This window comes from Uloborus diversus, chromosome 10 (genome assembly GCF_026930045.1).
Source record: "Uloborus diversus isolate 005 chromosome 10, Udiv.v.3.1, whole genome shotgun sequence".
Lineage (NCBI taxonomy): Eukaryota > Metazoa > Arthropoda > Arachnida > Araneae > Uloboridae > Uloborus > Uloborus diversus.
Window position 1 is genome coordinate 21,255,132 of NC_072740.1, and position 121,896 is coordinate 21,377,027.

Genomic DNA, 121,896 nt, shown 5'->3' on the forward strand with positions numbered 1-121,896 from the left:
TTCAAGAAAGTGGAAGTCGCACCGAATCCGTTACAATACTTTAGAAAATAAATAATAATAACTTAATTTTAATCCATAATTTTCATCCATCCAAAGCCAAAAAAAACTTCTGCTCAGCACTTTCTGTTGAAACATATCCAAAACCGTCCCAAACATATCCGTATCCAAAAATAGAATAAATAAATTAAAATTTTGGAATGAAAATAAAATCAAATCATATCAGCAATCATTATTTCATACATAGTTAAAAACAGGACTGTGAGTATGGAGTTGGTCATTTTCCCTCAAAGTCCGCAACTCTACCAGTGCTTATGGAATCACAGTCAGAGATCATAAAATTCCTAGAGTCGGAGTCAGGGCAGGGCACCCCAGCAAATTTATAACATTAACCACATATTTTTTAAATGAATTTTTTTATTCTTGAGAGTAAAATATTAGCGTTCTTTCTTTTTCATAGAGAATTTTTTCTTGTAATTTAATGATTACTTTCACACATCTTATGAAAATCAAATGTTTTTTCAATCATGGTAACTGATTAGCGCAAAATAGTGAGTGAAGACGAAAATCGGGTGTCGATTTCAGAAAGTGTCATTGCGTTTATCCAGAAGTCGCAACAAGATTGGAGTTTGACTGAAGATTTTTAGTGCCATACTAAAGTTTATTCAATACTGGTTTCTTGAGTAATTGACGTTTATTTTCTTTTTTACATTATTGATATTTAAACATTGTTTTCTGTTAATATTAAGTCTCGGAGGTAAATGAAAATGAGTGACAAGAGAAAGAGGCTGAATGATTTTAAATAAAGTAAACATGCTAAATCAAAAACCGAAGAACGAAAACAAGTCTTTTCAAAAAATTTTTAAACGTGATTTTTTTTTCAACTGGGCAGTTTTTATATGCGTACATAAATAATAGTCATCGAGTAACTCGCTTCTATTCCAAATTTTTATGTTTTCCAGATATTAGCAGTTTTTGTTTGAAAATAAACATATCGTTACTATTCCAAAGAAGAAGAGAAAGTTGCCTTCACTTCCTGTGCCAAACATTCAAAGGCTTAATTAAGGACAATTTTCATGTGAATTGTCATTGTTTACCTCAACATTTAGTTAAGTTGTTGCTGTTGCTACCCCTCATTTGTAAGCAAAGCTAAACCAAAGTTCCAGTGACCCTGAGCATATCGAGAACATACGGTGGATCCACATGTAGACCCTCTTAAGATAATCAGTCGAGGACATGGTTCGGTGTAGCCTGGTACACAGGACACATGTTGGACACGTAGTATAAATTTTAACTTCGTCTTTGCATGTCATAGTTTTCAGATGACCACCGCAAAAATGAGATATGACAGTCTGCTCCTGTCTGCTTCAGCAGGGAGACAGAGAAGGATGTCTTCCCTGGTACCAGGAGTGTGCAGGTAGAGATAGGACTGTAGGACCACGAAGATTAATATGAAGCAGGAATACAATTCTGAAGGAGTCAAAGTGAGAAAAGCCAGGTAAAGCGCGGGCAGATCTGCGCCACTTTTAGCAAGTCTGTCAACAATCTCGTTGCCAGTTATGTCGACATAGTTCGGGATCCATTGCAAGTGAATTTCATGAGAGATGGAAAGGCGTTTCAATTTGTTCAAAATAGCCACTCCAGTACTGTCACTTACCCCATGCATATTTGAAAGATGTATGGATGGCACTTCGGTTATGGTTCAGGTTTCGGTAAGTAATTTAAACAACTTGCGAGCTGTTACCTAACAACGAATAAGAAATTGTATGAATTATGTTGTGTTTACATAAAATATAAGAACCTTTTTTTTTTTGCGTTTGTGTGTGTGTGGGGGGGGGGGGGCAGGGGGATCAACAACACAAATTACCACTCCGGGTGTTACCCGTCCTAGGTACGCCACTGAACAGAACCACAGTAGAACATCTTAAAACATGACTATATCTATTGAATATAAGAAAATCAAAACTTAATTTCTCAGCTCTGACATTACTTTCAACATTTATTTAAATCTTTCAGTATTTTTTAATGGAATTACTGCGTTAAAAACGAAAAAAAAATTTCCCCATGTCTTTTATAATTGTCATGAACAAAACAAAATTAAATTTAACTTTAAAGATTTTTAAGTTCAAGGTAAGTTCAACATACTTAACTCTGATTTTTAAATCAGAAAGGAGTTATAAATTGAGTTTGTGGGTGAATGAAACATATATATTTACTGCATAATTAAAATTCTAAAACATTTAATTTAAAACTTAGATGACAAAATGGAAAACTTAGGCATTTTTTTTTAGTTAAATACCCATCAATAAAACTTAAATTTTCTTTTGATGCCAAAAAGGTTCAACTTTTTTTTTTCGTTCTTTCCCTTTCTTGTAACTTCCTTCTTGTAACACCTTCTACCATACCTTTTGAAACTCTAATTTTGGACAGATCAATTTTCTCGATAGATGATTTTAATAATTGGAATTGATAATTTTAGATCAAGAAAGTTTAGATCATGAGTCAGACGCCCAATGAGCTGTAAACTAGCTGTGGTTGTTGCAAACATTTTCAAAACTTTAAAATGCTAGAGCTTCTGAATTTTAGAGAGAGAGATAATTATGTGATAACGTGAAGTCTTTGAATGTTGCACTACACATCAAGCAGCACCACTGCTTGTAACACAGAAAATCCTACTGAAGTATTTTAGTAGGTGTTTAAGATCATGACCTATATAAATTCAACTGCACTGTTAAAACTGCAGGTTGCATTTGGCACCTTTCAGGGGTGAAACGCTTGTTCACCAGCAGCACCCGATACAGAGCCGAAATTGCAGAATTAGCAAGGGTGAAAAACTGGCTCCCTTCACCCAACGTGCACCGGAGGTGAAAGATGGTACCCTAGGTGAGAAAAATGGCCCCTTTATTGCTTCCCCTATAGCGAATCCTCCCCCCCCCCCCGGGTTGTGTGCGTTTTTGAATACAATTGTGTTTTATTTATTTTGATTTATAAATATGAAGGCATTTGATCACATTTCAACGTTGAAACATAGTTTAGAAGTGTTCATGACTTTAATTTGTCTGATCGTGCACTAACTTTCTTATATCTACACTTGAATTACTCAGTAATTCATATGTTGTTGACATCTGCTACAGCATGAACCGAACCGAAAATGAACAGGGAAGGTATTTATCAATCATTTGCCGGAACAACCAGAAATATTAAGTAACATTATATAAGAATCATGGGAAAATAAAAGCGTTTCATAAACGCTTAAAATTTTAATCGAGCGTAACATATCAATACTTATTATAAGATTCGACATTTGAGTATCCTGATGTGTGCAAGATAAATAATCTAAAAGCCCTTCTTTTCAACGTCAAGTTTTTCGTCAGATTAAAAATAAAAACGAGTAGATAACTACATTCGCTTCATGCAATAACGCCAAAGAAAGATACCTTAACCAAAACACGATGTGAAAGTCATGAGTCAAACACTGAGAGAGATTTCTTTTCACGCGGTTTTTTTTTTTTTTTTTTCGCTTTTGCTTCTCTATTCGTTTCCTCTACGTAGTTACTTCATTGAGAAGAAATAGACATTTGGTATATCTGCTCACGTCGATGCGTTTTTAGTCCGGAATTAGCTATTCAATTATCAGCTGATTTAAACGCTTTTATTTTTAATGTTGTTGTTGTTCAAGATAGTACTGATAGATAGTTTTAGGGGTAACAGTTTTGCAGGATATAAATAGCAAGACATTTAATGTTTAATAAGGTAAACGGAACAATAAGCAGTTGTCAACATATTTTAAACATGTTCGAAAGCTCTAAGAGCTACAATATGATTAAATGCCTTTACTTATGCGAGATTTCGAAGATTAATCCACGAAAATTTCAGTTTTCTATTTCATTCAATGTGAAAGTATATTTCGTTGCAACTTCCAACGTCCGCCATTGAAATTGAAGTTGTCGTTGGAGTTGTTGTCAGGGCGCATGCGCAGCGCAACGAGTCGCCTTCCTATTGAATGGTCTTCTAGCACTTGAGTTAACGTCGTTCACCCGCTGAGGAACCAAAAGCACCTTAACGACACTTCCTAGCCTCCGTTGCACCCTGAGGCACCGTTTCTTCACCCTAGGGTGAAATTCTTTACCCTTAAGGCACTTCTGGTTTTAACAGTGTGAAAAAACCGCATTTTAAATACAAATATAAAATTAAAATATTAAATATTCTCCAAAAAAATCAGTAGCAGTGGATAATCTAATGATTAAGAATGCAAAAATTAGGTAAGAATATAAATATAAAATAAAAATAACCAATTATTAGTTATTAGAATAGAAGCCAAAATAAGCGTAAAGTGATTTTTAATGCAAATTTAGAAAATGGTGTTCATATTGTTGATTCTGTAAAATCGAACCAATTACCTGTTTGTATTCATGAAAATGAAAATACCTTTTTAGAGTCCAATCATGTAAATATTGAAACCTGGCATAAACGTTTCGGACATATAAGTACTGAAAGTATCCAAAGAACAGGGGGGCAACAAACTGTGAATGGTTTGCCAGAATTTAAAAGTGTTAAAATAAATTGTGACACTTGTAAATTAGGAAAATTCAGAAGAGTGAGTTTTAAACCTATTGGGGATACAAAGTCCAACAGTCCGTTGTGCTTGCTTTTTTGTGACGTTTGGGTGCCTTGCAATGTTGAGGGTAGGAATAGAGAACGTTATTATTTATCTGTTATAGATGATATTTCAAAGAGAAGTTCTCTCTATCCTGTGAAGTATAAAAGTCAGGTACCCGAAATTTTGATAAAACATATCATAAAAGCAGAAAAGTTTATGGGAAAAGATGTCAAGGCAGTAAGGACAGGCAACGTGACTGAGTTCGTAAACCATGAATTGGATGATTTTTTAAGAAGAAAGTTATTCATCAGGAATTAACCAATTTTTATTCTGCGGAACAAAATTGGACAGCAGAAAACTTGAACAGAACAATTGCAGATAATATGCGGGTGATTTTAAAAGAGAGCGGTTTACCTCAGAAATTTTGGCCAGAGGCGATGAAATATTTCACGTACACTTGGAACAGGGTTTGCCATGCCAAACAGACTAAAACCTCATTTGAACTCTATGGGGGGAGAAAATCCTCTATCAGGCATCTCCGCGCTTTTGGAACAATATTGTTTATTGGTGTGCCCAAACAATTAAGAAAGAAATTGGATTTAAAAGCACAAAAGGGTGTTCTAATAGGTTACGCGTTCAATAGAAAAGGTTACAGAATTTATTTGCCAGACAGCAACAAAATAATAGAAGCTATTAATGTTTCGTTCAAAGAAAACTCCTTTTTCCAAAATGATTTTCAAAGTGAATCAAATGAGGGTGAGAAACAAGTTCTTTCATGGCCCATGGCACTTCCGCCTGCGACCTTGAGCGAGAATGAAACGGCGGAAGAATAGCAGACTTCAGATTCGACCGATTCTGAAAGCTCGATTGCTAGCGGGAGTGAAAGGGGGGAAAGTGAAACAAGTTCTCAATCGGAAGACTCAGACAGCGAAAATGGTTTACACCTACGCGATGCAGTTTGGATAAGAAAAGTAGTGAAAAGATCGGATAGCACACGGAATGATGTATATTATTATGAGAAAGGGGAAAAGAAAAGGTTAAGATCTAAACATGACGTTGAAAAGTATTGTAAATTAAAAGATATAAAATATGATCCACATATGTTCAGCTTTAAAGGGAAAGATCTAACAGAGGCACAAGTAAATAATGTGTCTGCATGTTCAAAGAAAAAGCAATAAAAATTTATGACTAGAAAATGAAATCCAAATCCCTAGGACTTACAAACAATCTTTAAAAGTAAAAGAAAGTGCTAAATGACAAGAGGCAATGGAGACTGTGTTAGAAATTATGCACAGTCGAAAAGTTTGGAATTTGGCAAAATTGCCGGAAAATGTTATTCCATTTAGGTCTCGCTGGGTTTATACTTTAAAGAAGGATGAGAAAGGTCTCGTTAAATCTTATAAGGCCAGGTTAGTTGCAAACGGCATGCATCAAATCAAAAACCAGAATTTTAACGAGACATATAGCCCAGTATGTAATTTTTGAATACATTAGATTTTTCTTTTCTCTGTTAACTACTTGTGCGAATTGGTTAAATATACAGTGTGATGTAAAGAGCGCTTACTTATACGCTCCAAATGATGATTTGATCTACATGAGAGAACCTCCCAGTTTTGCAACAAAAGGAAAGGAAGATTATTTTTGTAAGTTGAATAAGGCTATTTACGGGTTACATCAGAGTGGGTCGCTTAGGGTTTTATGAATTAAATCAAGTTTTATCACAAATTGGTTTTAAGAAATTTGAATCATGCAATTGTGTATATTTTAATTCTAATGTTCTATTGCTTGTATATGTTGATGATATTGTGATTTTTGGTAAAAAGGAAAGTCATGTAAAAAGTGCAATAAATTCTTTAAGTAAACATTTTGATTTGAAGGTATTGGGTAGTACAAAGAAATTGTTAGGGGTAGAATTTGAATTAACGGGAAAGGATTTGTATCTACATCAAACTTCCTATATAGAAGAAATGTATGATCGTTTTAAGAAATTCAAATACCCATCTACCTCTCTCCAATTACTAAAGGCATTGTTTACACTAATTTTGACTGTCCTTAGACAGAAAATGAAAAGTTTGAAACGACGAAGTTTTCATATCGAAATTTGTTAGGATGTTTAGCATTTATACCAATAGAAAACGACCAGACATTGCATATACTGTAAATTTTAGTTAATTTCAAAATTACACAGGGAAACGTCATCGGGATGGGCTTTTAAGATTGTTTGATATGTTTATCAAACCCGTAATTTAAGGTTAAAATGCAGTAAAATCCAAATAGCTTTTTCAGATGCGGACTTCGCATCAAATAAAGATGAGCTTCTTTGGGGGGGGGGATCAAATGATAATGTTAGATAGAGCTCCTATCGAATGGAGAACTTAGAACGGAGTCTTAGTTTGTTAACTATGGAATCTGAGTTCATAGCATTGACGGAAGCGGCAAAAGAAAACTTGTGGTTTGACAGAATTTTGGAAGAATGTTTGAAAAATAAACTTTTAAAGTTCATAAAAATAAAAGCAATTATTTATGTAGACAATCAAGCTTCTTTAGATTTTGTAAAATCACCAACAGAAAATCACAGAAGTAAACATATTGATGTAAAACTATTTTTCATTCGTGACTTGATTGCTAAGGATATTTTTACTGTTTCACATGTAGCAAGTAAATCTAACTCGTCGGATATTTTCACGAAGCCACTAACCCATAAAGACTTAAAAAATTGTCAAGAAAATTTTTCAATTCAAGTTTTTAATCTATTGTAGAAAGTGATTGTAATTTTTGATAATCATATTTTCGATGAGCAGCCATTTGTGAAAAACGCATGCAGAAATTCATATTTTAATATTCATATAGATTGTTAAATTAAGGTGAAAATGAGCTTATATACAAATTTGTTTTTGATCAAAAAATGAAAATTGAGCTTATATTCAAATCTGTTTATTCTGAGCAAAATTATTATACAATTGCTTTTAATTGCTGATATTGGAAAAGTTACTTGTGGTTTTATTGTTATTTTCAGATTAAGTCTGATGTCTGTCTATCCACATGAGTTTTTGTTATGTAAACGGATTTTTTTGATAAGTGACTTTTAGTGAAGAAGTGAACTCCAAGTTACGTTACATAGAGTGTGAAAAATTATCGTTAAAGAAAGAAGAAAAGAGACTGAGAATTTTTAGAGTGAACTTTTTGTTGAATTTTTCTCTAGGCCTACTATTGGACTTTAACAATTATTTTGTTTGTGATGTTATTGTTGTTTAGTGTGCAAATGTTGTTTTGCTTAATTCGAGAAGAATATTTAGTGTTGTTTCTAGGAAATGTTTTGAAACTAACAAATTTTTGAGATGTGTTAAAAATTAACTAACGTAAGAATTAGATAGAAAATTTTAAAACCAACTGTTTTGATGAATATTTTTTTAAAGAAATTTTTGAAAGGTGAGAAAGTTTTTTCAGTAATTTGATGAATGTGCAGATCAATGAATTGTTGAGAAGGGAGGGCATTGATAGCCATAAAATGTCAATTCAAGTATTATTCTCACCAATTCATCTTAAAAGCTAAGTGTAAATGTATCAACTAACTTGTTTTTCTTTATTAATGAACGAGCAGTTATTTTTGTCCCATTTACGGACGCCTGTTTCGAATCGCTGATCGGGAAAAATGAAATGTAAACATCGGAATGAAGGATTCGTAGGATGTGACGTCAGGGCATGAGCAGATGTATGACGTAATCTCCCGATGACTCGGAATGAGAGATTGTTCTAGAAGGATCCAGGTGGTTCTTACGTACGCATTTCCGGTGTGACGTTTGGACGCAGATATAAGCAGAAGCGATTGAGAAGGAAATCACTTCTTCTGCTGGCGTTTCTCAACCCCTAGGCTGAGGTAGTTGTTTTTGAGGATCGCCCGCTTTAGAAGCGGCGTCCGCATCTCAACGTAAGAGATGGCAGTAAATCCTTGGTTTCCTCGGAGCGAACACCCCTAGCGTCGGCGTCGCTCCTCGCCGAGGCGAAAACTTGATTCTTCTGCGCATGCGCGCCCGAGCTAAATCGTCGTCGTGAATGACCGCGCCGGAATCCACTCGACTTGGATTTCAGCGTTACGGCGAGGAGCGACGTCGAAGATCGGCGATTCACTTCTAGGAAACCAAGGCTTTAAGCCCTGGTTTCCTAGAAGCAAAGGCGCCAGTCTTCGGCGTCGCTCTCCGCCGAGGAGAAAACTTGATTCTTCTGCGCATGCGCGCCCGAGCTAAATCGACGTGGTGCATCGCCACGTCGGAATCAACTTGACTTTGATTTCAGCGTCAAGCGTGAGATCTACGCCGGTGTAATCCAATCAAAATGTCGCTAGATTTTTTTCTCAGAAGAAACATTTATTGGGATGGTTCAGCTGAATCCTGTGCTATATAACGTATCGAAGAAAGGATACAAGGACCAACTAGCAAAAGAAAATTGATGGAAAGCAATTTCAGAATCGATAAATGTTCCAGGTAATTTTAAAAGTTAATTATTATTAAAAAAATACTGTTTTCATGTCTAAGAAAATGAACTAAATTCATTGTTCTGTAAACGATGCATATAATTTGATTTTCCCTGCCTCTAAATAAGAATATGTGATCAAAAGGTTACTTAAACAATTCACCTTCAACGTACTCTGGAAATACACGAATTAAAGTTCACAATTGTTTGTATTTAATGTTATTAGTTCTTCATTTTCTTCCTCTTCCAGCAGCAATGCTGTAATAAGACGTTTTTTAATTGCAAGATCCATTTATCGTTTTGTCTCTCAATTTGTTTCAGTTTTGCAACGCAACTGCTCTCTCGCGAAAAAAACTCGTTCAGATTTCCCGCGCGCGATTGGGGTTGCCTAGGAATCCACTTTGGCGTAGCTCCTCGCTGCTCTTCAACTCGTCGCACGCTGACGTCGGCGATGGGCGCGGTTAACGCGACCTAGGAAACCAGTGCTTTAGCAGTGGCGGCGCTACGCGTCGGCAATAGCCGACGACCTCGTGCTGATAGGGCATCGCAAAATTCTCTGAAGTTTTAAGATATTTCCATGTTTTTGATTGAAGCTCTTATTAAATACAACAGACGCAAAAGTAATCAAAATAGTACGTGCAGGAGAGACTGCACAAAGATACCCTTAGCAAATCTTTTGCCCAATTCTGTACGACCTGAATTAAAAATATTCAATGGCAACAGCTTATTGAGTAAAAACGACAACAACGTGCATAAAGTACAAATAAAGTAATAAAATAGAGTTAAAAACTCAGCAAACAGCTGTTTCGGGGCTGTCATAAGCAAGCCCCTTCATCAGTGCATAAAAGAAGAACGAAAAGTCAACACAATGTAGACCGAACGAGAAATGAACAAAAAATGGAAGGAAGCAAAGTAAATAGACTTGGAAACCGGAAACACATACGTCACAAAACAGCAACGACACCTATATTGCGGAAAAACGTCACAAACAGAAAAAAGTTTTCAAAGATAAGATTTCCAAACACTGGGGAAAGGGGGAGTACTCGACAAATCATTAACTACCGAAGCAGAATTTTTCCAAACGTAATAGGATTCCCAAAAATCTAAATCATAGATCGATGAACACCCATGAATAACCTTGGCAGAAGAAAAATCGAAAATATGATTGAAAGACCAACAGTGTTGTGCAATTGAGGAACGTTTTAAATCTTGCTTCTTGACATAATTTTCATGTTCCTTAATACGGAATTTAAGAGAACGTCGGGTCTGTCCTATGTATGTCATTTGATATTGACAAGAAATACTATAAATGCCCCATCGGTCAAGTTCCGGAACCGGGTGTTTTAGTTGCGAAAATTTAAGTTTGTTGATAGGGGAAAATGCAACTGAAAAATTAAACTTTTTAAAAATTCTTGCGATTTCAAGACTGATTCTTGGAAAAAAGGGTAAAACAACCAAATTAGAATAATTCATCTTAGACAGTGCTTGATTTTTATTAGTTGAATTGATAAGTTTCCTGTGTATGGTGTCAATGATGTCAATTGTAAACCCCCGATCCAATGCAACACTTTTTAAAGAATTCAATTCTGCAGCGAGTAAATTGGACTTAGAACAAATCGTTAAAGCCCGGAAAACAATCATCACCTGAGAGCATCGCCCGGAGCAACACCCGGAATCATCGTACTTTGCTTCCTTCCATTTTTGTTCTTTTATCGTTCGGTCTACATTGTGTGGACTTTTCGTTCTTCTTTTATGCACTGATGAATGGGCTTGCATATGACAGCCCCGAAACAACTGCTTGCTGAGTTTTTAACTCTATTTTATTACTTTATTTGTACTTTATGCACGCTGTTGTTGTTTTTACTCATTCCATAGTACAAAGTTTTCGATTGCTTTTTTACAACAGCTTATTGATTAGCTAACTCTACCCCCTTCCCCACCACTCCTTTTCTTTTTCTCTTCTTTTCAGTTCTTTTATTTTTTCTGTTGTTTCCTAAGTTCATCTAAAAGTAAGAAAATATTCAAAATGCTGCTCTTCCGAACTCCCCCCCCCCCCCACCTCCACACACCGAAAGCATTATGGATCAACTGAAATTTTGTTTCCAGATCTTAAATTTCGCGATATTTCCAGCTTAAAGCCCTTAAATACTCAACAACATCGAAACTCGCTTAAAATTTCGTTTTTTTTAGCTTGAATTTCAAAAATTACCGAGCCTAATATTACAAAATATGGCCTTACAATCGCATTTTTAAGGCTTGAATTTCAGAAAATATTCGGGCAAGGGTCCCCATACCGCCTTTCTTTTATATCATAAGCACTTAGGCTTTTTAAACTACATTAACGAAAAGTTTAAGTGGAATGGCTCCTAAATATAACATATTGTTAAAGTTTTTAGGACCATAATTTTCAAAAATTTTCGAGGGAAGAGCTCCCTTCCTTCCCGTAAAATCTTCAAAGTTTGTCTAAACTTCCGTTTTTGAATCTTCAATTTCGAGAGTTTGCAGGAGATTGATTTTGACCTATTTTTTTAAACAAAAAAATCGATCTGGGACAATCTCTGACCCTAAAGTCAATAAATATGGCCTATAATCGCGTTTTTAAGGCTTCAATTTCTAGAAATTTCCACCCCCTGTACCTTTTTTCCCTTAACATCAGCAAAGAAAGCCTAAAATGGCGTTTTTAAACTACAAATTTCGAAATCTTTTCGGGGGAGAACACAAGTAATTTTTTCCCTAGTGAATGTGCCGCCTCCTCCCCTTACCACAAAAAAAAAACTTCTTTTTGACTGCATTACTAATCAAGAAATGTTTCTGTCCTAGCAATTAAGTGAATTGGGAACCCTAAGTGCCTATAGTTAGTACAAACATTAATTCCATGAATTCAATTATTTGTCTGAGAATACTTTATGATTAAAAGGGTATCGCAAAACTGCATCGCCGACGTCTACTTTTGCTCTCGCGCCGCCACTGGCTGTTAGTTTTTTTTTTTTTTTAATGAGCGTTAGGGACTTAATTTTTTGAAACATTTTTAGAATCTTAGTGTTAGGGTATTAGATTTTTGGAAACATGTTTTTGAAATGTAAGGATTAATTTGAATGCTGTTGAAATCTTTCATGATTGTTTTTACTATTTACAGAAGTTTTTATTATTTACAGTTGTTGATTGATAATAAAAGGTAGTTAGTTTTGAATTTGAGATCTGATATTTCATTCTCAAGATAGCTACACAGACGTGACATCGAAGGCAGCTGCTAAACCTGAAGAGTTTACCTTCTTTTTAAGGTTACAGGAGTTAGACTCGAATGTTAGGTCAAGTGTTTCATATGGAGTCAAATTGTGCACTTTTCTTGTTGATTGCAATCTGATTATCAAAAAAGTATGTTTATCAGTTGTTTGTGACAAACATCAAGTTTAGGCTAGTTTTCATCTCAAGATATCTCCAAAGCATCTGTAATCCATCTCTAGTAGTCGGTGAATAATTTGTGCCACTTGGTGAGTGTTGTTGACACCCACCTCTAAATACTTTTTCTTACTTTATTTTACGCAGCAGTTTTAGAATAGCAAAATATTTCAATTCTCAGATTTTAATGCAAATTCTTTTTTAACTGTTTAAAAAAAATGCTTAAAAATATACATAAAGCACCTCGAATTAAATGGAACCTTGAACTTTATTTGAGATTTTCGAGACTACTGTATACAGGGTGTTTCTGAACTCTTGGGGGAAAACTTTAAGGGGGGATAGTACACATAGGGAGAAACAGTATAATAGCAAAAATAAGGGTCCCAAACGTCTTCCGAATTAGATAGGTGCCATTAAAGTATAGGGCCCAAATTTTCAAATGATCATAAAAAACGGAAAAATTGGTTGATTCGTTTGCGATTTTCGCTAAAATTATTCTTTATATCAGTATTTTCTTAAAGATAAATTTTGATGATGTAGTTTTAAAAATGTCAATAGAGGGCGCTTTAGACTTTGGAGTAACGAACAACTATTTTTACCGCTATTTTTGAATCTCAAAAAATGTTTTCTAATGCTTGGACTTAAATTTTGAGTTCAAAATCTAAATTGTTGGAAGTGATTAAGTGCGAAAACTGAACTGTCTTCGAGGGAGAATTTGTCTTGGAAATCAGCTTGGATGGTAGTCTTGAATCACAGACATGTTGGACTAGTAGTTTATATCAGTTTCAGCTGTTGATTCAGCTATATCCATAGTAATCAATACTATCCATGGAAATATTTTGATTAGGGAGTTAGGCTTTTCCAGTTTTTATCTTATCAAGTAATAGTTCGTTATGCTGCTGATCCCATCATGGACACTTGTACCAGTATATTGTTGTGCAAGCCATATCTTGTACAGAATCGTGAGATGTTGGGTGAGATTAATGATTTTCTAAGCCCAGTCATTTTTTTTATTTACTGCTTGTTTTTATCTTATGTTTTTAGCCCTAATTAATGGCTTTATTACATTTTTAAAAGGATTTATGTGTATATTTAGAAATTCATATGCATTTGAGTGGCTGACATTTCTGTTTATTTCGTTAAGTATACTAACACCGCCATCTCGCAGTAGTTTAGTGTAGGTAAAAATAAATGAATCACTCCATTGTAGTCAAAGCATTTTAGAAACTGAAATGAGTGCGAAGATCGCACAGCGGCTACTACCGTATCAACAAGGTTGCTAACATTCGTTAAATGCCGTTTAACACCTTCCAAGAAACTGATGGTATCAAGAAAAACAATCCTGAGTAGACTGAAAGATGCTGGTATCTCAAACCAGCATCCATTTCGATAAATTGGATTTTTGCTACATTTGGTTAGTTAGATTGTGACAGACCAGAGGCATGTTATCTTGAACGGTAAATCCCGATTTAATCCCAGTGGTCATAGGTAACCTATTTCACTCCATACCAAGTCGTGTTTTGTCTTGTATAGCTGCTAGAGGAGGCTATACAACTATGGTTTTGTAACCTTTATTGTGCCATAACTTTTAAATAAAACAATATTTTGTTCTGAATTTGTAATAATTTCCTTAGTTTGCATGACTTATTCACGCCCAATGATTTTAAGCTGAAAATTTAAGTTTAAGAGGGCGGTTCAATAAGTACCCGTTTTTGATGACAGTGGGCGTTCCTGAGGGACGTTGGTGTTATCATCTCGTGCTGCCATCTATCAAACAGCGGCAAAACAAATGTCAGACTGCTGGATAGGTTAGTTTGGATTTAGCAACCATTCGAGTAAGACATGAATCGTGATTTTCGCTAAAATGGAAAAAGAGCAGTATCATTTGGTAATTGGCTTTTTGTTTTTGGATGGGAAAAATGCGAAGAGATAAAAGCAAAGTTGGATGCTGTTTATGGAGACAGTTTGCCATCTGTGACCACAGTTAAATATTGGTTCAAGGAGGTTGAGATAAGTTGGAGATGAAAAAATTGTCGGCTCGATGGGTGCCACGATTGCTCACGGTGGACAACAAACGGATCCGGCTGTTAACTTTGAAGCAGTGTTTGGAGCAATTTAAGCAAAATCCGAGGGAGATTTTGCGTCAAGTTGTCACTGTTGATGAAACCTAGATTCATCACTCCAGAAACTAAACAACAATCAAAACAATGGATTCCTCCCGGTGAATCTGCACCAAAGAAGGCCAAGACAGTCTCATCAGCCGGAAAGATCATGGCGACGATCTTTTGGGATGCAAACAGGGTAAGCTTCATGGATTTTTTAAAAAAGGAAGAACAATCACTTGACAAGATTGTAGTGAGTTATTAGACCACTTCGACAACAAATTGAAAGAGACATTGCCGTATTTGGCGAAAAAGAAGATTTTGTTTCATTATGATAATGCACCAGCACATTCATTTGGAGTCGTCACAGCCAAACTGCATGAATTGCATTATGAATTGCTGCGGCACCCCCATATTCACCCGATCTGGCTCCCTGCGACTTTTTCTTGTTCCCAAACATGAAGAAATGGATTGCAGGAAAAAAAAATTAGCTCAAACAAGGAAGTCATCACCGAGACAGAGGCGTATTTTGGAGAGTTTGACAAACCCTATTTTTTGAGGGTTTAAAAAAATAGGAGGAACGTTGGAAGAAGTGCATCTTTCTAAAAGGAAACTATGTTGAAAAATAGATGAAAAAAAAATTTTGATAAAAAGTGTTTTCATTTCTAACACGGGTACTTACTGAACCGCCCTCCATTACAAGTCCAAACATTAGAATAAATCTAATGAGATTCGAAAATATCGGTAAAAAATAGTTGTTTGTTACTTCAAAGTCTAAAGTGCCCTCTATCAGCATTTTTTAAACTACATCTTCAAAATTTATTTTCAAGAAAATATTGATAAAAAATAATTTGGACGAAAACCGCAAACGAATCGACCAATTTTTCCATTTTTTATGATCATTTGAAGTTTTGGACCCTATACTTTAGTGGCACCTATCTCAATCAGAAGACGTTTCGGAGCCTTATTTTTACTATTATATTTTTTGTCCTGTGACCCTTTAAAGTTTTGCCTAAGAGTTCAGAAACACCTTGTATATTTTGCACAAGCAACATAAAAAAAAAAACATTTATAAAACACACTTTTGAGTAAAATTCAACTCATTCGGTCAATGCAGGCTTTACAATAAAGTTCATTTATTCTAAAAATTCATTTTCAAAATGAAAAACCAAAAATAAATAAATAAAATTTATTTCATCTTACAGAAATATATATTTTTTAAATTTCATTTTCCTTGATATAACTAAAATACAGTTACTAATTTATCTTCACCTGATTCAATTCATGACACGATTTCATTTGTATGTGATTAAAAAACAGATCTAATTCAATTCATGACATGGTTTCATTTTAACGTAATTGAAAAAGGGATAGCTTGGATGCCAGCATCTCAAAAAATGTATCTACAGCCTTTCATGGTAAATCATACCCATTACTTTTATTTTCACAAAAGCTCTTTGAAAACCCTTGTGAAAAATTGTACCTGACATAGTTTCAAAGTTTAAAAAAAAAAAAAGAAAAGTAAATATTTTTTTACGACTTCAATGCATATCACAAATAATAGATTTAAGGCAATGAATTAAAAGTGTAGGGCTGCCACTGAGGTCTGCTACTAAAAATAGTAGCTTTAGTAGCCTGAAATATGAAAAATCTCCTCCAAAACAGCTACCAGATGCAGAAAATAGTATCTAAAATAGTCTCCTTTTTTTAGAAGACAGCATTTATATCATATTAATGCGACTATTCTTCAATATGTACATATTTTGGCGGTGTGCAATGTAAGCGGGACCATGCAAAGCAAGGGGCTAGACCTACACACATGCAATTTTCAATAAATAACTCTGGAAAGAAAGAGACTAACAAACCTTTCAGAGGACCACTAAAGAAACAAATACGGACACTTTCTGGTAAATTTTCTCATCGTCTGATTGGAAATTAAAAACAACAGTAAAAGACTTGTTTCATAAAATGAAACGAGGTGTCAAAATTTGCAATATTTCTGATGGCGTTAAAATTAGTTCCAGTTTACAAAGAATGAATGTAATAAGGCTACAAGAAATTAAAAAGCAAAATAATTTTGACATTCATTCAGAATGCAAACAAAAGCTAATAAAAATAGTAGTATCAAAAATTAACTTTCTGCAAAAATCTTGATCACAGAAACATGCCTTTGGAAAAAATTGCAATCGCAAAAACAAAATATTTTGTGCAAAAATTTAAACGTCGGATATTTCTGATAGCGAGTATGTTTCTTATATCTAATTTTCCTACTTTTTAAAATGCTTATACAGTCGACGCTCGATATAACGACCATCTCCGTGCCAGAGCAAAAGGTCTTTATAATGAGTGATCATTATAAGAGATAGAATTTTTTTAAAATATACACATGCATCATGCATGTTCCGTTGTTCCAATACAATTGGCACTTTTTTAAGATTCTAGTAAAATGCCCAAATTATTTTTTATCATGGGAATTTTTTTTTAAAATTATGGGTGTAAAATATTATGACAAAACATTTCTAAGTAGAAAATATAGAAAAATTGTGTTGTTGTACTTACAAATCATTTATTTTCTGAAGATAAAATCAGAAACAGTTGCTTTCCTTTTGAGCACCATGTGATTTTTGCAAAACATAATTTTCCATTTCAGTTTTTTAGTATAACAGTCAAAGTTTAAGACTTCTACCAATTTCGTTTTTTTTTAAAGAAATTTTTTGCAGCATTTCATCTTTGTCGAAATTTTCATCTTGGATTGCCTGACAAATCATTTAAGCATTTTTCCTCTGCTTTTTAAGATCAACATGGTGGAGACAATTCTTGATGGTCTTTTCTGAATTCCATGCTGTTTTAGAAAGATGCAAAGCTGTCAGGATACCCACTTTGTAATCTTCACCTTCTTCCAATCCGTAAACGGTAATAAAGGTCATTTCAAGTTATATATTAGTATCACTGGAAAAAACACCAGGAATAGTGTTAGCTGAATTCGGTCGCTGTATTGGATTAGATGATGCAGAATGGTCGTTATACCGGAAGCAAGTTAACATAGAGTTCATTTTAACAAAATTAGGACTTTTACCACTGGTCGTTATAATGGATCGGTCTTTATAATAAGTGGTCATTATAATGAGCGCCGACTGTACTTAAAAAATAAATACAGCAAAATGTTCCAGTTTTTTCCCTGGGAAAGTAGGAGGTAAAGCAATTTTCAATTTGTAAAAAAATATTTTGTCTTTGGAAAACAATAAAGGAGTTTTTATCTAATTTCGTCGCATTTTCCCAAAAACGGTCGCCGTTTTTTCCAACTGACAGCAAAATAGTAGTTTTTCTCAGAGTTTGATTAAAATAGTCGCCTATACTTCAAAATAGTAGTAATAGTCGCTTTTTTAGTCGCCAGTGGCATCCCTGAAATTGTGGTTTTTATAAACATTGTTACTTAAGAGCTACAAAACTGAGTAGTTGAAATCAAGTTTTAAAGTTGACTGAATTTAAGAACCAAGCTTAAGGCAAATGCAAACACTATAATCACCGGTGACTCAAGCAAAATAAATACACAAAATTACATTTAAAAGAAAATGGAGAATGTCACCTAACACAAAGATATCACTTCCATTTTCATTTGCATATGACAAAAATGCAGCTACTAAAAATTAAAACAGCATATAATAAGATCATTAGTTATTAACTATCACACAAATTTTACATTTCAAACTGGTTTTTGTGCACATTTTTACTTTAAATAAAATGCCTTTTTCAGTAAAAAACAATACTTTTCAGCAAAACACCTCCCCATTCGACTTTAATTGATTCAGTAAATATTTTTAATAAATTTTGATGATATCTTGAATTGTTTCACGGCATATAGGACATTGTTCATTAGATGAAGGCTTCCATAACTTTAGTGCACATTCATAGCACATGCACATATGACCACAGCGATAGATCACACAGTTTACAGATTCTTCGTAACAAATGACACATTCACGATTAGATCTCTTACCTAAAAAGAAATTCACTTCAGTTACATTTGAAACAGAATTAATATAATTAAATAATTGGTTTGCATAACTTAGGCTTCATTAACTGCTGAAACTAAAATTTTTTGTGAATCAACTATATAGCAAGGGTTCTCTGTTCCAGGTACAACTATCATTTTGAAATGTTCTATCACAATACTTTTCAAAGATAATTCTTTGATGGGATTATGCTAAATAAAAAAATTACCTTGAAATATAAAAGCATCAATTCACTTCTGAATCAGAAGTACCATATCACTTGTTAACATCATTGATATTCAGAATTTAAAAGAATGATTTTTTAGGATAATTGGTAAAAAAAGGACTTTTACGATTTTAAAACAAGTCAAAGTATTTTTTTAGGAATGTAAGCAGGTAACTCTATCCACCCCCCCCCCCCCCATGCAATTATACATTCACTTTATTGGTGTGTCTGTCAGTTGTCTCTTCCTGCCACTTGTTTGACTTTTCAGAATTAGTTAATAATGTGAAACCCTTATTTACATTGTCTGTTTCATACATTATCCCGCTCCTGACGTCATTTTCTGCTGGTCCCTGAAAAAGGCTATACTGATAATGTTAAAATATTCTAGATTTCACCCTTCATGACAATTGAGGGCTGGAGCTGGTGACTCTCCTTGAAAATTTTCCAGAAGTTGGTGCTGCATGTATCATTGCATCACATCAAGAATTCTTTCAGTATCAGATTTTCTACCCACTTTCGATGATAATGATGAAGATAAATTAATTCAAGGGTGTCCTCATAGCTGATAAAGTGATTCTAAGCACAAAAACTCAAAAACTACTGGTATTTGTGAATGGCATCTAAAAAGCAAATTAACTAAATAAAATTAGTACAGATTGTGCTTTAAATGAAACTGTATATAAAAACAAAAAACAAGTCAAGATGACACATTTTTTACCTTCTTCATAGGGTAAGAATCAATTTTTCGGAAATTTTTAAAATGAACCTGGATTTACGTTTTCCCCTTGGAATGCTTTTATTACTGTAATGTTAAATCGGGGTTCCACTGTAGTTATTTCAGACAGTGACTGTTCATTTTTCTCCTTTTTCATAGTTTATCTCTAAAATCATGTTTCAATATTTTATTCATCAAAACTTAAGCTTTCATCAATCAAATTCAGTTTCGGGAGGATCAAATTTTAAAAATAACCATCATAGGTAAAAGTATGAGAAAGTTTTTTAAAGAGATAAATTTTGAGAACATTAGGGAAACAAATTATTGCAGGCACATGATGATTAACAACGAAAATATCTTACTTGAAGAGGCAGCAGTTTCATCTGCATTTGAAGATGGTGAGATATTAAGGGCTTCACAGTTCTGACTTAAGTCCTCGACCACATCATTAGCAGAAGTACCTACATAAAACGTCAATTTTTTTTAAAAAACCCTTACATCAAAAGTCTCACAAAAGAAGAAAACATATTTATAGACATTTTCAGTGATTTTAAGCACAGCTATCATCCAAAGATATTCAACTTTGATGTACATGTTTTCACCTCAGATTATTTTCATAATCTTTTATACAAATAAATGCAGTTTTAAAGTTCAAATTTAAAAAATAATGATCATAATTAAATATGAAGCACCTAGAAGCATTTCATTATTCAAAATATTTTTTATCAACTGAATGCATAAATAAACACAAAAATGAACATATAATGAAACAATAAACAAATTAATTATACTCATGTATGGAGGAAAATAAATGAGTGAATGAAACAGTGTGAATGAATAAGAAAATGAATGAATATATAAGTGAATTGATTAATGACTGAACACATAAGTGATTTACTAAATGAATGCATAAATAAACAAAAATGAACTTCACTTTGTTTCACACACGCTTGACAAATTTTATTAAACATTTGAGGCAGTGAGAAGCAAAGTAGGTGAGCGACCCATCTGTCTTGGGGCAAGAGATAGTACTAGTAGTCCTGGTAGGTGCTGCTGTAGAGCATGATTTAGAAAAAAAATCAATGAAAGCCTACCTAGGACGTTATCTTTATACGCGTTTTACTCAAAATTTGAAAATGTCCACTTACATCTCTTTGCTTCTTACTGCCTCATTTAAAAGCAGAACATGACTAATAGTAACTAATAGGGTCTGGTGGGGGAAAGTGGTCATAATTCAAATAAATGGCTATACCTTAATAATAAATGTTCGAATGAATGTGAAAATTTTATTTTAGAGTAGTGCAGTTAGAAACTACATTTTGAATACAAAATTTTACAACTGGCAAAATTTTATGTGGTAAAAAAAAATATTTTGAGTGATTATGAATTTTTTCAAAATATAAACACCTTTTTTAACTTCCTTGGGAAATTTTGTTTGTTAGAATTATGAACAGATTGACTGCACAGGAAGCTTCCTACATGTCTCAAGAACTCATACTCATTAGCAGTTAGCTGAATCTATTTTGAATAATTTTTTAGAACAATTTTAGTAAGATGGGGTAAAGTGGTCATAATATTAGGCTTAACGAATATTGTTCTTTTAAAATCACTTAATCTTTAAGTATAAGGCAGGTATAAATTAAATATTAATTTCACTTAATATGTATTGTTTTTACAGTAAACAAGGTTAAATTTATGAGTATATGCGCATGCATACGCATATACTCGTGTAGGCACGTATAAATACTTATTCACATAAATGCACCAATAAATACGTATTTGGGTATCTCTTAGTATTTTTTATCTATACAGATATACACTCGACTATACACGTATATACCCGCTTATACTCGTACATCTACGAACACTTATATACTCAGGTAGACACGGCGTATTTACACGTACATACTCGAGCTGACACTTACATACTAGCATATGATATACATGCATGCAGGGTGAGTTTAAACTCTTGGGCAAATTTTTAAAAGGTGTTAGAGAGGAGGATAAGAAGGAAGAATCATAAGAAACATATGGCCACAAACTCAACGCTGACGCTACATGCACGCAAAGCCAGAAACTAATGAATGCAAAACAGGTCACAAATTTATTACAAAAAAGACAATTTTACACAACGACTTAAGAAAGTTTTAAAGTCATTGATGAAACTTGCGGCCGGCATCTGTAATACATGCGTCGTAATCACTCTGTTGCAATTACGAGACTCTTGAAAAACTTTCATCAGTCGCTACGCCTTTGTTGCGATGCGTGTATTAGAGCTACTACAGGCCTTACTTTTTAACAATTGTCTAAATATTTCTTAAGAACTGAAGTGTCGGGTAAAATCATCTTTGTGTAACAAATTTGTGACCTGTTTTCATTTCATTGATTTCTGGCTTTGTGTGCATGTAGCGCGTCAACGACCATAAGTTCCTTATGATTCTTTGCTTCTTATCCTCCCCTTTCACACCACTTAGATTTTGCCCAAGATCTTGGATTCACTATGTAAGCATACATGTATATTAGCGGATATACTCGTAGATAAACGCGGATACATGTGCTGGTGTTTACACGTAAATGTACGTATATACGTCTAACAAGTATAGAATCGTGTTTACACGTAAGCATACGTATATACTCTTGCTTCCACATATATATATACGTGAGTAGACACGTACCAAACACGCACTGGATATATCCACGAATTAACTAGTGTATACCCATATATGTATGTAAGTACACTACTGGCCGTTAAAATTGCTACACCAAGAAGGAATAATCTGAATGAAACAAAATTTTGCACACGTGATGGCAACATTGACACAAGAAAACGATTACAAAATGAAAGCAAAATGATCATTTATTACTTTAAAAATCTCACATGAATGGAGGTTTAAGTACCCTGTTGCGCCACCTCTAGTTGGAATTTAGGAACCGATACGGTCGAGCATTGAGGTACAGCAGTTTCGTACGATGTCTTACGTCTTCTCGTACCACAGTTGCTGTAAACGCGCCACTAATTTGATCAAACTTACAGGCTGTTCAATTTACCGTCTCAAGTGATCCCAGATATGCTCAATTTGTGACAAGTCACAAATCGCAGACCAGAGCATCACGCAGACCAGAGAAAGTGATAATGCGGAAGAGGAAATCCCTTTACACCCTTGCTGTGCTTGACCGAGCATTGTCTTGTTAAAAAATGGTTCCTGGGAGCCCCGTCGTGAGTGCTAACACGTATGAGTTTGATCGAATGAGTGGCACTTTTACAGCAACCGTGGTACGAGATGACGCAGGATATCGTAGGAGATTGTTATGTCTCAATGCCCGATTGTTTCGCTTCAAGTACATCGTACATTCGCGCTAGAGGTGGCTTAACAGGGTACTTAAACCTCCATTTATTCGAGATTTTTCCAACCATAAATGATCAATTTGCTTTAATTTTGTAATCACTTTCTAATGTCAATTTTATTATCACGTGTGTAAAATTTAGCTTCATTCTGGCAATTTCTTCTTGGTGTAGCAATTTTAATGGCCAGTAGTGTATCTATGTACACTTATATATGCGTATATACGTCGATTATACACGTATATACTCAGAAACTCAGGTATGCACATATATACTCGAGATACATGTGCAAACACGCAAATGATGTTCGTTTTGAGCGTATATACTCGCATATACACGTGACTCCTATATACTCGTGTAGACACGTACACACTCCTGTAGGCAATCACGTATACATGCTTATACGCTCGTGTATACACGAATATACTTGAGTAGGCACATGCATGCATCTGATGTATACATGTATTTATTCATATATGAACATGTTTACTCTTGTTTACACGACACGTATATACTCGTGCATACCCGCATATACTCGTACATATACTTGTAACTATAAAAATAACCGAAATATACAAATAATAGGGTTATTTGTAACAGTTTCGCAGCAGTTTTTAACTATGACCACTTTACCCCATGCTATGACCACTTTCCCCCACCCCATGGGGTAAAGTGGTCATAAATACAAAGGGAAATGAAAATGTTATAAAACTACTTAAATCAATATTTTTTTTCCTGAAATTCAATGTACGTGTTCTTTAATAATGCAATGTAAAATAATAACAAAAAAAGTTGAAGTATTTAAAGAATTTAGTGTATTTATTATCCACCTAAGTTGAAAACCTACGATTTTATGACCACTTTACCCCACCAGACCCTATGCATTGCACTGAGCATCAGTAAATCTCAATTAATACTTTAAATGTTAATTACAAAAACTTTATCATGTTATAATAACAAATCATTTTTGATTGACTACAAAACATTACAACATGTGCATCAAATTTTGAAAATGACAATATTATTTTCCTTAATTTTTAGAGTTATATATTTTTGACTGGAAACAACTGTATGTTAAAGAAGATAGGTAGCACAGCCAACTTAAAATATTTTATCATATCACTTTGACTTACATTCCTCTACAAATGATAACAAACTCTTTATTTGTTTTGGACAAGAGATGATACTAATTCCCTGGTATGTGTTATTATACAGTCTGATTAAAAACATTTTTCAGAAACAGCTTAAAACTCACTTAACTCACACCCTGAATATGTGCTCTATATTATTGAGGATACAATTTAAATACACATACAAAGGAATGTGTATTAGAGTGAGCCGAAAAAAATAGTAAATCTGCAGAGCACTTAGCCTTAGTGCAGGAAGTTTGACTCCCTGACACTAATTAATGTGCAAAATTTCGTGACTCTGAGTTAATGTCTTCTGCTCTGGCAAGAGACTTGAATTTTTGAAGGTTTTAGAAAAAGATAAAATTAAGAGAAAGTTTACAAAATATTTTAAATTTCGCAAAACTTTAAGCTTTTGTGTGGTAATTTTATAACTTCCTACTACTGCACGAAATTTCAAGCCTGTGAGTTAATTATTTCTGCTCTGGTAAGAGGCCTGAATTTTGCATAAAATTCCATAAATACAAGTTACAAATTACAAAGTAGTTACATACATAATACACAGCAATACTTCGAATTTTTAATCACATCAATGATGTCAGACCACCCCTTGATCCAGGTCCATCATTTAAGGGGTTAGGGGGAGGAGGTAAATGGCTCCCTTACTTTAAAAAAAACCAAAATTTTTACATACAAGTGGTTTTGTGATTTTCCGATAGAAAATCATCGAGTTCATGCCCTCCCCCCCCAGAAAAATACGAAATAAGGGGCCTGTTTTGAACTGAAACAGGCTCTACTTCACTGTTTAAAGAGGAAAAGGATAGGAAAGTTACGTGGTTTAAATATATGTTAGAAATTGTCTATTGCGTCTGATGCATATTTCAAAATGTTTTCTATTCACCGCATTAAAAGCTAGAATCATTCGCCAATTCAGAGTAAAATCTTTGCAAACCCCACCAGTGGGCTATTTGCCCTTTACATTTTAACTAACTCCCACTGTGGCATCTCTTCCAGTTTGCTGATGGTACAACAATCCAACAACCACAGACGAATCTATGTAACTGATCTCGTAAATAGCTCGAAAAGGTACATTTTGCAGTTTTAATAATGCATAGTCACCAAGCTTTATAAGTAATTTTATATGCTTTCTTTAATGATCAGAAATATATCCTAAATGCAGTTCTAATGTTTTACCTATTTCTCTGAGAGCTTTTGTAAAAGTATAAAAACTTTGATTTTTAATCGAACTTGTTCTTACATGCAATTAGATTGTAATTAAAGACCTTGTAAACTTTGAATCTCTACTCACTTCAACAGTCAAACGAAAAAAAAAAAATTTCCATTGAAATTTAAACCTCTTGCCACAGCAGAAGGAATTAACCAAGAGATAGGAAATTTTGCATAATAATTTGTGTTAGGAGTTTACGATATTAAAGACTAGCCCGTTATTTTGAATTTTCCGGGGGAGGGGGGATAAAGTGCATTAAAAAAATTAATTTTATCGGAAAACCACAAAACCACACCCATTTATATGTATAAACTTCAGTTTTTTAAAGTATAGGGAGTCATTGACCCCCTTCTCCCTTAAAAGATGGACCTGGTTCAAGAGGTGGTTCGCGGTCGTTGATGTGATTAAAAATTCGAAGTTTTGCAACATATAACGTTAAGTAGCTACTTTTCAACGTAACACTTGTATTTAAGGAATTTTATAAAAAATTCTCAAAATTCAGGTCTTTTGCCAGAGCAGAAGTAATTAATTCAAAGGCTTCAAATTTTACGCAGAAGTTCGTTTTAGGAAGTTACAAAATTACTGCATTAAAGCTTAAATATTTGCAAAATTCAAAATATTTTGTAATCTCTCTCTTTATTTGATCTCTTTCTAAAACTCTCAAAAATTCAAGTATCTTGCCAGAGCAGAAGGCATTGACTCAGAGTCATGAAATTTTGCATAGTAATTACTGTTAGGTAGTCACAAATTTTCCCTACTAAGGCTAAGTGCTCTACAGAATTTTGATTTTTTTTGGCCCTCCCTAATTTGTATGCCTTTGTATTCTATTTAATAAACCTCAATATTGCATATTTTAACATTTCATAAATTTTTCCAAGCAGTAGGGATATTTTAAGAATTTTCTTATTAAATAACCTTCAACTAATGGAAGGTAGATAATATTGAAAAAAACATTTCACTCCATTGCACATATTTCTTCTCTTTCTATAACTTTTATGATGCTGCATAAACTGAAAAAGGTATTAAACGGGCTTCTCAAAATAAGTACCACTGGAGGCTCTGAAAAGCATCTTTACATCTCACATATCCCTTTTGGACTACCTGCAGTTAGCAGTACTGTATTTTGAAAACAATATTTGGGAAAATATACTTTTTCATAGGGTAGATGTCATGGCTGACAAATCTTAATTAGACTAAAAAAGGTCAGTCTTAGCCAGCTTAATTTTAAAAGCAGATAATTTTAAAAGCAGATTCTTTAAAAAAGAAAGGTGGTTTGAAACAAATATATATTAACTTTGCCTTTTTTTTTACAATAACAAACCTAATACTTCAGAGAATGACATTGCTCTGATTCACCCCCCCCCCCCCTCCAACAACAGCACTGCCGGAGAGTCTTGAAAGCACAAAAGATATTTGGGAATTCGCAGACAGTCCTCTTCATTACAACTTTATTAGCCTTTGAACTCATCAAGTTCATAAAACACATTTCCAAACAAAGGATTGAGACAAAACACTTCTTCAGTAACAATAAAAGGTGTGTGCATAATTATTTCCCCAAAAATTATCTTAAGAATGGTAATATCAAGAAAAATAGCTTTAAGTACACTATATTTCAAATCAGTCATAAATCATTTTTTATTTTTCCAGGGAAGGGTTTAAATTCAATTTTAACAGGAAACAACAAAATCATTCCCACTTATATGCAAAAATTTTTTTTAACTTTTAAAGTCGGAAGGAGAGCATTTTATACCTCCCCCCCCCTGCAGCACATCAAAATGAAGGGCTTGTTTCAAACTGAATATAAAACTTATTTCAAAAAATAATTCATACTTTTTTTTCTCTTTTTGACAGCTGAGCATAATGCATGCAATTAGCAAATGGATGCAATTCATTTAGATTTAAAAAATTAACATAACCAAAAAACTACAAAGTTCAGATCAGTTAAAAATAGGAAAGAACAAAAGAATTTTTCTCTAAGAAAAGAAAAATTTATCAAAAAATAAAAAAAATTTGAAAATTAGCAATCCAGAATATACTTAATTTGTTAAAAGCAGGAAAAACGTTTAAAATACTGCATGAAGAAAGCCAGTTTCGCAAAACCCAGGCGGTAATGAATAAAAATCATCAACATATACAGTAAAATTTTATTGTAGAATATAACTTACCAACGAAAAATACTTCTGATATTTTTCCAACTAAATTAATAAATAACCACAAAGTTTGTGTGGGATCAACATGAAAACTTGTGTGCTTGTTTTCATTGTTTTTTGTAACAGTTATTTCACCTGCAAGAAAAAAAGAATAATGTTGGCAGTTCTTACAATACTGTGAAGTATTTAAATTACCCAGAGCATTTGAAGATAAATCTCAGCAGGCAAAACTCTCTTGCATATGCACATGAAAAGTATTACTTTTAAGTAGAGTGAATTACCAGTAATTAAGCATTTAGAGGCAGTTTCTACAAATTCTATTTAGTTTTAGATATACTATTTAGCAGGGCCGTCCGAAGAGCTGTTGGCAACCAGGGCGAATGCTTCCTAGCACCCCCCCCCCCCATACACACAGAAAAATCAAGTTAGTTAAAATATCGATGCATCATACGTGTGAAGGTGTCATACTTGCATTTTTCAAACATTAATGGACAAAACAATTAGAGAGCTATGGATAATAGAAATTAAAACACAAGCAATGAATCTGCTTCTAATATTGATTATGCATTAATACCCTGAAAACATTTTGAAAATTAGAATAATGTTAAAAGTCCAAATATAATTATTGTAAAATGTTACCCAACAATACTGCAAAATTTTAAGATACATTGTGTTCCTAAATTTCAGCAAAAACCACTAATGAGTGATGGTTATGGGGAAAAAAATTACTTTAAAATTTTAATATTTTATTCTGCACTGAAATTACTTTCAGAATTGTAACAATGTATTTTAGGTTACATAGGTCTGTCTTCTAATGAAAATGAAAATATGAATCCACTTGATGTTGGGTTTGGGAGCATCATGTTCCTAAGTGCCTCTAAGTATTATATTGTAAGACATGTCCAACATTAATAAGGACAACAGTGGTTAAAATCCAAATAGTATAAAGAATGTTTTTCCTTAGATACTAGGGTGGTTTGAAAAAATCAATTTCTTAATTTCAGAATCGCATTACCTCTCAAAAGTTGTAGTTTGATATTCTCAATTGGGGAAAAATAATTAAAAAAATATTAAGTTGACATCTTCAGTTCATCAAGTTGAAAGTTTGAAAAAATATATAAAAAATTAAAATTTTTAAAAAATAATATTTTTTTTCATGATACAACAGCCATAAATTGTCAGTATACAGCGTAGTTTGAACCTAATAAGTATTTTAAAGTTTTTACATAAGATCTTTAGATTGCGCATATGCCTGGGTCATTCCATACAGATTCAACGGATGAGTGCGCTCGACCATTTTTAATTCTTTTGAAACTCATATCCCAAAAAGATGCATATGAATGATGCTTAAAACCACTTTTATTTTGTCTCTAACCTTAACCCTTGATTTTTTGGAGGTCATCAAAAGTGATTTTTGCAGTGAAAAATGAGACTTTTAGACCTTTGCATGTTGGCCAAAATCTATTTGAATTACATTTATGGCAGTTGATTTTACACTTTGATGTTAAATTGCATAAGATGATAGTCTTATATGCTGAGTTACGTGGTTGTAACTTAATAATTAAAATAATGGCAACAGGTTAAAGTTCAAGGTCAAATGTAAAATTTTTACTCATTTCAAAGGGGGATAACTCGCATAGGGGACGGAAACACAAAATGAAATACGGCAAAAAATAATCACTGGAACCATGCTAATAAGAATATGTAACTGTTGCTGTGTTTTTGCTTACCCTTTATTGGTTACAGCCCCTCAAAGATCAGAAAAATGACAAAAAATGACATTTTTAAACCCCTGTAAACCAAAAGGGGATGGAATTAAAAATAAAATTTCTTGGCCAATTGAATATTCCATTCAAGTATTATACATGTTATATATATTGTTTTGTGTATTTGGTTTGTAAAAAAGATACAGGTCTTTGAAATTGAGCAATTTTGCTCATTAATTTACACACTAAAACAGAAATAAAAAGTCTGAAAACTCCATTGCACTTTCTTAAATGGCCTTTATAATGTATTATACTGAAAAAACATATTTTAAGTATAAAAGAAACTATTTTTATTTGATAACTTCGAAATATTTGGACATGAATGAGTAGTTCATACTTGATTGACAGCTTAAGTAGTTAATTTATAGACTATCTACACTCACAAATTTTCAATACACACAAACATATGCTCTGTACATTAACATATCTAAATTGCATTAAACATATGCAAAAACATTATATATACAAAATTTAAATTTTAAAAAGTGCGTTTTTTATTTCTTGATTAATTGTAGTTTTGAAAAAATGAACTCACCTAGTAGTCCTATAGTTGTAATGGTGACTCAAGTGTATGGCGTTTTGGAATGCTTTACCAAGGCACATTCATAATTTGATACTTTGAAAATGTACTAGGAGCAAGACAATGATAAGGGTTCTAAATTTAGTGATCAACACAAGCTGTGTAATAACTTTTTTGACAATAATGGGCATTTTCTTTTGATAGTCTTTTTAGTAAAACACTATTCTTCATACCTATTGCTAGGGGACAATAATTTTACAGTGATAATATTTAAATACGGTGGCACAAAGCAGTGATTAAATGTTGCATTGGGAATTTTATTTGCAGAGTCAAACCTTTCTTGCAGTATTTTTTCAGCTAGTTTAATATACTGAATGACCACAAGGATACATGCAATGTTTAGTAGCAAAAATGCAGAAGGTATACATTTCTGTAGGAATTAATATGTGACTTCTAGTAGTTGTTTGCAAGCTAGTCTCAGTAGTATCAATTCTTTTTACGGTTCTTCTGATTCTGTTACAATGTCCATTACCGTGTGATATTGCATAGAAATGCCATTCAGCTCTCAAGTTGATATCCGTTTCGTGATTACATTAATTAAGAAAGCTCTTTCTATTTTTATTGTGTATTTGAGTGAAGTATTTCAGTATGCCACATGCTGTGTCACCACCAGAACTACTGTCTGAGTTCATTTTCTTAAAACTACACTGAAGCAAGAAATGAAAAACTCACATTTTTTTTCCTTTCAACTATGTAGATAATGCTTTTGCACGTGTTTAGGCAAGTTACATAAGTTAATGTACAGAGCGTATGTTTGTATGCATTAAAAATTTGTGTGTGTAGATAGTCTATAAACTAACTACTTAAGTTGTCAATCAGGTATGAACTACTCATTTATGTCCAAATATTTCTAAATTATCAAATTAAAAGTTTTTTTTTATACTTAAAATATGTTTTTTCAGTATAATATATTATATAGGCCATTTAAGAAAGTGCAATGAAGTTTTCACTTTTTATTTCTGTTTTAGTGTGTAAATTAACTAGCAAAATTGCTCAATTTCAAAGACCTGTATCTTTTTTGCAAACCAAATACACAAAACAATATATATAAAATGTATAGTACTTGAATGGAATATTCAATTGGCCAAGAAATTTCATTTTTAATTCCATCCCCTTTTGGTTTACAGGGGTCTAAAAATGTCATTTTTCTCAATTTTCTGATCTTTGAGGGGCTGTAATTTGTAAAGGGTAAACAAACACGCAATTACAGCTATATTTTCTCATTAGTGTGACTCCAGTGATTAGTTTTTTCCATATTTCATTTTGCGTTTCCGTCCCCTAAGCGAGTTATGACCCTTTGAAATGAGCAAAAATTTTACATTTGACCTTGAACTTTAACCTGTTGCCATTATTTTAATTATTAAGTTACACCCACGTAACTCAGCATGTGAGACTATCATCTTATGCACTTTAACATCAAAGCGTAAAATTAACTGCCATAAATGTAATTCAAATAGATTTTGGCCAAAATGCAAAAGTCTAAAAGTCCCATTTTTGACTGTGAAAATCACTTTTGATGACCTCTATAAAAATAAAGGGTTAAGGTTAGAGAAAAAATAAAAGTGTTTTTTTTCCTTTCAACTATGTAGATAATAAAGTAAGACAAACAACGTTAGAAAAAGCACAAATTTGCCAATTACAGCAGGCACGTGTTTCGGCGTTACAGGGAACGCCTTTTTCAATGCAAAAAATAATGAGCTTATGGATGAAAAGACATCCGACAAAAACCAAGAGCAGACAAGCATGCAGCTTAAAAGATAAAAACAGCGGATTAGCCAAATACCAATGACAAAGATATAAACCAATCAGGAACCAATAGGAATGCAAGCAAAGGCCAAGAGCTTTCTCTTAGGTACGAAATCCAGAAAGAAAAAGTTCAATTCGACAAGGATTAAGCCGAAGCTTAAACAAAAATAAAAGAAAAGGTCAGTAACCGTGAACCGCAAGAAAGGAAAAGATGAATGGAAAACCATGAAATAAAATAAACAAAAACAAAAAATATTCAAAAGGGGAAAAAAAAAGATAAATAGAAGAAAATTGGGGGGGGGGGGAGGGGATGTGATTAAGACAAAAAGGTAAAAATAAACAAAGGAAGATAGATAAAAATGAATGGGAAAAAAAGGGGGAAATGGGGAAAGGACAATATTAAAGATATGGGAGCCAAATGTTGGAAAAATATGGAACTGCACTAAGATTGTTAACTAAGTTAGAACTGTTCCTCAAAATATGAAAGGATTCCCAAAAGTCAAGATCTGATGAATTGGGGCATTTTTGGATAATCTGATAAGAGTTAAAATCAAACGAGTGATTCGATTCCCAACGATGTTGAGCAATACTAGACTTATTTAATTGTTGTTTTTTCACATAATTTTGATGCTCTTTCAAGCGAATTTTTAAAGCACGCCGAGTCTGTCCAATATAGGCAAGTTTACAACTACAATTAATTCTATAAATTCCACAACAATTAAGAGGGTGAATAGGATCTTTAAGAGGAGAGAATGAAAGTTTATTAATAGGAGAGAACACCACCTGGAATTGGAAACGTTTTAGAATCTTAGCAACCTGATAGCTTACAGATGGAAAGAATGGCAAAACAACCAAATTCTTTCTGATGTAGGTTCGGTTAAGAACATTAGTTTGGGATTTATTTGAAAGTTTTTTATAAATGGAATCAATCAAAGTTGGCAGATAGTCTCTATCAATTGCCACAGCTTTAAGATAATTAAGTTCCACTTTAAGAAGTTCCGACGAAGAACAAATATTAATTGCGCGACAAACAAAAGAATTGAAAGCAGAATATTTTTGATTTGGATCGTCTCATCCTCAAGGCATGACATCACTTGTGGATGACTCTTTTTACAATGTCAAAACTGCAATTTACTAACAATTGCCTTTTTTACAAAATCACTTAATATAGTACATCTACTAATTTATTTTTCAATATTTAAATACTGAACAAGCTGACTTTTGCTACTGAGAGTGTGGTGGAGTTAAAAGCAATAATCATAATACATGACAAAACAGCCAAGCACCATTTAAGCATGATTTAATTCACTAATGAAATGTCTTATTCATGTAATAATATTTTCACATTCAACTTTTATTGCTTCTATAACCAATTTATAAATCACATCATTTATAAATCACTTTATGAAAAAAAAATATCAAATTACATTAAAATCGCTTTTATACCTTTGCCCCTGTGACAAAGTTGTTGATCAAAGTATTTGAAATTACTGTCATAGAGGACGATTATGCAGTCTTGATCTAAAAAAGAAGGAGTTTTGAAGGAGTTAAAACCAGAAGGAAAGAGTTTGAAGGGCCCCTCAGAAAAATTTTCTAAATGAAGGAGTATTGGAGGAGTTTTGAAAGAGCGTACGAACCTTGAACAGCAATGAGACCATGGTACAACAGTCCAGAATCTTACAACATTATTGACACTGGCCATGAAAGCCTTCATTCTTATGCTATTCATTAGTTTCCCCTTCACTCGCCAAAAATTGCAGATTCCAAAAAAAGTCTTTCTGCTTCAGACAATATGGGTTAAGCCATTTGGAAAACAATCCAACATTTCCTAACTCAAATTAATAAAAATTTGTTTTTTTTTTGGATGTTAAAATAATTTGTTAGTTCGGGGTTTAATATTCGGTAAACAAGGGTTTTTGCCTTCATTTTAGCTGGGGAAAAACAAAAATCCACTAAATTGTGAAATTCATTAAATAGCGGTTCATTAAATCAGTGTCCAACTGTATTAGAATAAAAAATTGAAATGTAATGAAAATATTTCCCTCAACAATTTTTTAATTACACAAACAAGTAAGTGTTATTAAAAACATATTTGATTGATGAAAACTAAAAAATATGTAACTCACATATAATTACAGATATTTTGAAGACATACAGACTTTAAAAGGCGTATTGTTTATAGGGACTAAAGGTTGACTTTGCATTACGCTGCAAATGAGTAAGCGCAGCAAGCTCTTTGTTTGCCCTCTATCTCAAAAATGGTTAACAGTAAAAAAAACTTCTTAGTACAAAAATTGTAGGGAATTTTATTAACACAAGCCTGTCCAAATCAAGAACAAATCGCTGAAGATGATCTTAATATTGGAAAAGAATTCTCTCTCAAGGGGAAATTATAAACAGTTTAAAGAAAAAAAAATGCTACAAACAAAACACACAAGAAACACATAAAATGCATCTAAAACTGCTAAGGAAGAGACTGAATTATTTGAAGATAAAGATTTCAAGACCGTTAGAGCATGTGTATTGCGCATTTTTAACAGTATTAAGTCCAGCATGAATTCAGAGTATTCTTAACTGCAGGATATTTGTGCACTAAAATGAGTTTTAGGCTTAGTTATAATTCAACAAATATAATACTATTCTTAAAATCAGCACCATAGCACAAATAGCACTTCTTATAAAGTGACCTTGATGACAATTACTCTACATTTTATTTTACATGCTGAAAATTTACCTTTAGAATTGAATCTAAAAACAATAACATCATTCACTTCATAAGAATCATGGTCTTCTTTCACAACCCAATATTCCGGGCGATCCAGAAGATCATCGGGAATTTCGGGAAGCTCGCTAGGATCAATAGAAGATGGATTGCAAGAGGTTATACCATAGATGAATGATCCATCATGAAAGTGATCTGTCTGCATTACTTTTAATACTACATTTTGATTTATGCTGAAGGGTTGAGACGTAAATGCATATGCAAAGTTGTGGCATCCTGTTTTCCTTGTAACAGTAGTTCTAAAACAAAAAGTTTTTTTTTTAATTACAAAATCAGTTTACTAAAAACCATGAAAATTAGAAACTAATAGAACATTTGGCTGCACTAAATGAAATATCTGAAAGTTACCCATTTCGCTTCAAAGAAACATTTTTGCCAAGGAGTTGATGAAATGACACATTAAAATTTAAGTTGGAAATGTCAAGATCAGAGATACGATTTCCACTCTCAATACATCTTGAAAGAGCAGCTAAATCAAATGTTTCACTGGAAGCATCTTGATCCAATGATGCACCATCTAATGAAAAAGCAAATAAATGTACCAAAAACAATATTGTTTTCAAAGATTTTTTTTTAAATGTATAATAATGATTAGTTTAAACAAAACCATTTTTTCATAAAGTTACATTTCATTAGGCATCGCCATAAAAATAAGTTTTCTAGAAAAATAAGAATGTTAATTTAAATCATTTTAGTAATGCAATTTGTTCAATAATTTCGCCTTGATGACAAGATCTTACATTTTTATATCCATATACACTGCAACAAATTTCATGCAATACCTACTTTAGAACCTGCTGTACACCTCTCTTAAGTCTCCTGACAGCAGGCTCAAACATATTCAAATTCAGTAAATTACCGCCCAATAGCCAGGGCTAAAGCAGAAATACATGAAATACACCGCCAGCTCAGTCATTTCCAGCCGAGGACTGCAGTTTCGTGCTTATTAGCACTCATCAGCCCGGCATAGGAAAGTGACTGAGCTGGAGATGGAAAACCTCTTAAAGAAGCCAAGAGTGCCAAACAAACTGGTAGCTAATAAACCACGCCTTGCCTTCATTATTCGAGTTGAACTGAACCATTGTTTCGGTCACTCGTCTGGTCTGCGCTAATTCTTTATTAGCTACCAGTTTGTTTGGCACTCTTGGCTTCCTTAAGAGGTTTTCCATCTCCAGCTCAGTCACTTTCCGATGCCGGGCTGATGAGTGCTAATAAGCACGAAACTGCAGTCCTTGGCTGGAAATGACTGAGCTGGCGGTGTATTTCATGTATATTCAAATTACTTCATAGAATTTGAATATTGAATGGGCGTGGACCAGTAGGCAAGTGAGATAATTGAGCTATTCAGCTCATAACTAAATATCTCCTTTCAAATCGGCCAGTCATGTAATAAATTGAAGTAGAAGATATTTCCCCTTAAAATCTGAAACTGAAAACATTTCCGGTAAAATAAAAAAAAAATTAAAATACGGAATGGTTACAAAAGGCATTGAATTTAAAACCCAAAATAAATATCCAGTTCTTTCTAGTTTTTTTTTAAATTTAATGCACAAATAGTTAAAAAGATAAAAGGGGGGGGGAGAATCAAGTAATTATGGTCAACACTTTTCGGAACTAAAAAATTAATCTAAATTATTGTCCTACAATGCATAAATATTACACACATCTAAGTAACACGCAAATGTGCTTACCTTTTTTTTTAACGTATCATAACATGAAGCAGTGGAATTACAACGAATTAAAAATCACAAAAAGACTATGTTTGCACAAATTATAATACAAGATATTCACCTCAAGAACCAAAATGGGGATAAGCAAATTTCTTGCTCCTTGTATGAAAACCTTGTATGAAAACCTAAAGACATACCGAAATAGCATTCATGGCTCTATATTAAGAAGGAAAATGCTAATGTATGCATTAATTAAAGTCACTTGTTTTTAGTGTAAAAGATAGTGCTTTTGAATAGCATGTTTAGACACAACAAGTCAATAATTTTTCTTTTAGATTCTCAGCAAGACGGAATTATTGTTTCAATCAGCAGGATAATGTCACTGCCTTCATTAGATATGAAGAATTCCATTTTACTTTTTGGGGGGGGGGGTTAGAGTTTATTTTCCCTTCATTTGAAGCATTTTTTAACGGTAGAGCTCGGCGCCCTTTGAGCTCTGGTGCCGTCTAAGAGTCAACAGTTCTAATACCACTATATTAAGGCCACTTTCAAAGGGATCTAGGTATGCCATAAAGCTAGATCATCACAACAGGGGTGGCCCGTCACTATGGGCTGGGTGGGCCAAGCCCACCCAGAAAAATTGTACACAATTAAATAAATCATTTAAAAATAAAGTTTTGTATTTCAGCTAAAAAGTTTTTAAAAAAAACAACGAATGGGGGACATGAAACACATTTTAAATCTCTAGCACTCAGCATATTGCTTTTAAACTATGAGAAGTTTTCCATCTGTTAGCGTTTGTGCTTGCAAGCTCTCAGAATGAATCTTTGAGCATTTCCCGATTGTGCCCCTGCCACACCTCCGCTCCTAACCAATCATGGTGATTCAACCAGACACCAAAACGGCGCGTCCGTATCATTCTGATTTCTGCTCTGCTCCAGCCCCTTAGTCCTCAGTAAAATAGCCTTACCCAATAGCAGTAGAAGGGCAATAGAGGGTGGGGAAGGATTTTACGCATGTCACTTGTACGAAACAGCAGCTCTCCAAAGGGCAAAAACGGCTGGCCCACTGAATGAAAGAAAGTGCTCTTTTCGTTTTCCTCCATCCCTCTTTTGTCTCTAATCTTAAATGGCTGTTAATATATGGAACTGGCATTTATCACTTTACGGGTTCCCCCGATTGCATCGCATGCATATTTTTATTTAGTTATTTTTCTGTTTGGAACTAATATGAGCAGAATTATCAGAATCTCTGAATGGAGAGTTTGTTTTCGAATAGCACACAGCACAGATTAGTTGGTTTTGAGTGTGGTCCAAATTAAAGTTCTGAATTGGTCTGAAACTTTTACAAAAACTTCAATTGGGCGAGATGTATTCAATTTTCTTTCTCATTCTGATATTTGGCCACAATTAATAGGTATTAAAGGTATAATAGGTCTTATTGTTATGTGTTTTCTGTTCTGTAGTATTTTAAGGCGGAACAAACATAAATTATTTCAATTTGATCCAGTACATTGCTTCAAGTCTCTTAAAGGTGTAGTACCACATTACCTCAAAAATGACCAAACTATCGATTTTTTATTGCTTATTTTAAAAATTCAGATTGTTCCAAACTTTATGAAGAGAGTTTCAACGCTCTAGTTTAATTATTTAAAAAGTTATTCGATTTAGGTCACTCACACTAGGTGCGCATTTTCTCGATTTCAAACTATTTTTGAGCAATCAGAAATTGCTTATAGTTTTCACTTGACCATTGAATGACGTCTGCCTTTGATTTAATTTTTCTATATTTATAATGCAGGAATCCATGTGCCTCGGAATCAATTTATTACCAACCTTCACAACTTTACACAATCCTTTTTATGCGATAATAGTATCCAGCATCCAGCCCCTGACATTCATTTGAATTTTGCTGTCATGAATTTAAACTATTGTTGCGATAAAAGTCATTAGTAGAAAAAAGAAACTCCTCCTATCGCAATCCGCGATAGTGAAAACCATAATTTGAACTCAAGATTTAAACTTTTAAAAAATTGAAATATTCTTCAGTGTTTTGATTTTTGTTTAAAGGGCATGAAAATTAATTATTAGTTAATAAGTAAGTGCATACAAAGATTCCAAAGAATTACATACAGTTAGCTCTCTGTTTAACGATGCTCTATATAATGACTTTCTCTATTTAAAGACTGCTTTTCATGACCCCAGATGGTCCACTTAAGTTTTAAAAGCATTCTATTTAAGGATGCTTTCTACTTAAGGACAATTTTTTGTGGTTCCTTGAAAGTCGAATACAGAGCCAACAGTATTTTATTTAAATTTTTTTAAAAATGCTATGAATGTGATGCGACCTCTATGTATTTGTGATGTAGTTTCACACAATAAAAATTGAAGGTAATTCTGATTTTGATATATGAAGAATATACAGGCGATTGAGGAAGCTGTTTGTGTTTCTAGAAAAAAATAGTTACCAATTTCGTAATTTGATATTAGGAAGCATGCTAAAACGAAAGAATGCTGCTGCGTAATCATGTGGGCATCCAAAGTGTAATGTAGTAGTTTGATTAATGCTGTGTGTTGTTTTTTACTAATTGCATGAGGTGGGTGTCTTTAAATTTTGGTTGTTTACCTTGAAATTATAAAAAAAAATGCTCAAGTGGATATTTTTCTGAAGAATTTCTACTTTGACACTAGAAGAGAAGTTTGAAATAAAGAAACTGCAAGTTCAGCATTACCAACTACAGTTCTCTCCATTTTATCTGTATAAATATTATTGTGGAAAATTTTATACAGTGAGCCCACCCGCTAAATTAAAGCAGGTGCCGCCACTGCATCCCAATTCAATAAAAGAATAGCAAATAATTTTTATTAAGTAAAGCAGACTACCAGGTTGGCGAAGCTGGTTTGCTATATTGGCAATTCATTGCTCTTTTGGCTTTTTTTTTTTTTGAAGTTAAGACCATTTGACTGAATTTATTCTTAAAACTAATTATTTGGTAAATTCGCAGAAAAAAAAAAAAAAGAAACTGAATTCGCAAAAAAAAAAAAAAAAAGAAACTGATTTTACTGACTAAATTCTGATTAATATTTAACATTTACTGAATTTTACTGACCAGTTTAATGCCCTGTAATTTTACAAGAAACTATTTCAAACTTAAACTAATGCACTATAATAATTTAGACTAGAAAAACCAAACAGGAAACATATCATGAATGTTTCACTCATATTGTAGTATTTGATAGCAAATTGGTTCAGGATAGTAGTGCGCAAAACAATTTTTTCAGATGTGTCAATATTGTTGCTAGTGAGCAATATTAACACATGTCAAAATTATTAGTTCCACTTCAGAAGCACTACTTGATTTAAAAAAAGAAAACAAAACTATAAGCAAGTTATTTTTAAGACTATACAAAAGCAATCATGTATACAGCAAAATGTATTACCAATAAATTCAATACCAAGTGTGTTTCCATAGATATCCAAAACAGCCCATAATTTGCCAGAAGTGTTAACACCTCCAAAAAACACACCATACTCTTCAGAATCTATGCCATAATGAACATCTCCATTGAGATCAACATAATAATACAGAATTGAATCTTTTTTTGCGAGGCGCTCAGCAATTGCTTTGGCCCAATTTCCATGAATAGAAGTTAAATCTGGACAAGCATATTTAGGAAGCTTTGATTTCATGGACATAGGGTCATTCATAGTAAATCCAATTCTAAGAGCACCACTCCAATTAGATGAAATGTCAAGAAATTTTATATAAACACGTTCATGAATCATAACAGGACGATCACTGAATACAAGTCCTTTGCAAAAACCTTCAGAGCGCCAAGCAGCTGTTCCGTTTTTGGATAGTTTGACATAGTCTCCGTGAACTTGATGAAAACGAAGAGCATGATAATTATTCCTAGATCTATGATCCATACCTTCATCACATGAAGTACCTACAAAACAAGAAATAACTGCATATCATGTATATTTAAATGTCTTCATGTTTTTCTTGCTTTACAGGAAAATAAAACAAGAAAAATATGAAGGCATTAAAAAAAAATAGAAGAAAAACAGTAACCCTTTGTTATATCGGGTTTTTCGGGGGACAAAGGAAAAGAGCGATATATTCGAAAGCGCAATATAACGGAGATCATTAAAAATAGTCAGAAGTCCAATACACAAGTAAATTAGCATCCGTTCTTTTTGAAATGATTTTCTAATGGTTTCGATGTAGTTCACGAATATACTACATATCACACCTATTGATATTTAAACATCATTGATATTAAAGTAAATTTTCACCGTCAGAAAGTTAAAAACATCAAATGGCGAATGAAGACAATCTTTCTGAGCGACCATGAGATTAAGAGTGAGCATTGCAACACCCTCTTATTCCCAATAGACTTTTTAATCCATTTGACTTGCTGTCACATTGTTTACAGAAAACTATTTTGCCTGTCCAGATCATTCTTCCTTACTTTCATGCAAATCCTGGTTTGTGCAACCAAGCACAAATCTTTTCTGTACTAAAAGAAGGGCGTATGTTACCTTCTACATGGGCTAGTATGACACCTGCTTGATGTTTCTCACCCATTGTAAAGGCATTGTATCAATACAAAAGATGTCAAGTAGTTTACAAACTTGAAACCAAAATATACTGCGCTGGTACGTACATTCGGATGACAGGAATTACTGCTGCTTTTCCAGCGAAATCAGAAGAATGCTTCCTTTTGTTCATTGACAAAATAAAGAAAGATACCCTCTCTGAGAAATACCATATATTTTCAGAAATGGTTTCAAACTTAAAGCAAAGTTTTTATTTCTTATTTTAAGCTTAAATATTTCGGGAGACAGAAGAAAAGAGCGATGTATCCGAATGAGCGATACAGGGTTGTAGTTTTGACCAGACAAAACTGATTTTATCTAGGCCCACTGGCTAAAACTGGATTTAACCACCATAGAACTGGTCAAAACTAAATTACGTGAAAATACACTTCTAATTTGTATGTATGAGAGAGATGTGTGTTTTGCAACTAAAAAATCTGTTAGCTGGAAGTTGTTTAATTAAGCATAGCAATTTTAGTTAATTAAATATAATGTTAGTGAAGTAATTTACATTATTATAACAATAGTAGTGAACAAATTTTAACTTTCTTCAAAATTAATAACTGAAATTGCTCACAACTAAAACAAAAGATACAAGGATTACAAAATAGCCTGTAATATAAATATAGTAACTTTTCAGTAATGTAGCCTTTTAATTTTCAAAAGTGTTTTTCCCCGCTACCTTTAGTTTTTTTTTTTTTTTTAAATGCCTATATGTTTATAAAAGAAGTTCTTTTTTTTCTCCCATTTATTCTTCAAAATTACTTGAAATGCTTTCAAATACTATGTCCATTGGTGTGTGAGAATTAAAATCTATCTATTCAGCTTACAATGTTTCACTCTATTAATTTTTAAATGTTACTGCATATTTTTCATGTAAACCTTATCTTCTAAACATGCTGTAATTTCTACAAACTGTAAAACATACTAGTTAGATAAATAATGAAAGATGATTGGTTATGGTTTGTTTTGCATTTCTTTTAAATAATTTATTATTTGGTTTTCATTTAAAATTTGATAATTATCTAAGTGGCCAAAACTGGATAAAACTAATTTTATCCTGGCCGGTTTTAACCATGGTTAAAACCACCACTGGCCAAAACTCTTACAACCCTAACGAGGCACGATATAACGAGAGGCTACTGTACTGGTAAGATGAAATAAAAATGAAAAAATCTTGAAGTATTAATTCTTCAGACATTGGCATATATTTTACATCTAGAGAACGTCCCTGTTTTTCAGCGTTGTAGTTTTGGCCGGGACAAAACCTATTTTGGCTATGCCACTAGCAAAAACCGGTTAAAACTGGCCAAAACTGGGTTAAACCACTATACCAGCTGGCCAAAACTATGTTGTATAAAAGCACATACACTAGTTTATATGCATAAAGTTGCACATTTTAATGCATAATAAAAATAAAAATAGGATGTCTGTTTATCATAATTGAAATAATTTTTAAAACTGATTCATTGATTTAAATGGAATTTTTCTTATATTAACATTTGAAATTGTTCACATCAAACACAAAAGACACTTGTTTATTAGGAATATGAAACAGCCTGCAATATAAACTAATAGCTATTCTTCACAAAACTTGTAACGTATATTCAACGAATTAGATATACTCTGATTTAATTTGAAATTCATTTTCTGCACATAAAACTATAAAAACAACAACTATATATTGTGCTATTTCCACTGTTCGAAATTTATTTTTGAGAAATTATGACATATTTCTCCTATAATGTGACTAGCCTCCTTAAACATGACACCATTTATTACTTGCCTAGGGTGTAATATTAACTGCTAACTTAAATAATGAATAGTGACTGATTATGGGATTGATGTTTCATATGTCTTTTAATTATGTACTCATTTATTTTTATTAAAAATTTTATTATTTCTTATATCAACATCTAATGGCTAAAACTGATTTTATCCAACTGGCTTTATCTATGGTTAAAACCACCACAGGCCGAAACTCTTACAACCCTGCTGTTTTGTATATACAGCATAGGTCCCCATTGAAATGAAAGAAACAGTGGCTCAACCGAATCAAGCACTGTGACTAGGGAAAGACCTGGAAAAGAGCCAATAAAAACTGGATTTTAATGAGAAAAACCACAAAGGGGGTTGCCCCTATAGCGAGACCTGAAAACTACCCTATGTGAGTTCCTGAGCATCAAAGAACCTCTGCACCAAATTTGGAAAAGATCGAACAAAAACTTTATTTTTATAAGAAGAATCCCCATGTGGGGGTTGTCCCCCCCCCCCCCCCCATAGAGATGAAAACTACCCTGTGTGAGTTCCCGAGCATCAAAGGACCTCTGTGTGAAATTTGGAAAAGTACCGATAAAAACTGGTTTTTTTTTATGGAAACCTCCTTTATGGGGCCAGACTACCATGAGGTTTCCTTTTTTTTTGCTTAAAAAATAAACGGAAAGAAACGGGCATCCAAGCTTAAATAGGGAAAAAAAGCTTGGATATAAGCAAACACGTTGAGCACACAACTAAAGTCAAAGAATCACTTATTACTAGGGGGCTATCGCCCCCTGCTCGCTATCGCTCGCCAACCCCCGGAACTGCTTACGCAGTTCCCTGTGGATCGCTTCGCGATCCATGCTCGCTTCGCTCGCTCGCTGTATGCCAATACATTAGCCTAGCTAAAATTTTCCGTAAAAATTAAAGTTGGTAATTGCATTTAGGTCACCATCCATTTAACCAATATGAAAATTACGTTCATAATGTTAATTTGTCTGCTTTAGCCATATTTTCGACAGTTTAACTTTGCTGTATGTAAGATGACTGCCTTGGCAATGTGCACAACTTTACCATTATAGATACAAAAGTGTCTGTCATTGCTTTGGAGAGATTGCACTTCTACCTGTTGGTCCGCGGAAGGTATTTTATTTCCCTTCTACCACCCATTGGAAAACCAATGAAGGCATTCCCCTATCCGCCACCTGGGGACGCGCCCTCTAGGGGTTACAGGCTCCCCCGAGGGATGTATTTACATTATTTACTTTCTTATATATTTACATATTTACACTCTTATATATTCTAATCTGAGAAAACTTCCTCATATACACAATTAAAAATGTCCCGTTTGGGAGCCACAACTGACACTGCTTCAAAAGATCTTGTTCTTGATAATGCCACATAGAGCTGGCCATGACTAAAAACAGGCTCAGAGAGCACCAAACATATTTTCTCAAACGTTTGTCCTTCTTGTTGTTATTCTGAATCCTTGCCACGTCACGAACAAAAAATGGTTTAACTAAAAACGCGAAAACTCGCCAAGGCTACTTTGCTTGCACAATACTAAAACTACTATAACCCTAAACAAATTTGGCGAAACCTTTCAGCTGAGAATAAAAGGAATAAAGTAAATTCTTTCTCGGTTATTCATTTTGAACTGAACTGTCGTACTGAAGCAGAGAATAGACGACGCTCAAAGCGCCTACGCGTTCAAAACAACATTGCCGATGAACATGATTGTGGAGCAATGTGTGAAGAATGCGAATTTTGTGGTGCTCTTTATTGGCAGAAAGAGCGTAATACTGCAAATAAATATACTAAATGTTGCCATGACGGAAAGGTGCGGTTACCGGCATTGTGTGACGCACCTGATCTGTTGAAGGAACTGCTGACTGAAAATTCCCCAGCCGCTAAAAATTATCGGCAGCGAATCAGAGAATACAACTCTGGAAATGGCTCGTCTTAAATTGGATTCAAGAACGGTTTCCTGCCTTCTTTGAGCTTTTCTTTGCTGATTAAGGTTGAAATGGGCCACAGCCCGACTCAAACTCATCTCAAAAAAAAAAAAAGTTCGTTGAGTATTCTGTGATTCAAGATTTCAAAACAACGTAGAAGTTTGTTTACATGATTTATCGGCGAAGTGTTGCCAACAGAGGTTTAGAAATTCACCCCTTCATTTGCCGGCACGTAAGAGAATTATATATATAGATGAGAACCATCGCCTATCTTCAGCAAAAGTCAACTTCATTTAAAAAACTCTCCTAAAATTGAACCTTCACATGCTCAAGGTGATTTTAGAGCACACCCACTCTTTCAGCAGATCAAAACGAACTTTTTCACATAATTTAAAAAACTAAACCCGTCCTTATAGTGGAAGCATTAAATCGTAGCCATCCAATATGCCTAGCAGGTGCAATCTCAGCACCAAAACAACCAGCCAACTGCTGTCAAGGTCCCGGAAAGAGCTAAGAGGAGATAAGATAAGGGTTCATACTATTCAGACAGAAAAAAATTCAAGCACTTTTCACGAAAAACATTATTTTTCAACGTAATACCATAAATTTGTATAGTAAATATCATACACAGATTTCATTTAATGCAAATACACAAATAAAAGTCAATAATTTAAAAAGTACAAAACTGCATTTTCTACAAGAGACTTCGATAAAAGATCTACTGTATCTATTTCTAAAAATGTCTGAAAAGCTCCCTCATAAAGAGAAGTAGAATAGATAAGGCTTATAATTCTGCAATCTTCACATTCTACATATTTTAACAAATCAGTCAGCTTCGGTTAAAAAAAACAAAAAAAACACGATTGCAGGAAACTTTGAACAGGAGTAATTTGAACTTTTACGAGAAGAATCCAAAATAATAAAACAAAAATGAAAAGTAGAAAAGCAGCAACCAAATACTTTAATCAAGTGTAATAATTATAATATTGCATTTAACAGGTCTAAAACGATGAATAATAATAATAAATACAAACATAATTCCTGTAAATTAGGTACAGGAAAAAAAATGAAGGTAGGGAGGTAAAAGCATAACTACCAAGACTAATTTTCCAATGAATAACCAGAACAAAATCACCTCTGTTATATAGGGGGAGGTGGGGTAATTGGACCATGAGGCACATTGGACCGGTCTCAATTATTTTAATACTATTTATATTTTTTATTTTATTTTATGACTAACAAATTGCACCTATGATCCTACAAATACAGTTGTATAGAACAAATTTTATTCTAGAAAGTGTTATTTCAGTAGCTCTGAGTAATTTTCAGAAAACTATTTTTCTTTTAATGGTTTTCATCAAGATTGCAGGAGAAAAAAAGCACTCCATTCTTAAAGTTTCTTCAGTTCGTAATAATTGGCAATGTTTTCATTCTTTGTCAAAAAGAAAAAAATTATGACAGCACTTTTTCAGACCAAGAAGGTGGGGGAGTAGGTTGGTCCACTCTTTGTGGGGCACGTTGGACCGGACCAACCTGCCCCACATAATTTTAAAACTTTTTTTTCCTCTTAAATCTCAATAACTATAACAATATTCTCACTGTTTGTATATTATACATTCATTTCATATTATACATGTTTCAAAATAATAATAAAAACTTAGGGCAAAAAAAGAAAAGATATATTTTATAATTATTTAACAAAAATTATACTAAATTAATTTTACCAAAAGATTTACTTCATATCTGCACTTTTTTACTATTTATATTTTTGAATGTACTGTTAAATTTTTGTAGACAATTGTTTTCTAAGAGTAAAATATGCAATACATGCTAGAATAAAGTTCTTGTGTTAAACATTTTTTTTTTCTTGCTAAACAAGCATTCTACATAGAAACAAAATAAATCAAATAATTGATTAAAGGAATACAAAAATATACTTTTACTTATGATTATCTAATTTAAATTTTAGAACATAAAGATATGCTAACTAAAAGCTGTTAATTTTATTCTACTTTTTCTTTGAAATACATGGAATGAGTATAAGAGGATTATTTTCTTTTTGGAATTGTTTCATGTAATGCAATGAAGAAAAAAAAGAGCTCCCCTCTCCCCCAGCAAATATAGATGTAACTTTGCATAAATATAACATATGACTTATCCTTCCAAAACCCAGTCCAATAAAAGTGCTACTTCCAAAGCTCAAGAAATAGCACTTTTACATTCCCAGATATCATTTTTAGTTTAACTTTAACCTGCATTAATTGTCTTATGAATATTCAATAATTGATTTTTCTTTTGAATTTAAAAAAATAATTGTGCACTAATGGTGAATCAATTAAAATAAATTTAATATGGTATATTGATCTTTAAACGCCATATTTTTCACTCCACACAGAAAAGAGAATAAAGTAGTTACAAAGTTTGATAGTATTTATCACTAAAATCATAACAAATGTTGTTTCACTTATGCGGTTCAAAGTGCCCCACCAGGCGGACTAACGAATCCCACCCGTGGGGCAGGTTGGTCCACTTTACGAGGTTCCATTAAAAAATTAATATAAAAGTTTACTAATTCAATACTTCCAAAAAAAAAATCTGTGTTGTTGGGAAGCGTTTAGTGAAACTTATTGTAGAAAATCGAACTGTTCATTAAATTTTTTCATAAAATAAAAAATGATACGTAAAAAAGCGGACCAACATGCCCAACCTCCCCTTACCTTAATCATTTAGCAGACATCAAGACAATGATGCACATAAATTCAACTTAATAAAATTATATAATTCAACTTTTTATTTCAAAAACAAATGTTAAATTAAAATATTATGCACTCAATTGTTTAAATTTAATATTTTTCCAAAAATCAGTATACTTAATGACTGAAATTAAGCAAATAAGAATTAAAATCAAGTTTTCAAAAATAAATTATTGTACAGTCGCAGACTAAGTTGTGGAAACCTTTTGAAAAAAGTTCATTTTTGTGGTTTGATGTTTAATAATACCATTTTTTTTTTTTTTTTGCACCAATACTATAAAACTATCTAGCATTGGAAAGGTAATTTAATCAAGGTTGTAAAGCAATAATATTTAACAGGGATGAGAGTGGTCAGAGAGCAAAAAGGAGGAAATCCAAAAAAATTTGGTAAAAGGGATGATATCCAAAAAAAAATTTCGTGAAAGGGAATATATCCAAAACCGCATCAAAATAGAACCTGAAAGCCATGATATTCAGAAAATCAACAAAAAATGGCTAATTTACCAGTTTCAAAGGTAATACGTATTTAGTTAAGTATAAGTGATAATTTTGTACAATTTGCTGCATTGTACCATTTCTTTGCAAGAGTGTTTATTCCTAAATAAATCTAAATTTTGAAAAAGAGGCAACAATTTCTAACCCCTGAGTCCTTGAACAAAGGGTTGGGGGAGCCAGAGGTCAATCTTGGCTGCATCACACAATAGTGTCAACTTTTCATATTTTTTAGAGAAAAATACATTTTTTTCATTTAAAACATTTGAGTTTATAGTGTTAAACGAGTGAGAACATAAATTTTAAAATTAGATCTGTTTGTAAAGTAAAAATTTACAACAGAGAGAAAAATCTAAAATTTCTTTATGTGGTAGAACACTTTTCATAGTAAGAATTGAAAATAAATAAATATATATGCGTATAAACGATTGGTTATCTTTTTTCTTGCATTGGAACCCAAAATTTGTTTTTGAAAACTTCCTAATACAATTTTGGAATAAAAAGAACAACTTGCAGCTGCCTCATTTAATCACGAAATTTCAAAACTTTTAACAGGTTGTAAAGCCTAAACCATTTGAGATTCACCATAAATATTTTTTTACCCTTTCTTAAATACACAAAAAATGTAACCATGCCAAGTTACAAAAAAATTCGAGGCTGTGGGTGCTAAGCCACATTTTTGATTGAGTTTTGCATTTTTTTCTAAAATAAATTAAAGAAATGAAAATATTATTGAAATGACGATTAAAATAAGCAGATATAAGGTAGTACATAGTAAAAAACCACCCAATATTAAAAAAAAAATTGAAATACTTTCAGGATGCAAAAAGATTGAGATCTCAAACGAGGCATGCATCTTTCGGTGCAGCACGTGTTTGACGTCGTTGGCATGATTCCAAAACGTACGTTTTTGGCAGATATCGAGGAGGATGAAGATTCAAAGGGAAAAAATAGAACAAATAAGAAATCAAAGACCGAAAATTTCAAAAAATCGTATTTTTTTTTCCGATTTTTGAGAAAAATAAGGCCTGAAAGAGGCAAAACAAAGGAGGAAAGGTTTTAAAAACCAACAGGAAAAGCCGGAATTCCGGCAAAAGCCGGAAAAATCTCATCCCTGATTTAAGAATAATTTTTCAACAGAACCACATTTCTTAAAAAAAACATGTTATGCAGAAATCAAATAATCAGTCACTATTCATTAAACAGTTAATTTTACTCTATGCAAGTAATTAATTACTGCATGCTCCAAAAGGTTGATCAAATCACTGAAGAAATATGTGATTTTTTTTTTTTTTTTTTAATGTGTCAAACAGGATAAAGAACATAATATATACTTGTTTCATAGTTTTGTGCACACAAAATAAATTTCAAATTTGTTTAAAATACATTACTTAGTTGTTAAGAAATTGAACACATGAAACAAGTTTAATGAAAAACACGTATTAGTTATTTATATTGAGGGCTGTTCAGTGTTCATAATAAACTATTATGCTTTGTCTTAGTTCTGAACAATTTTTAATGTTAATATAAAAAATGTTTAAAATTTAAATCACTAAACCAGTTTCAAAATTACTTCAATTATGACGTACATAATCATCCTATTTCCACTATTTAGGCTTTAAAAGGTACAACATCATGTATATAAATGATAATGTAAGTGTGTTTTGCAGAAAGTTACATCCCTAAGCCAGGGCCTAAGGCATAAATACATAAAATACACTGCCAACTCAGTCATTCCTGCTTCCAGCTCAGTTTCTTATTCTGGGCTGATGAGTGCTAAAAAGCACGAAACTGAAGTCCTTGGATGAATGACTGGGCTGGCTGTGCATTTTATGTATTCTATGTAAGTGCTTTTATAAAATACAGTTTCAACCAGCTTTTTAGTGATAAAATCCAGTTTGTGCCGGTTTTAATAAGTGGCATGGATGGCCAAAATCAGTTTTGTCCAGCCAAAACTACAACCCTGACATTGGTAGAACCATATGACTTATAGAGCTGCAATTTGGCATAGCTTATGTAAGTCTTATATGTATATAAAATAAAAATTTCATAAAAAATGGAGAGGGTCGAGTGTTGACCCCTCAGACACCTGACATGGAATGACCTTTCCGTATTTTTATTTAAAGTATAACTTTGATTTAACGATACCCGATTTAACTATTTCCTCAATTTAATGATACATTACACTGGTCCGGATTTGTCTGCATTGAATTTCTATCCTCCTGGATTTAACGGTATCTTTGATTTAACAAATTTTAGTCCCATGACAATCCTTAAATCAAGGTTATACTGTATTTACAAGTGTAAACAAGACAGGCTCAGACCAATGACACAAAGTATTTTAATTGAAAGTACTCTTGAAACAGAATTAGACTGCAACAGAAGTAACTTCAAATTAAAAATCTGAATACTTTTCAGGAGTGGAGTGTCTACACATTAAGTTCAAATTTACTAAATAACATAAGACAAGGCTCCCATGTAAACAACACTAAAAATATAATTTTACAACAACATTAGTACACTGCAATGTTTAAAAAAGACGGACACTTTCACAAAGATACACATACAACATTAATAACAGAGCTTTGAAAAATAACTAATAAGAGAACAACTGACTTTCTTACACTGATATAAATCATTCAGAACAACTGAAATTCAAAATATTACTTGAAATTACCTATTCGACTTTTGTGGTGGGCACTTACGTCAGAACCCATACTTTATCTGAAAATCCCAATTGAAAGAACTTACTTTTTAAAAGCGTCCTAACACTAACAAACACAATTTTAATCAAATAATAGTTTAATTGGTGTCATTAGCCTTAGCAAATATTGCCCATACCTACATTTTTTTAAATTAAAGTAAATGAAACAACATGAAACGTACAGTAAACAAAAAAAAATAAATCTAAAAACTACGCGCTGTAATATTTTTCCGCGTTAACCTCATGAATGGAAGATGGAAGAAACCACGTTCGGTTAGAGACCGAAAGATTCTGAGAGCGTCAGGGAGTGTGAAATAGTGCAACATCTTCGCTTTTTCTGTATGATTTTCTTATCGTTTATGCTGCCATCTAGTGGATAGTACGAGTATCGATAAAAAATTATTAGACAAATAAGGTTGCAAAGCCCTATTAATGGAGGTTCTCCTTCTTTCTTTTTTTTAGTACTCATTTGTTCTTTATAATTAGCAAAAGTATAAATCTATCTATTACATATAATAAAATAAGATGTTTGTTGTGTGTGTGTGTGTTTGTGGCGCGCATCCCAGGAAAACGGTAAGGCCTAGAAAGATGAAATTTGGTATACTGGTGCAGTTTTTGCTGAAAAAGTGCACCTCGGTGCTTCGATTTTTGATATTTTTATTAGAAAAAAAGTTATTTAATGTTTTTATGCGTTTTTTTGCACTTTTCAGTACTTTTTACCTCACAGACCCCGAACCAATCGCACCACACCTAATATTTTTTGTACTATAATGTAGGAAATTTTAGTTTTAAATATGATGATTGAAAAAATTTTGAAGATATTGCAATTTTTGTATTTTTTATAAAAAATTTTTAAAAACCTTTATTTTGCATTTTTTTCTGGGTTTAGTTTTTTTCGAAACCCATCCTGCAAAAAGTATTGAGCTCTCGATTCCAAAATTTTAGTTGGTAATAGTAAAAACATTCCGCCCCCTTCAGAAGAAAAAAGTTTTTAAAAATACGCAAAAGTTTTTTTTTTTACAATTTTTTAAATGCAGAACGCGACGCGACCTGTAAGCATTGCCGGTTGAGTTCCGCAACTTCCTCATCACGTGACCTAACTGAAATCGTTTGCTTTCTTCTTCACTTTTTTTTTTCCTTTAACTTTCAGAGATTTCATACCTTTATTTTTCCAACTTTTTTTTCTGGACGTTTTGCTATATTTATTTTTGGTCAAATATTTGTGCGCATTTTAATTCAATAAAAGCGGCGTTTTTTTTTTTGTTTTGTTTTTTTTTAATCTTTTGCAAGCGCTGCTTTTTGCACACTACGCCTTTTTTTTTTTGGCCTTTTTTTTTGCACATGGTCTTTTTTTTGCGTGCAGTTTTTAAGTAAATAATTAAAGCCCGCGGTTTTTTGCATGATTTTTGTAGGGATTGGTGGTAAGGTTTGGTAGATAGAGAGATGATATTAAGTGGGCAAAAAAATGTTTTTTTTTACAAAGAAAAGGATTGTTAATTACTATCAGAGATAGATAAGCATGGATCGTATAGATAGATAGATAGAGAGAAAGAAGGGTGGACAAATATACAAATATAGAGGCACATATCATGACTTTGAAAAAACAATGCTTTCACATAAAAGTTGAAGTGCTTTTTGTTATTTTCCCGGCAAAATTTGCATGAAGAGTATGCCCTTTGTGCCTCCCCCCCCCCCCCCTTTAAAAATATTCCAAAGAACATATAACTGGAGATAGATCTAGAAAATACTTTATTCAACACAAAATTTATTTAAGCAGCCGTCGATGGTGACAAACCTTGGCGTAAAAAGGCGAATGATAATATTGATGTATAAAGAAAAAGATTGATTAATACCATCGACAAAATTTTTTAAGCAGCCGCCGAAGAAGCCAACACTGGCGTAAAAAGGCGAATGATAATATTGATATATAAAGAAAAACATTGATTAATACCGTCGCTAAATTGTCTAAGCAGCCGCCGAAGGCGGCAACCCTGGCGCAAAAAGGGCGAATTGCGTAAAAAGGCGGACCAGCTGGTCGCCGCAGGCGGCTAGTATTCGAATAATTAAAATGGCTAATAATTTTGTTTACGATGGGAAAAAAAAATGGAAAAATTACTTTTTCATTTACGTGCATGATTATTTAAATTAGATAGTGCAATCTTATAAAGGAAAGAAAAGTAAGTATGCATTATTTTTGGTTACTCTTGGTATAAATGGGTGAATAAATAAATTTTCAAATTCAGTAATATTTTAACATGATAAAATTCAAATTGCCTGCAATTGTTAGTAATAGTGAAAATATTCAAATAGACAAGAATAAGGTAGCATTATTAAAGGTTTTTTTCATTTGTGTTATTCTGAATAAGTACATTGCGCATTCACATGAAATAGACTTAATATATTTAACAGCTACGATTCATGAAAAAAGTAATTTAAAGTTGGACGCAAAAATTACAAACATTGAACGTTCTTGGGAATTATGGTAACTTGTTACATTTGGAGGATGTTAAATTAATCCTCTGAACAAAAAAGTTCATGTAACCTCAACTGATGAAAGTATTCAGTCAACTTCGCAAAAAAAGAATTTTAGAAATGGAAAAAAAAAGCATTAAAATAGAATTATTTTCTTTCTATTCATTTACTTTTTACAATTAGCATTCATATGAATTAATGCCAGGTGGAAAATAACTATTTACAATAGAATAAAAGTTATTAAACTAGTTTTGTTGATAATCATATTTTTAAAAAATGAAAATGGTGCTGAAAAATGTCTGTTAATTAAAAGTGAACAACGAAAATTTTTGAATGAAAAAAAAAATAAATAAAAATAAAATTAATTTGAATTTTGACCTCTGAATTCAAATTATGTTTTTCGCAAACACGAGTGTGTGTGTATGTAGGTGCGTGTGTTTATGTGTATTTGGGGGGGGGGGGTTGTGTATGTGTGTGTAAGCATGTATGTATGTGTAGGTATCTGTAATGTATGTGTACGTGTCTGTATATATGCGTGCGTGTAGGTGTATGTTTGTGTGTGTGTACGTGCGTGTATGCATGCGTGTAAGTGTAGGATATTGACGCAACCTGGAGACGGTTTTCGCTAGAGGAGCAGCATCGTGAGGCGGCCGGTCGACGGTAGTGCTGCAGAGGGTGCTGGTGGGAAAATTAAATCATAGGAACGCCAAAAAACAGTCAAATGAAAGCAATAAGGCAATCGTGATTGCTCGAAAAAAAAAAAAAAATTCAAATTCGTTTACAACAAATTTAATGATGATCATATCAGTTAAAAATATGAGTTTTAGTTTTACATCAAACTACAGACAAAAGGCCCTCAAATATTTTACTCTACAAGACTCTCATATGTTAAACACATTTCCTATGTTAAGTTTCTATATGAAAATAGTTTTATTGTAATAATGATAAAGGTTAGAAATGACTACTTAACATCAGGAAATGTGATTTTTTAATTTTTTTAGTCAAAAAATTCGAATTTTTTTTTTTTTTTTTAGTCTTGAAACATTTGTAGATATCAATTATCATATTACTGATCTTTCAGTGCAAGTTCAGAGGCATAGTTCGTAGCAAAATTTTGTCATAAAATGTTTGTACATTTGTGCATAGCAATCTAGAATTTTTCCCCCAGTCCCTTCTCTCCCCTTTTTCACGCAGTTTTCAAACAGAGTTTTTTCTTTTTATAAAAAGAAAAGTGTCACACATGATGATAGAAGTTTTACAATGACAATTAGAAATCCTTGCGTACAAATTTCGTCACCACTAGGTTTCAACTCTAGCTGTTCCCCCCCCCCCTCCCCTTTCCCCAGCTACTACCACCAATCATTCAACTATACTGCTAGGAAACATTCATACTACTATATTTCCTAGAATTATAACTTTTATACTTTTTTCAAGATAAATTCTTAAAATTTGACAATTTTCTATGTTTATCAGCTCAGAGTCGACTGAAGTTCTGAAATAAAATCAATTGGGGCTGAATAAGGCAATTGTTAATTAATTAATTAATTAATACTTAAAATGATTGAAAAAGTAAGCGAATTGAACTATGTCACTTTGCCCAGCATTCACTTGACTAATTTAAGAAAAACGTTTAAAAAAAAATGTTCTTGACTGACAACAAAATATTAAAATATGAGCAACATTTTTTTAAATCCTAATTGCTATCATTATTTAATACTCAATGTGTTCATAATTTGGAGCCATACACGCTTTCAATTTTGTTAATACTGATTGTTAACTGCTTGACAATCTTACTTAATGTTAAGCAGTGTTCGTTGATTTAAATCAGCTTGATTTAAGTTATGATTAAAATCATGATTTAAATTAAGTAATTTAGAAAAAAAAAAACCGTTGATTTGAATCAAGAAATTTTTTTAAACAAAATCATTGATTAAAATCAGTTGATTTTATTTTTATTAATTAAATTTTAATTTTTAGAGTGTATTGCTCTCAATGTAACTGCACTGCATTATACAATATTAACTTCAACTTGCTAAACTACATAGATTACTCTTATTGCAATATTGCTTTTATTCCAAAATTACAGTTCGGCAAAAAATATATATATAAAAAATTGCATTTTTTCTTATAACGCCATGACTTTAAGTAAAGTAATTAAGTAAACTTATTAAGTAAAGTAATTGTTTAACACATTATTTTACACTAAAAATGTACAAAATTATGGAAACCTTATCATTTAGTCAGGGTGCCCACCAAGGGAGGGGAAGGGGTCATGCCGCAGACTGATCCATTGAAATGTTTAGGAGGTTGTTTTTAGGAGTATTTTTCTCAATTTTGGGGGAGGTCTTGATCGGGGGGGGGGGGGGCTTCGTGACATTTAGGGGTGTGTGCTCTTTCCCTTTAGGATGAGGGGCACCCCTGATTAAGCAAAGCGTAAAACAAAATCGCATCTTGTCTAAACGTTATAACGTTTTTATGAATCTTCAGAATTTATTGAATATTTAGAGAACTGATGCTAATTTTAAGAGTAAGCTGAAAGGTTCATCAGTTCAGACTGCTTTATAACCAAGTTTTAATTATAGCCTTATTCACCCCAATTAAATCTATTTCAGAACTTTTGTCGACTCTAAGCTGATAACCATAGAAAACTGCCAAATTTTAAGATTTTTTTCTTCTAAAAGGTATGAAACATATAATAATAGGAAATAGTGGTACCACTGTTTCCTAGAAGTATATAGTGGCATTATTGGTGGTAGTAGGGGGGGAAGGAGGGGGGGGGGCAGATCAGCTAGAGTTGAAACCTAGTGGTTGATAATCAAAATTTGTTCCGAAGGATTTCTGATTGTCAAAAAAAGAAAAATAGAGAAAAGAGAAAAATTTTCTTGAAAACTGCTTGAAAAAAGGGGAGAAGAGACTGGGGGAAAAATTGTAGATTACTATATGCACAATGTACATGTACAGACATTTTATGATAAAAATTTATTGTGGACTATGCCTCTGGACTTGCACCAAAAGATCAAAATTAAAATTCTATGAACCTTTTTTTTTAATTTTAAACGCTAAATTTATTTTGAATCATACATTATTTGTGTTAAAACTAGTCTACTTATACATATTATTCAAACATAGCTACTGCCATGAAATGAAAATAGCTAAAAAGTTGCTGTTTCACCTATTGTATGGGAAATATATTATGTTTTTAAATGTATAAAGTATGGTTGGTTGGGGTAAGTGGAATCCCTTTTTGAGAATGGTTCGTTTTTGAAACCTTATGCGTAAAGTTTTGAAGCAAAAAATTTTAAACTTATTGTCTTATTTTATCTTACATATTATTAATAAACAAAAATTCTTCATTATTTTCTAAAATAATGCTTTAAATATTCTTAACGATTATATTTTTAAAAAATCGGATTTGGCTCCCACTTACCCCCATAGTAAGGGCAGGGCCGGCTCTAGTAATTCTGTTGCCCTAGGCGATATTGACTAGTGCCGCACCCCAATCACCCCCATTGAATAATAATAATCATAATATAAAATATAACATATGGGTTTTGCATATCCAAGCTGTGGTACACACTTTAAGTTGTCATTTTCATTAATAAAGTAGTGCATCTTATATCACTGAAACGGATGTTAATATTTTCAAAAGACTTTTAAACCACGCAATTTGCCGCCCCTAAAACTAAATTGAATTTTTCATTATATTCCGAACTATGCTTTGCATGTCCCAAGCACTGATACACACTCTAAATTATTTGTACTTTTAGCCTTAAAGCAATGAATCTTATGGCGCTGAAACAGATTTTCATACTTCGAAATTTGCCGTCCCTAAAATCTGCCACCCTAGGCGGCCGCCTACCCCATGAGCCGGGCGTGAGTAAGGGGTAAGTGGGTCACCCCCTTTAATTTAAATTTAAATAAAAGCATACCTAAAAATGCGGTAATGCGGTCTTACATGATAAAGTATGTACATTTTTAGTGTGAATCTTTTTTTTTTAATGCATCCATTTATATAAGATATTTACTGTCTTTTAAATCTGTATCACGGAAAATTTTAAAACGAAAAACAATGCAATTTCATTTGTGAATTCTATTGAAAGTCTATAGGGACATACATTTTACTTTTACAAATAAAGATGTGTTTATGAACGGAATACAGTTGATTAAGATCAATTTGAGTAAATTTGCCAAAACTATAAGTTTAAAAATAAAATGGAAACACTAAGTGACTGCGTCTTTGTAAAGTTGGGCTAAGAAAAAAAAGAACCATCATCGTTTCATCCTCAGTAATTATCCCAACATCATCTGCACAATGCCAATAAAAAGTGTCACTATTTCTATTCGTTCTTGAAAATTCAACACTTTTTTTTTTAATTTTGTATCATCAACTTCCAACATTAGACCTACTTAAATCGAAGTGATTTTCTGTCATGTCCGTTTCACAAATACATAATCACTAGCTTTAGCAGATTTTAGCTCAACTATCAATTCCTATACTAACTCGTCATAGTTGTCTTGTATTTCGCCAATACAAATACTTAATCAGAGTTGCTCTTTATTTTGAAATCCCCAATATTATAGGGGGGCCCCAATTACCCCATTGTGAGGGGGTAGGTATAATACCCACTTACTTAGTAGATGGGTATAATACCCACTTACCGCGTATAGCAAAAATGTACGGGGTAAGTGGGACCCCTCCTCTTAAACACTTATTAATAATATTTTATTCAAAAATTTTTTGTTGCTGTATGAACTTTAAGTTATACTATAAGTGAAAAATTAATTATCATAAAAAATAATAAAAACTAACCTGAAAACACTTCTTTGAAAAATGTTGCTAGAACTCGCAAAAAAAAAAAAAAAAAAAAAAGAATTTTTTTTTTTTGACTAAGTGCTATGACTTAGAAAAATTTCACGAATCCCAAATATGTGTTAAACCAATTACTGTGATGAAATTTAACATGATCTGTGCAAAAGAGTTGAAAGAGTTGAAGAGAGTTTGAAGAGAGTTGTTTTATCCCTATTTCAGTTTTAGGGGGGTGACCCATTTACCGTAGTGACTCACTACCCCCAACCAACCCTAATATACGAATGTTTCAATGTTTAAAAAAATCTGAATGAAAAAATCTGAGTTTTTTGATTCAAAAAGAAAATTAAAAAATGTTAAATGATGTCACGTAGTCATTTCTAATAACCCCTTTATCATTATTACAATAAAACTATTTCATGTAGAATTTTAAACGTTTAAAATGTGTTTCACATATGAGCGTCTTGCAGACTAAAATATTTGATTGCTTTTTTTTTGTATTTGATGTAAAACTGGAACTCATTTTTTTAACTGATATGTTCATCATATTAAATTTGTTGTAAACGAATTTGATTTTTTTTTCCAATTAAAAATTTTCGTTGTTCACTTTTAGTTAACTGACATTTTTTCAGCACCTTTTTCACTTTTTAAAGATGTGATTATCAACAAACTAGTTTAATAACTTTTATTCTATTGTACATAGTTATTTTTCACCTGGCATTAATTAATAATGAATACTAATTGTAAAAGTAAACGAATAGGAACAAAATAATTCCATCAAAAATTTTTTTTTATTCATTTCTAAAATATTTTTTACCGAAGTTTATTGAGTACTTTCATCAGTTGAGGTTGCATTATTTTTTTGTTCAGAGGATTAATTTTACATCCTCCAAATGCAACAAATGCTAATTCCCAAGAACGTACAATGTTTGTCGTCGTCCAGTTTTAAATTATTCTTTTTATGAATCGTAGCTCTTACATATCCTACGTCTATTTCATGCAAATGCGCAATGTATTTATTCAGAATAACCCAAATGAAAAAACGTTTAATAATGCTACTTTATTCCTGTCTCTTTGAATAATTTTATTATTACTAACAATTATAGGCAATTTGAATTTTATCATGTTTATATATTACTAAATTTGAAAATTTATTTATTCACCCATTTACACCAAGTGTAACCAAAAATAATACATTCTTCTTCTCTTTTCTTTATAAGATTGCACTAAAGTAAATAATTATGTATGTAAATGAAAATGTCTATTTTTTCTTTTTTTTCCACCATAAACGCTAAATGTAACCTTTTTAATTCTTCAAATATTTATATTTCGGCTAATTATAAAGAATAAATGAATACGGGAAAAAAAAGAAGAAGACAACCTTCATTAAGAGGGCTTTGCAACCTTATTTTATAATTAATATTGATTAATAGTCATACATCTGTTCCCTAATATTGATTAATAGTCATACATCTGTTCCCTAGATGGCAGCTATGAACGATAAGAAAATCAAGTAGAGAAGCGAAGATATTGCATTATTTCACCCTGACGCTTTCAGAATCTTTCGGTCCCTAACCGAACGTGAAGAAACCACATGATCTGATTGACGTGATTACGTTCGGATAGATCTGCAACAGCCTACACCTGACGTCACTAGAATGGGTGGAGCTACGTGTGACGTCAGTGGTAGACCCGTTGCAGATTTATCCGAACGTGTTTAATAAGTGCTCCTCCAGATTTATTATAACTCTTTGGTTGAAGTTGAGTAATGCAAATTGAAATCTGGCATCTATAAGCTTTTGTGTATACTTTTGCGGGGTGACCTTTTAATTTTTCCAGGAAGATTTAACTTTCTTTAAACATAGTGATGTATTGTAAATATGCGATTTGCAATTAGAATTGGGTTTTAGCTTCTCCGATCAATTGTTGCTGAAATTACTGATGCAAATGGCCTCATTGCAGAGGTGTATTTTTCTTAGTACTCTGTGCAGACGAATTTTCGTGCCTCGAGCCGGGACATTGATGGCGCCAGGCAATGCTTTTATTCACTACACTCGCAATATTTTGGACAGCTGTAAAATAGAAATCAAAATGCCTTCTTTATCTCCCACTATGACAGAAGGTACAATTGTTAAATGGTTGAAAAAAGAAGGGGATTCAATCTCCCCAGGTGACGTGCTGTGTGAAATTCAAACCGATAAAGCAATAGTTGGCCTGGAAACTGAAGAAGAGGGTGTTTTGATTAAAATCTTAGTTCCTGAAGATACAAAAAATGTTCCACTCGGTGAGTTGATCGCTATTATTGAAGGAGAAGGCAGTGCAGATAATACGGGAGTTTCTGAAGACATTACACATTCGTCACCGCAAGAGATAGCTGTGAAAAAAGAACCAGCTTTGACAAACTCATCTGTGGATTCATCTAAGCTCATCGGACCTTCTGTAAGAAAGCTTCTTCAAGATTATGGTATCAAGTATTCATTGATTACAGGATCTGGCCCACATAACATCCTGTTGAAAGGTGATGTGCTGAATTATATCAAGGATAAAAATATAAAGCAAAAGTCGTTTGAATCTGAATTGCCAAAGACTCCAGATGTGACGTTTATAGAAAAGCAGCAGTATGTTGACATTCCTGTTACCTCAATGAGAAAAACAATTGCGCGACGACTCACTGAGTCGAAGACTAGTATACCACATGCATATGCAAGTGTTGACTGCAAAATTGATAATATATTGAAATTTCGGAAACAGTTGAAAGATGATGGCATTAGTGTATCAATGAATGACTTTGTGATTAAAAGTGCAGCATCAGCATTAAGTCAAATGCCAAGTGTTAATGTAATTAATGTTAATGATACTCCAAAATCTATGCAGTCAGTAGATATTTCAATTGCTGTTGCCACCGAAAGTGGATTGATAACACCTATAGTTAAAGATGCTGATAAATTAAATCTTGAGGCCATCTCGAGTCAAGTAAAATCTTTAGCTGTGAAGGCTAGAGAAGGAAAGTTAAAGCCAGAAGAATTTCAAGGAGGATCCTTCACTATTTCTAATCTTGGAATGTTTGGAATTTCTGAATTCAGTGCTGTTATCAATCCCCCACAAGGGGCAATACTTGCAGTTGGATCCTCAAAAATTGTGTTTGAGGACTTTGAGCCAAGGCAAAAAATTAGAGTAACTCTCTCGTATGATAGCAGAATGATTGATGAAAGCGAAGCTGGAAAATTTCTAAATCGGTTCAGAATTAATATGGAAAATCCAACTAATATTTTATTGTGATCTAGAAACCAATTATATAGATTATAAATAAATATGTGCAATATCATTTTCAATCTGTATTATAAACATGTGTAATTTATTGGGCTAAAATACAATCTTTGCGTAGAGAGTGTGTCCCACATCTAGACTTATGCTTGAAGCATATTATATTATTTGGGAGGGAGAGAGTAATAATACTATTTCTTTATGTTGATTGTTGTGTATGTCGTATGCTGGAATTGGCGTTCTGGCTATGCACCTGAATTCCGGTATTTTTTCTCATGTTAACACCGGAACCATCTCGGAATAAAACTTTTACTGTTTTTAGTTTTATTTAAATTTTTTTGCAATTCTGCCAATCAATAATAGTATTTATCATGCTGGCTAACTGGTTAAAATAAAACTCGAAATTTATTTTTTGCAATTAAAATGTTTTATTTGCCTTTTTTAAAAAAAATTCTGGTGCCTAACTTTATTTTGAAATTTTGCGATCTGTTTTCATTCGTTATTTGTGTGTTACTTTATTTTTATTGAAATCAGAAACTGAAAAGTTTAAAATGAAATTATGTGTTCTTTTAGAGTATCAAATGGCAAAAAGTGGCATTAAATCTACGAGCGGCAACTTTCAACAACCACTTTAAACCTATTTTTTAAAAACTAAAATGTTGTATAGTAAATTTGTGATCTGTTTGGTATCCTTCAGAGTCTTACTTTTTTTCCTAAATGAAATCGCTTTCAAGTGGGCCCATAAAACAGAAGTAGATGGAACAGTAGAGCTTCATTATATTACATGAATTAGTGGACATATTTTGTATCTGCTTTCTGTTATAACCACGTCAAACTAAAAAAATTTTAACAGTGTAACTTAATCCTCACTACTATAATGCAGTACAATGCTTATATGGGGCTGAAATCACATTTAAAAAGAGAAGGGATGCTTCCCACCAAGTTTTATGTATGGATACAAGACATCAGTTTCGTGGAGGGATTTTTTGTATCCCTACATTCCATAACGTTTTGTTCAAATATCTCATTCCCCCCCCCCCCCCCCCACAGAGTTCTTAACAATTGTGCACTTTGATTAATTTTCTATCAGTGAGAACCTCCATCCCAGACTACTTTGACAGTGAGTATCCTGCCATTCCTGTTGTGAATTTTATTGAAATTTAAGTCAGGTCACACGAGGTGCCATGTTAGCCTAGTCCGAAAGTAGGGGCCTGGTTTGAACTCGCTGTAGTATAAGTTTTTTTGAAGTGAGGGGGCGGCAGCCAAGCTGACAAGTAGTATACCTCAAAACTCCAATTCTTAATTGGTAGCTAATGGCTACTAAAATCCCTCAAAATAGTAGTCAAATTTCAAAAAATGGTAGCCAAACTAGAGTTCAATATTGCAAAAACTCTAGCTAAAGTGAGGTGAAAAAATACCTTGGAAATGGTTAACAATACCTCCCCTCCTTTCTCTTACCCCATATTTGCCAATGTTTGAAAATGGTCGTAAGTAAAACTTTTCCGTGCGCACCATTATCTCAGCGTATAAAAACTTGCTCAAATTTAATTAAAAACAGATAGAATTAAGAATGTCAAAATATGAGTGCAAAATGTTAATTAGTTACAGTGGACCACACAACATGGGAGAAATAGTTGAGCATATTTTAAAATTTTGTAAATTTCAGGCCATTAAAAAAACTAAATGTAAGAGCTGTATCTTAAAATAAAAAAAAAAAAAAAAAAGTTGCAAACTTCAAAATTTTCATGAATTAATTCATAAAAATTATAAAACATTCTTTTAGCTGATACTTAAAAACATTTTTTTTTTTATACATGTCATGCACAATATTAGCGTTTTGCTTTAACTCTGCAGCAATCTTTTAGCATCTGCTTTCGTTTTGCGATATTTCTAATTATTTCTTCAATAGTATCCAATATATAGCATATTGAGCAAAAATACAAAGGTATTTTTTAGAATAAATATGTTTTTATGTGATTGCATCGCTCGGCATCCGTACAATGCATAATATTAAGGCAGAATGTATTATCCGCAAATTTTATGTTAAAAAAAATTGTTTAGGCAAATAATCACAATTTGGATTATAGACCAAAAGAAATAAGCATGGAATGTAAAATTTCTTTCTTTATTTGTATCTTAAATTTCTAGGTTTTTACATGAAAAATTATTAAGGAGGATTGTCCCCTCTTCCAAATTATTCGAGGAGTGGTGTTTTGGAAAAATCCAGCACTGTTTGAGAATTGACAATTAGGAAAAACATCCCGAGCAAGTTTAGTAAAAATTTTTGAAGGGCCCCTCCCAAAATGCCCTCTCATAGAAACTCAGTATGGAGATCAGATAGCATACCTTTTCCTGAAACAAAGAGCTTGGAATGCAAAGGTAGAATATTTAGAAACATTTGTATGCACAATGCTATGTAGAACTAGTACTTCTTGAAAGAAAGATAATACGAATTTTAAATGCATTGTTTTGGGAAAACATATGACGTGCTAGCATCAGCATTTTACCTGTGTCAGACACAAGAGGTCATTAGTCACATTTTGTGAACAAAAGTTTTGATTCCACACCTAGATTTCCAACCCTTAGCAATAACTTGACATCTAAAGTTTTGGAGATCACATCAAAGCTCTCCCCCCCCCCCCCCCGACTTATCTTGATTTGATCCTTGATTGACTCGAAGGATAAAAAACTTTTTAAAAGCAATAATTTTTGTCTTAAGGAAATCATTTTCTTTCGTATAATTTATAGATATTTTTAAATATGCTATTGGTTGTACATAGCATTTTTTTAAAAAATATTCCGTGGATTCATTAAAGATTGCACCTAGGTTCTTTAGTTGGATGCCTGGAAACTGATTTAAATTCTTATTTCTAACATTGATTGTGGAATCAATATATTCCCTAGTAAAGAGGTGTGACACAAAGGGATTCTATTGTGTTTGATTCTAGGAATTGAAATTTTTTATCAATTGGGCATTTCAATTATTCCCCCTCCCCTTCTTTTGATTTGTATTGCCAAAATAATATAAGTTGTAATGAATAACATGGCAAAGAGAATGACAACTAAAAAAAAAACAGCATTGGAGAAAATCAAGGTTTTACACAATATTTATTTTAAGCGATTTAGTCTCAAATATTACACCATGTGCTAAAGTACAATGCAATCCTGCTGTTTTTTTTTTTTTTTTTTTTGTCTAAATTATGAAATTTAATGATGTGTCAATACAGATTATATTGTTTATTGGCCACCACACACCAGTTATGCAAGCTAACTTTGTAGGAGTTTAGTGGCAGGAAGAGTATATATATATATATATATATATATATATATATATATATATATATGGATTTTTTAAATCAATTTAGCTAGGACTTTTTCCCGAGAAATTCGAGTTGTGTCACTTTCCTTACCAGGGTGCTATATATTGTATGTGAGTGTTAAAATTACTGTTGTATTTTTTCATTTTTAAGAGAATTACATATTGAAAATTTTGGTTCTCTAATATATGCTTTGTGAAAATATAAAAACAATATATGCTCAACTTTTTCATAGAAAGGAAGCAACATAAATAAAAAAGATAATATCACTTGTACTCTAGTAAAAGTCACAAAGTAACAAATATTTTTTTGGATGGACTACTATAGGCAATAAAATTTTACAATTATTTATTTTATTATGTAAAGAACAATGTAATTTAAAAGATGCAACAGCAAACCTACCATAGGAGTCCATGGTCTCTAAAATGATTTTTATTACTTTTCAAAATGAAGACTTTAAATCAACAATATTTCATAACTAGAGTTTTATGACTTTTGCCCGAACATCAGTGATACGTACTCGATTAATAGAAAAAATGCCTGAAATTGGTGGTGCAAAAGGAAGATGAATTGCAGTGTTGTTATTCCAACTTATCTGCACCAACAAAGATTTGTTAAAATGTATACTTTTGTCATGTGGTTTTCACACAACAAAGTTACCTTGTGGTTTTCAGGCGTTTGATAAGTTGGAATAATGTAGCTCTGTTAAGCATTCAGTTTTAAGATGGCCATTGATCTTCATTGGGAACTAATAAACTCACAAGGACCAGCCTAGCTGGGCCCAGAGCCTGTTGCTGGTCTTTACGTTTTGTATAAGATATCAGTTCTTCCTATTCTCTGTTTTGTCTTGACATTCATTGAGCATCTTCACTTGTAAAACATTAAGTTAATTGTTGTGTCCCTATCTTAACAATAAATGTGTGTTAACTGCTTTGTTTCACTTTCTGTCTGCTGCAAATATAAGCATAGGCAGTTGAAAAATAGTTGAAAAATATTTTTGAAGTAAAAAGTCTTTTTTATTCATTATGCAGTATAATCCTGATTTAAACATTGTCAAGGGATTAGGGAAAAAGTTATAGTTAAATCAAGGATATCATTAAATCGAGGAGCATATACATTCAGTGCAATTAAATCTGGACCAGAGAAATGTATCATCAAATTGAGGGAATCATTAAATCAGGTATCCTTAAATGGAAGTAATACTGCATTTAAAAAACTTTAATGCAAATTCAGTGATGTTGTTCGGGTAAATACCAAATGGATAGGTAAATATTTTTTGGGTATTTACCCTATGCCTCTATAAATATTCAAAAACTGGGTATTTTGGGGGAAAAAGTAAAAGGTGAATAAATGATAAATTTATCTAAATACGTACTAAAATGTACAAAAATGATATATAAGTATGTAGAATTGTTTATACTATTTTTCAATGGGAAATTTGATTAAAATTATTAAAAAACAAGCTAATGTGTGCATCACATGACTTCCTTTTATGATACTGTAATGATAATAGTGCCTTGGACTTGGAGTAAGCAAAGAAACATTTTAAATATTTTCACCACAAATTTGTTGTGAACCGAAGCAAAAAAAAGTTTTATAGATTAATTTTCCCAATGTTGGCAATTTTAATGTGATTCAATGGGACAACCTCTAAATATCGCCAAAGATTTTAAAAAAGAACACAAAATTTGTCACCAAGATGGCAACCAAAAGCTCGGCAATGTGTTGCCAAGTGTTTGCCAAATTATAACACCATTTGAGTTTGCATTGAAATTAACAATCATTCTCCCCCCCCCCCCCAAAAAGGTGTAAAAGACCCCTTTGGAACATCTGAATGCTACCAAAAAGGGAGGTGCACAACTAGACCTCACTAGGAGTCTGTGTACCAAATTTCAACTTTCTAGGACACACCGTTCTTGAGTTATGCCAGATACATAAGCACATACGGACGTCATGAGAAAACTCGTTGTAATTAATTTGGGGATCATCAAAATGGATATTTTGGATGTCTATATGTTCTGAGGCATATATCCACGTGTAGTCGGGTTGAAAATAAACTCGATATTCATTCGGGGGCGAGCAAAATGGATATTAAGGCCGATTTTTGAGAAAAAATTTTTTCGCAAATACAATGCTTTACTATGGAAAAGGAAGTAATAATTTGTGAATCGACTCACTTGCAGTCTAAAAAAATGTTGGTTTCCAGATTTTAATTCCAATAGATGAAAGGAAATAGTCTGAAACAATCCTACCTACTTGATTTTTTACCTTTTGTTATGAGGGACAGAAGCATTTGAATTCAGACAATGTTCAACTGAAGCCATTTTCGGATTGTTCACCATAAGATAGTGGGAAAATTGAAAGATCGTGAGTTTATAGTATGATGGAGATGTTTGTGAGGAACAAGTGTTTAAGTATATAAGAAAATTTTAAATGCATGAGTTACATCTACTGCAGAAAAAAGAACTTGATGCATTTTCAGTTATTCACAATAAAAAAGGTTAAAAAAGGGAATCTGTCAGAGTGGCTAATCTTCAATATCTATCCTATAGCTGGAAGCAGCTACATTACGAAATGGAAGACAAAACATAAGGAATAAAAACTAGAAACGAATGCAAGAGCTATTACACAAAAAATTGAGCAACTATTTATAAGTGAAGAATTTCTTAGCCTAAAAAGTAAAAACAGATAAACTTGGGCAATTCATATGACAATTCAAAATCAAAACTGGACTCTGAAATGCTTGAATGAATCCATAGTTTTCTTAAAATAAGCAAAAAATTGTAATATGTTTTACTTATTACTTTCAAAAAGATACATTTTAAGTTAAGATGCAATCTTTCTTGTCTTTACTTTATCTGCTTTTTGGTTTTTAAATGTTATTTTAAGAACTTTTAAACAGGGTTGTTCCTACAATAGGTTTAAGGACTTTTGAAACAACATCACAAATTCCCATTTAAATCCTGGTATAATTGATTCTGGTTTCCACTGTCAATTTTCTTCCTTCCCTATTTTAAAGCCAAACTCAACATTCTTTCCTTTTGAATCGACCACAGCTGTTCTTATTTTTAAAGTTGGCAGTTCTATTTTTACTACAAAAGGGTAGACATTTAGATCAAGTATTACGTGAAAAATGCATGATGTATAACATTTGTTTCCTGATTTATTAATTTATTTCTATAAAATAAAAATTTGTAAAAAAAGAGTTCAAATGTTTAACTTTTCTTTATTGCAATATTATTGTACACAAGTGTGAGTATTTTGTGTGAATGGAGTTCACTGGAAAATAAATACCCATTTATTTTCCACCCCATTATTTTCCATACCCATTTATTTTGAGGGTATTTACCCTCAAAATTAAATACCCGGGTATTTTATGCCTGTGTAGGTTATTTCCATGCCAAAGCGCACATCATGGTCAAATTAAAGAGAAGCTTTATTTAAAATTTGTCTTCATTTTTGTAATAGTAAGTAGATTCAATTTTATATTATTTAAGCAAAAAATGCTTTTTATCTTTTTATCTGGCAACAAACTAGCATCGAAAAGACACTTGTAAACATGTGTTTCATTCATCATTTTCATAAGGACATTTGAAGGATTTTTTCATCTATATGGTAAGTTGATTTGTCAGTTTAAATGTCAATTATTAATGCTCAGAAAAAGAATTGAGGTAAAACTTCAATTAGTTTGAGATGGATAGAGATTTGTATCTTAAAATTTATAGTGGGAGTCGCATATAAAATTAGCCTGCTGCCTTTCCTGACCTTCAATCACAAAATCCTTTTGATTATGTTCAAATTCCACGTAATTCAATGTCTGCGCTAATATTTCTTAAAAATATTTATTTTCTAAGTTGATACTACTATGTTAAGTCACAATAAACCCTCATCTTTTTTGGCAACACAGCTAAAATATGGCACTAGTGTTTTGGGACTTAAATCTGTCACCAGTCAAGTACAACCCAAATTCAAAATAATAGAATATCAGAACTGTTTGAACAAAACTTGTCCCCGAGTCGGGAAAAATGAACGCATGCAAAATAAAATGAGTAAAACTTGTTATTCATGAATTGGTAAATCAATTTAAACAAATTTTCAGATATTACTTTAACCACTTATGGATCATTAACACATTGGAAAATTAGATAAATTTTTTATATGGGTCAAAAAATTACAATAATCGATTCATTCAATGTAAATTTTAAAAAGTAGCGAAAATATTTGCATGCTTGTTAACAGATAGTTTGTCACACGAATGGAGCTTGGCGCCCGGATAATTTTACGCTCTTTTAAAAGCCTTTTATAACTCAAAATGGGTTGCCAAGGTGATAAATAGGGAAAAATTGAAGTTACATATTGTATCATTTCTTAAAGTTAGAAAAAAAAAACTATCCAACCCAATTCAAATGAACATTTTACAATCTATGGTATGTAAGATTTTAAAGGAATATAGAAGGACTGACCAACTAAAAAGTAACCGAAGTAAACAAGGTAGAAAAATTGTAACACCTGGCAGAGATGAACCCAAATTAAAGTAAATCTTCCAAAATAATCATTGGAAAATGCTTCTTACGTTCATAAGTGCTGGAAAGAATCTATAGTTATCTTGTCCATGCCAACTACACTTGGACGGTTGCATAAACTGCAGTTTCAATTGCGGATCTACAAAGTATGACCAAAGGTAAACATGAAGCAGAAACGGGCACGACTCTCTTGGAGCAAAGAGAAGCGCCGTAAAGGGGCAATAAGGATGGAAAAGTATTACATTCAGTGGTGAATCTTTTTTTGAAATATCTGTGGGAAAAAAAATGTTCGGATTCAACGTGGAAAAAAAAGCGTGTGAGAAATGTTGTGTAAGACGTTCTCTCCGATTTGACGCATCATTTTCAGTTTGTGGGTGCATGAGGGCTGCTGAAATTGGTAAATTAACGATGTCTCAAAATAAAACAATGCACGAAGTCCGCTGTTTATCAATAATATTGCATGATACTTCATCTAAGGCACAGCAGTTACATGTTTAGTGACACAGTTTTTCTTTCAGCAAGATTTTACTCCGTGTCATGTCTCTAAATCAACTAATAGATTTTAAACAGAAAGAGAAATTTCGGTATTAAAGTGATCTAGCAATTTTAACAATCTCAATACGATTAAGAATTTGTGGTACCGTCAAATGTAAAGAGAGCGGTTCAAGACCTGGTGCCTGCCAGCAAAATTGAGCTCGTTGCCGCATTGAAGAATGTATCAAAAGTGTCAGAAACTATTAATGTAAACAGGTGGTAGAATCCATGTGAGAAAAGATTAAAGAATTGCATCCAGCAAAAATTGACTCATTCTAGCATTGATATTGTTTCTTTTGAAAGTGTTTTTTCCCCCTTTAAGTTGAATATTCTAATTTTTTGATGCAATGTAACCCTTCATCACTATACACTTTTGAATTATTCTGTCAAAGATTGTTTTTAATTGAGTATATTTGAAATAAAATGCACACTTTATGGTCCAAGAAAGGTAGCACATTCATTTAAATACATAATTTGCACTTATATTGTGTTAGAATAAATTTTTTTCCAACAAGTGAAAAGTATTCTATTATTTTGAATTTGGGTTGTATGTTACCATGTTACTGGCATTGAGAAGAGATAAAATGAAGGGAGTAAAGACTTTTATTCATGTAGCAAAGACCCCAAGTCACATGATAGATTTTAAAGCATTGGAAGAAATCAGGTTTCTTATGGTAATTTCACGCAAAACTTGTCAACCATTCGTCGTCGTTGAGTCACCTGACTTGAGGACCTGTCACTTTTTGCTAAGCCAATGATTGGACTTGCTCGCTCCATTTACTAATTCCTGCTCTAAGGTTACTGGTAATGAATTTGACTGTTTCCCACATTTCTCAGGGTAAGTTTTTATACGGATTAAAATAAAAGCGAGGTATTAAAAGATTAGGCTTCTAGTTCAGATTGTTTTACTTATTCATGTATCTAAAATCAGTTGAATATGTCTGGTAATGAGCTTGTTAAATTGACCTACAATTTTGAGGAAAACAGTTCACAAAAAATGCAACAGCAAAATTGTTTAATTAATAATATTTTCAGATGCATTTAAAATATTCATAAGCAACTGTTTTTCTTTAATGTGAAATTTTACAGAAAAACTTCTCTTTCCTTAATTGTATGAATGTATTGAAAATGACCTAGTACAATTTTTGAGACAATTAGTCATGAAAATATTGTTTTAATACATTTTAAAGTATTTATCACAATCTATGCTTTCAAAGTGAAAGATTTTTTTAAAAAAGAGAGAAAAATCTGATTGCAATGAATTTAGAAGTAATATATTTATTTACAATAAATAATACACAAATGTATCACAGATAAATACTTTGTCTTCAGACAAATTTTGCAGTTACAGCATTTTCACCTTCTGTAAGTTTCATATACAATTGACCAAAGCTCTTTTAAACACTAGTTAGGTCCTTTTCAACTTGTAAAAAGGAACATCTATTTACAGAAAATATTTTTAGCGTTAATATTAGTTTTCATTTCCAAATTTGTATTTCACATGCTCCAGTTCTTTCTTTCATTTCTTAAGCAAGTAACACATGAAAATATATCATTTCCTTCAACTTGGTTTTCATTGGAAATTGACCATAATTTCTCAGCTGCTTCTTAAGCACTTAGAAGGAATATTTGATTTTTAAATGGAAAATAAGTAAAGCAAATTCTAATTTTAAAAAGAACATTTTGTATAGTTTGTTTTGACTGAATGGCTGATCATTCAAATGGTTGCATGGTTAAATGTTCTTTATAAGTCCCACGGCATTTAACCAACTAAACCCAAAGACAGCACATACACAATTAAAATATGAGTACGTAAGCTAAAATTGTTTGAAAATTAATAGAAGCATTACATTTTTTACTAAAAAGAACTTTAAAACATGGATAATTATTTTTAAAAAAATACTGACCTCTAAAAGTTAAGGTACAACCTGTTATTTTGTGCTTAATTTGAAAAAGAATCAAAGTGGAAACAACAAATTTAAAGGAAATTGTTTCTTATTAAATCAAACATAGAAAATTAAACAACTTTATTACAAACATAATTTCCAAAAGAAAAAAAAAAGAAAAAGGAGAAAAATCTTTTTTTGGGAAAACAGTTATAGAAAACTGCAAAAAAATTTTCCAATAATGATTTGTTCATCACTAACTGGAATTCCTTGATAGCATCAATTTTCCATGCTGCCAATTAAGTCTGACACCGTATTAGAAAGCAAAAATCAAACAGAGTAACACTTGTTTTAGTTAATGTAGTCCTAAAAATATTCAGTTCGGTTCAGGTTCGGAGATACAGCTGAACATTCCATTCCCTCCAAAACTCAAGATAATCTTTAACAAAAACAGCTTAGTTAAGTTTTATGTTATACATTGCAGCGAAAACTTTACCAATAGCAGTGGCATATAGGCAGACATACGGATCCAGCATCTAGTCCAGGTGAGCTCTCACCAAAGTTTCTCCACTGAACACATCTTAGTCATTGTAATAACCAAGAAGTCAGTAACCTGACAAAACCATGATTCCACCACCTTTGCAACTGTCTTTCGACAAAGCAGAATTTGTTATTGGATTCATTGTTCCCTCCAGATCAGCACATCTAATACTAGCATTTTTCAACCTCTTTTGACCTATGGACTGGCAATTTTTAAAAAAATACTTTGTGAGCCAGAGAAGATTTCTCCATTATATTACAATGAGAGATACATTAAGTTGCCAAGCAGCATCAACCAGTGACAACACAATTTTGATTTATCCAACCATCATTTACCTTGATGAATTGAGTAAACAACTTCTCCGAGACATTTTTGGTCTTCTGGATAGTTTCCACAAAGATGCAGTTCAACAATCAGGTACAAAATTTTCAAACATAGTAACGGATTATCCCCCCACTCTAATTTAAACAACACCCATTTCTTTAGACATAGTAGCTTTAATTTTTTAAGTAAGTTGTGTTCAGAAAAAATCCTTTACTATCATTGATATAACCAATGCATAAAAGCATGGTATACCATACATTTTTGGATTCAGTAAATATTGAATCTTTTTTTTTTATTACCAGTTACATTAAAGATATCTCCACCTTCCAAAAAAAATAAATAAATAAACTTTAATTTGACAGTTGCTTCAATTTTTAAATTTATCAATGAGTTCAGCTCTAGTAACTTTGTTACTGGGTTTGAAAGTGTATTACATCTTCTTTGAGAGCTCATTGGAAAGGGAAAGTTATTGGGGTTTAGTTGGGTTAGTGCCACAATCATTTTAGAATCAGATTGCTTCTAAAATTTTAGAGGGAGGGGGGGGGGCAATGGCCTAGCCCCCTATGTGCTCAAATGATGGACCACCAATTAGAGCATCAAACTTAAATTTTTGGGAGGGCATAAACTCAATTTGTTGAATGGAACTCCAAATTTTGTTAAATGATGATAATTTTGGCAAATGGAAATCCAAATTTTGGTGAATAAAACTCTAAATTGTCGCTGAACGATGATAATTTTGCCGAATAGAGTTTCAGCTTTTGCTGAATGATGTAATTTTTGTCAAAATGTCAGACAAAATTCATGGAGCAAGGAAAATTTTGGGAAGTCACAGTGCCCTCCTGTGTCCTCTTCTGGGCCTGCCTGCCCCCCTCCACATTGAGCTGGATATACCCCTAATACTTCAAAGGGTGCCGCAACTTGAAAAAGGTTGGAACTCCTGAGCTAAATTTTTTTAGTGAGTGAGGGGTGGGGGAGGGGGATTTATCTGTTTTTTATGAATTCTTTGTCAATTTTCAGTAATGTAGTTCCATTGTTCTGAATTTTTCAATCTTGTTGCATTCAAGTAAAAGACAGTATTATTTAAATCTGTATTTTACTTAAGTATGCTATTTGCTAACATAATAATAAAACTTTATTTCATGTAACAAATACAAAATCATGAATTTCATGTAATGTTTTCATTTTGCATAATTAAAAATGCTTTTCTTTATTAATAAAAATAAATTTTACTTATTAATTAAATTTCATAGAATTAAATGCAAGTTTATGAGTTTGATATATTTAACATAAAGGTTTTTAACACAACAATTTAAACTGTCGAAAACTATCACATTTCAAAAACCTGCCAACCCTAACCTGTACACTAGTGTTCAGCTTCACTTTACAATTCTCTCAAAATCCCCTATCAGTAAAATGTACTAGTACAAGTTTCTAAATAGAAGCCCTTTTTGCCGCATCAACTGCTCTTCTTCTCAACCTTATTTTAACCGTTAAATTTAAAAGAATGTATTTTACCAAGCATATTTAAAACATAAAAACAAAATTTTTCGAACATTTGGGGAAGTAATAACTTTATTCTTAATTCAGAAAAATACTCATTACCCTGTTGGATTCTTTTGCACTATTACATAAGGTGGTATCACACAGACAGGTGATAAACAACACAATAAATCATTATATAAATTGTTTTAGGGCATAAGAACCATAAGATATAAATAATTATATATATTGACTGTTTTACCCCACTTTCATACAGCATTTCATTTATCGCTTACTTAAAATTTTAAAATAATAAAAGATTACAATAAAATATAGTCATCATCATCATCTTTAGACGAGTCATTGCTATTTTGGGAAAAAATAAATTTGCCTTGGGACTGTAATGAATTTTCTTCTACCTCGCTTCTTTTACCATCTGCCAGAGCAAAAACAGGATAATCCAAATTTCTTTTCATAGGAGCAGTTATCTAAATTATTGTGAAAATTTAATAAATACAAAAACATTTTATGTTTTAACATGAATGAAACATTTTACATTTCATGCACATAAAATTTATAAACAAATTTATTCAACTTAGTTATAATAATTAAAAAATTGAGCACTATTAAAATCAAAGGGTAAAAAGACAGAACTCAGAAAACCATTAAATTTTCTACACAGCAAGGTTATTCATGCAAGTTTGTCTAGGAACAAAAGGAAAAAAAAAGAGGGGGAAAAGCTAATAAATATTTTATTGATGCAAGGGACCTGCTTCAGTGGTTATAAATGTCTATTTACTGTTCCTAAGCAGCCAATAACTTTTTAGCAACTATTTAGGGTGCATCAAAAAACCTTTTTTTGGAAATTCAAAATTTTAAGTAGATAAAAAATTTTTTTACAGATCCTCAAGAACCACACAAAAATTGTATTCAAATCAAGAAAAAACATTCAAGTACACCACACGAGGCCTGAATTTTTGTAATTTTGGTCCAAGGTCAAAAATCCTTACAACTTGGGAGGAGTGGTTGTGAGGATTTTAGGATTTTGCGGATTTCAAGCCATAAAGAAACTAATTTTAACAAGTATCTTAAAATTAAAGAAATAAAAAAACAATAAAAACTTTAAAATATTTATGAATTGCTTCATGGAACAGATAAAAAATGTATAATAACTCATTCTTTCAGCTGTTACTTAAAAAACTTTAAAATCCAAAAGTAATAGTTGCTCTTGGCATAACTACCACCATAAGGGCACTAAACCCAATGAAGGGCACCAGTTTGAAAATACTTGGTTTTTATTTTTAGTAGTTAAGTCATTTGTTTTCACTTGAAATATCCAAAATCATCCACATTTGGCTTTTACATGCAGAAATGTTTGTATCTTTGGCTTATTTCTGTATTTCTTTAGTGCAACGTTTCACGCAAAATATTAGAGCTTTACGGTAACTTTGCAGCAATCTTTAAGTATCTGCTTTAGGTTTACAATATTTCTTATTATTTTTTTCACTAGTACACAGTATAGAGGGTATTGAGCAAAAATACAAACTTTTTTTTTTTTTTTTTGAACAAATATATTAATTGATTACATCGCTCAGCATGCGTATGATGCATAAAAATAAATCAGCATGCATTATCCCCAAATTATGTGTAAAAACAATTGTTTGGGCAAATAATCGCAATTTGGATTATTACTAAACGAAATAAAATAATACAAATGGAAAACAAATACACATGGTGCGAAAAAAAAAGTGAAAAAAAGTTAAAAATCAATTTTGGACCACCAACGTCCGAAATTTATCCGAATTTCGAACATTGCAGGGTTTTAGGTTGGCAGATTGGTGGCGCTCCAATATATTTTTTAATTAAGGAATTTCTTTTCAGTTGAATAAAAAACTTTGTGGTATATGAGGATCTGTAAAAGCAACTTTTATCAAATTAAAAATTTTGAGTTTGAAAAAAAAAAAAAGGTTTCTTTGATACACCCTGATGCACATGCAAAAATGAAGTATAAAACTTTTAATGTATTAATGACAGCATTTTCTTGTACCATTAAAATTTCAGTTAATTTGAATTTCCTGACATAAATAGAATACAGAAAATGATAAATGCTAGACATTTTAAATTCATTTCTTAACACAATTTTAAGAAATCTTTTGTTAAATCAAACCTTTCAACATTGAAATTACTAAAACTGCAGCAGAAATTTAAATCAGATTGTGGTAAAAAGAGAGGAGTAAGGAGGGGGAAAAGCAAGGATCTTAAGCAACTAGTACATACTTCAGAAAACTTTTCCATGAAAAGCAAAAAATCTTCTTTCTTTGGAAAATAAAAACCAATGGCACAACTAGGATCCATTTCAGTAAATGATATAGTTCTTACGGAGGAAGAATGAAAAGACTAGAAAGAAAAACAATGTATATCACGATATATATATATATACATTGTTTGACATTGAAAGTGTAACACCAAGAAGGCATGGTCAGAAATTTATGCAAATGTCAGGGTAGATGCATGTCATTGAGTTATGCAAATGATGTGAAATGCAAAGCTTTTAACACACGTGAAATAAGATAAAAAAGAAGGAACTTGTACAATGGGCAATATTCGTGCTGTTATTTCTGCCAGACGAATCATCAAAGAAATTTTTGTTTTTGTCTGGAAGGATAGGTGTAAGAGTAGAGAATGCCAGGCCGCCCTCAACAGAGGTTCTTTCAGCAGACAGACGATTTTACGAGGGGTATGGTGATCAGGCTGAGAAGGGCAGGTTGGTCCTTATGTCAAATTGCAGCTGATACCAACATGGATGTGTCCATGGTGTATAGGCTGTGGCGAAGATGGTTGGAGCAACGAAATGTGGCAAGTTTCAGGGTGCAGGTGCAGCCAGAATGACATTAGCAAGCACGCATCAACGCATTCGCTGACAAACAGTGGCAGCCCTGTAAGTTCTGTGTACCTCCATTCTGATGCGTGTGCAAGAAACCCTGGATGTTCCCATGTCGACCAGAACCATTTCCCCTCGATTGGTTGTAAGTGGCCTGCACTCACGCTGTTCCTTCAGAAGACTGCCATTGACCCCACAGCACAGACGTCAATGCTTGGAATGGTGCCGTGCTAGAGGGACTTAGATGATGGAATGTCATGTTCTCAGATGAGTTACACTTCTGTTTTTCCAGTGATAGTCGCCGCATACGAGTGTGTAGTCAAGGTGGAGACAGGTCTAATCTGACAGCAATTGCGGAGCGGCTCACCGCTCGATAATGCAGCATCATGGTTTGGGGTCCTATTGCGTATGATACCACAACACCAGGGGTCATACCACATCAACCACCTACGCATTCAGGGCACTAGGACAACCAAACGATACCTGCAGAATGTGCTGTGGCTAATGGCAATCCCTAACCTTCTGGGGGTGCACGATGCAATTTTTCAGTGGGACAATGCAATCAGTGCTCTCAACTCCCAACATGCTTTATAAGGTGTACATATGCTTCTGAGGTCACCATACTCTCCTGATCTGTCACCAATTGAATGCGTGTGGGATGTGATTGGACACCGTTTGCAAACTCTGACCCTGCCTTGTTCAGAGGACCAAATTTGGCAAATGGTTAACAGGAAATGGAGAGCCATCCTTCAGGACATCATTCACACTCTTTTTGACTCTGTACCTTGAGATGTTTCTTTGTGCATCGTCATTTGCAGCGATCCTACATCCTAATGAGTCGACACAGTTCTCGTTTTATAATCTGAATATTGGTTCAATATAAATATCACTTATTGTTCCTTGCTGTCTCTGTCTTTTTGCCAAATTTCATCCCTTTTGGACTACCCCTTCTTGGTGTTACATTTTCAATGTCGAGCAGTGTATATAAAAACACACACATATGAATATACAAGGGCAAATCAAAAAGTCTTTGCACCTATTTTCTCTACAAGGCTTTCCTGCAGTATTTTCAGGTATGCATCATACTAGAACTTTTTTATATTCATCCCTTTTAGAATTTAATTAGAGACGTTTCCCCAATTCCCTTGGTCTGAAAGTTTTGCATGGGCATAATTTTTTTCCATAACATTTGCAGCAATTTTATTTATTAATATCAGTACAAAAAGAGCATTTACTTTTTCATTGAAATCATCGTTCTCCACATCAATAGCTGGTTGGCATGAATGAGGATCCAAATGAATCAGTCTATCATCTATAATGAAATACATCATGTTATGAATAATATAATAAAAAAAGATTAAAAAAAAAACAATCTGTTTTGAGTAAAATAATAACATTCTGGTTGATCTGCACAATTCAAATAAATATGTTTTAAAAATTGTATTCCAACAAAAAAAAAAAATTTCAAGCCTGCAATATTACCTTGCCACATGTTAGTTAAAAATAAATATATAGTACCAAACCTCGAAACATTATACTTTAGATCTTTTAAAATTTTTTTTTTAAACAACTTGTATTAACTCATTTGAATAACTAATATTTTTCACTGAATTTGTTATACAGGGTCCAGTAGAAATAATGCCTCCATTTACCATTGCAGTATATCTGGCACTAATGGTGTGTTACTGTTGTGGCTATGAGTAGTGAAAGTCTACCATCTTAAAAGCTGCCTAGGAATTTTATTTACATTAACATTTACACTGCCTGTTCTGCAGCCACACTGCAGGTCAAGTGACGAAGCACACTTCCATTTGTCGGGCTGAGACAACAAATGAAATTCTAGTACTGGGCCGAAACAAGAATGACCCCATCACAACCAGCATGCTCCTGTATGATATGCTGTTACTGATTTCAGGATACCAGTACTTTGTTGAAGAAGAGTACAGAACAATAACTAACTTCTGCTCGCTACAGGTACTACAGAACTTCCTGTAGTCAGCAGTGGCGCAGCCACGGGAGGGGTTTTGGGGTTAAAACCCCTCCCAGAGCACAAGCACATTCATTTACTCCATTAAGATCAAGGGAAAAAACAGAGTATTTGAGCTTTTCCAAGCGGAATAGGTTTCAACAAAATATTTTACTGTTTTTAATAATCGGGAAGCAGTCAGAAATTACTTTTCAATTCTTAAATATAAAAGTTGCATTTCATGATAAGCACCCCACGTCCCCCCTGGTATAAGATAGCTAAAATGGTGTCAATAAAGCTCTACAGAATATCATGGTCCCTCAGCACTTAAATCTCTGCACAACTCCTTTTTAGGGACATCTAGTGAGAGGAAGCCTTCCGCACCCGATTTTCTGAGGCTGTTAACCAATTCTCATCGAAACCGTTATTAGCTAGCATTTGACATTCAAAAATACATGCATGTATTTTAGGAGGAGCTTTTAAGTGATCTCGCGAAAAACATGCAAAAAATGAATATAAGATTAAAGTAAAACTAATAATAAATATTCTGTGCTTTTCCCACTTTCTTCGTTTCATAGTGACATCAATACGAATTATTAATTGCTTTTAAGAAGTTACTTAGAATGAATAATTACTAATTTGTAGAAATTCTTTGGTATTGAATAATTACGCACAAGGGCACCCATATGCAAAATTTTAGGGGGGGGGGGCTCAAAAGTTTTCCCCATGGTTTAGCAGAATATTTCCCCCATGGAAACCGATTTTAGTACAGACTAAAGATGTTAAAATTTGACATTTTTTTTATAACTTATTCATTATTGGCTCATATTAGTCATTAATGGCTGGAAAAGAAATTTTTATACATTTTTGCAAAGAAAAAAGCACTAAAAGCAAGGAAGTTCTCATTTCTAAGGGGTGGCTTCAGCCCCCCCTACCCCCCTATATGAGTGCCCTTGATTACACATTGTAAATGAATGGGAAAGAAAGCAATAATTTTTGATTTTGCAAACCCCTCCCAGAAAAATTTTCTGACTGCGGCACTGGTAGTCAGGGTTTAATTTCTACCAAATAAAACTGCAGGAACAGTATTAGATTTACCTATAAGCTAAACAAACTGTAACTTTGGGTGCCTTTTTTTGGGGGGGGGGGTGTAACTCCCAATAAATTGATTTGTTCCAAAAAAAAAAAAGTTTTTGAAAGAACCAATTTTATTTTTAAGTTCTTGAAAATTTGGAAAAATGAAGCAAACACAGAATTTTATTAACATTTTTTTTTATTTAATACTTTTAAAACCTTAAAACTCTGCATTTAATAACTTGTTTTTAATTGTTAGTAAGTTGAAAAGCACTGAAAATATTATGTTAATAAAGAGTGTCTATTTATTGGAAATTTATTTCTTCTCTAACTTAAAATGGATTGCATAGAATTGAAGCAGTTGGATATCTACTTCACTTGACATTTAATACAAATAAAAATATTCATAAAGTTACAGAGGTTCAATAATTAATCAACTATCAATGAGTTTGACTTCAAAACAAGCACTGAAAATAGTAACATAAACAATCAAAAACAGCATCTGTGGGAAGTCTGCAAATCCAAACCAAAGCTGATAGTCCTTGTTTACATTTATTGTTATTGCTTATAAGCAGTCTTCATCCAATATTGCTGGAATTTTAAAATGTTGCTAAACAATAAGTGAAAATATTTTTGAAAAAATCCAGTTCATTTTCTTAAGGGTTATATGTCCCTTAAATGTCAATGGTACAAACAACTTCTTTGAGCAGGTAGCTAAGCACAGATCCAAGAGAAGGGTCAGGATACTCCCCTCTCATAAAGCTACTAAAGATAGCCTGAAACTGCATTTTGGGGACATTAATTCTGAAACATTACAAGGAGAAAGCTGTTACTTCTGTCCAAACTTTATACTTGTGCCCCCTTTATGCTTAGTGTATGTTCCCATTCTTTAAATACAACTCCCTAAAAAACTAGAAGCTTGATCTGCCCTTGCAGGCATCTATATTCATTTATTTCAATATTTGAAAAGTTTTATGATTTCAAAAACAGAAATCTTCTATTAACGTTTACATGGAAACAGGTATAGGGTGTCAAATTGTGCAGATAATCAAAAAAATAAGTTGAAAATAGTTCCAAAAAATTTGAAAGCAATGTTCTTAATGGCTGCACTTTGTGCATGGCAGGCTCCTTACAGTTGAAATGTGGTCTGGACACAGTTTAGTGCCACTTCTCTCCATGCTTCACTCTGAATTTTGTCTCTATATTTGTTACACTGAATAGCCTGTATTGCTGGACAAAACCATATTTCTTCTATCAGTTGCTTCCCAACACTGCACAAACTAAATCAAGATGCCTCAACAAATTGACTCGCGTGAAGAGCAAAAACTCGGCAATATCTTTATCACTCATTCACTCACAGGGAAGAGAATGGTAGTGGCACATGTGCAAGTGCGCCAGGTGAGTTGACTGCCAAATGAAAGTATTCAGGCAGTTCCTTCACATTTGCTACCTAGTTACACTTTCAGATAACCACTTGTTCGAAGAGCTGATTCAACTAAGAGCCTCATGTGAAGAGGCTTTATAGCGAAGTTGAAGGAATTGAATAAAATTTTTATTGCAGATGTAATTTTGTTATAAAAAGTTAAACAATACACAGTAAAAACTAAAAGGGAATTGAAGCTATTACGTTGCAGCCATAGATTCGCTACATACATTGGCGTAAACTAGGAGGGGCATAGGGGGCAAGTGCCCCCCTACTTTTTTTGAGCTATGGGCAAAGTATTATTTTGCCCCCCTAGTTCTTAAGCAAAGGATTTTTTAAAATTATTTGTCAAATGATCTATATATTATTTTTGAATGATAATAAAATGTAATTCGCATATTATCAATGCAATTGTCATGAATTATATGCAAAAGATGTATCCTTGTCTTCAACTACCAATTAGTAATTTCAATCTATAATTAATCTGTTTTTAAAATGCACCAAGGCGGCGCAAATGAAGCCCAGAAGAGGCCCGTGTACCTGATCGCCTAATCCCGAAGTGATGATGAACATCTCCCCCCCCCCTCACAATACATGTAGGCATGTAATCCAAGTTTACTAAATTCAGGTAGTAAACTAGGATTACATGACCAAGAAAAGGAGTGTTTTCGGGAAAAAGGGGAAATGTTGCTGCAAAATTCCGAAGTTTTTCTTAAAGCAAAATTTACTTTTAATCCTTTAATTAGAGCTCACATGAATGAACAACCAATCATGTCATGGACGGGTCAAAATAGAACAGTGATACAACCAGAAAGGAAGCTTAAAGCCCGAGCCCCATAGAATGTTTGAGTTGAATGTTTTTTAAAACTATTCTCTATTATTGATGAGAAGACGTCTTTCGAAAACAAAGTAATTTTTAGAAATTAATAGTAATGTAACGGGAAAATCTTAATTTATTTTAAAAATAAATCTTTGAATAAAAAATATTCAAAAGTAACAGCTTATTGATCAGCAATCACTCCCGCCATCACTCTTTCAGTCCTATTTGTTCTCTCTTTTTTTTCCTAGTTCGTCTAAAAATAAGAAAATTATCAAAATACTGCTCCTCCGAAGAGCCCCCTCCCACACACCGGAAACATTATGGAGCATTTGACATTTTATTTTCAGGTTTCAATTTCAGGAATTTTCCAGGGGAAAGCCCCCAATTACCGAACAACATTGAAAATCGCTTAAAATTACGTTTTTGGAGTTTTAATTTCGAAAAATTACTGGCCCTAATATTACAAAATATGGTCTTACAACCGCGTTTTAAGACTTGAATTTCAGAAAATATTCGGGCCAGGGTCCCTATCCGCCATCCTCCAATACCATAAGCAGTTTAAAAACTTTTAAGTGGAATAGTCCCTGATTATAAAACATTGCTTTAGTTTTTAGCACCATAATTTTAAAAATTTTACCAGGGAAGAGCTTCAGAACCTCCTTCCCATAAAATCTTCAACGTTTGTCTAAAATTGCGTTTTAAACTTCAATGTCGAAAGCAGGGGGAGGAGGAATTGATTTCAACCTATAAAAAAAATCGATCGGGGACAGTCCTTGAGCTCCATCCGTCACTCTAACGTCGATAAAATATCGCCTATAATCGCGTTTTTAAAGCTTCAAGTTCTAGAAATCCCGCTAAGACCCCTGTACCTTTCGTCACCCTAACATCAACGAAGAAAGTCTAAAATTGCGTTTTTGAAGCTAAAAGTTTCAAAAATTTTCCGGGGGAGAACCCCGGACACCCCTTTCCTATAAGTTCTAAATGTTTCTTTTCTTTTTCGATGTGCCCCCTCCTCCCCTCCCTATTTTTCTTCTGGTTGCGTCACTGAAGTAAAATATTACTTTGGTTCAGGGCGTAGGTCACTAATAGCAAGGTGTATACACTGTACAAATTCTTCATTCCTGGGATCCTGGAAAACAACTTCGGAAAGAAAGAAAAATAAATTCCAAAGTACAGAATTCCTTGAACTTTCCAATTAGTCCATGGAATTATTCGAGAATTAAAACCAACACAATTTAGAAAATGATATCCGTACTTTAGGATTGCAAAACTGTTTGGCGCCAGTGATCATGTAAACTATAAATACAACAACAGAAGAGTATCAGCATATTTTTTGGGAAAGAGTGATGCTTCTCCGGATGTATGTGCGCATTACTCTCTGTAGCTCTATTCTGTTTAAACTGAATAACGTACATTGCGTTAAAAGTTATGATTTCTTAAATTCATTAATTTTTTGAAAAAGTAAATTTCTTTTAGAATTTTAGTTGGATGGCAAAATATGAATCAAATAAATTTTCCTTGAAAAAAACGTTTGCCCCCCTACTTTACTTGGCCAAGTTACGCCTCTGGCTACATACAGCTTCATTATAAACAAGGACGACTGTAATACATTAATGTAATTTCAACATTTTTTGGCCTCATAATTAGCATTTAAACATTCCAGCTTATATTACTTATTTATACTGCTTTTTGTGCAATGTAATGACTTTGCACTGTCATGAACATTCCAGTTTTGCATAAGGTAAAGAATTTCACGACCCAAAAATGTCTTCCAAAAGCCACCTTTGAAATGAAAAATCAAATAACAAAGTTTTAACACTATTTTTATCAAGTGTCACAAGTGAGCATAATGACTCACAAACTCGGTTCTTGATGAACCCTGCAAATTCAGAAAACTTGGCAACAGTGTGGCCAGAAGAAAAACATTCTAAGTGAAAAACCTGGCACAGGTGCATTTCTGATAACTCTGCATTAGCACAAGTTTTTTGATCCACATTAGGCTGAGTTTTCGAAGCTCTACTGTACAATATTTTATTTTTTTGACAGAACAGCAGGTCAGGTACTATTTAAATTATGTTAGTTTCAGCATGCAAACTTTTTCTGTTACTGCTACAATTTATCGTTAAATATCATTGGTAAAAAAATAAGATTTATTAGAATGTCCAGGAGAAATTTATGTACATAAGTTTCACATGAAATACTAAAGTCTGTATCACTACGTACTGTTACTTTTATTATTATGTGTAGTAAGTTATAAGTGCAAAACTTACCTTGCCAGCCTATGAAATATAAAGCATGTTTTGGTCTTCCACCGATGATTCCGATACAATGATCATAAGCAAGAAGACTTTTAAGACATGGTATGTAAAATGGATTGATTTTGTCATTTCCAAGGCGAACAGAGACAAATAAAATGAGACTTTTAGAGGTTCTTTGTGAAGTATTGTAGCTAGGCGGACCATAGTCAGAATAAGATGGACATGGATTTTGAAAACTTAAAGGTTCTTGACCTATTTCTAAACTTCCATCTAAAGTATCACCCTGAGGCAAGTTAGCAGCAGGCTCTGGTATTCTTTCAGAGTCGGGTTTTGAGAGTGAATATCTTTCTTTAACAAACAAATTGGTCATTCTTGAGTTCAAATCAGAAATAGTGCTATGATCTCCAACAATGGCTGATACTAAATCTGAATTATCTGATGCATTTTCAAAAAGATCTAACACATCTTGTTTAAAAACTGTAAAAAGAACATACATAACAAATTTATTATTATATGCATTTAAATGCAATCAAATTTTCAGTGTGAAAGAGATAATATTTTAAAAACCAAAAAGGGAAAATGTAGTTCAATTCTAAAGCAAATTTTGAAAATGCATAAGAAAATCATGTGGTGCAAAACATTTTCATATTGATAATTTCATAAGAAAAGGGACAAAATCATTTTAATACACAGTTGCGCCCATTTATAGCAAATCTGTATATAGCAAATTAATGGCTGTAACACAATATCTTCAATTCCCCTTCATGTTTTATTGTGTATTATTTGACTTAATAATGGCTATCGCAAAATTTTTACTTAGACCCTTTGATTTTGCTATAAACGGGTGCAACTGTATCAATTAAATTATTGATTTTTGTGATAAAATGTGTGAATAATTATTCTAAACTGTTGTAGCTGTGCTGGTAAGAGTTTAATTTGCATCAATGATCCTTTTTATCACAGTGGTAATACTGGAAATCTAGCTTAGATGATTTCATTCAAAAGCTATAATTTAAGTCTTTTTTTTTTTTTTTGCTTTCTGAAAACATTAAATTGTCAAACTTTCTAATAAATAGTAATAAACTTTCTAAAAATGAGAAAAACTTCTTTGTAACTGTAGATACTGTTTGCGAAGACTTTCAACAACTAGCATGAGTAGCTAGAGTTATTAAAACAAAGTTATGCTTACAAATGTAAGAAGCTATCAAGCTATCCATTATTGTACAGTAAAATTACGCCAAAAAATGGTCAAACCCAAACATCCAAAAAAAAAAAGGTGAAACCTGTTGCAAATTCATTCTTACCCTTCCAGCAAGAAGGGGTAAAAAGTCCCAGCACTTTGCGCGTCGGGTTTGGGGGGGGGGAACGAGGGACGGACAAAATAATTGTTGATTAAAATAAAAAAAATTTCTATTACTTAAAAAAAAATTCTCAAACCTCGCAGAAACCACTCTATAATAGTAAAATAATAAACTCTCACAGAAAAAAATTCTAATTAACAGGGGTGCACAGGCGGGGGGGGGGGGGGGGGGGGGGGTCCATGGAGCAGCTTTGCGTCATTGGAATTTTTAAGGCAGTTTTTTCAAGGTGTATTTCTTTCTTTTCTGAGGGCTTTTATTGTGGATGGGTACTCCGTCACACTTAAGGGGTGTGCCATCGCTTTTTTTGTGGGGGGGGGGGACCCTGAATTTACATTCTAAAATCAACTATTGCAGTGAAGTTCACGAAAAAAATTTCCTGATTTAAACTTTTCCGAAGTACAAAATGCCACACAATGTATGATAATGTCAGAATGATAATTCTAAAAGATCTAAGCGAGTTCAGTAACCAAATTATTTGTGACTAAAGTTATTAAACTGTTAAGAGCACTGGAAAACAAAATTTCTGTGCAGCAAAAAAAAGTCCAACTTGACCAAAGTTTCCCTACTTCGTCTTGATTAACTTACTTCAACTTTTCTACAATCTTTTGCGATCACCGTAAGGGGGGACAAACCGAAATTGCCAATAGTCAGACGGGCAATGCTGCAATTCTGCACCCTCGAAGTCGGTGGGGGTTCTCATTTGCAAACACCAAGCTACCTCTCTTTTACGCAGCTGGTTATGTGAATTATGCTAAATATGCGGACATATACTTGCAACACTATCTGAAACTTTTGAGTACATTATGCGATAAAAATTTTTTGATCACATCAAACATCAGCTATCCAACGATCTAACGCGGCGACAAATTCAGGTGGTCTAGAACCTGTAGTGATTCAATGATAGAATAAGTCTTGATGAGAGCAATGAGCAATACAACAATAGAATGCTAAATATTTACACCTTGCTGTCTCCCAGTATGGAAATCACAATCCGTTTCTTAAGCCCCCAGAAGTTTCTTTTCTCTCAAGTTGGTAGTGGTATTGCTCGCTGATGATAAGGTGAGTTGCAATGAGAACTTTAACGTTCGGGTAGTAACGTTAAAGGATATTGAAGACAAACAATTTTGTGGCATTTCTTTGTAAAGGAGGTAAGCAGTTATGTCTTTAGCTTCTGTTATGAGAGTAGTTACTATCTGTAAAGATGTGTAAGCCCAAACCATCTTTTACACCGAATGGTATGAACAGTAAAGATGGAATAACAAATTGCTAAAAACTTCTGGTACGAGTTATGCGCTCATCCTCCATCAGTATTCAATGAATCTGGTTTCAGAAGGAAAGAAATCCTGTATCGTTAAAGTGCTATTATTTGAAGCAAAAGGTTCATCCACCATCATAGAACGAACAGCTGGAGTCATATATGAGGCCGTGAGATGCAAAGGGATGTAAGTGGACATTTTCAAGTTTTGAATAAAACGCGTTTAAAGATAAGATCCTAGGTAGGCTTTCATTGATTTTCTTTTCTAAATCATGCTGTATAGAAGCAACTACCAGGTCTACTAGTACCATCTCTTGCCTCAAGATAGAGGAGAGGTTCACCAACCATTTGTACTGGTTATCTCCAAATTTTTGGTTTTGCCACTTACATCCCTTTGCTTCTCACTGCCTCAACTTAGTCTTCAACCATGTTGTGAATAACCTATATAATAATGCCTCAAAAACTAAGGCCTGTGGAACACTACTTGTAACCATAAATTCAAGTATGATCCTCTCTATTAGAATATAAAAAATAAATAAAATTTCCATTGGAAAAATTCAAAAATTGTGAAACTTACATTACAATCTATTACCTACGCAAGGCAAGATTTAGACGTAACGGGGCCCTAAGCTATTAGGGGGGGGGGGCTAAGCTATTCGGGGGGGGGGGGCCTCTTTTGTAGTTTGATTAACATTTCTCTTGGTGGTAAAGAGCCCTTTTTTTATTTTTTTTCCCCTTAGTTATGTTTTGTCTCTTTCTTCTGATACATACAGCAAAACTTTTACTTTTTTGATCATGTTTTAATGTGTTTTCCCCGATGTCCTCTTTTTGGGTTGACCTTAAGAGGGAGAATGGTATCAAGAGACCCAGGACTCCTTTAAGTAGAGGTTAGAATATCCCTAATTATAGGGGGTTTAAAGGTTTCTCCCCCAGAGGAAATTTAAAAAAAAAGATATCAAATTCTGCATTTTGAAGCCTTATATGATGTATTTGGAACAACAAAAATATCAGGACAGAAATAGGCAAACAAAACATTTTAAAAGTTATATACTCTATCGCAAATTAAGGTAATACACAGTAAAAATTGTTTTTGATTCAACAAATCAATGAAAGAAGTTTACAGAGAGAAAGAGCGCGGGAAGAGAAAAGACAATGCATTGTTACTTGCTCACATTTGACTTTCGGTGCAATTAGTTTTTTATTGCCCTTCCAACCCACCGACAAATACAACAATGAATTAAATATAAAATGATCAATAGTAAAAATTGTGTATAAATTTAGAAAAAAAGTAATAAGAGAGTAACTATCGCGTTTCCACGTTATGATGAAATGAATGAAAGAGGGCTCAACCGAACCAAGCACTGTGACCAAAGGTCTATTGTACTAGTTCCCAAACGAGTCTTTAAACAGACCAGTAGCTGAGGCAGAATTCAACAAACACCTAATAGGAATATCATGAATCACGCATGGTTCAAGCAAATAATGACCAAGGTGTTCAAACCTATAGGCAGAAAACACTTCACAATCACACAGGGTGTGAGTAATCGTTTCCTCCCTAAAGAGGTAACCTCTGCAAATTGAATCATTACTAACACCCATTATAGCAAGGTGCCGCTTGAAGGTGTAAAGTCCAGTAAGAAGACTAAAAGCCTTCCCAATACTAATTTTGTTAAGAAGCCTATTGCATTTCTGGCATGTGATCCTCAGAGAGAATCAGGTCTGTCCTCCTTAGAAAGACAAACTGAATAAGTTCAATGTCATCGTGAGATAACTTCTCCAACGGGAAGGTTTCTTTCACAACAGCCATCTTAAACGTACGCACTGCTTGAGCGGTTTACCAGTGGGTTCGGGGGGCATATAAGCTACCTTTACTCCTAATCGGTCATAGGAAAATTTCAGGCCCTCTCATTGGCTTATTCGAGTGTCAATCAAAGCTTCAAAGACGCCATTGTAATGTTGCTAGTCGTCTTTCGCATTGTGTTTATTGTTTGTAATCTGCTAAATACGAATAAGTATTTGCAAATGATATCTTTAATTGAATGTTGCTGGCAAAAACAGCATTATTATTTCCAATCAATTTCATTCTTTGCACAACAAATGAAAGCTGCCTTTGAGTTACTATGCTTTGAAATAAAAATAGGTGGCGCCATCTTTGGGCAAAAAATGCATGTTTTACACCATTGTTTTGATTTAAATTGAAGTTATTTTAAAAATAATTCTCATGGTAAATTTTTTTGTAGATGGAAAAGAGCGAATTCTGCAATTTTTCATATTCTTAATGATATTTAATGCAATTTAAACAGCTCTTCTTAAAGAAATGATTACCATTTAACTTAATAATAAATACTGGGTCATTCCATACGAAATAAGCAAAATTTGCAAAAAAGTGGTGGCCGCATGGTAACAGATTTTTATGAAATTTGGTATACAGGTTCTTTTATGCCTATATAAAAATATCTAAAATATTTTTGCTCAAAATTTTTTATTTGAATAGTTACATGCGATTGAAAATTGGTCAAATTGAACAGCATTCTCATAAATGCTAAATGTTGCAATTTTGAAGGCTTGTATCTTATTAACTATTTAATGAAAACATAAAAGTTATATTTTGTTACAATCTATGGAGTAGGGTAATTAATCTGATATCAGTAAAATTTTCAAAGTTATTATACTTAACTTTTAACCGAGTTTCAAAAACTGAAAATATTTCAATTTTCTCATAATTAAGCATTTAATATTTTAATCTCAATCTTTAAGAAATGCATTAGCTTTGATGAAATTAATACCCAATAATGTGCTAAAGTATCATAAAAGAAATACCTTACTTTTGAAGTTGTATTTTAACTCCTTTGTCTTCAAAATCAGTTTTAAACTTAGTGCCATTTTGTAAAATGATGATTTTCCCCGTCACATGCACACAAAAATTCAAATGAGGGAATATTCAGACAACTTCAAAATTTTACAAGAATATAGAGCTGTGTTTCTACTATTTGCTTGAAGAAACTCGAAATTGGTTTTTGATTTCCAAACGTAAAATAAAATTCAGAAAAATAGCAATTTCTTTGTGTTTTATGGGTCCATCCATTTAGGTTTGATGGATTTGTGCGCTCAACCATTTTCAATTTTTTTGAAATTCATATCCCTAAAAGCTGGATATGAAAAATGTTTAAAACCACTTTTATTTTTTCTCTCAACTGGACCTTTGATTTTTTAGAGGTCATCAAAAGTGATTTGTTGTAGTCAAAAATGGTACTTTTAGATCTTTGCATTTTGGCCAAAATATATTTGAATTACATTTATGACTATTACTTTAATGCTTTGATGTTAAAGTGCACAAATTGATAGTCTTACATGCTGAGTTACGTAGCTGTAAACTAATAATTAAAATAACGGCAACAGGTTAAAGTTCAAAGCCAAATGTAAAAATTTTACTCATTTCAAAGGGGGATAACTCACGTAGGGGACGGAAACACAAAATGAAATACGGCAAGAACTAATCACTGGAACCATGCTAAAAAGAATATGTAACTGTTGCTGTGTGTTTGTGCACCCTTCATAGATTACAGTCCCTCAAAAATCGGAAAAATGACAAAAATGACATTTTTAGACCCCTGTAAACCAAAAGGGGCTGGAATTTAAAATAAAATTTCGGGGCCAATTGAATATTCCATTCAAGTACTATGCATGTTATACATATTGTTTTTTGTATTTGGTTTGTAAAAAAGATACAGGTCTTTGAAATTGAGCAATTTTGCTAGTCAATTCACACACGAAAACAGAAATAAAAAGTGTGAAAACTTCATTGCACCTTCTTAAATTACGTATATTGTGCCCTTTATAATACATTAAGCGCCCATGTCGTGTGATTATGCGGCATGTAAAAGATCCCTAGGGTATTCGTTTGGCTTAGAATTCCCTAGGCAAAATTAAAGTCCTAATGCAATTTCGCATCAAAGAGAGCCCAGGTGCCTCCCCCTGGTGGAAACTGGGCATCAAAAAAACTACTGTGTCATTCATCAGCGCCTTAATGGTGACACATGAAAGACTAATGCGTTGTAGGGGAGCACACTAGGTCTGGTTATGGTCCAGATGCCTCTTCAGGTGGGACTCTTATACACCCCCATTGGAAAAAAAGATGATTTTAATCAACATTTTAATTTTTAAGAAATATTTAAAGCAGATGTTAAATTTACGGCCTGTAGTAGCTCTAATACACGCATCGCAACAAAGGCACAGCGGCTGATGAAAGTTTTTCAAAAGTCTCATTGTTGCAACAGAGAGTGCTTTGTGATTGTGACGCATGTATTACAGCAGCCGGCCATAAATTTCATCAATCACTTTAACACTTTCATAAGACCCAAAATGTTGTGTAAAATAGTCTTTGTGTAATAAATTTGTGACCTGTTTTGCATCCCTCAAGTTCTGACTTTGAGTGTATGTAGCACGTCAGCGTTGTGTTTGTGACCATGTTTCTTATGATTCGTGCTTATTCTACTCCCCTCTTACATCTTTTAAGAATTTTCCCAAGAGTTTAAACTCACCCTGTATACATGTATATCATATGCTTGCGTGTAAGTGTCTACTCGAGCTTTGAGTATGTACACGTATATACGTGTCTACCTGAGTATATAAGTGTTTGTATATATACGAGTATAAGCGGGTATATACGTGCATAGTCGAATGTATATCTTTATAGACAAAAAATACTTGCAGATATCCATATACTATGTGTTTATAGGTACATTTATGTGAATATGTACATATAAGTGCCTACACGAGTATATGCGTATGCATACGCATACACTGGTATATTTAATCATGTTTACTGTAAAAATAATACATATTAAGTGAAATTGATATTTCATTTATGTCTGCTTCATACTTAAAGATTAAGTGACGTTAGAAGGACAATATCTGTTTAAGCCTAATATTATGACCACTTTACCCCATCTTACTTAAATTGTTCTAAAACATTAACCAAAATAGATTCAGCTAACTACTAATGAGTAAGAGTTCTTGAGACATGTAGGAAGCTTCCTGTGCAGTCAACCTGTTCATAATTCTAACAAACAAAATTTTCCAAGAAAGTTAAAAGAGGTGCTTAGATTTTGAAACTTTTCATATCCACACAAATTATTTTATTTTACCAAATAACATTTTGCCAGTTGTAAAATTTTGTATTCAAAATGTAGTTTCTAACTGCCCTATCATAAAATAAAATTTTCACATTCATTCGAACATTTATTTCCAAGCTATAGCCATTTATTTGACGTATGACCCCTTTACCTCATTGACCACTTTACCCCACCAAACCCTATAGCATCAAGTATGTTTGGAAAACTGTACAAAAAAAAAAAAAAAAATCCAGAGCCAGTATCAATACAATTATATTTTGCATGAAGTCATAGCAATGTAAAGAGTCACAAATATGAGAGAAAATGAATTTCTGTAGCCATGGTCACTTATATGAATGATATTTGTTTAGGACAATTTTAACTCAACTAAGCAAAATTCTGTGTGCATGTTTTTCTTTTTTCTTTTTTTTTTTAACATGGAATCCTACATACAATTTCAGAGAACTTGATTAAATTTTTGGTCAAACAAGATATTATTAGAAGTAGACTGCACACTCAAACTATCCATTCTCTGATTATTTGAAGAATTTAATCTCAAAACAGTATGAATAAGCAATTACAAAATTCAGATTTTTAACTTACGGGCTTCGAAAAATGCATCTCTCATTGTTTGCTAAAACTAGGTAATAATTAAATTGAGCATTCTTTTTTCGATGTCAAAAATTTACATTTAGTCCTCAGAATTGGTGCCTAATTGTTTCAATGCTAACACTAACGATGAAAAGTCCCGTTGAGTCCATGTTTCACTGGTTTTGTTGGACATATCATGAGACAATCATTACGAAAAGTGAGCAACACTCTGTTTCCCCTTCGTTTCACTATTTACATGGGGAAAAAACTGCTAAACAAAGGCAAGGAAATAAAGACTGCACTAAGGCATCACATTTGTGGGAGAGAGAGAGAAATGGTCAGTCTCATATGCTTGATTCATTTAAGCGGCATGTTTGATTCAAATATTCTGCAATTTTTTAATGTTAAAACTGGATTTCGTTTTGTTTTTGAGGAATTGATTCATTAAAATAGGCTGATTCAATTACCCATCGATCATTTTAATGGCATTATCCATAACTTAGTTAGTGTGTGTATATATATATATATATGTACATACATGTATAAAGGGTGAATTTGACCTAATCTGCCAAACGAAAGGGGGTGTTAGAAGAGCTCAAGTGGAGCATAGAACCATCCATTATCCTCTGCAATTTGTAACCGTAATTGAACAGATAGAAAAAAATGAGCCAAAAACAAATTTCTGAGATGAACACTCATTTCTGACATTTTTGGAAAATCTACACACAAAATAAATACTTATTTGAAAAAACAGACAAATCCTATAAAACAACGCATTTTTCATCAAGATAGTTACATTTTTCAGCGAGCTACAAGCTTTGAAACATTTCAAGTACTCAAAGTTGAATTGGTACCAAAAGCTTTCAAAATCTTTACAGCAGTATACTTAAAGTTAACATGTTATGCTATTAAAATTACAAAGTAAACTCATTAAAAAAAAATTGAAAACAAGTTAAAAGTTGCAAGTAAAGCCATCTATATTTTGTATGTTTCATAAAAACAATCAAATAGAAGTTTAGTACATACGCCAGCATTAAAGATGTAAGAGTGCACAGTACATGGGAGAAAGAAAAAAAAAATGGCTCAAAGTTTTTCATTTTTGGGTAGCATTTAACATCCAACAAAAAAAATATAGGAGTTAGTGAGACAATATAGGAGAATATCTGACAAATTGTCAAAATATAGAAAATATAGGACTATGAGCCCTGATTACTGTTAAGTATTTATGTCATGCTCTTTTAACATCAGTATTACAATTATTGTTGTTCATTTTCATTTTTTACAACACTTACCAATTCCATCTGAAGCAACATACATGCAAATATTTCTTAGAAGTGAATGACATTTCTTTGCTTGAATGAGAGCATCTCTGAAAGAACAAAATGAAATCAATAAATGATAAAATGAGAAAACTGATAAATACAGCAGTGATTATGCAGTCCCTACATAAGCCACTTGGAATTGTAAAATGCACTGAAAAAAATGCAAATACTGCTGAGTTGGCAAGAGTGTTGTGCTAATAATACAAAGTTTGTGGCTTCAAAGTTGTTACAAAAATAATAATAACTGACATTGTCACAAACAGAAACTTATTAAAAAATAAAATATTTTTTATTTCAGATGATCCACTGATTAGTTATGAGAGGGGAGATTTTTTTATTTATTTTTTTTTTTTTTTGTTGAGATGTTCAGATAATTGCTGTCAACAACTGATTTGTCTGTAAAAATTACAGATTATGTTTCAAATTTTTTTACTTTGTTAAGAACTAGTTAAAGAATTAAATATACAGTTCAACTCTCTTAACACAATCCCATTTAATATGAAATCACAGCTAAAACGAACATTTTGTCCATTAACTTTGGTTTGTTCTAATAACATTAAAAATGTGGTAATCTAATAACATTAAAAATTTCACGTATAATAAGGACATTAAATTGAAAGTTAAGACTAACCTCAGTTTCTGAGCTCTTTACTTAAAACGTTTGTGGTTGAACACTGTAATTTTCCTTTGTAAAAATTATTCTTCATTTTGTTAGGTAGTAGAAGTAGCATTGCGTAACGATAAGAAAATATTAAATACTTTACGCAGAAAATAAAGCCTATACATTAGTTTACCTGTGGACATTTCAATTTACTCAGAGATAAAACTGTTCATCTTCCATTATGGATCACAACCTATCCCGCAATTGTCTACTATCATTTTCCTTTCTCAATATTTGCCAAAAGCATTCATCGATAAGAAATAAGCGATTTTTTCCTGAACGTACTAATAGATCACAATGTGTGTATCAGTAGTAATGTCTTCTAAATATGGAAAAGCATTTCTTCGTTTTTTCACAGTTTCACTCATTCACGGTTGTTGCGCATAACGGCTAATACAAACAAATTCAAGGATTTTGACATTTTATAATAATTGAGTTCAACTGTATATCAGGGTTTCCGCTACGGTCGCATTTTTCGCATAATGCGAAAACACTATCTGAATTGCGAAAATAAAGCAATGCATTTTCGCTTTTTTGCTCAAATAAAAAATAAATAAATTTTAAAAAAAAGAAGAAATGTATGATCTTAGAGAGGAAGCATGCATGGCGATAATCAACTTAATCTTTTTTAAATCTTAGCAAAGATGTTTAAACGACAATTAAGTTCAATAACTATTAGTCTTATCCAGCATTATGTCCCCCCAATAACTGCTTTATTAGGAGGATGGGACTGCAACGTTCTAAACACCAATCCTGTTTTCTTTTTTTATTTTATGTTTTTAAAAAATAGCTGTTGTACTTATTTTTTCAAAGATGTCACAGATGAAATATGAATTGTATTTTCAACTGGAGATGAAACACACTGAGGCATATATAAATATATGAGAATGTGTAACATTTTACCATTTTGCTAACATTTTCCACTCAATTTTAGCTTTTATGCTAAAGAACTTTTGAACCCAACTTAAACCCTGCTGTATATTAACTGCATGATCAAAACGAGCTATCCAAAATATGCTTTTTCTTTTGCATTGAATTAACTTTACTCCTCCCTTAAATTTACTTTATTTTCTTCATTGCTATTTTTTTTTTCAATGTAAAAAACATTACAATAATATTTGGGATAAATTTAAGTAATTATACAATTCATGGAAAGTGATTTAGCAAGAAAATCTAACACGATCCAAATAAACAGATTGCAAAGCCAAATTTAGTGCAACAACATTGTATAAAATCATACCTCATACTTAGGACTACAAACAAAAAGTTTAAATTTGCAGGACAATGAAATTGGTCAGTCAGAATTTAACTATTTCTTATTGGCATTCTGGTGCTATAAAATTTATGAACTCATCCCAATTGAACATATTGGGTAGGGGGGGGGGGTTTATAGCTAACGGATAAAATTGTGAGAAACATAATAATATATTCTACACATAAAATTTTTAGCTTTCACTGAAGTGAATATATATAATTAATTAGTGAAGTTTAATCACAAGTAACACTGAAACGTTCCGTCATCGTTACATCACGTTGCAATTAGTTGAAACATCGTTACCGTTTCCCGCGCAACGTGATATCAAGTTGCTTTATTGATTCGTTACATCACGTTGCAAAATTCTTAAATTTGTAACATTGACAAACAGTTGCAAAAGAAACGTTACTTATCATTACTTTTCGTTGCACCTTGCCTCGTCTTCGGCAACCTCCGAATACTAGTGGCCATTTTCAGTAAACAACTTCTGGCTTGCTATGCCGCCATTGTTTTGCAGCTTCTCAATCGCGATCTCTCATCACTTTAAGCCAGCGGTAAGTACTTTGCATTATTGTTAGTGTATTATTGTTGATATACTTATTTAATTTTTTTTAAAAAAAGTGTTTTTACATACTATTTTTATGAAGTTAATGAACCGCCGTTGGTAGGAGTCTGAGTATTTTCCCCACCTAAATTTTATTCATAATATTGTTTGAAAGAATAATGTTAGATGTTTTTATTTGAGTATTTATTCATTGAGTTCTTAAAAAGATGCTGAAGCTTGGGGATATGTTCCATTAATAAGCTATAAAAGTGATAAATGATACAATTTTTTACTCATTTAATCGGCTTTTTGCAGAATGACTTTGACGAAATATTTGTAGCAATTTTTTTAAAAAAATTTTGTCATGTAACTGAACTTATCTTTAATCTTTAATAATAATATTGCAAATTTTTTTTAAAGCGCTGATGTAGTTGGATTTTTTCAAAACTTTCATGCCTTTCGAAAAATATTTCTGGAGTTCTTTAGTAATAATAATAATTATTATTTTTTTAAGGATTTATTTATGAAAGAAGTTTTTATTTAATTTGTAGTAATATCGTTAATTTCGACTATTAATAGAAGTCCACTTGATGTAAAGGCTATGCTATGTTATGCTTTGTTTATTTTTAAATATCAGGAATGCTCTTACAAAATATTGTAAATGAAGCAACAGTGTGAGAATACTCGAACGCCTTTAAACGGCATGAGGCATTTTATAAATTGAAAAAAAAAGTAAAGATTTTATAAAAGTATATTAACAGTAATTTCATTAATAAAAAATGCAGAATACTTACTGTATCAAAAACTAAGGGTTCCCAATGAACAAACCTCCCTTCTCACCCAGAAAAAAAAAACTTTATTCAAGGTTTTAAAGTAAAAAAAAAAAACAAGCTTAATACAACGTTTAAAAGCAACGTGATGTAACGTGATAAATAAAGGTTGATGTAACGTTTCAAAAATCGTTGATGTAACGTTACTGAAACTGTTGATGTAACGTTACTAAAACAGTTGCTTTTGCGTTTTGTAACAAGACATATTTTCGCTCTATCAACGTTACCAGTAACGTGATGTCAACGATTCAGAGCAATGTGATGTAACGTGATTTATGTTACTTGGGATAGCACACAGCAGTAGGGTAATAATACTTTTTAGTGGCACAAAGGTAAAGAAAGGAAATATTTGTAAATAAATATCATGTACACATACACACATACACATATGGCACTCTCAAATAGCAATCCAACTCACCGAAGAACATGAGCAGCATGTGTAGGCCCATACCAGTCACCTGCTTTTCTTCCATAACTTTCCCCACTTGAAACCAAATGATGTAAAGAAAATGGACTTTCTAATGACATAGAATCACCAAACCAACGAAGGATCATTTTATAAAGAAGTTTTTGTTCATTAGATTGCTCAGAAGAAAGTCTCCAATCTGTGGGAAAAAATACCTTAAAAGTAACAATATTTTGAACACAAATAATACACTAGTTAGAATTTAATTTAAAAAAAAAGCAAGCAACATTTTAAAACTGAATTCAAATTTTTAGTCTAACATGCAATTTTGTCAATATTAAAATTATAAAAATTAACTAACAACAAGTGATTAATTTCAAAAAAAAAAATAAATAAATAAATAAATAAATAAAATAAATATCTATATATTGCCGCCCCAGAGCAATAGTAGGATATCTTACTGTTATTGTTGCTCTGAGGCAATGATATAAACTATTACTGTCCAAGAGATAAAGCCACTTTTAACTGGTTTTTGGGAATCTATCTTAAGCCAATTAAAACAAGTTTTCACAGGCCTTAAGTATTAACTTAAAACTAATCTTCACAGGCCTTCCAATAGGTAACTGTTAATAAATATAGCAAATTCTCAAATACAGATGACAATGTTAGTCATGCAAATTTGACTATATAAAACTTACAAGCATAAAAATTTTTTTTGATGCTAATTATTATCGTTGAACAGAATTAATGATAAACTGCAAGAATTCAAAATATTTTTTATTTCCCAGTTCTAGGACTTTACATTATAAACTGCATTAGGTTTGCTACAAAACGATGTTAGCATGTATGTAAAAAAGTTAAAATACAAAGGCACATATTTGAGCAATTGAATGCACATATTTGTGTAAAAGTGAATTTTATGAAAAAAAAAAAAAAACATTTGGCTTTAGTAAATGTTATACTTTGTAAATTTTAAAATTTCTTCTTCTGAAAAAAAAAAAAAAAAAATCATATAAATGTTCTTAAAATGCACCTCCAGCTCAGTTATTCCATCCGAGGACTGCAGTTTCGTGTATTTTAAGTATTTCTGCCTTAGCCCTTGCTTTAGGGCGGTAACTTACTGCAAAATACATATAAATGTTGTTCCTTACCTCGTTGAAGAAAATGACACACCAATGCTTGGGCCATCATCATTTGTCCACATCTCAACATGCAACCCCAACCAGTATCAGACACAAGATCAGTACCTGGTATGGCTGGGAAATTAATGCGATATGTAAGCCATATTTTGCTCAGTAAATCTAATTTAAGCTGCTTAGCAACATCTTGAGACACTATAGAACTATCTGCAAAAGTTCAATTCACAATCGTTAGTAAATTTGAATATTCTGAGTCAACTTTTCATGATAAAACATTCATTGCACTCAAATTTAAATTTACCAAAAAAAAAAAAAACTTTTCAATAATTCAATTCACAAAAGAATATTTATTAGGATTAAAGTGAAATTTTTAGAGATTTTTTAATGACAAGATTTTTTCGGATAGGGAAAAAATATATTATATGACATACTCAAATGAAACACATTTTGTATTATCATTCAATATTTCTTAAAAATGTCTCCTAGAAAACTGGATTATGTTCCAAAGAATACAATACAAATCAACATACAGTGGAGTCTCAAAAATCCGAGTTAATTGGGGCTCACCTCACCTCGGATTACTGAAAACTCGGATTTTCTGCAAAATTCTTTTACATTTAAAGCTTACACGACTCGGAAGACACAAGAAAGAGCACCTTTTACTTCTTTGTATAAAGAAAAAGAACTATTGTCTTCACGAAAAATTTATCACTCAAATTTCAACATAAATTATCTTTTAATTTCGTCTAAACGAATTTTGACTTCATTTTTTCTCAATATCCATGCTCATTTACGTGTGCAAGGCAACCAAAATATGCATTTTGACTGTGCTCGAATCTCTTTCGACCAGTTTTGTCAAAAAAACCTGTATCAATATGCGTTCCTGCATTTTCTCATAAGTAAAGTTGGATTACATAAAAACAGTTAGTTGTAGGAAGGTTTCAATTTCCCCGTATATGCAACTTATGTGGTATCAAGTTGTGAACCTCCTTTAAAAAAAAAAAAAAATTACAATCGAACTCTCCTAAAAGGGTGTTGACATTTTCTTTGTGGCAAATTAATTTCAGTTTTACGTATCAAGTTATTATCTCCAAGGCATCTCATAATGTATATCTTGTAGTCGATGAATATTTCACGTCACTTAGGGAATGTTGTTGAAACCAACCTCTCAATGTATTTTTTTTTAGCTACTGTATGCAGTTAATAAGTTTTACAGCAGCAAAAGATTTCTATTTTCAGATTTTGATAAAAATCAAATTTTTAGCAGCTAAAAAATATAAAAATTGCACCTCGAACTAAGCAGAACCTCAAACTTTCGAGATTCTGATTTTCAAGACTACTGTATTTGCAAAAATCTGATGTTTTTAAAAAAAAATAAATTCACTACTCCTCTCCTTTTCCAAATGAAGAAATGGCCTGCTGACATTTTCAAGAATTTGAGACAGTTGTCACAGCATCATGTTATTTCTAGATAGGGCCTGTACAGAACAAAAACAATAGCTTTTATTATTTAATAACTTAGTTTGAAAATATTCGTATGAAGTTTACTTCAAAAAATGTATACTTCTATATAACTAAAGTTTATGAAAAAAGTTTACAAATTCAGAGAAATATCCATATGTTGGAGGTGCTTATAAAATAGTTTTTTTTGTAAACTTTTGTACATAACAAAAATTTTTTAAAAGAGAATCGTCTCATTAAAAAAAATAAAAAGCAAAATAATGTAGAAGGTATTCAGAATCAATGAAAAATGATTGAACAACTTTTACATGTGTAATTTCAGAGAAAAGAAAAAAAAATTCATTAAATAGAGAGTTTTAACTTTATTTTCAAAAGACTTCGATCAGAAGAAAATAAATAAATCTAAAAAAATCTTCTCAATAATTTTTATCAGTTTGATTCTTTAGTTCAATTTTTTTACTAATCAGGAATAGCTTAATAGAGTTGTAACAAAATTAAAACAACACTAATGGTTTAGCATTTAACTAAATAGAAACTGAAAGTTCCAACTCAAAATATCACACAATTTAGTTTAAACATTTCTGAATTTAGGTATTAATGGAAATAAACATAAATTTTACCTACGAGCTTCTTAACAAAGCTTAATAATCGAAAATAATAAGCGAAAATAGAAAAAAATAGTACTCCCATAACGGATGCAAAAAAAGATTTAGCACTTTTTCACGCTATATGAGAACGGAAACTAAAGTATATTTTAATGAATGAAATGAATTTAGAATTGTATCTTATTCTTGCCAAATGCACAATACTAATTAAATTACCAAGACGATCGGTGGAACTCTTCAGGGGCAGATCCAGAAATTTTTGTAAGGGGGGGGATAAAGTTTTAATGGCCCTTGTTATACCTTTTACACCAAAATAAGCATCAGTTAAGCAGGAGTGCACGTTCCCCCAAAGGCGATGGCACACCTCTCATACGCTACAGAGACCCCCCCCCCCCCCGCCCTCCAATGAAATCAAAACCTTTTAAATTACTACCCCAACCCCTTCCCTAAATTTTTCAGTGCCGCAGCCTGCGCCATGGATCATATTCTCTCAAATTTTCAACAAAAGTCACATTTCTTTACGCAGACAGGCTGGTCATGTTACCGTAAGCTTTGAATATATGAGATTACAGCTATGAAAAAGTTGGAAAGAGTAACTACACTAAACACACACATACAAGAAATGCGGTTTGAAGTGGAAAAGTGCTCTGAAAAATCATTTGAGGTAATTGTTCTTTCAAAAATGTATAAAAAACACAAAATAGTAATAGCATAGTAAACGAGAGTCAATCCCTTGAATTATGATGCGTTGAGAAGAAATACCTAACTGAACCAAGCAAAAAAAGGTTAACATTGATTTCATGTATTATTTTCCGATTTAAATTCTAAAACATTGAAGTTTTATAAAATTTATAATAAAAGTTATTAAAGAGGGAAAGGGGGAGGGTCAGCTGACCCTTTGGCGCTCCCCCGAATCCACCCTTGAAACTCTTCGTTAAATTTAAAAATAAAGGTGGGGTGGGGAGGGGGTGGGGTAATTTTTGCAAACTTTAGCGTTAGTTGCCTTGCTCAATCTCTGAAGAGTTTGTAGCTGTTTAAAAAAATTATTGTAGCTCAATTATCTTAAAAAGAGGAAGAAAGTCACTAAAACTGGAAATTGGGAGATAGCCTAAAAACAAAGGAAGCTCCCATGAAAAACAGTAGATTCGGCAGGCGTAAAAAATAAGACCGAACTTTTTTTTGTTGTTAAAATGGATAGTTTGTTGCAAAAGTAAACACTGCAACAAGACTTCAATATAAGCTTTAAAAATACTTCATTATTATGCATCTATACCTATTAGTACCCTTGAATCTTAAACTTCTCAGGAATATCTTTAAAATAAAATGTTAAGTTAAGCCTCAAACTTTTTGGAATGAATATGCTGCATTATTTCCCTTGTGTAGGAATTTAGGATGATAGCTATTGACTAACTCTTATGATTCCAGTACAGTTATTCAGGGTATCTTGGAGCCAGTTTAGTTAACTTTATGCCAAAAAGAGCAGAAGTCTTATTTTTTAATCTCACCAGCAAGAATGCACCTCCGGGACTTCTAGTTTTTTTTCTAAATGAAATAAACTAAAAAATATGACAGGGGCCAATCCAGGATTTTTTTCTCGCTACCTATTTTTGTGAAAGTATCGCATCATTCTATTTTTGTGAAAGTTCTTTTTTATCAGCATTGTTTTTGTGAACTTTTAGAGGCATCCTAATTTTTGTAAAAGAGAAGTAGAACAAGTGAAATTTTAGTTCGAAAAGTGCAATATGTCATCCAGTATTATTTTTAACAGGTTTCGTTTTTTGGGGAGGGGGAGGGAGCTAAAAGCTTAAGAAGCACCAAAAATACCATTGTAATTTCAGCTTAATGGGCTATGTACTGTGTACAATATAGGAAATTATGAGAAAAACGGTTCCCCAAAACAGGTTAAAAGATTGCGATGATCTTGCATAAATACACTTTGGCGATGAGAAACAGCTAAAAATTAGTTAAAATACCTCAAAAAGGTCGCTATTTAAGCGATTATTCATATAAACCTGTTTAGAATTTTATTTTATGAGAAAATTTTGTTTTAAATAGAGAAACAAATTTTATATTTTAAAATGCGAATTTTCGTGAAATTTTTGATGTTTTTGTGAAGCTACTGATTTTATTACTTGATTTTTGTGAAAGAACCCATTTCAAAAAAAGATTTTTGTGAAGGTACCAAAAAACGGTAGTAAAATCAGCCTGTATTGGGCCCTGTATGAGGTGGTGGTAAGTTATCCGGACCGGCTTAAAGATAGCCTGAATGACTGTAGCTACAATTTTGTACACAGGAAAAAGAGAAAATAAGACATTAATATGAAATGTTATTACCATTTAATCGATTATGATAGCATTGTCCCAACAACCATATTGCAGAGTCTACTTTCAAATTCACTTCTCGTTTAATTCTTAAACCTGTAAAATTATAAAAATGTACAGTGAAATCTTAATTATTATAAAGTTATAAAAAGGAAGTTCTCAAAAGGTGGGAGCAAAAAGGTTAATGGGGTCATTTCTGAAATTTTAAAAGTATCTTTTTCTGAAAGAGCATGCTTGAAAAAATAGGATCTGACATTTTTTTAAAAAATTTGACACTATGCTTAATATTTAAAAAAAATTATACTTTAATTGGTGCGCTTTCATTGTTTATGCTTCTGCCGATGACATCCCAAATGATGAAATGCCATTCACAGAGCAGAATATTTAATTCGCATCTTTACTCACATGCTTGGGAACAATATGGTTGATAGCAAGCATAGAGCGCAATATTTAAGTTGCTTCTTGATTATCATAACAGTATCCGTGTGGTGACCGGAGCAGAATAGTTCCAACGTAGTCCATGCGTGTTGTAAAAGGCGACTAAAATGGATACCCAATATAAGGTGTGAGGCTTCGTGCTGATGGATGGATGGCATCTGGTATGTTCTCTTAACGGTCCCCTCGAGGAACCGGGCGAAACCTCGTTGTACTCGTTGTCGCCTTGCACTCGTACAGGATGGTTGTTCGGGTGTTGACTTTTTACCACCACACAGTTCCCAGCTCCTTTGGAGCTGGATACTGGCTTGAAGGAATGAACCAGCAACCTTGCTGCTGGCGGAAGTGAGGGTGCTGGTCTGCAACCCACCGACACTGCAGTAGGGGGCAGGGGGTACTCATTTTGCACAAAAATGCAACAAGGAGAGGGGAGGCTGTTACAGAAGGCAAAAGTCACTGGGCCAGCCATTCCTGAGAGGGTAGGAGAAACCAAACATCTTCGATCGGAGGTTTCAACTCCTTCCCCTGCACAAACTGCTGCATCTTAAAGTGTAAGGACTGGTAAACCACAGTCCTATGCTCAAGCAGTGCATACGTTTAAGATGGCTGTTGTGAAAGAAACCTTCCCGTCAGAGAAGTTATCTCACGATGACATTGAACTTATTCAGCTTGTCTTTCTAAGGAGGACAGACCTGATTCTATCTGAGGATCACATGCCAGAAATGCAATAGGCTTCTTAACAAAATTAGTATTGGGAAGGCGTTTGGTCTTCTTACTGGACTTTACACCTTAAAGCGGCATCTTGCTATAATGAGTGTCAGTAATGATTCAATTTGCAGAGGTTACCTCTTTAAGGAGGAAACGATTACTCACACCCTGTGTGATTGTGAAGTGTTTTCTGCCTATAGGTTTGAACACCTTGGTCATTATTTGCTTGAACCATGCGTGATTCATGATATTCCTATCAGGTGTTTGCTGAATTCTGCTTCAGCTACTGGTCTGGTTAAAGACTTCTGTTTGGGGACTAGTACAATAGACCTCTGGTCACAGTGCTTGGCTTGGTTGATCCCCCTTTCATTCAATTCATTTCATCATAACGTGGAAACGGGATAGTTATACTCTCGTTACTTTTTTCTAAATTTATACACAATTTTTACTAATGATCATTTTATATTTAATTCATTGTTTCATTTGTCGGTGGGTTGGAAGGGCGATAAAAAACTAATTACACCGAAAGCTAAATGTGAGCAAGTAACAATGCATTGTCTTTTCTCTTCCTGCACTCTTTCTCTCTCTCAACTTCTTCTATTGATTTGTCGAATCAAAAACAATTTTTACTGTGTATTACCTTAATTTGCGATAGAGTATATAACTTTTAAAATGTTTTGTTTGCGTATTTCTGTTCTGATATTTTTGTTGTTTCAAATACATCATATAAGGCTTCAAAATGCAGAATTTGATATCTATTTTTCAAAATTTCCTCTGGGGGAGAAACCTTTGGACCCCCTATAATTAGGGATATTCTAACCTCTACTTAAAGGAGTCCTGGGTCTCTTGATACCATTCTCCCTCTTATGGTCAACCCAAAAAGAGGACATCAGGGAAAACACATTAAAAAACGATCAAAAAAGTAAAAGTTTTGCTGTATGTATCAGAAGAAAGAGACAAAATATAGCTAAGGGGGAAAAAATAAAAAAATGGCTCTTTACCACCAAGATAAATGTTAATCAAACTACAAAAGAGGCCTCCCCTTAATAGCTTAGTCCCCCCCCCCCCTTAATAGCTTAGGGCCCCGTTAGGTCTAAATCTGGCCTTGCGTAGGTAATAGATTTTAATGTAAGTTTCACAATTTTTGAATTTTTCCAATGGAAATTTTATTTATTTTTTAAATTCTAATAGAGAGGATCGTACTTGAATTTATGGTTACAAGTAGTGTTCCACAGGCCTTAGTTTTTGGGGCATTATTATAGGTTATTCACAACATGGTTGACGACTAAGTTGAGGCAGTGACCAGTGAGAAGCAAAGGGATGTAAGCGTCAAAATTAAAAATTTTGAGATAATCTCTATAAATTATAGGAGAACCTCTCTTCTGTTTCGGAGCAAGAAATATAGAACTAGTATTTTTAATAGGTGCTACTATACAGCAGGACTTAGGAAAAAAACTTCAATGAAAGCCTACCTAGTATTCAAATGCATTTTTCTAAAACTTTAAAACAACCACAAACATATCTTTGCTTTCCACTGCCACAATTGATTATTTCAAGGCTGTTTAGGGCCTTATTATAGAATTACATATATGATGAAAAATGCTTAAACTTACATGCAGTTTTATTGGCAAAAATATCTTTAATGCAGCAATAAGTTACTTTTTTGATGATAAATTATTGGCAAAAAGCCAATTTACTTACATTAAAAATTACTTTCATTAAATAGGTTCTATACTTTGAATGCATACCCCAAAGTAGAATTCTACTAAATTTGTGACGTATGTCTCAGAACAGACGCCTGAACTGCAGAACAATTCTGTTCAAATGTGAGAGAAAAACTCCGACAAATTTTCTGCAGACATTCTACAGATTTCTGTGAAATTTCTGTAGAAATTGCAGATTTTCTGCAAATATCTTCTAGAATTTTTTACAAATTCTTCAGATTTCTTTAAACTAGAAGAAAACCTAAAATTCTCGTAAATTATGATAATTCGACGGAAAGCTCCCAAAAAATGTTGAATTCGATAAGTCATCTGTAGGAACTTTAGATTTCTTTGAACTTAAAGGAATCTGCAGAATTTGTGCAAAATTCTATCTTGAGTTGGAAGATTTGGCTCTCCTCTGATATGCCCCCCTCTTGGCGAGATTTTAATTTTTCGCTCGATACGAAAATCGCCAATAAGGCGATAACTTGGCAACCCTGGTTTTGCAACTTGAACGCTGGAAAGTAGTTGCTCGAAGTCTGTCTTTTTGCACGTGTCTGTGTGGTAGGAGGTAGGTGCTCATATGTTCCGCTCTTAGGGAGATTTTAAGTTGAATACTCTAAAATAAAGTTTCAATTCAAACTTTATTTTAGAGTATTCTTTTTCTTGTTGTTTTTTAATGTTAATTTAGTTGAATTTTCTATTTTAATTATGAGTTCGGTTTGTGATGTTGTCCAAATGTATCAATTGAAATTTTTGAATGAATCTTCTTTTTCTTTTTCGTCAGGTCGTCCAACGTTTGGACGTACCGGAGTCCTAAATAGATTTTTTATATTTAAACTAATTGAAAATAAAGAGGTTTTTTTAGAATTTTTAAGGGAAATTGGTTTACTTAAGAATGAAATGTTATGTTCTAGATGTAATTCTGTTATGAAAATTAAAAAAACTAAAAAATGTTCAGATGGGTTAATTTTTTTTGTAGAAAGGTTATTGGGGGTGTTGTTTGTGGAAAAGAAGCAACGATCAGGAGTGGGTCATGGTTTAGTTCTAGCAAGTTGAAAATAGAGGAGATTTTTTTGATAACATATGAGATTTTAATTGGGACCAAAACTGCTGATATTGAAAGTCAATATTTTTTTTCATCACAAACTTTAGCCGATTGGTGAAATTATATTAATGAAGAAAAATTAAATTACATTGAATTAAAATCCGAACAAATAGGGGGGGTTGGGAAAGTTATTGAAGTTGATGAATCTAAATTTGGGAAAAGAAAATATAATCGGGGACATGCAGTTGAGGGACAATGGGTTTTTGGGGGGGTTGAACGGGGTTCGGGGAAAACTTTTTTGGTTGCTGTTGGGGATAGGGGTAGGGAAACTCTATTTTTGGCAATTAAGCAGTGGATACTACCAGGCACGACGGTGCACTCCGATTGTTGGAGGGCATATGATACATTGGGGGAGGAGGGGTATGAGCATTTAACAGTCAACCATAAACTTAATTTTGTAGATCCAGAAACTAAATGTCACACTAACACAATTGAATCCACATGGAGACACGTTAAAAGTACTCTACCAACATATAATAGATTAGGGGATTTTAAATTTTATTTAGCTTATTATTTATACAAAAAAAAATTGTGAATACAAAAATGAGGATATGTTTGTAAAGTTTTTGGAAATAATTCCCGAAATTAATTGGGTGGAGTACAAAATACAAGTAAAATAAGCTTGTTTTTTTTGGAATTTTTTTTGTCAAAACAAACATAATTTAAATATTTTTGTAAAGTAATGATAATAAAAAATGGGATAATTTCCCTAAGAGCGGAACATATGTGCACTGCCTCACATGAGGAAGTAAAAGAAAAGTAAAAAAGGTAAGTGAACATATTTTGAATTATTGTGTTTTTAGTGTGTTTCTGGTAGTTTGTATTTTGGTCTGGTTGGCATTTTTGTAGCACAAAAATGGTGTTAATTTCACATAAAATCTGTGACTTTATTGTATACTGAACGGAGGAGATCTGTGACTTATATCCGACTGTGATGTATATTAAAAGTCGGAGGGATAACGGACCGAGGTCCTGGCGAGCCCGAGGTCTCATAGTACTTTCGTAATGAGACCGAGACCGAGGGCTCGTATCCCGGAGAAACAACGGAAAAAAATTAATGCATTAATTTCATTAAATAATTAATGACATAATTTGAATTTTTCCTGCTGGCGCTAAAAAAGCATCGCTAAGAACGATGTATGACATATGACGTCATACATAGTTTTCTTGGCGACGCTTTTTTGGCGCCAACAGGAAAAAGTCGCCAAGAGGGGGGTATATCAGATTTGTTCCGAAGATTTTTGTAGAAAATAAGCAGTTTCCGCAGAAATGTCATTCTAAATCTGAAAAGATTCTCATTTTTCTCGCATTTGTATTTCTCCTTTTCCTTATTTTTTCCAATCGATATTCATTCACAGCAATTTCCTCCATAAACGTATTGTTACGAGTCCAGCCACTTAAAGAAATTCTTTAAATGACGACACACAGGAAAGGAAACTTCTGAGGCAAACACAGGAGATTTATTTACAACTATGTACAAGAAATGTAGTTAACTGATAAATTATTCTCAGCAATTAGGCAAATATCAATTAAGACCATAAACACAACGGTAACACATGTATTCACATCAAAATATGCAAAAACACAGCTCAAAGGCTTCACAAAACAGAGCTAATACACTACATACTGTCCAGCGCAACGGCACAGCTAAGACTAACTTTGATCATCCCGCCATTATACATCTCGAAAGAAAGCTCTCAAACATTCCACGTGATTCAAAATTTCATTTCATTTTCTTTTTATTCACTCACAAATCTTATCCTAAGAAATAGAGGGACCATATATTTCATTCGAACATAAGGGGGTTGTATATTCATTACAAGAAACTATTTACAGGTTACATTACTAAGACAATTTTAGGTGAAAGATAATGGCATAAACACCAAATTTAGCCAGATTACAACAAATTAATCATAAAAATAATTACTATTTACAGAATGTATAACAGTATGTTTCGGAAAAACGCCAACTAAACGAAACTAGTCCATCGCTGAAAATTGCATGTCTTGTTTGAGATTTCAATCCTTTTGCATCCTAAATATATTTCAACCATTATGAAAGTTTTGAAGTATTTTATTACATACTACCCTAACTCGACTCATTTTATTTATCACTTTATTAATTTATTTTTAACTTAACATCATTTTGATTGCTCTTTCATGCCATGTAAAATTAACCAAAAAAAAACATAGTTTGACACCTATGGTTTGGATTTTTATAGTATGTAATTGTATTTCTTTGCTCTTTCTGTGCATTTTAGAAAACATATAAAATATTTTTGGAGATTCTCAATCGGTTTCGGTTCCACAGAAATGCGTAACATAGTGAAGTTTCAAAAATTGAAAAAAAAAAAAAAAAAACCTTCCAGTATGAAATAATTTTAACTTAGAGCTCCTGATTTGTGGAAAAGGTCACATTGGTTGCTTGTGTATACAATGCTCGAAATACTTGCAGAACAATTTTGGACAAATGATTTTACACTGCAGAACATTATCCAAGTATTCTGCTTTGGGGAATGCATATAAAAACACAAAATCTGTTTAGTTTAACCTAAAACTTATAACATGGCTTAAAATGGTTCAGAATTTCAAAACTAAGACTTACCATAAATCATATTGTTCCATGCAGAACGTAATTTTGTCTTCATCTGAGCTTGTTGTACATTAGGGCTGGAATTTGCATGATTAGCCTGATCTCTTCTAGGACTCGACGATGTCGACCTTTTAGCAGAAGTATCACCGGGAACGGATATTTCGGCCCCAGAACTCTTTGTTCGATGATGCCCATCACTTTGTTTTTTGCTTAAAAGCTGTCCGAATGACCATGGGCTACTAGAGCTAGATTTAGACTTGCGACCGAATCTTAAATTTTCAATATTGCTTTGTTTGGGAGCATCACGATACGTAAAATATGATTTGGATGATGTATTTGATCTTGCGTATAAAGCTTTGTCAGTTTCGTCTGTATCGCTAGAAAATGTCTTGGAAGAAACACCTTCAAGTTTAAGATCTTTATTTTGTGAGAAAAAAGATCGCGATTTTTCAGCAGCTGTATCAGGCGAAGTTGGCTTTTTGGCAACATACTTAAAAGTATTGTGAAACGTCCTATAATCATCTGAATGTTTAATTCCTTGATGTTTTCCACTTCCGGAACAACTGAATACTTCAGAAGCTTCAGCTGGGTCACTTTGGTCGACGTCTTCTAAAACCCAGGAGTCCAATGAGGAAAGTTGAGACTGAACTAAGGACTTTCGCTCAGCTGGTGGACCTGAAAACGACATCTAGTAAGTAGATTTTTAAAATGGAAAGCAATGCAGGTACTAAATGTAATCAACCCATATTTTAAAAAACGAAACCTCTGAAGGAAGCACATTAACACGACATGAACGACAACAAATCACATGATGCCAAACTTCAGAAAGCAATTTTACTTCGGTAGGGACTCAATTAGGAAATGTGGAGTGATAATATAATGGCAGTTGGGTTTTCCTCGAATGCGGGAAACTCGACTTGTAGCCCAGTAAATGTAGGCCAAATATAGGGTCGATGCACCACAAATATATAATTAAATGACTTTTTCAGGATTAGTTCCTGAACACGTGTGGAACAAATCATGGAAAGTCCCTTAAGTTCCCATGTGAGCTTCTATCCAAAATGGCGGATCGAAGATGGCCGCAATGAAAATTTTTCAGTTCTGAAAAGAATTGTGGGTTCTAGAAGTAATATTGTTTCGATACATTACTTAAAACAACCAATAAAATATTTCTAACATTTGTTTTGACAACAAAAAATGAATTTTTTTTGTTCTATGTAAGGGTGCATTCGGAAACAAGGCTCGGGCGCCTCAGTGTCACCGCAAGCGTTCGGAAACGCTCGCGGTGGAACCGGTGACGTCTGTTAACCGCGTTCGGAAACGCTGCAGTCGTTTTTTAGCGGTCGACTTTGTAGCAACCTGTCGCACCGCTATCTGGAAGCGGTTAGCGAGGTGACAAACGTCACAAAGTCTGTGTTGGCCATCCGGTCGTGTTTCATATTTTGATCGTAACGCACGTGACTTTCCACATTACGAAAGTTACGCTTTGATTGGAGAATCGTTTGCTGCTGAACTAGAACTACCGCGGTGTAAATACGAGCGTTCGGAAACCACGGAGTAGGAAGAAGGAGAGAAATGTCCTACGGGATTGCTAGTGTAAAAGTGGCAACGTTTGTTCACTATTTCCAGAGGGCGCTGTATGTGCACCGCTCCCGACAATCGCAGCAGATCAATGTAAATGATGCTAAGTTTCTCATTTTTTTAGAGGCAGCTATTAAAGCAAAAAAAGAAAAAAACTACTGGAAATTGGTTGTAATAAGGGGACAATATAGTGGATGATGTACGGCTTTCGTCCACAGAAAGTTAGCGCAGTATTTTGATGGAAAAATTTATTTTATTTTTCGTCACCAACTTGCCGAATTCGTCTGCTATTAATATTGCGCTGTGCGATGTTTTATTTTTTACGAGTTGGAATGTTTCTATTCCTGTAAATAATTGACGAAATGAGAATGTAGTAGAATTAATTACGTAAATCCTTTTTATAATTAGTTGTAAATTTCGTGACATGGTTCGAGAACTAATTAAAGCGAAATAATTTTTTGCTTTCACGACCTTCAACAGATAAAAATAAATGTTAATGTTCTATTCACTTAACTTCAAGCTGATATTAATTATAATAATTTTATTCACGTGTTTACTCACTGCTTAAACAGATTGCATTTTTTTCGACAACCAAATGGAAAAAAAATCGAGAAACCTTATTCATTCAAAAAAATTATACCTTGGAACGCTTTTTTGAGATAGTTTGTGGGGTTTTCTGTTGAAAATAATCATGTGTATTTTTTAAATGAAAAAGGTTTCCCGATTTTTTTCCGATGTGGTTGTAGAAAAAAATGCAATAATAATAAAAAAAATAATGATAACAATTCTGTTTAAGCAGTGAGTAAACACGTGAATAAAATTATTACAATCAATATCAGCTTGAAGTTAAGTGAATAGAACATTAACATTTATTTCTTTCTGTTAAAGATCGTGAAAGCAAAAAATTGTTTCGCTTTAATTAGTTCTCGAAGCATGTCACGAAATTTACAACTAATTAAAAAAAGTATTTACGTAATTAATTCTACTACATTCTCATTTCGTCAATTATTTTCAGGAATAGAAACATTCACACTCGTAAAAAATAAAACATCGCACAGCGCAATATTAGTAGCAGACGAATTCGGCAAGTTGGTGATGAAAAATAAAATACATTTTTCCATCAAAATACTGCGCTAACTTCCTGTAGACGAAAGCCGTACATCGTCCACTATATTGGCCCCTTATTACAACCAATTTCCAGCAGTTTTTTCTTTATTTTGCTTTAATAGCTGCCTCTAAAAAAATGAGAAACTTAACATCATTTACATTGATCTGCTGCGATTGACGGGAGCGGTGCACATACAGCGCCCTCTGGAAAAAGTGAACAAACGTTGCCACTTCTGCATAGTAAAGATTTATCTCCTTCCCTTTAATCTCCCTGTCGGAAACACAGCTGTTCTACCGGATTTCCTAGAGAAATTCCAAATATGTCATAACCGCACCGGGCTAACTACGCGGTGTAACCGGTGGATCGTTTCCGAACGCAGCCTAACATGCAACAGAACATGTAAGCGACTAAAATAAATATTTTTTTATATTTTTTGGGGTATTTTTTCAAAAATAATTTCACTCATATATTTGTCAATAGTTTTTATTTTTCCGTTTAAAAATATGCTATGTATGTTTGAATTGGCGCTTGTGTTTTACCGACATTTCCCCATTAAAAATTACAAACATATATGATTTGACAATCGTGTTTTTTATATGAAATGCAAAATTTTCGGTGTGAATATTCAAAGCTGATCTGTTTAGCTCTCTGAAACTACCACAAGTCGAAAAGTGACTCCAAATTCCTTTTGTAATATTAAGTGCCCAGTAAGCAAAATATCTTGCCTCAGTATTGCATAAAGGTTGACATGCAAGAAAAATCATCTTGCATTAATGTTGCCTCAATGTTGTTATGTTACTCCCTTTATGCTGTCAGCAGGCTGCCACAATATTGGCTGACAAGGTGTATGCAACATAATATCAGGAAAATATCAAGGTAGGCTGCTTTTGTAATATTGCATACGTATTGATATGACAGGATAATATCAAGATGTTGTCATGACAGCATAAAATCAAGGTCTAGGCAAGATGATCTTGCTTTTGTAATCTTGCATACGTATTGATATGACAGGATAATATCAAGATGTTGTCATGACAGCATGAAATCAAGGTCTAGGCAAGATGATCTTGCTTTTGTAATATTGCATACGTATTGATATGACAGGAAAATGTCAGGATACATTGACATGACAGTATGAACTCAGCACGTTTGCAAGGTGTTTTATCTATTTATTTCTTTGTATTATTTTCACTTGAAACTCGATAATTAAATTTCATTCTGTAATTACTTCTGTTATTCTTCAAGATAGTTTTCTAGCCTAAGAATATTTCCTTAAAGCTGACATCTGATCGGAAATTCATATAAAGGTATTAATAGTACTCGCAATTTAATTTAAAAAATGAAAGTTTCTTCGTTTTGCGTAATACTTGACTTATTTTATAAATTCATGCTTCTAATTGTATTATAAAGACATAAAATGCCTAGTTAGGAATAATTGCGGAAGTTTTTATAACACATTTAAGAATAAAGAAAGCAAAATAATAAATAAGTAAATAAATACAATAAAGTACATTTCCAAATGGATGTCAGCATTGAAAATATCCCATGGACAAAACACATGAATTTATCTTAAAGAATAACATAAATAACCATTGAATAAAATTAATCTTACTCATGAGTTTGAAGTGATAATACGAAATTCTGGGCATCATGTCCTTCGTTTCGAAGTCTAGGGACGAAAAAAGTTATTTTCGGCCATTTCTAACATTGATCGCACATCGTCTGCGATATGACTTGTTTTAGTACTATATTAATAAACAAATGCAGTTATCAGTCATTCATAAGTTATTCCTAAAACAATACTATTCCACACTAATAACTAAGCAGCCAACTTAACGAAGCCTAAAGAACGCAACGACAACGCCACGTGCAGCTCCTCTGAACCGACTGAAATCGTAGGTCGAAGGAGGAAGATGTGCCAGCAATTCAAGGGACGCTGGGTAGAAAGAACTGTGCGCATGCGCAAGTATCAACGAAGGTCCACCTGTTCTATTGTGTACTAATTACCTTGACGGCGACAGCATGAAATCAATACATCTTGACGGCGTCAATATGTATGCAATGTTGCTATTGTAAGGTAATATCAATATTGATATTTTAAGATGAATGCAATGTTGCATACGTGTTGTTATTGTAATATTGCTTTTTAATCTTTATGCAAGCTTTATGCAGTATGAAACACGTCAATATTGACGCCGTCAGTATAATATCAAGATCTGTCAAGATTGATGCAAGAAATTTTGCTATTAGGGTGAATAATAATAATAAAAAAAAAAGATAAATTAATTTGAATTTTGGCTTCTTGAATTCAAATTATGTTTTTCGCAATCACGAGTATGTGCGTGTGTGTGTATAGGGGTGTGTGTTTGTGCTCAGGCATGAGTGTGTGGGTATGCGTGTGTGTATAGGAATTTGTATGTATGCGTGTGTGTTTGTGTCTGTGTGCATGTGTGTGTAGGTGTATGCGTGTGTGTTTGTGTCTGTGTGCAGGCATGAGTGTGTGTGTATCTATGTATGTGTGTTTGCAGGTGTGTGTATCTATGTATGCAGGGCCGGATTAGTCATAGAGCAGAAGTAGCAAATGCTACGGGCCCTGCGCCCTGAGAAAAAATTCAAGAAAAAAAAACTACTTTCCGTACTTTAACCTGTTTAGATTTATCTCTTTCTCTTTTTATTTAGATTTAGCTTTTCTAAATGCTCAGGTAAATTAAAAATCTTATTTTTTCGATAGATTGCTTACCAGAAATGTCTCCCAATTGAAGTCTTAAAAACGCAATTTCAGTTAATCTTTCTTAGTGGAAGGAGAAAAAGCTCCGTTGGGTCAGAAAAGTTTCAAAACTGACCTAAAAATTACAATTTTAGGCAAAGTTTGGTGGACGGAGAATTAGGTTTTCTCTCGATTTTTTTTTTCTTTTTTCAAAATGAAGTCAATTCTAAGGTATCTTAGGAAATTTAAGGGAGTTAGGCAGTTAGGGTCCTTAAACATTCAGTTATTCAAGCCTTAAAAAAAAAAGTGTTGGTTGTTTCATAACAATAGAGGAAAGGGGAAGGGGTTCTTTCCTGAAATTGTGCTCAAAAACTGAAATCAATTTCAGGCTATCTTTGGGAGCAAAAGGGTTTGAGAGGTAGACCCATGGTATAGCTGAAAACAAAATTTCAAGCTTTGTAGGAAGATTAGAGAAAGGGATGAGGGTCTGAACTCCCCCAGAAACAATTCTGACTTCAAGTTTAAAACCGTGGTTTTAGATTATCACTGGAGACGTTATCGGGGGGGGGGGGGGTGGGGGGGCGTCGCTAGGTCAAAAATCTGAGGAGGTGTACGCATTTGGCGGCCCCTTGATTGTTTCAAACGCATGTTCCAATATGCAGAGAGAGAGAAGATTCCGCTTCTGGTTTAGCAGGGATAGTCATATTAAAAGATAATATTCAATCAGAAATAGTGGGTGTCGGAGGGCTACCTCCTGGAATTTTTTTCAAAATTGAAGATATAAAAACGCAGTTTTAGACTGTATTTTAAGTTGGGGAGGAAGGAGAGAGGAGGTCCAGGAAAGCCTCTCCCGATAATTTTTCCAAATTTAAGTTCCCAAAACAGAACTGTACGTAACGACTGATTATGTTCAGGAGAGAGAGGGCGTCCGGGGTTTCTCCCCCGATAATTTTTGAAGATTGAAATTTGAAAAACGCAGTTTTAGACGATCTATGGTGATGTTAAGGGAGGAAGAGACTTGGAGGTTATCCCCCGATATTTTTCCAAAATTTCAAACTCCAAACATACAATTGTGAATTACTTCTGATTGTGACAGGTAAAGGGGGGGTCCGGGGGCTCCCCTCCGGGAAAAATGTGAAAATTATAATTCGAAAAATGCAGTTTTACGCGAACTATGGTGATATTAAGGGAGAGAGAGATGCAGGGGCCATCCCCCCCGAAGTTTTTTTAAATTGAAGCCATAAAAACGCGGTTGTAGGCTCTTTTTTTTGTTAAAATGTGCACCGCCAGTTTCTTGAAATTAAAGCTCCGAAAGCGTAATTTAAGCCAACCTTCGTTGAAAGGGGGGGGGGGGAGTTTTGAAGGGCCTCGCGCACAGAAACGTTTCGTAATTGAAGCACTAAAAGAAGGGATTTAAGACGTTAATCGATGGTGTTGACTAGAGAGAGAGAGGGAGAGAGAGGAGCATTCTCTCGAAAAATTTTCGATCTGTAGAAAACAGTTTTAGAAGAGTTTTGGTAATGTTAATGGGTGGAGAGATTCGGAGTCCTCCCCTGGCAAATTTTCAAAATTGAAATTCAGTTAACGCAATCGTGGGAAATTTTCATTGCTGTTAGAAAAGTAGGGGGTTTAAGAGATCTCCCTCGAAATATTTTTTGAATTAAAGTCTTAACAATGAAATTTTTGAGGAACTTCGGTAATATTAGGAGGAGAACAGGTTCGGGAGACCTCAGGAAGTTTTTTTTTTAACCCGAGATTGCTCGCGCGACCAAAACGAACGGGAGTGCTCGCGCAGGGTATCTCATACCCGAGGAGGTTTTTTTAGCATTTTTGAGTTACATTTTTTTTAAAGGTTGAAAATGCAAAAAAGAGAAAAGAGTATAATTATAAAATACTTTCTTAAAAGACTTGCATTAAATTTCTACATTTTTTTTTCTTTTGCAAATGCATGCCATATGGTCCATGAAAATGTTTTTGTCACATTTTTCACACACAAATTTGTTTTTTGTCTTTCATATTGGGGCTTTGAGTACAGCTTTTGTACGTTAACTTTGCTTTTTAGCAGGGGATGTAATGTCTTCACTAGATCCTAGTTTTAATTTTAAGTCTCTTGGAAGCATTGAGTATGCTATAGTTCAGAACTGTAGCAGAAATACTCGCGCAGGGTATGATACACCCGTAGAAGTCAATTCCAAACAAACTAATTTTAGAATGTCACCACTGTTTCTACCCCTTCAAGGTAGATGAGGTGTTTCTACCCCTCAAGACCTGTGGATCAGCTACTCAAAGAATCGTCCACTTCCAAAAAAAAAAGGTGGGGAGAAATTTGATTAAAAGCGAAGATGTGGGTATGTCAGACCCTGCGCGAACAATCTCGGGTTAATTAGTCCAAAACACGAAATTTATTCCATCTTGAATAATGATGAATGAGTATTTGAGAGGGCTTTTATCGGGGGTTGCGTTGGGAGCACTCTCAAGGTTTTCCGATATTGCAGTCCTAAATACTCATATGTAGTAGGCCATCTTTACTGACGTTAGGCAGGGGTGGTGTTTGAGAACGCTCTCCCGGATTTTTTTAAAAACCTAAGTTTAAAAAAACTCACATCCCTTGGGCTTTGGTTTTCTTTTTTTTTTTTTTTTTTTTGACTTTGGAGACGCAAAAAGAAGGGTTTGGAGTTCCCCGCTCTTCCCTCAGTTTGGCTATATCTCTATCTTCACTTTAAATTTTAATTATTGATAAAAATATTGTATCAAGACTTACTTTCAATTTTCCTTTGCCGAAAACGATTTTTTGCTTGAATTTTCCATAGTAAAATTTTCAACTTCCAGCCTAATATTTTTGTTTCCTTGAAATACACGAGTCTGCGGCCCCAGAAAAAGAACGTTTAACATTTTAAACGGATGTGGTAATTTTTTGCGATACCTTAGGTCTGTATTCCACTTTATTTTATTTTAAATACGCCTCCTGCATCTCTTGATCAAGCTTTGATTTGCTTACGATTTTTACATTCAAGCATTTAGAACTTTTAGTGTGAGTATTGATTGCAATACTTTTAATCTCTCTCTGCATGAACTGTTTTTTTTTCTATTTGAAACATATTTCGGCGACCCATGCATTTTTTTTCTACTTAACAACGATTTGCAGGACATACTTTTCATCAAAAAAATTACATATTGGAATGTTTCGGCGGCCCCAATGAAGCTATCCTATTTATTTATCTTTTTTTCAATGAAAATTGAAAAATCTTGGTTTTATATAACCAGGGCTGCCGAGAGACAAAGCGTGAACCACGTTAGTTTTGTCGCCGGTCCTCCTTCTCATTATGCTAATTTTACTCTATGCACTAGACTTTAATTTGAGCCGAGCCCATAGTTTCCGATTAGCCAGACATACCCACTCCGCGGTCTAGTGAATAGTGCACTGAATACTTTTTTTTTTGACTTAAAAACTGTTCGAAGCGTACATTTTCGCGGCCCTTACTTAGATAATCTTAATAAAAGAGTTTCATGGATGTCCCTAAATTGTATTTTAAAATGACATTTTCTATTCAAATTTTCAGATAAAATGCTTTTTGTCACTATTATTTTAATTGTACAGTTACAATTATTATTATATTTTTTTAAACAACGAAGAGTTTCCCTTTTTCTTTGTTTTTTGCATCGCTAAAGTGAAATTGGCGGCCCCACTTCTGAAAAACTGGGAGGGTGTAGCACCCCCCCACACCCCCCCTTGGCGTCGGCCCTGGGGGGGATACGGGTTTGCTTTGCAAAATGTTAGAAACTGAAATCTTCAAGACGCAGGCTATCTTTAGTTCTAACTTTAGGTAAAGAGTGATGCTTTGGAGCCTTTTCCCCTGAATGTTGAGAAGCTAGTGAAGTAGGTAAATATTCTCCTTTAGAATTATTTTGAAATCGAGATGGTTTAAGGGCTTTCTCCGGAATTTTTCGGAATTTAGGCTCTGAAAACTCAAATTTAAGCAATTTTCGTTGATAGCAGTAGAAGGAGGATGCTGAAATTCTAAAAGCACAAATCCTAAAACCACATTTTATGGCTCTCTTTGGTGATGTTAGACAAGAGAGGGAAAAGGGTTACCATCCAGAAATTGTTTAAAAGTGGCTTTCTTCTTAAAGCTTTTCGAAATTGGAGTCCTGAAAAGGTAATTATTAGTCATCCTTTAAACTCTTTTTGGTTACTTAACTTCATGTTAATTTATCACCCTCAAAATTTTCCTCCCGTGACACGAGCCCGTAGATCCGGCACTGTAAACAACAATGTGCAAAATTAAGAGATCATGATAGAAGAAAAGAAAAAGATTCTGAGACTTCACACTTACGCTGAGCGAAATAAAAGAATTGTTAAGAGAATATTATTTTTTGATGAACTAAAATAATTATGTGTAGAAGAAAGACTTTAAATATCGTTTTTAATTTTTTTTTCCTCTGAGTGGGAGGGACTAAAAAAAAGCTGCCACCCATGACCCGAACCTAATCCCTTTCTTTTTGCATCACCAAAGGTAGCCGAAAATTTTTTATTCGAACTTGAAATTCAGAAAAATTCAGGAAGAAAATTGTTTAACATAATCGAAAACCCTCTAAAACTGTTTTCTGGAACTTTAGCTTCGAAAGATTTCCACGGGTGTAATCCCGAGCCCGATCCCGTCCTATAACGTCGTCTAATAAAGTGGCCTACAAATGCGTATTTTGGACTATAATTTCGGAAAATTTCCCAATGGGAGTGTACCTCTCCCCCTCCAACATTGTTAACTATACTCTAAAATGTACTTTTAAGACTTAAACTTCAAAAATTTTCCGGGTTGCCTCGGAGAGTGCCAGAACCCCATCCCATACCGAAACGTAACCCGCGATGGCCTACTATCTATCACGTTTTCACAACTTCACTTTCGAGAAATTTTCAGGGGATGGCTTTCGTGAACTCCGCCCCAAAATCACCAAAGAACGTAAAAAAATACCATTTATGAGTAAATAATTTCGAGAATTTTTGCTAAAAATTGTGTTTTTAGATTAATAACAGATAATAAATTCAAAAATTTTCCAATGGGACATCCGTGAACTCTCTGCCTTTGAACTTCTCTTGCCTCTCTCTACAACATCATTAGGGATAATCTACAGTTTTATTTAAGACTTCAATTTTAAAAAACTGTCTGGAGAGTCGCTGTGAACCCAATTTTTTTCCTTTGATCTTACCTGATATGATGCAATCGAGTTCTTTGACTTGAGTTTCTCCAAATAATGGCCTCCGAATCTTTTCTTCCTAATATGATCAGGAGTCGTTAGAATTGAGTTTTTAGAATTGAAATATCGAAAATTTTCCGGGGGGGGGGGAAGCTCCCGGACCCCCCTCTCTTTATATCGTCCAAATATTGCGTTTTTGGAATAAAAATTTAAAACGTGTAGTAACGGGAAGACGAGGGGCAATAGAAGGGATCATAAAAATCGTAATGAATCTAAAACTGTATCCACATTTATGTATTCATGCTTGTTATCAGTACACCTCCCGTCTCCATGAAGAAGTGCTATATTGTTTACTATATCATTCGAAAACGAGGGTCCCTTGGAAACATTTGCTACGGGCCCCGCGCTGGCTTAATCCAGCCCTGTATGTATGTGTGTTTGCAGGTGTGTGTATGTATACGTGTGCGTGTAGGCTATGGGCGCAACCTGGAGACGGTTTTCGCTATAGGAGCAGCATCGTGAGGAGCCGCTCGACGGTGGTGCTGCAGAGGGTGCTGGTGGGAAAATAAAATGATAGGACTCCAAAACAGTCAAATAAAAGCAATAAGCAATCGTGATTGCTCAAAAAAAAATATAGATATATATACTCACAGTAATGATAGAAATTCGTCAAAAATCGTTCAAAACTTCTTTTCTTTTTAATAAAAATATCATTGTTACCTCAAAATGGCATTTTTTGTGCATTTTAGGTTGTAAATAGTTACTCTAGAATGATTTTTTTTTTAATATTATGTTTCCATATAATGATGTGACAATGGAAAAAATGTCGGTGAAAGATCACTGCCTTCAACTTTAGGAAGCTTATTTGGAGAAGCTAAACTTCAGAAGAAAAAAGGGGTTATTATTAAGAAATGAGCGTTCTGTTCAGTCTTCCACAGTTTTTGACCAGGAAGCTGCTATTTTCAAATCAAACGATAATTCACGAGATATCTCATATATGAATTAGCCCCTCAAACTACCCTCGCCTTTTGGTTGGGTTTCTCTGCAAAAAATAAAAACACAAGCGTGGCAGCTATTATTGAATTAGTAGAGTTTTTTTGTTAAGCCTCTCACCACCAATCTCTTTGTCCATTAAAGATGAAGGACTTCTTATGCACGCATTGGCATGGAACATGGAACGAGTAACGAGTATTACAAATAGTAAAAAGAGATATGCCTCAAATACTTCAAATGTCTTCAGAAAAAACTTCTTTTTATGTGAAGCAGTGGTTTTAATGGATACGCTGATGCATTAGCAACTAACATTGGGAAGAAACAAAGAAGTGTCATGTCGCAAATGTCTGAGACTATACTGCTTTTTGAAGAAAATGTAGTGGGAACGACTTTATAGACTAACTTTTTGCGGAATTCCGAGAACAAATCAAGATTAATTTAAATTATGATGTTATACTTCCGATTTGGAGGAATGACTGTTGTACGAGTATTGTACAACAAAGCCAATGTATTAATTGGCTCAATTGCGATAAAAACATGCCAGAACAGCTCCAGACCAGTCGCAGTAATAGGCACTGATACAGATCTGCTCTCGATTCTAAGTGAAAGAGGTATCTCTGAAACATCACTGTATTTTTTACCCCAAACCAATACAAAGTAAAATGGTACAATATCTTGAAAGTACAAGAAGCCTAGGGTCCCTTAAAGGATCCTCTTGTTTTGTTTCACGCAGTCACAGGATGTGACTCCGATTCCACGTCAGCTATATTCAGAAAGGGTAAATCTTGAGCTTTCAAGTTGCTAAAGGAAAATCTCAAACTGCTTTCTCTGATCTCACAGCTCAGTAGTTTTCAGCTTGATCCATCCACAAAAGATCACCCAGATTGAAGAAGTGTTGCTGAAACATCTTTTTTGGTGGGAATAACACTTAATTCTCTAGATATCTTACGAGACAACCGCTATAACAATTAAGTAACCAAAACTCCTTCTTCAAAATTTAAAGCTTGGCAACTTTTCCACCCACAAGTGTAGTTGCTTCACAGCATTCATTTTGTTTATCCAATAGTACAACAGTGGCTTAAGAAAAACATGAAAGGAAGTGGACAGTTCACAACACTTTTGTCACTTCCCGAAGCTTCCGAAGGAATTCCGCATTGAATGTTTTGTGGCTACAAA

The 121,896-nt window shown here is 33.2% G+C and overlaps 3 protein-coding genes across 4 annotated transcripts; 1 reads left to right on the forward strand and 2 right to left on the reverse strand.

Moving 5' to 3' along the window:
* Positions 1–15,743: 15,743 nt before the first annotated feature.
* LOC129231287 (protein neuralized-like) lies at positions 15,744–50,396 on the reverse strand. 2 transcript variants are annotated; one of them, XM_054865575.1, is made up of 7 exons: positions 50,131–50,396; positions 39,334–39,843; positions 34,572–34,740; positions 34,176–34,462; positions 27,365–27,484; positions 19,864–19,962; positions 15,744–18,565 (listed from the first exon to the last, which is right to left on the reverse strand). In XM_054865575.1, the coding sequence occupies exons 1-7, from the start codon at positions 50,168–50,170 to the stop codon at positions 18,387–18,389; spliced, it is 1,404 nt and encodes a 467-aa protein (XP_054721550.1). In that variant the 5' UTR covers positions 50,171–50,396; the 3' UTR covers positions 15,744–18,386. The 2 variants fall into 2 exon arrangements, with proteins under 2 accessions (XP_054721550.1, XP_054721551.1); XM_054865576.1 differs by having other exon boundaries at positions 39,349–39,843; positions 50,131–50,390.
* An 8,854-nt stretch (positions 50,397–59,250) lies between these two features.
* On the forward strand, positions 59,251–63,294 carry LOC129231376 (pyruvate dehydrogenase protein X component, mitochondrial-like). The gene has a single exon (XM_054865672.1). The coding sequence runs from the start codon at positions 59,378–59,380 to the stop codon at positions 60,713–60,715; it is 1,338 nt and encodes a 445-aa protein (XP_054721647.1). The 5' UTR covers positions 59,251–59,377; the 3' UTR covers positions 60,716–63,294.
* Positions 63,295–73,590: 10,296 nt separating this feature from the next.
* On the reverse strand, positions 73,591–109,826 carry LOC129231682 (cysteine protease ATG4D-like). The gene is made up of 9 exons (XM_054866045.1): positions 109,151–109,826; positions 102,605–102,688; positions 98,217–98,411; positions 97,078–97,264; positions 93,340–93,416; positions 83,739–84,203; positions 77,421–77,497; positions 75,582–75,701; positions 73,591–73,792 (listed from the first exon to the last, which is right to left on the reverse strand). Exons 1-9 carry the CDS (start codon positions 109,824–109,826, stop codon positions 73,625–73,627), a joined length of 2,049 nt encoding a protein of 682 aa, XP_054722020.1. The 3' UTR covers positions 73,591–73,624.
* Positions 109,827–121,896: the final 12,070 nt, after the last annotated feature.

Bases quoted from the DNA above. Each gene is read 5' to 3' on its own strand.
- LOC129231682 (XM_054866045.1), bottom strand. From the start codon at position 109,826: ATGTCGTTTTCAGGTCCACCAGCTGAGCGAAAGTCCTTAGTTCAGTCT. The intron at 97,265-98,216 runs GTAAGGAACAAC...TTTTTCCCACAG, and splicing joins GTGTCATTTTCTTCAACGAG to ATTGGAGACTTTCTTCTGAG. The intron at 93,417-97,077 runs GTGAGTTGGATT...TTGTTCTTTCAG, and splicing joins CATGCTGCTCATGTTCTTCG to AGATGCTCTCATTCAAGCAA.
- LOC129231376 (XM_054865672.1), top strand. From the start codon at position 59,378: ATGCAAATGGCCTCATTGCAGAGGTGTATTTTTCTTAGTACTCTGTGC.
- LOC129231287 (XM_054865575.1), bottom strand. From the start codon at position 50,170: ATGGGTTCTGACGTAAGTGCCCACCACAAAAGTCGAATAG. The intron at 34,741-39,333 runs GTAATACATTTT...CTTTTTCATTAG, and splicing joins ACTTGGTATTGAATTTATTG to ATGGTGCATCATTGGATCAA. The intron at 34,463-34,571 runs GTAACTTTCAGA...TTTTTGTTTTAG, and splicing joins GTTTCTTTGAAGCGAAATGG to AACTACTGTTACAAGGAAAA.